Source organism: Equus caballus, chromosome 24, assembly GCF_041296265.1.
Source record: "Equus caballus isolate H_3958 breed thoroughbred chromosome 24, TB-T2T, whole genome shotgun sequence".
NCBI lineage: Eukaryota > Metazoa > Chordata > Mammalia > Perissodactyla > Equidae > Equus > Equus caballus.
In genome coordinates, this window is record NC_091707.1 from 50209192 (window position 1) to 50353075 (window position 143884).

At 49.3% G+C, this 143884-nt stretch overlaps 1 protein-coding gene and 1 long non-coding RNA gene across 2 annotated transcripts; one reads left to right on the forward strand and one right to left on the reverse strand.

The window, feature by feature from the left end:
- Positions 1-33049: 33049 nt before the first annotated feature.
- On the reverse strand, positions 33050-40910 carry GSC (goosecoid homeobox). Its single transcript, XM_023628331.2, has 3 exons — positions 40376-40910; positions 39680-39939; positions 33050-39361 (listed from the first exon to the last, which is right to left on the reverse strand). The coding sequence occupies exons 1-3, from the start codon at positions 40728-40730 to the stop codon at positions 39206-39208; spliced, it is 771 nt and encodes a 256-aa protein (XP_023484099.1). The 5' UTR covers positions 40731-40910; the 3' UTR covers positions 33050-39205.
- Positions 40911-40916: 6 nt separating this feature from the next.
- Positions 40917-98038, forward strand: LOC138920510 (uncharacterized). The gene is made up of 4 exons (XR_011431796.1): positions 40917-41025; positions 77826-77905; positions 86034-86858; positions 89225-98038. It is a non-coding gene; the product is annotated as an uncharacterized lncRNA (long non-coding RNA).
- The last annotated feature ends 45846 nt before the right edge of the window (positions 98039-143884 follow it).

Sequence of the window (143884 nt, forward strand, 5' to 3'; positions counted from 1 at the left end):
CGTTTGAAATTTTTCCATAGAGGTTTTGTGTATTCTTTTGTTAATTCCTGGTTTTTACTGCTATTGGTATCTTGCTTTTATCATATTGTATATATATCATTTAACATATTATATATAATTTTAATAGTATACTTTATATACATTATTACATTTTAAGGTTGGTTATTAATGATGTAGAGATACGGTATTGATTTTTTTAAGTTGATCTTATATCTCTTTTTAGTTTTTATTTGATTCTGCTGTTTTTCAGTGAAGATGACCACGTCTTCTGGGAAAAAAACTCCATTATCTCTTCGTACACTTCTTGTTTTGCTTCTCTTTCTTTTGACATTTTTCTGTGTTTGTTTTCCTGCAATATTGGCCCGAACCTCCTGTGGCGAGAGGAGTGATGTGGAGAGGCATTGCTGCATTCTTTCAAATCATAAAGAAAATATCTACGTGTCCGAGAGATCTGGGTGTCTGGACATCTTCTCTATTTTTCTTATTGCTGTAGTTATCCTCTAGTTCTTTGATTTCTGTCCTTTATGATTGTTTTCTCTCTGGTTACACATTTCTTGGTGTCTTTTTCTGATGTCTTCATTTGAATGCTTAGCATGTTTGTTTCATGTTGAAATTCTTAGTACCATAAGAAGCCCAGCACATTAGGCCATAGACATGTGTGTGTCACATCCCCCGTGAGTTGGCCCTGTGACTGGGTGAGTCACCCCACTTTTCCAAGTGTCTCTATCCTAAACTGTGAAATGGGGCTGCTGACCCGCTCTCCTGGCCTCTCGTGAGGACATTATGAGATAACACACGGGAGGCACCTGAAGGAGCCACAAATCTTGGTTCCCTTCCCTTCCTTTGCTCCAAAGCTACTTAGAAAACCACTAATCACAGATTCTTGAAAATCTCAAACCTTAAAGAAGTGGTTCTCAACTGGGGGTGATGGGTCATTTGACAATGTCTGGAGACATTTTTGGTTGTCACAACTAGGGGAGGAGAGGGGTGCCACTGGCATCGAGGGTTAGAAGCTGAGGATCCCGAGTGAAGACCGGGCACGCCACCAAACATCCTACAGTGCACAGGAACAGCCTCAAACGAAGAATCACCCGGCCCCAAGTGTCAGTAGTGCTGAAGGTGAGAAACCCCGCCTCAAAGGAGCCTCCAGTGGTACCTGGTCCTGCCTTCTTCCCCATATAAGAGTCTTCACTTGGAAGCAACCTAGGTGCCCATCAAGGGACGAATGGCTAAGGAAGATGAGGTATATATACACAATGGACTACTACACAGCCATAAGAAATGATGAAATCCGGCCATTTGTGACAACGTGGATGGACCTCGAGGGTATTATGCTGAGTGAAATAAGTCAGAGGGAGAAAGTCAAACACCGTATGATCTCACTCATAAGTAGAAGACAAAAGCAACAACAAACAATCACATAGCAACAGAGATTAAATTGGTGGTTACCAGAGGGGAGGCGGGGGGCGCAGGGCAAAAGGGGTGATTAGGCACATGTGTGGTGATGGACTATAATTAGTCTTTGGGTGGGGAACATGGTGTAACCTACACAGAAATCGAAATATAATGATGTACACTGGAAATTTATATAATGTTATAAACCACTGTCACCACAATAAAAAAAATAATAATCAAAAAAAAAAAAGAGTCTTTGTACCAATACAGCCTCTGCTTGGGCACATCCATGGACAGGAGGCTCACTACCTAAGAAGACAACTCACAGACATGGGGGAACTCAGGCTCTCTTGAACGCTGGCCCACCCTCTATTCTGACTTAGCATCCTTGAACCTCAGTTTCCTCATCTGTAAAATGAACAAATACGAGGACCGCGCAAGATATCTCTCGGCGCAGGGCCTGGAATGGAGCAGGTGGTCAGTGAATGCTAACGTTTGCAGTTAGTCCTCATTGCACCCAAATTTGCTTCCCAGTGTTTAAAATTCTGCACTTTGATCATATAACTTCTCCTATCTGAAGGCCCTTACACTATTGGCAGAGAGTGATAAAGAATGGTCATTCTCTCTCTCTGGGTCTCAGCTTCCACATGTGTAAAATAGATGGTGCCGCCAGCTCAAAGCTCACAGACTATTTGCCCTCCACCAAAGTCAGCTTGCAGACATGTCTGGTGTTTGGCCTGCATTTTTTTCCTCTTGGAATTCAAATCTATTTCTCATTTATACAAGTGGTCAGATTTCACCCAAAAGTCTCGAGTTCTCGCATCTCCTAAAGAATAAAGGGTGTAGCAACACTGGCCCTATTTCATTCACGGCCGCAGTCTGGGGGAACTGAGCAGCACTACCTCATCCATGGGACACATACTCTCAATTCACTGCAGTCCCCACCAATCCCTATTGTCCTGCTCCACTCACTCGGATAATTTCTGGGCCCTGTAGACATTTAGCTTTATAACTCTTGAGAAATATGGGCTCCCTGGTGCCTTTCATCTCTCCTAGTCTATGAATCCTAGAAACCAGGAGTTGTGACTCAAAGAGGAAAGTTCCTTGATAAATTACCAGAGGAGGCTCTAACTACTGGTGACTTAACTACAGTCTTTATTTGACAAAGAAGCTCTCCTGGACTCGGATTCTGTTTTTAGACAAGGGAAGGAGAGTCTTTTGAAGAAATCCACAGCCAGTTTGTTAAAGTTAATGGAAGGGGTGCTTTGATTTGCAAAGCCGCGATGACAGTGGGCAGATGCAGGGCTGAGCAGGAGGGGAGCCGGGATGCCTCCCAGGGACCTGGTGATCCAGAAGTTTCCCCGGGCACAACCACATCACGTAGCCGTACAAATCCGTCCCTACTGGGGGGACCCCAACTTTTTCCACCAGGCAGAGGTAGACCTTCAGGACATAGGAGATCTAGAGAAGTGATGCAGGGGTGCCTTGCAGACACAAAAATTTAAGAAATAATCGCACTATGGCCCATCCTGGAGATGAAATTGGCCCCTCCCCGATTAATCTCTGCAGGCCTTCTACGTATGCTGACAAAATTCTCTCTCCAAAGTGTCTTTCAGTACAAACCACGCAGCATGGTGAAGAATGCATGATCTAGACAGAGCTGGCACTTGACCAGTCATGCAAACTCGGACGAGTCACCCAATGTCACAGAGCCTCAGTTTCCTCCCCAGAAAAATGGGATAACAATGACACCTACTTCCGGGGTGGCTGCACATGAGTTTTTGGGCTTCTATCCCAACGCCCTTGTTTTATCAATGACAAAACTGAAGCTTGGTCAGGAGAACTGGCTTGTCACATGTCCCTGCTTTGGGCGGTTCCTATGGCTAGTTAAGATGTGAACCCACTGAGCAGATACAAGGGAAAACTTATTAAAAACAGGTCTCCAGGACAAACAAGAGGGCACTATTTAAGCAGAAAAAAATTAACACGATAACACCTGGTGCTGGCCTACTTGTAGTAAAATGGATACACGCACAATGCTGTGATGGGTCTGCCTTGACACTACAGAAGAGAAACCATGTCACATAGCAGGCTCTCAAAATATGTTCGCTGAACTGTTGAGCCGAAAGCAATTTGGTGATTGTCTGAAAAGCCGTTAAAAGTCTGCATTATCTTTTTCTAGCTTGTCTCCCAGGAATTTTTCTAAGGACCCAAACTTGTAGGAAAAAAAAAATTAAAAGAAGTAATGGATGTGAACTCACTACCTAAGTCAGAAAAATGCTTTACAAATGTTTTCTAGAATTATGCGCAGTAAGGGGTTGAACAGTGAGGTCCAAGGGTCAGGCTGCCGCTGTCCACTGCGTGTTCCGTGCGGCTGTGAAGAGCTGAAGATAAGTGACAGGCTGGCAGTGGGGACTGTATAGGAACGAGGTGCCTTCTCTCAGTGGTGTTGGCAGAGACTGGATAGCAAAGGGAAAAATGTTCACATTATAATGTTAAATGCAAAAAGCAAAATAAAAAATGTTACAGAGGTGTTGATGGAACAAAAGGAGAATGAAGGCTGTGCCAGAACAGTGAGACTAGGGCAGACTTAAATTTTCCTCTCTGTGATGTTTATAGTACACACACATTGAGGAGAAACGCCATGTTCTATACACCAGTGGAAATTCAGACGGCGGGCTCACTCTTTGTCCAGCCACAGGCTTTCTGGACTTTTTATAATGGAAGCCACCTAAGGACCTACTATGTGCTAGCTGGGCACTGTGCAAGGCTCATTCTGCCATGTCACTGGGGGTCTCCAATCCCCGGTGAGCAGGCCTCAAAGGGAGGAATCAGCGACATAGCTTCTAAAGATGGAAAAACTGAAAGAGGGCAAGGAACTGACCCGGGGTCACGTGGCTGAGAAGGGCAATGTCGGGGTTGAAGCCCAGCGTGAAGGTGGGCAGAGTCTGGTCTCTTTCCAGCACCCAGGGTGCCCCACAGAGTTGAGACAGGGAAGAAGGCATTAAACAGCCTTGAATGACAGTGCCAGAGGTCTTCCCTGTTACTCCCTACAGTACTTCTGACCATCTCTGGAAGAAAGGTGGTCCTTTAGAAGTAAGAGAAGGCAGGCAGGGGACCGGGAACTCACCCCAGACAAAAGACGGAGCAAGAATTGACCACCACTCTACTTTCGTTAGTCATGTTCACCTTTATGTTTATTTCTTCTGTGGTTGTCTTCCTCTCGGCAAGTTCCCATTGACTGTAGTGACGTAAAGATTCCTTTTCATTTCCTCTTCCTTTTCTATGAATTTCAGAAGGTGCCTCTGTAAACGTCTATTTCTGGGTTTGAGGCTTCCGGGACTTCAGGTCTAACCACATCTCCCTTCACAGCGTTCTGAGATTCTCTATTACAGAAAAACTGAAAACCTCGCCATAATGGGGCAGGTAGGGTCCAAGCACTCAATCATAAAAGATGTGCTGCGTTATCATGAGGTTAGTGAAAACCGACGTGTTACAGGTGGTCTGTATAGTCACAAAAATCACAAAAGCAAAGATGGTGAAAATTACACCATACCCTGAACTGAGAACGTCTCAAATGATCCCAAGGCAGTCACTTCTTGGCCGTCCACCCCTCCACGTCACCCCATACATCCCCAGCACGAGGTGGGAACTTCAGCATCCTCCCCACCCCCGACCCCCACAGACTGCAGCCCTCCACTGGTCTAGTTATATCTGGCTGAGTGTGATCACACATTATCACAGGGGTTCAAGTCTAGCACTGTGATGGAAGCAATGCAGCCCTTCCGCTGGCACAGAGTTTCAACCACTTCAACAAACCAAGGGGCCAGGGGTCATTTCCTGGGAAAGAGGCACACAGCTTGATGGGGGCATCTTTACTCCTCAGAACTGCAGAAACGAGTCCGTGCAACCTGGCCTTCCAAACTTGGCCCAGTGTTGCAAAGTCTCCTTTTAGGTCCAAAAAATGGCATCACCTGTTCATGTTGAAAAGCTCACAATACCCTTCTTCGCAAGGCTTCTGTGAATTCAGCCACATCTCCCGCTTTCCTGGGTAAATACTGAAGGGGCTGAGTCGAGGGGACTGATCTTCGGAGCACAGCCTCCCCTACATCCAGGGGCTGGAAAACGCCGGGATCAAGATCACGGGCTTCAAACCCCCACCACACTCCACCACCACAGGCCGCTCAGTGTGCAAATACTGTGCACACTGGGGCAGCCAAATCACTCTGAGGCAAAGGAATGTTTCTGAATTCAGAAATATTCCATCTCAAACTTGTCCTTTACTATTAACAAACAAAGCAGGAAGAGACGGAGGAAGCTGGACCCCTCTGGAGACACACTCGGTTTTGCCCTGATGGGAGCTTAGAGCATCTGAGAGCCCCCTGATGTGACAAGGCCATCTACAAACTCCCAGGGCTGTTGAAGGTGTCTGTTCATCTGTGAGGATGCTCCAGGACAGGTGAGGCAGGCAACCTCCCCAAAGCTGCCCTGGGGGCTGGAGGCAGCTATGCTTTCGATTCTGTGTCACCCTGCCTCACCCCATGTTTGGGAAATTCTAGTGGACTTTCAGGAAGTGGTACCAGGGAAGACATTTGCCAACTCTTTTTTCAAACGTATGGTAGATGAGGCCTGCATCTCTTCCAAGGGCTGGCCTCCAGCATCGTCCCCTCCATTACTGCAGGTTCACCGGCTTTATAATGTTCTGCCACTCCCACTGGTCCCTGAGTCTGGCAGTCGGGTCTAGGTAGGCCGTACAAGGCTGGGTGTGGGAGCAGGATGTGACAGGGCCCTGTGGAGATGTGACAGGGCCACTGCCTAGGCCCAGCTGGCCTGGCATCTCCCCGTTTCCCCTCTGGACCCCCTTTGGGCTCTGAGGAGGGGCACCTGGGGCCTCAAGCAAGTGGCCACCTCTATGCCTAGCCCCTGAAGGCCTTCCAGTTCCCAGCCCAAGCCCCACAGAGATGGAAGGGCCAAGAGCCCTGGCTGATCAAGCCCAGGATGCTTCATTTTTAAATAAATGCATTTAAGTTTCAAAGCATGAAACGATTTAAAGAAACATCAAGTAAATCCTCATATAGGTGTTCGGCTGATGTGCAGAGCGTGACTGCTTGACATTTTGGCCACACTGCCCTAGACCAGGCCCCCAAGCTTTTCAAACAAATTCTTCCCCCATGGCTGGGTTCAGGATGCTCTTTGGGGTTTCTTCCAAGCCACCAGCCTCTCCGGGGACTGGAATTCATGTGCTCTCCTGGAGCTGCCTGACTTGGAGCCTTTCGCTGAGGCTAATCCATCCCACTTTACATCCTCCAGCACTGCAGAAACTCAACGACAACAGAGAGAGTGGCAGGAAAATACCACTGGAAGTCAAAAGGCAGCCAAACCCTTGGTAAGCAGATTAACTCACTCGGCTGCTGGAAGGTAAAGCTTTCTGGAGACAGCATCCGCGTCAGGAGGTGGGTCAGCCGGCGGCCGGGTGGGCTCCTTAATGCAAACGGAATGTGGGTTTGGACTGATGTGGATCCGGAGGCCAGGGACGGAATGCTCAGCAGTCACTGCTTCAGTCTGCAGATGCCAAGGGCAGCAGATGTGACGTTACAAGGAAGGGAGAACGCAACAGGAATAAAAGCAAATATTTGGGCAAAGACTTCCCTTGGGCTCACTTCCCCTTGCATTCCAAACCTGTTATTCTTAACGTGTTAAGGAGCACTTTCTTCAGGAAGAATCCCGCTAAACTCTTCAGAGTAGTCAGAAGGAGTTTGCTAGGCCGAGAGGTAGAGAAATAGACGCAAAATCCATGAGCATCGGTGGAAATGGCAAAGTTAAATCTCCAGATCAAATACTGGAGTTGGAATCCTGACTTATAGATCACGACCTTCTCACTAATACATGTGTGTTGAGTGTGTGTGTTGTTTTGAAAGAAATAGTTTGGCTGCTATCCTTCAAATACCCAGGGATACCCGAAATAGATAGTCCAAGACATCCATTCCTCTGGTTCCCTAAGCTCTCGGTCTGTATCAGGATAAAACATGAGAAAGCTGGTTCTCAGACCACAAGAACTTAACTTCTTACAGAAATGCCTTTACTAAATTATACTGAAATAATAATGTCCTTTGCTTTTATATTGGAATATTACGGCATCTTTAGAAAAATCCTTATGCTGGTTAATATTCTCATTAGTAAGGATACTCAGGAGAAACTATTTGTAACATTTGGATCAAGGATAACTTTATCTCCCTTAAGAGGTTGGTATGTTTCCTCTAATCGAACAAGTGTTATAATTTTGCCTTTGGCTGCCAGGAAGCCCAAATCTAAATTATCTGTTTAATGCCAGTAACTATATTGGTCTAAATTTTGACAATGACTATTTTTATACTTAGTTCAATATGTTTTCTTGCATCTCAAATAATTTTAACAGTCCTATTTTATCTGAGTCTAGTATATGTCATATCTGAGTCTAGTATACGTTAGTCTGATATATCAGATATATTATATATGGTATATACTATATCAGGTCTCTTTTTGCTTGCAACTGACAGATATCCAACTCCAATTAGTGTAAGCAATAAAAGGGGGGAGGGGAACCTTAGTGGCTCATGTAACAGAAAAGTTGAAAAGTCAGGGTAGATCTGATTATAAAACCTTAAAGTAGGGTCAAGTGAAAGAGACACAGGAGCCAACCTGAAAGAGCTCCCAATGAGCAAAGCTGGAACAAGCTGAACAACAAAATAACATAGGATTGAATTATGTTGAATTATAACCCAAAGTATAAAATAAATACACATGGGTCCATACTTAGATAAATAAACGACTGAGTAGAGACAAGAAACACATCTTCCTTACAAAAGAATTTCAAATAATATATGTAAATACCCTCTTTCTAGGAGGTGGAGCTTCCTCCCCTTCCCACCCCGCCTTGAGGGTGGGCTAGGTTTTGTGACTTGCTTCCAAAGAGCTGGGCAGAAAAGGGAAAAACAGCACCTTTAAGGGAGAAGCCTGGCCAACACACCTCAACCAAGCGATGAAGGGCAACACCACCAACGATGAGCCACGTTGGTAACATGATATCATGTGATGAGAAGGGTCCATGGCGGTCTTTCCAAAACTCCACAACCCCAGTCTAATCAGGAAAAAAACATCAGACAGGCCCAAGTAGGAGAATATTCTACAGGATACCTGGCCAGGACTCCTCAAGACTGTCCAGGTCATGAAAAACAAGGAAAGACTGAGAAACCATCGCAGACCAGAGGACATAACGACTCAATGCAAAGGGACCCTGGATGGGAAAGAGGTCATTAACGGAAAAACTGGTGAAATCCTAATAAAGTCTAGTGTTTAGTTGACAGAAGGTGCCAGTGTTGGTTTCTTACTTGTGACAAATGTACCACGGTAAGGTATAATGAAAGATGTCAACAGTGGGGAAACTGGGTGAGGGGCACATGGAACTCTCCGTGCTGCTGTCTTAGTCAGTCGGGGCTGCTATGATGGAACACCACAGACTGGGTGGCCTCTAGACGACAGACATTTCTCTCTCTCCTTTCTGGAGGCTGGAAGTCCAAGATCCGGATGCCGGCTCAGTTCTGGCTAGAGTCCTCTTCCTGGGTCGCAGGTGGCCCTTTTCTCATTGCATCCTCACATGGCAGAAAGAAGGACAGGGATCATGTGTCTTCTCCTCTTTTATAAAGTCACTAATCCCACTCACGGGGGCTCCAGCCTCATGGCCTAATCATCTCCCAAAGGCCCATCTCCAAATTCCTTCCACATTGGGGGTTAGGAGTCCAACATATGAATTTGGGGGGAACACAAAGATTCAGTCCATAGCTACTTTGCACCTTCTCCATAAATTTAAAATTATTCTAAAAAACAATTAAAAATAACAAAGGGACAAACTGAAAATAAATAAAACAGTAGACTTAAATCCAATCATATCAATAATCACATTAAACGTGAATGGTCTAAATACTCCAATTAAAAGGTAGAATGGTCAGAATGGATAAAAGAGACCCAACCATATATTGTCCAAAAGTAATACACTTTAATTATAAAGACAGATAGATGGAAATTAAATGGGTGGAAAATAATTTACCAGACAAGAAGTAAGCCTAGCAATGATGGAGTGACTATATTAATATCAGGCAAAATAAACTTCAAAGAAGAGAGTAGAGATAAATTACATAGTAATTTATTATTAGAGACAAATTACATATACACACATATATATTCTTGAATAATGGCCTGAATGAGATCATCTTCATCAAATGGTGATAGGTCTATCATTGTGCCAGTCTTATATTTGCCTTTTTTTCTTTTATGTGGCTCCCCATCCACTTCCTCACCCCACCCCTCTTACCCAATTTTAGCAACCTAGTATTTATCCTTTATATATTTTCCCTGTGCTTGTAAAATTATTTCTGTACATATAATGAGTATACACATGCCTATATATATACATGTACAAAGTACTTTTGTCATTGATTTCAGAAAAAATGGGTTCATACCATACATAATTTACTTCAGCTTGTTTTTCTCTCTTAAGACTTCATGAAGATCACTCCAGGTCCCCAGATATAATGCTAATTCATTAGTTTTAATGATTTATTAAGAACTATCCATTACTATAACCATTAATGAATTACATGAATTATTACATATTACCCATCATCTATTCAACATTGACTATATATCCTTACATCATTTGCATGATAAGGGTTCCCAGTTGTGGGGTTCTTGCTCGAAGGGGCTGTACTTGTCCTTTTAATACATTTTGCCAGATCACTCCCTGAAAAGGTTGTAACCACCGCATATCCACCAGCAGTGGGTGCACGTACCTTCTTCCCTGCACAGGAAGCAGACACCACCTATTCAACCTGAGAAGAACACCCAGCGCACTGCCACGGTCGGGGCAGAGGCAGACGCCCATCATCCTGGGTCTCCTGGCCCACTTTGCTGGAGTGGCAGCATCCAGGCCCACAGCTTCTCCAGCTCCTGGGACAGGCCATGTGTATGACCATGTTCATGTCCACCGGGGCCAGATGCTTCTGCGAGGAAGCAGGCAGTTCTTCACAGCTCACCTCAAGGCTTCAAGGTCACAGGCCTGGAGGAAATGAGACTCCAACTCGGGATCCACCGAGAGGCAGCCTCCTGGTGGGGTCCAGCTTGTCCTCCTGGGTTCCAGGTGGACCTTGCACTCCCCCACTGCACGTTCATCTTCTCCTCCCTCTCCCAGCGCTGCTGGCCTCAGACCCACAACAGACTCGGGGATGACACACTGACACAGGCTGTTTAACTGGGTCCCAGAAGGTCTAACGCCCACAATAAACCCCTTACAACACTCAGAGCTGTTCTGCTTCCCCAGTAGAACCCTGACTAACATACCACGTCCACTCTCAGTGTGGCTCTATGGTAAAGCTGAAACTTGGAGCCTCGATTGTATATGCTAATGCCAGCTGTTGCTGTGGCCATCATCTAAATGGCGTCTGCTGAACCATGCAGCAGTCCCCCCTTACCTGCGGGGGATGTGTTCCAAGACCCCCAGTGGACGCCTGAAACCACGGATAGTGCCGAACCCTGTATAGACTATGGTTTTTCCTATACATACATACCTATGACATAGTTTAATTTAGAAATTAGGCACAGTCAGAGATTCACAAGAGTAACAATAGAACAATTACAACAACATGCTGTAATAAAAGTTACTGTACATCTTAGCAACCTCAGCATACGATTTTTTTTCTTTCCTTATAAAAGTTGAGAACTCTCACCTTTTGACTTAAGAAAGCACTTTATGGCTTCTCTTTGGCATAACCGAATTGCCCGCGTCACTATTCCTGTGTTTTAGGGCTGCGATTAAGTAAAATGAAGGCTGCTTGAACACAGCACTGCAATGCCATGACAGTCATCTGATAACAAGAGGCCTAGTAAGCGCCTGGAGGCGGGTGGTGTATACAATGTGAATACCATCACCCCGCCCTGGGGTGGAAAACAGTGAGAGGCGTGAGATTTCATCATGCTACTCAGAACAGTGCGCAAGTTAAAACTTATGAATTGTTTTATTTCTGGAATTTTCCATTTAATATTTTTGGACTGTGGTTGACCATGGGTAACTGAAGCCGCAAAAAGTGAAACCGCAGATAAGGGAGGACTGCTAGAGTTTGGTTTGCAGCAGGTCAACTCAGCAACATGTAGTGAGCACCTACTGTGTGCTCTCTGTGAGGCCCCTCCTCCCACCAGTAATAATCCTCTCCTATAATGACAAAGAAAAGGGAAAATCTTGAGATAAGGTTAAAAAAAAAAAAAGTTTATGCTTGTAGTTGTAGCAATTTCATATCACATTAATCTTCAAGTGTTTTTAATAAACACACACCTTTCATTGGGTGATAAGACGACCCAGTGAGCTGCCAGCTGCAATACACAATTCTTTTTGTGTGCTGATTTCCTAAGAGGCTAAGACCTAACTAATTGCCTAATGCTGACTTTCTTAAAAAAAAAAAAAAAAAAAGAAGGATCTAGCACACTAACACGAGTCAACATCGTCAGAATTTCAACAACAGTTTAATTTATACATAATGCTTGGATATGCAAATGCTTGAGAGGCACTCTTGTCACCTTTTTTTTTTTTTAGATTTTATTTTTTTCCTTTTTCTCCCCAAAGCCCCCCGGTACATAGTTGTATATTCTTCATTGTGGTATGTGGGACGCTGCCTCAGCGTGGTGTGATGAGCAGTGCCATGTCCGCGCCCAGGATTCGAACCAACGAAACACTGGGCCGCCTGCAGCGGAGCGCGCAAACTCAACCACTCAGCCACAGGGCCAGCCCCTCTTGTCACCTTTTTTTAATAAAAAAAATAAGACAGCAACCCCCTGTCCCTTCCACGGAGGGCTTACAGCATGTCTGTAAATTCTGTGATGCTCTTTCCATCAAAAGGTGGGGTCTTATTGCCCTCCCTTGAATATGCGCTGGCCTTGGTGATGCTCTTGGAAATGACCTGGCTTGACTTCGGAGATTCGTTCATAGAAGGCAACACGGGCTCTACCTGGCTCTTTCTCTTTTGTGACTCGTGCTTTTGGAGCCCTGAGCCACCATAAGAACTCCAGCTACCCTGGGAACACCATGCTGGAGAAACCATGTAGAGAGTCCGCAGAGAGACAGAAACGCCCAAGGAGCCCCAGGTGTCTGAGCCTTCCCAGTCAGACATGCGAGCGAGCGACTTTCCGATGATTCCAACCCCAGCCACCGCCCCATCACAAGTGTGTGAGAGACCGAGTGAGAACCGCCCGGCTGAGCCTGGTCAACCCCAGATCCATGAGAGATGAGAGCATGTTATTTTAAACCACTAAGTTTGGGAGTGATCTGTTATGCAGCAATGAATAACAGGAACATTCCTGGTAGAGAAATAAACAGCATAGGCATCTGGTTCTCAGGAATCACAGTTTATAGGGAGACAGAGTCACAATTTCAATACAATCTTAGCACTCTATGGAACGCATTCAGGGTTCAGAGCAAGCCCAGAGGAAGACTAACTCTGACTTCCAGATTTGAATAATGAGGAATCTCACATCTTGTATTTAAAAAAAAAAATCTTTTATTTAATAACAGCAGCCTCATCTGCAAAAACATTACGAGACTAAACCACTCCTGAAATGCACTGAATCCAGTTGGCTTCCCTGTTGCATTTGCGCAACAACCAGCACAAATAAGCTGGTGATCATCAGTTTAGGGATTGCACTTAAAGATCGACTCTCCTTACTGTTCGACCTACATGCCACTGTGTGTTCTGAAAACAAGCCCTTCCAGATGGTGCAAACTTTTCTAATTGGAAGCTTAGAAGACAAACATTCCTACTTCACAACCTGGCCTGTGGGAAAGAGACAGAAGCAACACTGAAGGACGTGCTCTGGGTGAAGTAATTTCCATGCTCTCACTTGCTCCCAGGTCAGTCCTGCCAGGCGGGGTCTGTCAGTCATTGTAAGGGACAGGCAGCATCTCAGGGAGAAAGCGGTCCACCCACCGTCAGCAAAAGGCAGGGCTGGGATGTGAAACCAGACGTTCCTGCCCCAAACCTCTTTCTTCTACGCGTTCAATTGTGTGTCCCCAAAACGCTATGTTGAAGTCCTAACCCCCAGAATGTGAACTTATTTGGAAAGAGGGTCATTGCAGATGTAATGAGTGAAGATAAAGTCACACTGGAATCGTATAGGTCCCTAACCCAATGTCACTGGGGTCCTCACGAGAAAAGAAGAGACGCAAAGAGAGACACACAGGAGGGAAGCACACGTGACGATGGAGGCGGAGACTGGAGGGACGCAGCTACAAGCCCAGGAACGCCGAGGGTTGCCAGCCACCACCAAAAGCTAGGAAGAGGTGAAGAGGTCTTAGAACCATCGGAAGGAGCACAGTCCTGCCGACACCTTGATTTTGGACTTCTAGCCCCAGAAATGTGACAGCATAAATTTCTGTTGCTTTCAGCCACCCAGTTGCTGGTACTTTGTTACAGCGGTTCCAGGAAACTAATACACACCACCATCCCCTCGAGTGCTCACCTCCCAAGGGGCTCACACAGGCCTGATTCTGATTATTTACCTTGACCTTGGCGATCTGAGGTCGGAGGAGCAGGTTCCAGAGGAACTTGCAAAGGATTCGTTCCGTGTTCGCATCAGGCTGAGCACACACAGATTCCACTTGGCCAGACTGAAAGGGTCGGGGATGGCCTGCAGTCTGCACGTCAGGAAATTTTTTTAAAGGAGGAGCTGGGATTTTTCGTTCCAGCGTGTACTGCATCACAGGAGTTCTTGTTTAGCCAAAGGATTTTCCATGTAAATAAAGACACTTGCAAATTGATTTAGAGTAATCAGGTGTGACTGCTGCATAAACACAGGGAGAACGCCATCCCTGGGATGCAGGCGCCAGAACAGCGGGTCCGCGCACAGGCCTGCAACATCGGCTGCGGCCGGCCTTCTGTGGTCCAGGAGAGAAGACAGAAACCAGAAAGGGAGAAAAACCCGAAAGTATGCAAAACGTCTCGGGTAGAATCCCAAAAGAGGCAGTTGGACTCAAAGGTCACCCTAGAGATGTGAATTTAAAGTGCGGGCTTCCCAAACCCAAATCTAGGGGACTTCTACTTTCTGGCCTTCCCCCACTCCTGCCCTCCCCCTCCCATCACACACACACACACACAAACACACACAGACAGACATACACAGATACACATGGAAACACACAGACACACACGTACCTTGGGCACAGGGATAACCGCACATTTTAAAGTGTTTTTAGAGACCAGATTGCAAGTATCCGACACCCAGTCTCTGTGCCAGGTGTTCTCAGCTGCATTATCGTCCCACTTTCTTCTCACAACAGCTTGTCAAGGCCGTTGTTGCCAATCCCATTTTGCAGACAGGAATACTGAGCCCCAGAGATACTAAGTATCTGGTCCAAGAATCCACAGTCGTCAAGCAGCCCAGCAGGGAGGCTAATCCCTTCCCGGGGCCCCAGATCCTGGCCCCCCTTTCCCAGAAAAATATACAAACCCACATTTACCCCATTCACAGTTTTAGACGCTAAGGAGAAAGCAGGGAACAAGCCAGACCAAGCCCTTGTAGGGGTGGGAGAAATGGGGAAATGTTGGTCAAGGGTACAGACTTCCAGTTACTAGAAAGTTCCGGGGCTGTGCTGTACAGCATGGTGACTATACTTAACAACACTGTATCACATACTTGAAAGTTGCTAAGAGAGTAGGTCTTAAATGTCACCACAAAAAAAGAAATGGTAATTAAGGAGGCGCCATGGCGGTAATCACTTTGTAATATAAAAGTGTATCAAATCAACACATTGTACACCTTAAACTTACACAATGTTACATGTCAATTATATCTCATTAAAGCCTGGGGGAAAAAACTCCAAAAGAACACACATGGTATGATTCCATTTATATGAAATGTCCAAAAAAGGCAAATCTATAGAGATAGAAAGTAGATAGTGTTTGCTTAAGGCTGGGGGTGGGAATGGAGAGTGGCTATAAATGGGCACGAGAATTCTTTCGGGGGCGATGGAAATGTTCTAAAATTAGATCGTAGTGATGATGGCACAACTCTGTAAACATACTAAAAATCATTGAATTATATACTCACAATGGATGAACTTTATATTATGTCAATTATACCTCAATAAAGCTGTTAATAGCAACAACAAAAACCCAGCCCCAGCCCTACTCTGGGGAACGCTCATTTCTCATCATGCAACAGTCCCAATTCCTTTTCACGTGAATCAAACTGTCTGCCTCCTCTAGCACAGAACTTATCACCGTTTAACGTGCGTGAGAATCCCTGGGGGTCTCGAGTCTGAGCCTGTGACTCTCAGATGCAGTGAGATTCTGTACTTCTAAGAAACTCCCAGGTGAGGCCGATACTGTCAACCCACCGACCACACCTTGAGTAGCAAGGCTGCACTGCATCTTGGGAAGAAGGAGAGGAAAGGAGATTTTTCATGTCCAACATCAGTTGTTGCATCTTTTCTTACATAGCAGCCCTGGGTACCTGACTGGTGAGTTTCAGAAGGGAATTGACACAGTGGTCATTCCCCATGGGACACCTGCTCCGTTCCTCTGGGCACATCCCCGCGGGCAGGGACTGCGGGTGTCCAGTGTGCTTTGTAACTGCACAGGGAAGGGCTTCCTCCTGGCAGGCAGTCTTAAGAAGCCACCAGCCCACAGACAGAGTCCACGTCCTCAGTCTCAGCCTTATCAGTATGTCAATTTCGCATCTGCTTTACTCTGTAGTTTCTTAATTGTTTCCAAGCAGGGGCAGGGAAGAGCAATTAAGTTGAACCATGTGACACTGACAATCGTACAGGTCAAGAACAGTAGAATATTGGCAATTCAATACAGCTCAACCTAATATTTATTGGGTAACCTCATATCCTGACAGAGATTTTCCAAGTTAGGCCACATCAAAATCATCTGGGTATTTGGTAAAAATACGAAGACCCAGTCCCTATCTGAAGTCAGCCAGGCTGTGCCTCCGTGTCCTTCACCTGTCCTCTAGGCGAGGCCACACCCACCAAATCTGAGAAGCCCTGCTCCACAGCAAGCACCATGCTGACCGCTCTGCTGACTTCACTGACCCTCTGGGGCGACCCCGTGCCTGCGCCTGAGCCAGCTCCCACGGGCTCTCAAGAGCAAACTGTTAAATTTTCAGAAATTTTGTGAGCCGTTTGCTAAACACAGCTGTTATTAAAAATTAAATTATATGAACTTACAATTAAGTCAATTATATTAAAAACAGAGTTAATACACACTTAAAACTCATCACCTCCTAATTATTTTGTACATTTTACTCTCATCTATGCTCCGGGGGCCATTCACATCCATTGTATCAGTATATTGGAAATAACATACAATGTCGTGTAGCCTGACATCTCTGCCCAACTCTCCTTCCATGACTTCATGTTGCTGGCTTGGAATCATCCTTGATGGGTGCTTAAACTATAGAAATTGGCAAACAGTACAAATCAGGGCTTCTTCCTCCCAACCAAACCTTTGACATCCCCATTTCACAGATGAGGAAACTGAGGTTTGGTGGGTAAATGACTTTCCCAAGATCTCAGAGCCACAGTTTGAACCCAGACAGCTAACGCAGGAGCCCAGATTTCTAACCAACTGGTACATTGTGCCCCCACTGTGTCCCTTCCTAGGCTTGTGGTGGGACTGTCAACCCATCTTCCTGGAAAGCAACCCCCTCCCCAACAACGCCCCCCGCCCCGGGATCCCACCCTGTCTCCCGTAGCAGCCAAAATTACAGACCTAAATAATGCTCTGAGGTCTCCGGCAGGCAGTGCCCATGGACTCCAATAGCTCATTCTCCTCAGGACAGTCGGTAGTGGGGGCTTTGGTGCCCCAAGTCCAGTCTCCTGCAGAGCCCCCTCCAGTGAATGTCCTTAAGTTGAACACATGCACATTTAGGCAGGTTAAAATAAATATGGCAGGTGCTCTTGATGGTGAAAAACATCCTAAAGAGATGGCAGAGTCCTGAGGTGGGAGAGAGGCAGGTGAGTTTAGCCTTGGAGATGAGGGAGCCTGAGCAGATGCACGGAGAGGCAGGCGGCGTGCAGCCCCGGTTGGCGATGCTCCTCACCCTGCCCCCACCCAGCAGAGGCCCCTTGGCCCCCCAGGGAAGCCTGGAAGGAGAGAGGAAGGCCATGGAGGGAGGGGCAGTGGGAGAGCCCAGCCTGGTTTTGCCCTTTCTCCTTCACTTCCTCTCCAGAATGTTGGGTCCCTTATGGTTCCACCTCCAAACGCCACTCCCACTCAATCCCCAGAGGACGAAACACTTGGGACCGAGAACTCTCTTAAATGATTCTATTTTTGTGTAAAAAAGTGAAAGTAGGAAAAAAAAGAAAACAGGAAAATAAATCGAGGTCATGACCAGTACATGACATAGTGTTAACAACAGGATTAAGGATGTTTTATTTTCTTCTTTCTCGGCTCTGGCTTACCCTTTTTTTCCATAATGAGCAAGTACATTTTTTATAATGATGAGGAAACAAGCTATTTTTTAAGAAGGAGGAGGGAGAGGAGGGGAAGAAAACAGCAAAAGAAACAACCATAGCAATTATGCACTTATGTAACTATGGGACAACAAATACTTTCACACTAACTACTACCTCCCTTGCTCCCAACAGCCCTGCAAGGAAGACGCACAGACATTGTAAATCCAATGGTAAAAATGGGGGAACAGCTTATTCACAATAACCAAGATATGGAATCCACCTAAGTGTCCATCAGGGGATGAATGGATAAAGAAGATGTGGTATATATATATATATATATATACAGTGGAATATTATTCATCCCTAAAAAAGAAAATCCTGCTATGTGGGGCAATTTTGGTGAGGCTGGGGGACATTATGCTAAGTGAAATAAGCCAGGCAGAGAAACACAAATACTGCATGATCTCACTTACATGTGGAATCTAAAAAAGTCGAACTCACAGATGCAGAGAGTAGAATGGTGGTTACCAGGGGCTAAGGGTAGTGGGGAACAGGGAGATGTTAGTCAAAGGGTACGAAGCTTCAGTTACACAGGATGAATAAGTTCCAGAGATCTAATGTGCAGCACGTGACCATAGTTAATAACTCTGTATTGCATACTTGCAATTTGCTGACAGTAGATCATATGTGTTCTCACCACACTGAACAAAAAAGGTAACTACGTGAGGTGATGGATGTGTTAATTAGCTTGATTGTGGTAATCATTTCACAACATATACCTATATCAAAATATCATGTTGTATACTTTAAATATACACATTTTTTAATTTGTCGATTATACTTCAATAACGCTGGGAAAAAATGGGAAAGCTGAGGGTTGGAGGCTGTTGACATTTCCAAGGTCAAAGAGAGAGTCCAAGGCAGCATCAGGACTTGACTTGAGGTCTCTCAGCTCTAAATCCAGGACTCCTGCCATTGAGTGGAGGGCACTCTACACAAGTGACATCTATGGAATGTCCGCCCCATTCAAAACAGCCCCCCCTTACCTCCCTAGATCCAGAAGGGGGACCCTCTCGGCCATGTAGAATGAGGCATCTCTGTCCTCTGACCAAGGTGCTTTGGGCCACGGGGGAGGGGGGAGAAGCATCTCACTCAGGTAGGGCTGATCAGAGTTCCTTCCCTTAGAATCTGGAGTTGGGTCACAGAGAAATAGAAAGACCGATCAGAGACAGAGAAAGAAGGAGTGAGACTTTGTTCATGTGGTTCATAACCAAGTGTCTGACCTACGAGTTGGGGAACAGAAAACATTGGTCTGCAGGCACATAAAAATAAAGAAGGGGCACAGAAAGGAACAGAGATAAGAGATGAAAGGAGAATCTCAGTGACTTTCCCAGCCTTCATCAAGCTTAGCTGCGTTCCTGCCCTACACCCTTATAATAAATGCTGTTGTTCTTTTTTTAATGAAAGTGAGATTGAGTTGATATCCGTTACTTGCAGCCAAAAGAATACAAACTAATAATTTGTTAAGGCATGGATATATTCCACCAAACTTAGTTCTTTAACTTTCAAGAAGGAGGTCTATCTTCACTCACATCAAGTACTTACCATGATCTGTCATGGAACAACCAACAGCAAACATAATATTCATCAGGGGAACCCAGAAGCAATCCCTTTAAAGAAGGAAACAAGGATGCCTGCTATCAACACTATTATACTAACTGTTGTCCTAGAGGTCCTAGAGAATGCAATAAGGCAAGAAAAGAAACAAGAGAAACAAGTGTCAGAAAAGAGGCAAATTATCATGGTTTTCAGACGATATGATTATCTACCTAGTAAATCCACAAAGTCAACTGAAAATCATGTTGAACCAATAAGAGTTTGGTAAGGTGGTTGGATACAATATAAAAAAACAAAAATCAATTATTTCTCTGTATGCCAATAAGAAACTATTTTAATGTATAATGGAAAAAAGAATCTACTAAAAATAGCAACAAGAACTGTAAAATATCTAAGAAATAACCTAATGAGCATTATGTGATTTATACGCAAAATGCCATAAAACTTTACTAAAGAACAAAAAAGAACTAACGAAATATAAAGACACACCGTGAGGTTGATGGCATTACTGGCCCCAATTCTTCACCCTTCTCCGCATCCATTCCTTACCTTGAGCTCACTGTGGACAGAGTATATTCCTCCTTCCCTCGATTCTAGGCTTAACAATGTGACTTGCTTTGGCCAACGGCATGTGAGCAGAAGTGACAATGTGTCAATTCTGAGCCTGGGTCTTAAGAGACTGCTGCTTACCTTCCTCCATCTCTGCTACTGCCATGAGAGAAGCTTGCTCAGATTGGTGCCCAAAAGGAATAAAAAGGGAGCAGACCTGAGCCTCAGCCTCAGTGAAGAGCTAAGCTCACCAGATACATCCATGGCTGGAAGCGGAGCCACCCAGCCAAGCCCAGGTCCAATCAGCCAGTCTCCAGCCAGCTCACGGACTTGTAAGCAATAATAAATAGATGTATTTTAAGCCACTGAGTTTTGGGATAGTCCATTACACAGCAAGAGCTAAGTGATAAGCACCATGCTCCTGAATGGTGAGACTCAACATCGTAAAGATGTACATTTGCTACAAATTAATCTAAGAGTAAGTGTGAGTCCAATCAAAATATCAACATATTTATTTCCCTGGGATTTCAAAAACAAACTGTAAAACAAAATTAACCATTAAAACTTTGAAAAAAACTAAGAGAGGAGGAAAAAGTCTTACTCCATCAGATATTAAGAACTACCATAAAATTAGGATAGTTACACAACACGGTAACAGAATGAACCAAGAGAACACCACCAGGGGGGCAGAAAAAGATGATAGGTAAGTAGGTAGATAGATAGATGATAGACAGATAGACAGACAGAAAGACAGATACATAGATACATAGGTACATAGATACATAGATACGATGCCACAGACAGAGATTATGCTATATTACAAACCAATGGTGTGGGGAGATAGATTATATAGTAATTAGCATCAGAACTGGTTATCAGTTTGAAAAATATAAAATTAAACTCTTACATCACCCTAGATACTAAAATAAATTTCAGATGGATTAAAGGCTTAAATGTAATCAATCAAACTATAAAAGTACTAAAAAAGGTGCAGACAACTAGTGTCAAAATCTTGGGTGAAGCAAGCTCTTCCAAGTCAGACATAATCCAGAAGCCAGGAAGAAACAGATTCACAAGTTTTACTCCATAAAGTTGAAATGCTCTAGGCAGCAAAAGACCACAGACAAAGTTAAAACACAAATGACAGCTTGAGAGAAAATATTTGTAACATATATAAGGGACAAAGGGCTAGTTGCCCTGACTTACTCAAAGCTCTGACAGTAGGAAAAGGGCCAACCATCCCAGAGAAAAATGGGTAGGAACAAGCAATTCACACGAGAGGGAGAAATGCCAACAAACAGTAAAAAAAAAAAAAAAAAAAAAAAATGCCAACCTCTCTATTAGTAAGGGGCAGGTCAACAAAAATGAGATGCCATCGCCCCCACCCTTCAGCCTGGAAATGGGTCAAGAAATGAAGGTATGTCGGTACCCAGTGAGAGCAGGACGTTGATCTACATGACTGACAGGGAGAGCACCCCGTGAGTTGCTCGTGACGGATGTTTAATGAAAACACACATACAGAGAGAGAGAGAGAATGTGCCCGGGACTTCCAAACTTTGAACAGTGATTACCCCTTGGGAAAAGCCTCGAAGCAGAGGGGAGGATTTCCACCCCTCCCTACACTCTTCCGCACAGTTTAAAATTTTACACGGGCCTGTAGATCTATGTAATCCTAAAAGAAAGAAAGAAAATAAACATGGAAGTGAAGGAATACTTGTGGTTTAGTATGGGATAGATTTGGGTATAGATATAGATACATAGATTTTAACCCCCTCACCACTTTCTGTTTTAAAATTCACCGTCTTTAAAACCTAGGAGCCCCCTGCCACCAAGGGACCCCCCCCGCCCCCCCTGCCCAGAGCTGTGTGTGTCCTAAGCAGTCACCAATTTAAGGCACAATCAGCTTCATTAGCCTGATCTGGTGACACCTTTGTCTCAGGGCGGACACCGGGAATGCCATTCCCAGAGGAAGAAAAGCCGGGGATCAGCCCCTGTTAAAGAGCATTGTCCCACTATAGCCCCACTAATCTGGCCCTACACCTCCACCCTTTAGATGTGGCTCCTCTATTGTCCGCCCCAGGCTGCTCCCCTCCCTCCCCTCCCCCACCGCAGCCTCTTTAAACTCCACCTGGACACTCTTTGTGTGGTCCCCTTGGAAAAGGCTTTAGGGCACGAATCCTTAAAACCTTTATTAATTCCGAAGTCTTTGCTGACATCTCTTTCTTTTCCCAGGTAGAATAACAATGACGGAGCAGCCAGCAGGGGCCGGGCGTGTGTCCTGCTCAGGCCTGAGCCAAGCGCTCTCTTTACAGACAGTATCCCATTTACTCCTGGGGCACCCTGTCCAGCAGTGGTTATCAGTAGGCTCATTGCAGAGATGTGGAAACTGAGGCAGGGCCAGGACTACCAGGGAAGGCTCTCTCTGCATGGGTCACTGCCTCCACGGAATGTACCTGTCGGAGTCTGTCTCCTGTCCTGGCTGAGCTCTGCCCTGTTCGTCTGTCTCCCCAGCTCCTAGCAAAGGGCAAAGGTGTGGGAGGAGGGAAAAGCAAGAAAGGAAAGGAAGGAATGAAGCAAGGGAGAGAGGAGGAAGGAGCAAAGTTCAAGGACAAAGAAGCGAGGGCACGGTGTAGGGTCCTGAGAGCGAGGCTGAAGGGGGCAGATGGGGACGGCCCTGTGGGAGGTCAAGACAAGAAATGGTCACATTTCATAATGGACCTTCGTTCCAGTGTTGGCTAAAAATAATGCCGCTCCCATGGGACTCTGTGTTCACACAGCCCCCAGGGAGGAGTCTTATGTGGACCTGGGATGCGGATGTCAATTCAGGCTCTGCCGTGTGCTGCCTAAGTGCCTCTCAGGCCCAGAGTCTTCCATCCTGCAGGACTGCCCCTACCCTCTCAGCCAGCACTCGCAGGAGCAGGCTCCTGACCTGCTCGCTCTGCTCCAGCGCCATCCCGAACCACTGGCCCCAGTGTGCCCACACCCAATTTCCAAAGCCGTCCTGGGCAGCTGGGGCCAGACTGAAGGCCTTGGTCCCCATCCTGGCCTCTCCTGACCCTCCAACCCGGAGGCTTAGGCTCTCTTCTGGAGCGTGACGCTCGGCCAACGGCTGCTCTGCCCCACCTCCCGGGGCTCCCGGGACATGCTGTCCTGGACTCTGCGCTCCGCTCGCCTCACCTCACAGATGTGGCCAGTTACAGGGAGATCCTGGACATGGCCCTTCTCCTCCCCGAGCCTCCGTTCCTCATCCAGAACATTCCTCGCTCTATCTCAGCCATTATCACCAGCATTAACAGAGAAAATGCCTCCCTCATATTTGCCGAGCTGTTGAGAGCGGCTGTTTTTTCGGGAACGCAGACCATTTTCATACAGCTTGCATTTGGCCTCCCAGATGTCCCATCATGGGTCTGTGAAAAGAATACTTAGATGCAATATTCCACAGGCAAAAATATGGACTGCTATCAACATCATATTCTGCCATTTCACATTCAATTCACTTGAAGAGTCCGCTCATCCGTCCCTCTCTGAGGGAAAAGGGGGAAAAAAGTTGCTTTTGTGCTTCCAAGATTGCCATAAATTGCCCTGGAGAGAACAAAGGGGCCTGAGTTATTAGCTCTGTTTTATACTCGAGGCAACCATGTCTCTGAGAGATTAAAAGGCTGGCCTGTGTCACCAGGCTCGAGGGACCTCAGGAAGCAAAGCCAGGTTGCCTCGCTCTCCATCCCCAGACGAGAGCTATTCCCACCACCCCGACCTGCCCTCCCTGCTAAAGTACTTTTACTGCCGTCTGTCGGCAGTCACATAATTTGGACCAAATGCAGACCAACCCCTCAGGACAGTAAAAATAGAGTCAGCCTCAACGATTCAGCTGAATGGGGTCGAAATGATTGAAAATCGCTCATTTCCAATGAGGATTCAAAAACCAAAACACGAGCGAGCCAGAGAGCATATCCTTCTGGCAAGAGATGCTTCTGGGGATAAGGGTGTGCGGGAGGCTGCTGCACGCTGGATCTCTTCACCTTTGCTCTGAAAATAAGCCGCACTTCGTCAAAGGCATACGCACCCAGATTTCCAGGGGCAGTGATGAGAACACCCCACGCCCTGGAAAGAATGAGCATCCTTGAGGTCAACCGCCCTTCGCTGCAGAGAGACACACCCACCCTTCGTGGCTGGTTGGCTGGCGGTCACCTCCATCCCATGAAGATGCTGGTCGATAGCCAAATGACCCCTCTACTTGGAAGCCCTCAGCTCGGCTCAGCCTGGAAACCGTTGCTATGTGTGGGGAAGGTTTCTCCCCGAAGCGCTGAGTGTAATAGCAGGCAGTGGGAAGGCCGCGCGTGCCAGCGGGCGTCCCCACGGAGCTGGCTTTTGGATTACTGCAAAGAAGACAACAGTTTATCTGGCCAGGCCTGTAACCTTTCAAAGAGAGACAGAGAAGTTGTGGAATAGGGAAAAGCAGGACTTTTTTGGAATAAAAGGATGGGTGGCAGGGCCCAGGTCGGGTGTTCATGGTCCTCCCCTCAATCGAGAGAGGTAAGCATTGATGCTAGTGTGAAACACAGCCTCTGGAGTCAGACAGACATGGTTTCACAGGGCCTCTCTCACGCTTCCTAGCTGGGGGTTCTCCCCTCTCTGAGCCTCCAGGTCCTCATCAATCAAATGGAACAAATTATTGTCCCCATTCACAGGGTGAGGCTGGAGTGAGGCCTGGACAGATGGCGTATAAATGCCCAGCATGGCCCCTGCATTGCATTCAGCACTCAGTGTGGTGGCCGCCCCTAAAACATTACAGCTAGAGGCTCACGAAGATCCTAATGAAATATCCACACGTGGCAGAAGCTGTGGTGGGCGGCGTTGATTCACGAAACTGGGAAAAACCACATATGACTTAAGAAATCCAGCATCCAGTAGGCCAGATCTGCCAAAATATGAGTTCCGTTGGCAAAGCTAATCAAACTGGGTGTTATGAACCGAACTGTGTCTCCCCAAAATTCACAGGTTGAAGTCCTTGTCCCCAATGTGACCATTTGTAGTGAGGGCCTTTAAGGAGGGAATTAAGGCAAAATGAGGGTGTAGGGGTGGGGGCCTGATCCCATAGGATTAGTGTCCTTATAAGCAGAGGAAGTCATAGCAGGATTGCCTGGCACAGAGGAAAGGCCCTTTGAGGACAAGGAGAGGAGGCAGCCATCTGCAAGCCAAGAGACCAAGGACTTCCAGCCTCCAGAATGGTAATCAAACTAATTTCTGTTCTTTAAGCCACCTGGTCTGCGATATTTGTTATGGCAGCCCCAGCTGACCAGAGCAGAGAGAATTCAGTCCCACCCGGCACTTGCTGCCTCCAGGGTTTGTATCTCCCTGGCAATGGCAGCCTGCCCCGTGGGTGCCGAGGGACGGCACTCTGGCCTCGGAGCATCACAGGTACGTGCAGGTCACCCTCAGCAATGACCAGATGGCAACAGGCAGGGGGACAGGTCTGCTGAAGACCTTCTTAGAACGACAAGCAAGTAAGGGAAGCATTTCATCCTCTGCTGAGAAACGGGGTCCCAGCAATTCCTCCTTTCCTTACCTCCTGGAGTGGGTCCCATGGTGACCCCCAAAAAGACATGCCCACATCCTAACCCCAGGAACCTGTGAAAGGAACCTTATTTGGGAAAGGGTGTTTGCCCATGTAATTAAGTTAAGGATCTCGAGGTGAGATCATCCTGGATTTAGGGTGGACCCTAAATCCATGGACAAGTATCCTTCTAAGAGAAAAGCAGGAGGAGATCGGACCCATAGAGAGACACAGGGAAGACGGCCACGTGAAAACGGAGACAGAGACTGGGGCCGTGCAGTCACAAGCCCAGGAGCACCGGGAGCCACTGCAGCTGGAAGAGGAGGGCAGCGGAATGTCCCCAAGAGCCCTGGGAGGGAGCCTCTCCCCGCCAGCACCTGGACTTCAGACTTGTGGCCTCCAGGACTGTGCGAGGACACATTTCTGTTGTTTCAAGTCACCCAGTTTGTGATAACTTGTCACGGCAGCCACAGGAAATGGATATGCCGCCCCTTTGCCTACTAGTTAACCCCTAATCTTAGATTAATGGACGGGTGAAAACATAAGTAGCAAATAACCTCATAATACAAAATTTCTAATGACAACAGCTCCCGTTTCTTGAGGATTTGCTCCTTGAAGACCATGGACTAAGTGTATTACATCCATTCTCTCTTTCCAGAGGAAGAAAACGAAGCTCAGAAAGGTTAAGTGACTTGCCCAAGGTCACGAAGCTTACACGCGTCAGCGTTGGAATGAGAACTGAGTCCGTCCAACTGCAAAGCCAGCGGGATGCTGAGTCAGATCTCCAGGTAACAGCAACAAAGCGCTCCGTAAGCCCCATCCTGTGACATGATGACCGTGAGTGGGAGCTGACGGGACAAAGCCCAGCACAGCCAAGGAAGCGGTAGTTCTTTGGGATTTGTCGTGACAGGATTTTATCTCAGTGGACATTCAAGGGCAGCTGGGCAGCTGATCCTAATGCTCTTTGGATCAAAGACGTGGTCCCCTGGCATGAGCCCATCATTCAGCAAAAATCCAAATGGTGTGGCATTCGCAGACCCTCCGGGTGTGTCTGCTGCTCACTCTGCAGTCGGTGCCACCCCCGGCACGGTTAAGTGGGGGGAGAGGCAGACATGCACTGGGATGGCTCCCGCACACAGTAGGGCCCGGGAAGAAGAGCCGCAAACCGGTGGTGAGAGGCATTTACTCATCGTCACGTTCTGGCTCATTCATTCCACAGACCTCTCCCATGTCCTAAAATGAGTAGTAACTACGCAGCTAGTTTGTGTGCTCTTTAATTCCCAACACCCTACCTGATACATGACACAGGAGATGCTGAATAAATACCTGTTGAACCGAACTGAACTTACCAATGAGTAAACAGAAGCCCAGAAAGCATGGCGTCTCACCCCAGCTCACACACAGGACTAGAATGCCGAGCCTCTGAATCTGACGCCAGTGTTTCTTTCCCTGCTCACCTTACTGCTTCCTGTGCCGCTGCTGGAAGACCGATAGGATTTCAAAAGGCAGCACTGCAGGGAAAAGAGGCATCCCTGACTAGGAACAGCATGAACGGACGCACAGAGGCAGGAAATGATGAGGCACACCTGGAGGCAGGACCCGCCCAGTCTGGCCTTTCTTCTCCTCTCTTGGTGGTCAGATGCTCGACTCTCTGAGCTGCAAAGGCTTTTACATGTTTTCCCTGTAAATGTCATCCTGTACTGTTTCCAGAAGAAAAATAATGAAAATTTCCTAACTTCAAAAGAGTCATCAGTTTTCCTTGCTGCCTTCTTACAGACCCTAAAATTAAATGGAATGTTGAAACACTCAAGCTGGGGGGTAGGAAAGAACAGGTCCCAGTCGCTTTAAGTAAGTGTCATTACAGACAACTGTAGAACGAGTTGGATTCCGGGACATCATTTCTGGGCAAAGCAGGTGTATTCGATCCCTGTTGTTGCTGCCACAACTTACTGCACACTCGGTGGCCTAAAGCTACAGAAATTTGGGGGCCGGCTCCGTGGCCGAGTGGTGAAGTTCGCGCGCTCCGCTGCCAGCGGCCCAGGGTTCGGATCCCGGGCGCAGACATGGTACCACTCATCAGGCCACGTTGAGGTGGCATCCCACATCCCACAACTAGAAGGACCTGCAACTAAGATATACAACTATGTACCGGGGCGGGGGGGGGGGGGGGGGGGGGGGGGAGAATAAAGCAGAAAAAAAAAAAAACTACAGAAATTTCTTATCTTCCAGCTCTGGAGGCCAGAAGCCCAAAATGTAAGTGTCAGCAGGGCCGCGGTAGCTCCCCGGGCTCCAGAAGCTCCTCGGCTCGTGGCAGCATCGCTCCGCTCTGCCTCCGGCTTCTCCCTCGTGTGCTTCTCCCCTTCTGCCTCATATCGCCCTCTTCTTCCTCTCCCAAGGACTCCGGTCACTGGATTTAGTTATTTAGTGCCCACCCGAAATCCAGGCTGACCTCATCTGGAGGTGGTTGACTTATAGACCTCCAGAGATCCTTTTTCCAAATAAGGTCACACTCACAGTTTCCAGGGGTGAGGATGTGGTCATATCTTTTGGGGGACACAATTCAACCCACAACAGGAAAAGAAAAAAGGTCTACGCTTCCCCAAAGGGCATAAACTAATGGCCCGCAAGGGCCTTCTCAGAGACGGCCAGCTCTGTGGCCTGCGTTGTCAGGGAGCCACCTAGCATGTGGCAGGGGCTGTGTGTCTCAGGCCAGCCCAGTGACCAGGCTGGATGAAAAACAGATACTTCCACTGTTCCATGAAGCAAGCTGGATGTAGGAGAGGCCAAAAAACAGAAGTAGAGGACGTCAGAGCTGAAGGGACCCGGACAGGTATAACCCAGCATCCTCGTGCAGCCGGGGACTTGGATCAACGCGCAGTTATAGGACCCATCACACTGCGTGTTCATGTCCGTCAAATTGTGTGAACCTCTCCTGGCAGGCAGACTAATAACTATCCCTAACAGATGGGGAAACTGAGGCCCAGGGCTTGAGTGTGGCGGCCCAGGGTCACTGAGCCAGGATGTGGCAGAGGCCTAACTTCAGCTGGTTAATCCAGCTCTCCATTCCTCCCGCCCCATGCTTAGCCCTCATTCAAAGCCGAGCTTTGCAAGCATCAGCAACGAAAGAGATGAAGAGGGCGAGTGGGGTGCGAGCTGCCAGAACCCCCGTCGCAGGAGCACGTCTGAGGATGCTCTCCTGACCTCCATTCCAGAGGAGCAGCGGGTCAGGTGGAGGAGGATCCCTCCTGCCCTCCGGCTCTGTGCTCAGAGAGGCAGCCCCATGCTCCCCACCCCGCTGCTGAGCTCCACGAAGCGTCTGGCTCCCGCCAGCCGACAACAGCACTTCCCCTGGGCCTGGAGAGCTCAGCCTGGCGAGCAGAGTCCAGTAGCTGCTCCGGGGCCGCCTTATCCAGAGGAAAGGTCGGCGTGTTCAGCAAGTACAGAGGGAGGGCTGCAAGGCAGCTGCTTCCGGGCTGCCGCAGCCCAGCCACGGCCTCCCGATGCTGGAGGCTCACAGGGGACCCAGCTCATCAGCCCCTGCCCGCCCCTCAGCCTGTGCTCACTCACAGCCCCAGAAGCCTTGAGGGCCCCGCCCCGCCCACCTGTGATGGGAGAAGGAAGACTTGCACAGCGAGAAAGCTGCATGCAAAAATCACTCACAGCTTGCAAAGGGCTTTATGAACACTCACTGTCTTCATGATCAAACCTGACCTGTGTCCCACTCCCTGAGAGGAAGCAGCTTAAAAATAAATCCATGCCACTGCTTTAAGATAACTCCTCCCAGGTTTGTCTTTTGCCAGAAGTTTTGAAAGGAGATAATCGCTCCTGACACGAAAGGGGTGAGATTCTATGGGAACACCGTGGACATCTGGACAGGGGTGGGGGAGGCTGGTGGCAACAGGAATTTGGGGGCAGATCTGCTCTCTACAAGCATGAGAATCTTGTGGTCACTGGCAGACACAAAGCTTGACTTATTTTGGGGTGGATATCATGCCGTGTGAACTCTAAGCATGTCCAAGGGTCTTTATAAACTCTTAGAATCCCCAAGAGATCAGGCCAAGGTCTCTGAGGCCTAAGAAAGTCTGGAGTGATCCAAGAAGGCTGCCTGGAGGAAGCAGCATTTGGAGGCTTTGGTTACCAGGAAAGGTATGACTCTGGGCCTCACTTCATGTGAAACCAACATGCTGCCATATCCAGGAAGAGCAGCTACACCCCTGAGAGCAGATAGAGCTGGATATAAATGGAAAGTTCCAGGGCTTAGAAGACTTCTGCTCTTCCACTCTTCCCCCAGAGGCTGTGTGATCTTAGGAAAGCAGTGTGACCTCTCTGATCCAGTTCTTCCTCTGTAAAATGGAAAGCACAGTCCCTGCCATACACACATGCCATGGCTGTCGCAGGGACAGAGTTCATAGCTGTGGGGCGTTCTATATCTGTAACATGCTGCACGCATGCCTGGGCCAGTCCCCAAGGGGAAGGATTGGTGCTTCAGGCTGGAGACAGACTTGGCGTGTGGGGGCGGGGGTGGGGAGCCTTGACGTGTCAGCTGCCCAAGAATTACAGCATCTGGAAAAATCACTTTGATGAACTTGACTACCAGCCACAAATCACTGCATTTTAAAACCCCTTCCAAAACAAAAAACAAACAAAACCCTTTGCAGAAGGCTGAGGGAGATGTTTTTCTCTCCTTCTGTGATAGCACATGGAGGGGACGCCAAACAGATGCTGACGAGATAGGGCCCCGCAGGCCTCTCCAGGCCAGAAAGGCCCGGGGCTGACTGTGGCCGCAAACGCCGTGTTGGCATGCCCCTGGCCATGTCCTCGGCTACCTTCCATCCCCTGGGATGGGAGGGGACCCTATTCTGCAGGTTGGTTTTGAAATAGTGAACTGAGCGCTACCCAGGGCCAGACTGTGGGTCCCCACAAGCTGCTGCCCTCAATTCCTTCCCGTCTCTGCCCAGGCAAACCCTACTGCCATGGCTCTTCTTCACATCCTGCCTTCCCACCCACCTCCAGGGCTTTGCTCAAGCTCTTCCCTCTCCCTGAAAGGCTCTCTTCCTCTCCCCTCCACCTCGCCCATCACCACATGCCCCAAACCTCACGGCTCCGCGGCTCCACCATCAGAAGCCCTCCCCCCTCTGCCCAACCACAGCGTGTCATGGGGACCCCCACCTTCCACCTCAGCACCGGCCGTCTAGTACTGGATCCGCCTAACTCACATGCCTGAGGATGGACACTGCTCTATTCATGCCTGTGCCCCACTCAGCAGGGGCTTGGCACGTACTGGACCAACGGAGGGAGCTAGCTCGCGTACAGAAACGCTGGAGTGACAGCCAGGCAGCCTTCTCTCTGGTCTGACTAGGTGGTCTCCACAACTCAGCTCTGCCTGGCCCAAATCTTTTTTTTTTTTTGCAGATAGTCTTTTTTTTCTTTTCTTTTGCCAGCCAAATTCTAATGGCCCTGCAACTCCCACCTCCTCCAGGAAGCCCGCTGGGGTTGCAGCTGTCTTCCCTCTTGGTCTCCTAGTCAATGCTACATAATTTAGCACTTGTTGACATTCTGTTTTCTATTGCACTAAAATTGCTCCTTGTACATGCAGATGACATCGACAAGAAAGGAGCTCCCGGGCATCAGGCGCCATATTGGGCTCTTCCATATCCAGCCCTATACCCACCCTCCACCCTCATCACAGGGGCCTTACACTGTGCTGAGACCACAGAGAAAGGAAACCAAGCATTCAGCAAACAGGAGTAAATCCTTGCCCCATCCCTTATTAGCAACAGCCTCCACTTGTGGTTTAAACTCTAAACTTCAGAGAGAGCAGGGGGTCAGCAAAGTTTCTCTGAAAGATGGGACAGGAAATATTTTGAGTTTTGCGGGCCCTGCAGTCACCTCTGCAACTATTCAACTCTGCCTTCACAGGGGGGAAAGCAATCACAGACAATACACAAATGAACGGCACGGCTGTGTTCCAATAAAACTTTATTGACAAAACAGGCAGTGGGCCAGACTGGCCCATGGGCTATAGTCCGCCCACCTCTGCTTTAGAGGATTATTTGAGACGGCATTTAAGCCCCTCTCCACACAGACCTCAGACCACACCGTGAAACATCCCAAATGCTGCCCCAGCCCCTAGCACGCTCATCTCTTCAGCAGACTTGGTTTCCTTCTCAGCACTCGCCAACGTCTGAAATTATAACCCGTCTCCTGGTGACTGTCTCCCCCACCAGAACGGAAAACTCCAGGAGGGCAGAGGCTGCATCTCCAGCACCTAGGACGGTACCTGGCCCAGACTGGGCACCCTTTAACATCTGTGGACTGAATAGAGGCCATTATTATTATTGTCGTTGTTGTTGAGGTCTTCAATAAATATGTTGTTTGATTATGTACTTATGACTATGGTTAATGTGTTGGTCCATTTACCGTGATTGATCATTTGCGTTTGCAAAGCCCCAGGTAACTGACATGTGATGCAGGATCATAATCCTCCCTTTTTGGGAAATGAGGGGGCTGAAGCTCAAAGGAGACACTGCCTGCTGGTGACCAGGCAGCGATTTGAACCCAGATCACCTGGCTGGTCCTGAAGGGAGGTGATCCGGCAGTGTGGAAAGATCACAGGATGTGGAGTTTACCCTTCAACCTCACTTGAATGGACACGTCATTTCACTTTCTGAAACATGACGACGATAATGCCAACTTCACAGGGGCACGGATGAGATTAGATAAAATACAGACGATACAGCACTCAGGGCAGTGCGGGGCACAGGGCTAAGGCTGTTGAGCTGGCTGTTATTATGTAACAAGACGACAGTAACTACATCCACCCTGCCCCACAAGGCTTAGAGGGGATTAGATAAGGACATGCCCAGGAAAATGATTATGAAACTGTCAATCCCCAAACTAATGTAAGATACATTTTTTTTTTTTTACAACACCCTCTGGGCATTGCAGAAATTATTTCCCCTCTTTTAAAAACAAAACAAAACTACACATGAACATCTTCCATAACGACAAAAATAAACCACAAAGACCTTTGATCTCTTCAGAGTCTTTTAATTGCAGTCAAGAAAAGGGTTAAGTTTTCATCCGCTCACATTTGTATCAGAGTCCAGTTACCACACAGGACAAAACTGAAACAAAACCAAGAGGGTCTCATCAAACTGAGGACATGGGGACGGGGTCTCCGTTTCAGTCCATGCACGTCCGCTGTCCTCTCGCAGAGAAAACAGACACGAAAGAAAAACAGTGAGCCTAAAAAACCAGAGGAAGTGTTACCACGCTCCTGGCGTCCTGCGCCCATGGAGGGGGGACAATCTCTTGGAAGGTTCCGGGTGTGGCAGGAATCGTGCATGCTAGGGTTACATTGCGGGGAGCGGGACATGACATCAACACACACACACACACACACACACACAACTTTCCTTCCTGCCCACTTCAGTAGAAAGTGATTCGCTTGGTTTCAGATTTAAATATTTATTCCTCAAATACAAAACAACGTTGAACACGCGCATCCCCTAATGTCCCAGCCATCTGGCTGTGCTCGGATCATCTTCAGATGAAACAACCAGCTGGGATCCCGACTTCACAGAGTTCTGAGTCTTCCTTGCCTCGGAGGGTGACTTTCCAAATGCTCTGGGCCTCCCTGTCTCTTGGAAAAGGGCAGTTTTATTTTTCTGGTCCCATAGTTAGCACTTTGAGGATTTTCAAAGCAGGATTAGCCATACTCCATCTGGAAAGTTTCTCCTGGCTTTGCCTGGTGATATCGATAATTCGTTTGGGACACGATTAAAGTCCCCGTGAGGCTGGCTGGTCATACACCACCCAGTGTGATTCAGACCACGCTGGTCCCTAGGCTGTCCCAGTAGTGAGCTGCTGCCTGGCTGTGCAGGGGGCCCCCAAGCCCGCAAACTCACTTCTCAGGAGGAACGCCCGCGCCAGCACGCCAATTCTCCGTGCGACTCTGCGGCCGCGGGGAACCACTGCCCCTGTGCAGCCTGTTTGGGACACTGCACCTGTGGCCACACCATCTTTCTCACCACAGGCTGCTGAACAACATGGGTCTTTTCTCCGAAAAATTCTTATTTTTAAGATATTTCTGTCCTACCCCACCCTCCCCCCTAAAAATGTTAAACAAGTTACCATGTGTTATTTCTGAGTACTGCGAGCGTGGGGAAAGAATGTTCATGCTGGAGAAACTCAGCCTTCCTCAGTTCAACAAGGAGAATTTGTCTCTTTAACCTGCAGTGGCCTTTTCTGGGGTCGGCCTTGCTGATAATGCAACAGGGTTGAAGCATTTCCTGGGCTCAGCGTTATACAACTAGTAAATCAGTGAGGAAACGAGATGGACGCTTTTAAACTCTGTCCATCACAGCTAAAATTACCCCACTAATTATAGCTTCTATAAATCAGCCCAGGTTAAGGGAGGGGGTGCCCGCGCTCCGTGAAATGCAATTCACTCCGCTCAACCCTGCTGCTTGATTTGGTCAACAGACTCCGGAGGACCTCCGAATTAAGAAAACAGAAGGTATAAATGGAACGAGCTCCTAGGGAGAGGAGGAGCGGCTGCGAGAGGAATTTTTAAGATCTCCCTCCACTGATGCTTCCCAGGGCTGGACACTTGAGAACGAATGAGGTCTGCTGGAATCCAGAAATTATAGACTCACTTTAAAATGCCGCAACATGCCATAATTCATCCTGTTTGTTCCATGGGTCATTTGGACTGCAAAGACAACGGCTTTGTATATTTCCCGGATTTAAAACCAAGCCATGACCAGCAGAGGTCTTCCGTGTTGTCACACGGCTCCAAGGATAGGCCTCGGGGATGTCCCAGGGCCCCCTAACACTTGTGAGAGGCCCCCATCAGCCAAAAGACTCAGCCAAATCCATTTCTTCCAGAACTTTCAAGGAGCCCTGCACTGGCTGTGACATTTTGTTTTCGTTTTACTTTTGAAAAACTTCAAGGTCATTTCACAAAACTTGGAAATCGAATCCAAATCCACTCCACATCCCCTCCTTCTTTGCTCTAAATCTCCTCGTCCTAAACCGCTTGGGGAGAATGCAACCTATTGTACCTTATCAGATGCTTCCTTGTCTTAAATCCACGGCAATCGCATTTAATTTTGTTAGAGTTTGTGTCCTGTGGTCATGCATAGACTCCTAAACCAACAACAATTAAAAACAAGGTACATTCCTTAATTCCAAATTCCACTCTACTTACACAAGGCATGATCAAGCTGGATCTGAGGGTGTCTTTCAAAGAACAATAATAAATATGTCAAGCCCTCCCTAATCCTCACCCAAGCCCACTTCCCAGGTGAGAAGGAACGGGACACACACAGACAACAAGGAACCTCTCCCAGCTCTCGGGGAGAGCACAGCACCCCATCTGGATGGAGGCTTGGACCGGTGTGGCTTCAACGCCAGCCACCCAGCTGTCCACTCATCACGTCAGGCTGCCCTGCCCTCCCCTGGCTGGAACCCCATCTTCACGAAAGTGGAAGCTCACATTTACACTCCTCCTTTCACTTAAGGAGGTGACTGATGGGATGTGCAATGAAAAGGAGAGTGAATTTTGGGGACCTGAGAAATGGACCTCAGGCTCTTGGGTGGGGGTCTTGGTGCCTGAGCTATTTAACCTGACTCACTCTTAAAATCTCATGCACTTCAGAAAAAGGGCCCCCTGTCGCCTCTACTTCCCAGCCCCCAGTTGCCCTCCACACGCCAAGAAACAGAGAGGAGGAATCGGCCAGCTTCGACCTCACACACGCCCATTAAAACGACATCCTTCACACCAGGCTTACAACCTTAGCTCAAAGTTCAAGTCAGTAAAAGCCAACTTGATTAAAGAACTGTCATGGAGAGAGACTCTGTGAGTCTGGAAAGCAACTCTTTTCAAGCCTTTCTGCCTCACCACGCAGGGCTGACTGCTGAGACGGTGGGAAGGCCCCTCCACAGAGCACTCAAGAGGCCAGGAATCCCCATCTCTTCCCACACACGCCCAGCTTCTGTGAGCTCCTTCCAGCCAGGGCTCTCCTTGGCCCGGGGGACTTGGGGCACCCAGAAGCCATTACCCCATCCCGTGTCACTACCCCAGGAGGTGTGCAGGGAGAATCTGCTGAGGTCTGGGGGTTCAGGGTCTGCTCTGCCACTTACTATGTGTCTTGGGCAAAGCGTTTCTCTGATCTTCCATTTCCCATCTGCAAAATGGGCTGCGATTCCCACCTCCTTAGGGCCCGAGGCGTGTGTGTGTGGAAGGGCTTTGCAGTGGAAAGTGCCAGACTGACAAAAGGGGTTATAATTGTCATTGATGCTCTTTGCCAGAGTCTGCCTGGCACTTAGCAGATTAATTCCTGTGTCCCTTGGGGTGGCTGCACTCACTCCTGTAGTCATTCGTTGTTGGGGAACTTTCATCCACAGCTTGTACCACCACCAAAAAGAATGGCCTGGGTTCTGTGAGGCAGCCTGATTTACGGAGATCACAAGAGCCTGACCCCTTGCAGGTGAGTTCTCATTTGGACCCTTTGTGTTAACTTTGTGCCTCAGTTTGCTCAACTGTGAAATGGGGAGAACACCATCAGTTGGGGGCGAGGTGTGGTCCAGACTGGAAACCACTTAGGCAGTCCCCTGGCTAATGCCTTGCCTGCTTGAACACGTACACTCGCCACTTTCCACCACCCTGATCCCAATTCCCACCACCCGCGATGACAAGGCCCAAAGATGACTCTTAAAGCCCCTCTGCCTTCTGCTCCGTGACGCCACTCGGCCTTCCCCAGCTCCAACAGCCAGGCTAAGACAGAGATGTGAGCCCCACGGCTGACTGGGGCCTGCGGGAGGCGGGTGGACCATAATTACACAGAACATCCTGACATTTCCCTCTTCACTCCAGACGTTTATTTCCTGTGAGCTGGGCGAGTACTGAAGCACTTCGCAGGGCCTCCCGCGTGGAGACGTGGAGAGTGGAAGGGAAGCAGCTTGCTCCTGCCACCTTGGGCCTGCCCAGGGCCAAGCTGGGAGCAGCTCTCTGGCTCTCGCCCCACCCCGTGCACACCCACTCATCGTGGATTTCCACCAGGTGCTCATTTCTGAAAACCCTCCCCCCTGCCCCTCAATCCCTCTCTCCCTGTCAGTTCCCGGTGACCCTTCTCCAGACTACACAAATGCTTTTTTTTTTTTTTTTAATGCAGGATCCTTTTTATAGGAAGTCTGAGAGTAGATCATGGACAAAGAGACAGGCAGAAGTTTATAAAAAGAGTTCTGGAGATGTCAGATCTCTCAGGGTAGAATGCTGCTGCCTGCTTCTGTCCTGTGTTAGAATGTTCTAGAATAATGGAGTACTGGAGGAGGAGTGGGAGTCAGGGCTCATCCTGGACTCCCCTACAGGCTCACCCTCTCCAATGGGACAGAGGGCAGCATCCAAAAACAGTGCTGAAGGGGTAGGGGTGCAGGGCAGGCACCTGGAAGTCTGATGTCTAAGGGAGGGAGAAAATAACAGCCATTGCAAGATTCTCTTGAAATTAATGCAGCGGCTCCTTTGAGTACTTCTCAGCAGAACTGGTATTAGTGGCAACATTCCCAATTACGGTCTACGACTCACTTGGGCAAAGATGATGCCCCCTATTTCTTACGAGCTGAATGTTTTAAAATGCTTAACCTTTCTGAATCTTAATTTCCTCATCCGCAAAGTGGTGAAAACATTCCCCATCTCAGAGTTCCTGAAAGGTAAAACTGAGATGATGTACATAAATCTGGAAGTGCTGAGACTGACACAATATAAATCATAACGTTTTAAAAAAATAAGTAGCTGTGTTGAAGGATTCCCCTACACAGGTACCATTCTACACGAGTTTGCGCCTTTCATATTCCCAACGGCCCTGGGATGCAGATGCTCTTCCTGTGCCCATTTTACAGGCAGAAAAGGCAAGGAGCAGAGGGGTTAGTAACCTGCCCAAGGTCACAAATGACGGAGGCTGGATATGGGCCATCTTGCCCCTTGAGGCCAACCTGGCCTCCAAACGGCTGCCTCCTTCTTTCCCTTAGAGATGCTCCTCATGAAAAAGGCAGGATTGGGTGTCGCTCCAGATGTCCTAAATGTCATTTCACCTGCTCCAGGAGTCACTTTGACCTTTTAAAAGTACAAGCAGTGGAAAAATACCACTTCTTGTAAAAAGCTATTATTTGGGGCACTATGTCCCACAGCAAGAATGCACAGCCTTCCCCGGCAGGGACCTTCCACCAAATACCAGAGGCAGCCCAGGGCACGAGCGAGGTCACCTGGGCCCCAGCAGCAGAAACTCTGAGCCCTAGCTTCCTTGTCTATGAAATGGATTTAATGCAAAATCAAAAGATGAACGCATTAAATAAAAGCCATTCCTACTGGCCCTTGGCCTCCATCCCGTACCCCCTCCCCCACCATGGTCCGTGCAACCGTACAGAATGCAAGGTCTGGTCCCAAGAGCTCATCCCGCACACGGGAGCTTCTCCAGGCCTTTGCAAGCTCCCGGGGTGCTCCTCTTCTGGCCCCAGCCAGTGAAGCAGGGAGACAGTCGCTGGAGAAAGAGGGAGGGTCAGCACTCCCACCTGGCCGTGATGCTGTCACCCCGCCTGCTCTTAGACCCCGCTGGCAAACAGAACGTCAGAACGCAGGGCTAGGCCCTGGCCACCCCAGACACCCAGGAGGAAGGACAACCCGCCCCAGCGCCGCCAGGTCCCTGGGCGGCCCAGGGGTGCGCTGCTGGGAGCCGACTGGCGGGAGAGGTGCCGAGCATGGTTGTGGGGCAGAAAGGCCCTGGAGAAGAGGGGTAACGGGAGTGACCATGACAGAGGCAGGAAAGCGTCCGGAGAGAGGGCGCAGCTTCCACCCTTGGATCCGCAGCCTTAAGTCTGGGGATTTCGCGGGAGGCCTGAGGATCGCGGGCTCAGGAGAGAACCCCAGGTTCCCTCAACTCCGGTGGACCCTGCTTTCCCGCTACAGCTTCGGGTCAGTGGCGAGGAAGAAAAGAGTCCCGGTTATCCCGAAGGGAACAGGAACCCCCAGCTGCCGGCTGCCCCCTCTCACCAGCAATGCTGCCTTCCCAACGCCGGCAATGCCACTCTCCACCCCTTCCCGGAGATGAGAGACTAAGTTTACTTTAAAACTAGGACACCCGTCTGTCCTGTGCCTGATTTATACCCAGAGTTTCTTCCTTTTTCTTTTCTTCCCCCCCCCCCCCCCGCCCCCTCCTTTGGACAGGTCAGAGCTGCTCAACTTTTCTTCTGAAGCTACAGACTAAATAGATTTCTTTTCAGGCCTCAGATGGTACTGGTGGTGGGGTACGAAATACAGAATGTGGCCCGTCTACATCGCCATCATTTTATTGTATTGTCACCGTTAACTTAGCTATAAATACTACGGTGGGGAGCGAGGCGCCCGCGCGCGGCCTCGGACTGCGGGGCTGCGGAGCCCCGGCGCGGCACGGCGACCCCAGGCGCGCACCCTCCCGGCTCTGTACACTATTTACAGATCTTCCTTCCTTTCTCGACCCCCTCCCGCAAGGCAGCGCGTGTGCAAGAAAGTAGCATCGTCTGTCTGTGCAAGTCCTTCGAGTTAGGCAAGCGCCACGGCCGGCCCGCAGCCGTCAGCTGTCCGAGTCCACATCGCTTTTACCTTCCTCTTCCCTCTTCTCGGGCGAGGCTTTCGACGATGTCTTGTTCCACTTCTCGGCGTTTTCCGACTCCTCCGACGAGGACCGCTTCTGCCGCCTCCATTTGGCACGGCGGTTTTTAAACCAGACCTGTGGCGCAACGGAGGCCAGAACAACAGTTAAGATCCACGGCGCGGTCCCCCAAAGCCCGGGCACCCCCTGGACGCGGGGCGGCGGCAGGGCGACCTGCGCGTGGAATTGGACCCGGGGGACCCCGCGCGCGCCAACAAAAGGAGGGGAGACTCGCTCCCGCTTCCGCATTTTCATTCAACTTCCTGGGCCTAAAGCCCTCCAGCATCCTCCAGGCCGCCATTGGGATGTTTTTAAAGCACGGGGGGACCCAAGGAAAGCTAAGCAAACCCCGCCAGGGGCCCTCTGTCGCTGGGAAGGGCCGCCAGGCGCGCCTACCTCCACTTTCTCCTCGCGGAGGTGCACCTTCCGGGCCAGCTGCTCGCGCGTACCCACGTCTGGGTACTTGGTCTCCTGGAAGAGGTTCTCGAGCGCTTCCAGCTGCTCGTCGGTGAAGATGGTACGGTGCCGCCGCTTCCGCCGGCAGTGCAGCTGGTTGAGCAGCTGCAGCTCCGTCCGCGACAGCGTGCCCACGTTCATGTAGGGCAGCATCTGGTGTGGCACCGGGGACACCAGCACCGAGCCTGGGCCCTCGTAGCCTGCGACGGAGTGGGGCGCACGGTCAGCCGCCTCCCTTGCCACTGCGCACACGCCCGCCCGCCTGCGACCTACTCCAGACTTTCACATCGTCTGCCAAGGGGGTGCCGCGAATTGGGGTGCGCGGAAAACGAAGATGCAGGGAAGTGGGGGAATCATGCCAGAGCGTCCACCCGCACATTCCCAAAAGCCACTGAGGGAATTCTAAAAGCCGTGTCTCCCCATGCAGGCACTGAGTTACAGTTTCCGCTAACTCGCTTAAAGTTTGCAGCAAGGGTGGAAATCTCTGCGCCCGATGGGCAAGCGGGGGAGCCAGGTTTGCAAGAGAGGAAAAGTTTGTGCAAAGTGAAAAACAGGAGGCCCCCCCCCCGACCCCCCCTTCACGCCCAGGTGCTGAAGACCGCAGCGGGGGACGAGGCCCGCGCGAGCGGGACCTACCTGAGGGCGTCGGGACGCAGGAGCACTGCTGGGCACCCAGCGGCGGCACGGCTCCGCAGCAGGCCGGGCCCACGGGCGCCGCCTGCACGTGCAGCTGCCCGTAGAAGTAGTTGTTGTAGCCGAGGCGGGAGCCGCCGACCGCGGCCGGGAGGCCTGCGCTGCCGGGGGCCACGGGGCGCGGGTAGAAGGCGCCATAGTCCGAGGAGGCGCCGCCGCCGGCGCCGTAGAGCGAGTCCCCGTGCAGGGCCGGGAAGACGACGGGAGCCGCGGCGCTGGGCGCCACCGGCAGCACCGAGTCCTTGCAGCGCGGCCGGGCGGCCAGGATGTTGTCGATGCTGAACATGCTGGCGGGCATCCCCGAGCCCCGCGCCGGGACCGAGGGGCGGCGGGGACGCGCCGAGGAAAAAGCTTCAAAGTGGGGGTGGAGGGGGGGATCCCCTCTCCTTCTGCCGCGGACCAAACCGAAAGAGAGCGCCGGCGAGCGCGCAGCCCCGCGCCCCTCCCCGCCCCCAGCGTCCGCTCTCCCTCCTCCCGCCCTCCCCTCGCCGCCGCGTTCGCTGAACTCAACCCGCGGGTAGGACGGAGTTTAGACCAGCTGAACCTCTTGTTGGTTTTATACTGAGTCGACGTCATCGTGGATTTAGTTCCTGGTAATATGCAGATGACAAACAGAACCAGATTGGGCCCTTTCTGTGCCTTTGAGGGGGGGTGGGGGGCTTCAGGGAAGGGGGAGGGGAAGAGGTGCCGAAGGGAGGGGGTTACGGGGCCTGAAGAGAGATTGTGGATTGCGAATTAATGAAATTAACCTAATCTCTTCCATTCCGCCGCCCCGCCGCGGGCCGGCCGAGCTGGGCGGGCGTCCTAATTGCCCCGGTTAATCTCATTAATTCCATTGTGCGGCCGCAGTTAACAGCTCGCTCCGCCCGGCCTCTCCGCCCCGACCCGTTTTTCTCAGATTGGGTCCTATTATTGGGTGCGATTTCCTCTGCCTGAAGCTCAAATTCATTGTGGCCGATTTTACTCTGGGGCTACTTTTTTTTTTCTTTCGGAATTTGTTTTGTTTTAGAAAATGTAAGGGGCTGCGTCCTTGCTCCAGCAAGACGGAAAATTTCGCTCTTCCTCGCGGCCCCCGCGCGCTCACCGCCTAATTGCGCCTCTATTTTTTTTATCTTTAGGTTTTCTCCCGAATGGAACTGGTTAACCCCCCAAACCCCTTTTGTTTTTGCAAAGGCCAAAATCTGTAAGCGCAAAAACGACGAAAGAGGTGCATCGTGGTTCCTAAATATATATATATATATATATTTTTTTTTTTTTTTTTGCAGTCACTTTGGGTCTGAAAAGTACCGTAGCAGTCCCCGGCCCTTACACAGCGGAGACCAAAGTCAGCCGCTGTTTAAAATTCGCAACCTAGAGTAGCACTCGGAAGCGGGGCCCCCAGCTGCTCCCTGCGTGGGTGTTGGTAGGTTTTGTGTTTTTTCTTTCTTTTCTTTGAGTATTATTTTTGGAAACGGGGTGTCTTCTCCCTCAAACTGTTTTTGTTTTCAATCCAAAATCCAAAAATGGAGCTTTGGGGATTCCCTACCCCCTTCTCCAACAATTGAGTCGCCTTTTCACCTTCTGACTTGCCGGCGCCCTGACTGGGACAGGCCCCTTGGCTGTCCTTCACCCGGCAGGCCCAGGCTGGGCTCCCCGGGCCCCGGCGGCCCGGGCGAAGCCCGACCCTGCTCGCGGCAGGCGGCCGCCGTGATTTGCGAGATCCTCGGCGCGGCACGACCGGCCCGCCGGAGCCGCGGGAGGCGCATCCAGCCCACGACGGCGCGCGGGCGGTCGAGCGCCCTGCGAGAAGGTAGGCGAAGGTGCTCGCGGAACGAAAGCAGCCGCCGAGACCTGCGGGCCCCGCGCAAGCCCGCATCTTGCAGAGCTGTCCTTTCTGGGCCCTTCGCTCAGGCAACTCTGGCCACTCCAGTCAGATGCTGGGGCAGTGCTGGGCCCAGGCGAGACCGACCGCCGAGGGCCGAGGTGGGGGGCACTTCGGGTTTCCCGAAGGAGGGCCGCCTTTAACTCACGCCCATTTTTCTCTATTTCTCTCTGGCTAATTAACAGGGTTCCCCGCAGGGGTGTCTGAAGTCCCCGCAATAAGGCTGCGTCTGTGGGCCGCCTCCTCGCGGGCGCCGTGGCAGAGGGGTAAAGGGCCCTTGTCAATCGCAGGTCCCGGGTCGGAGGAGCCGTGGCGCGGCGGTTTGGTCCTGCCCTGGCGCAGAACCCCGGCGGCGCGCAGGAGCGGCGGGGAGAAACTGGGCGGCGGCGCTTCTCCGCCTAGGCCTCCCGGCGCCGACCTCCGCGCCCTCACGCCCACCCGCTCGTGGCCTGGGAGCCTTGCTTCTCTGAGTGCTGAGCAGACTAAGAAGTGGCTGTAGGGGGAGAGTCGGACAGGACGGAGATGGGTCTCAATTTGGGGAGGCGATGTATTTTTTTTTTTTTTTTTTTACAATATAAACCTCTCCCAGAGAAAGGAGTGTGACCCTCCCCTTCAGAGAGGTCAGGTCTGGAGAAAGAAGTGTAGCGCCTTCTCTCTCCTACTAACTAGGGACAGAGGCTTTTTTTTTCTTTTTTTTTGGTTCTCAGAGACGTAAAAAGCACCAGGTTCAGGCACACACATTCCCCGCCAGCATTTCCCGGGTTTAATTCTACAAGGGCACTTCATGGAAGACAACTAGAGGCTGCAACTTCTGCAGCGACTCCGGCCGCGTTTGTGATCCCGGCTGGGCGCGCGCGGCGCTGCGCGCGTTGCGTGGATCTTTTCAGACCTTTGCTGAGCCGGTCGAAGGCAGAAGCGCCGCAGGAAACCGGGGCGGATTCCTAGCCCGTTTCTGCAAAGGTGCCCTGACCTTTGATGGCGCACCGACTTCAGCCGCAGCTCTGGAGTGCCTCCGAGTTTTTAAAAGTATAAGGCAACCTCCCCCCGCTACACGCCGTCTTACTTCGTCCACTCGGTACATTGTTCTTTTTAATAAGCAGATTTAGCAAATCCCTAGACCTCGCCCCTTGCCTTCCTTCAGTCCCCCCACCATGCCATTCCACTCCTGGAAGGAAGAGCACTTGACAGCGAGTCTGAGCGTCAGAGATCTAGACCGAATGTTGCCACCTTGCAATTCATCCCTCCTGTCTAGGCCTCAGGTTTTTTAGTTGTTTTAACCAACACCAACATTCATTGAGTCCCTGACAACCCTAATATTTAATGAGGCTGGGTAATTGTCGCCCGCTCGCTTAGGAGACCTGGGGGGGGGTGCATTTTTTAGTCCTTTTCATTGGGACAAAGGAGTGTGCGGTCCCCACCCCCACCCGAAGGCAGGGTCTCTGTATCAGCCGGGACCAAGATAAGGGAAAGCCAGTCCGAAAGCTCTGTCCGCCCTGCGGAGGCTGTCTTTCCGGGAAGAGGTCACACGGACCCCGAGGCCACTGTATCCAGTTATTCAGCTAGCTCTCCTGGACTCACCCGCCGCGGGGTCTCCGCCTCCAGGTTGCCCCTCCATCTGCGGGCGCTCCACTGTGTCCTCGGAGAGGCAGGAGCTGGGGAAGGCAGTCAGGGGCGCTGCGCCTCCTCCGCGGGCGGAAACCCACTAGTGTCCGCAAAGCGCTAAACAAACAATCAGCGGCCTCGCCTTGCCTGGTGCAATTGGAATAACAAATAGGACGCACGCAAATTGCCCGCCTCGTGTTGCTAAGCGATTGTTTGTCGGCCCCGCACGCACCGCTCAGCATGGGAGGACCAGGAGCGTCCACAGGCTGCCCGCCAGCGCTTAGGTCGGAAATGCAGTAAACACGCCGCTGATTTTCCCTATTATCACCCAAACACGATTTCACACAAAGCAATCACCACGCAGAAGTCTATGAAATGTGTCTGTTGAGGAGTCAGTCGCCCCGGTAATAGCCCTCATTTTTAAGATGTTAAAGATTAGATCCGCGGATTCTGCATGCATAAGGTATATTTGCGGTTCCGCATCTACCAAGACGCTTTTGCGCCGCAGTCGCCGCTCAATTGATTCGCAGAGTGTAGATTAAATTGCTTCTCTGATTTAAAACACTGCCCAAGTTTGGAGTGTGCGTCTGGGTATCTCCTCCCAACCCAAGATATTTTCAGCATGGAGAAAACTGTGGCCCCACTATCCTTACACACACAGGCACACACACATGCACACCCCTGGCTGTAAAAAAAAAAAAAAAAAAAAAATGCATATGCGGCCCCAACTTCTTACGGTTCGGGTTGGTTTCAGGAACTTTCTTTCCTTAATTCTTTCAGCCTCTTGCCCGGGCACAGAGCAGAGTTCATAATCGGATGCTTTAAAGTAGGATTTTTCGTGGCATGTGCAAAAAGCAGACGTGTCCGTTTCAAAGGTACGGAGCTCCCCTCGCAGGGAGAATTAGCCCGGTCAGAGGAATTAGGAGCCGTGCGCAGCCCGGGCTGCAGCCAGTGCGCAGCGTCCAGACCCCGCACAGTCTTCAAAGCGCAAAGCGGGTTTATTGTTTGTATTTGGGCTTTAGGAAAAAAAATCCAGCGTCTCAAAACCCGCTCCACGGCCCTGATGCTCCCTTGAGGACACCTCTGGTGGCCGTAGGTGATTTTCCGTGTGAGGTTGGGTCGATGGAGTTGAGTTTAAGGAGCCACTGCCACCCCACTAAGGGGCAGCGGGCACCAGAGCGGGTCTCCCGCGTTCAGCGGGACGTAGGGATGCTTCCTAGCTGAGTTTTGCCCGCAGTTTTGCAACATTCCAAATAAACCCACCGAGCCCCCTGAAGACAAAATAATCAAGGTGTTAGGAAAACTCAACACAGCACTGGATGGGGGGGAGAAGAAGAGGGTGTCGGAGAATGACGTGTTCCTAAGGCATCCGAAAAAAACAGCTCCGGTTTTCCAGGGTTGCAGAAACCCGCTTTCAGCCAAAGTATTTACCGAAGTTTGTTTCAAAGTGACTGCACCGTTGCTCTTGCAAATCACAGCATGCAAATGATGATAATTTGTTTTCGGTGGAACTTTCTCTTGAAATGATTAGCAAAGTCAGTCATTTGAAAATTAGAGCGAATGTTCAGACAGTTTGTGAAGCCCCTCGCTAACCGATATCAGCTTCTAAAGTTTTCATTCATGTAAACCTCATTAATGAAGATCTTTTATTTAAACGTCAAGGGGATTTGAAATTTAGAGTAAATTATGAAGCTTGTATGTCTAGCCAAGTCATGGGTCAAATGCATTTGTGAAAAACTGCTAAAAGAGCATATGGTTTTGAATTTTTCTACAATGACTAGTGTTTAAATAAATTGCTTGTACTGCTTAACTTCATGTGTAATTTTGACAGAAATTGGCCTATAGCCTTTTGATATGTAAACATTTCAGCCTTTTATGCGGTATAAAAAAGACACTTGCTTTTTAGGATCAACTCAGACAGTCACCCTGTAATTCAGAAAGCTGGCACCTACCATTACATTCTTGCTAGATTTCAACTTTCAAGTGGCAGCCTCAGGGAGAAAAAAAGGGAAAGAAAGAAAGAAAGAAAGAGGATATTTCAAAAGCAATGTCCATTTGGGATTAAAAGCTGTAAATGAGGTGAGAGCATACCACTTACTATCTGAAAGAAATGGATAAACCATAGTTATTAAAGAACATTTTCTGTCATTTTTCTTTAAGCCAGCCCGTCTGAGGGGACACTTAAGCAGGGCTGGGACTGACTGGCATGTCATTAAATGCTTGTCTTAGGGCAGAGCTAATCAGTCCAACACACAAATAGGTGTTAAAAATCTGGGTATCACTTCAGGATGTTACCATCGAAATGGCTCCGTGTCACAGAACCCATTAAGATGCAAAAATCACTGTCTCCAAAGAGACTCAACCTGGGCACAGAATCACTGGACACAAATGGCATATCTGAGCCATGCACGGGGCTCTTTCTGGGTGGGTGGCTGTTGCTGGAAGATGCAAAGTTGGTGCGGGGCACAGTTCAGAGACTGCTCCGGGCTGCCAGAGTTTCTGAAACACATGTAAATCTGCATAAACCCATTTGTTGTTAATATATCCGTCTCCCATAAATAAGTGTTGGAATGTGGATTGGAAGGCCGGTCACCCAGGGGAGGACAGAGTGGCCCCTAGGGGTTGCCCAGAGTGCTAGACAGGGCTGCATTTTGACTTCGTGTGCGCTGTGCACTGTGGCAGGGCGAGCCCCCTGTCTCCCCTCCGTTCTCCCGGTCCTGCCCATATTTATGTTACATGTCAGCTTTGTCATATACAGTCTTTCCCAGAGACATTGCCCCTTCCGTGAGGTTCTGGAGGAATCGAGGGGGAGAGAGAACATTCAGGAAGCATCCTAGACCTGTTTCTTTGTTGAGTTGAACCTTCGGATCCTCTTTTTAAAGACCATGCTGAGGTGCAATGTAATTAAGAAAAGAGACTCTCGGAGAAAGACAAGAGGAGGTGTCTTATTTACATTCTTATGCATTCCAACACATCATATTGTGGTCAGCAAACCGGAAAAGAAAGGATATATTCACGACAGAAAGAAGGCACCAGCACTTTTTTGTTTTTTCTAAGCGTTCTGCATTCCTATCTAACCTTTCTGTCCATTTTGAAATGAGTAAGGGTAACTTTTTTTTCGTTAGCTGTAGGTTTAAAGCTCTTGGAAAAACAATTGATTTGCTAATAAAATAGTTCTGTAGCTTTCAGCTGCTTAACTTTTGAGAAACTTACCCCAAAAATGTGTTTGTGATCAAAATTAGCAAAGCAAGATATGTGTTTTGGGTAAAAGAGGGACACAAGACTGAAAAGATCATTTGAGAGGTTGAGGATTTTGGTTTTTTGAAGGAAAGAATATTATAAAACACAACTGAAAATTATAGGGAAAAATAGTCAGCCTGGGTAGCCGTGTTACATGTCTAACACTTTGGGTCTAGAAAGGTTGGTATTGGTGGAGGTATGTGTAACATGGAACATGGAACTTCGTTAGTGTACTCATCTTTTTAAAGAGGACTTGATAAAAGGTCATTTGATGGAGTCATCTTGAGATCCAGATGTGAAATTTATACAGGTAGCATTGTTGATACTTTCTAAACATGGGAGTGAGGAAACGAACAACATATCCACAGATGCGTCGTCCTTCAAACTGGTCACCTAAGGAGACTCCGACTTGCTCCAACATCACTGTCAGTGGTGGTTTTAAATAGTTTCCCGAAGTCTTAGAAGGGTACTTCCTGGGCCCGTTCATTCCTGTCTGCCTTTTAAAGAAGCAGCCAGACTCTCTTGCCCACTGCTTCTGGGCTGCCATCAAGCCTTCTGAAGCCTAAAGAGTCAGGCAGAGTGATGGGAAATAGGAAAAAAAAATGCCACTTTAAAGGTCACAGGTTGTGTCATCCGCTCACTTCCCCCATCCACAGGATCTGAGGCTGTGACTCAGCTACAGCCTGGCCGTGCCATGGGCTGAGGAAGCTGAGCCCTCCCCAGCCCGTCGGGATCATTCAGTCCAATTCTCTGCTTGTCCCCAATGAGAAAGAGGAGAATTCCCAGAATTCCTCAACTTTTAATTTGTTTGATTTGTGTTGGGGCTTTCTTGGCCTTTTCTTAGCCAGGAGATCAGGAATTTTGGAATATACCACCCTCTATGCACGCACACGCATGCACACGCACACACACACACACCCGCACCCCTCTTCTCCCAACCCCTCACTGCTCCATTTTGCTCACTTGATCATTTCTGGGCCGATCAATCCCAAGACTAGCTCCCTGCTCACCTCCTTTCTGGAGTTGTGTTGATTTTCTTGTTTGGGGTATCTCCCCACAGCCAGGGACGAAAACGGAATGATGCTTGATCCGCAAGGTGGATTTGGTTTCACTTAGCAGCGAAATTCTTTCTGCAGACCAGAAGGTCTTGGGTTTAAAATCACAAGAGTCCATCTCCCATGTCATTAGGTTGTTTGTAATTTATGTATTATGGGGAAAAGTAGTCTGTTCATAGTAATGATAGCTTGGGGAATTCAGTCTATGAGCCAAACGCAGGACAGTTGAACTGAAAAGAACCCCTCTTGTCTACATGATACCTCGCAGGGTTTTTTTAACTGGTCCCAAAAGAACATTTTATCCCCCTGTCATAAGGTTTGTGGATATAGCCATTTTCAGCTCAGCCTGGTAGGTCAACCCAGTATCTACAATGAAATGGTGACGTCAAAAGGCGTTCATGCCCAACTAGTGACAATACTCTCTCTGAAACTCTAGAATTCTGGAATTATTTGGATCTTACAGTCTCTCCAGTTGACTTTGAGACGGGAACATAAGTTTTTGATAATGCTATCCACATTCTGATTTAAGCCGTGGCCGTTCTTTTTTTTCCCAAAACCCTCAGAAAGTAGCTTTCCAAGTTAAACTAGACTGGGGTGATCAAGTGAATGTCTGACTTGAAATAATTTTTGAGATAACTTGTTCACCGTTCAAGTCCTTCAATAAAGGAGCAGCAGCAGAACGAGTTGCTTTTCAAAGCTCTGCTTGGCAGAGGAATTCTGGCACTTCCGACGAAAGATGGATATTGAATATGTGTGGCGAATGCACACCACTCCATATTTCAAGGAAATTCTTTATTGAATATTTCTCGCTCACAAAGCTGGAGTTACTGTGAAATCTCGCTCCTCGGATCTCTGTCGGGGCTGACCCGGTCTCCCAACCTGGTAACAAATTGCCTTTTTATGGGTTCGTGTTCTAAATGAGAGCACACATCTGTAGCCTTGGGCATAAAGCAATAGAAACTAGTATTGAGGGCCAGCTATGACCATGACTAAATTAGTGCAAATTCCTAGTCCAGTTGTTCTAGAAAATGGAGCAAGTGAACCTGGCCTAAAATCCTGAAGGTCTGACCCAAAAGGGAGAGCGGAGAGGACCATCTGTGTGCTCAGTGGCTGGTGACTATACTCTTGGGAGGTGGGTTGTATTACTGTCTCCTGTTACAGATAAGACACCAAGACCAGATAGGGGTCCTTAGCTGCCCAAGGTCTCCCAGCTGAGGCCTGGATTTGAACTCAGCTCTGTTCGGTCCAAAAGCCGCCCTCTTGCTCTCATGCTATGCCAGCTTTTGTAAGACGAGTGAAATGCCCCGCTCCTCAGCCTGGCAAGCAAGACCTTTTGTTCCCTGACACCAAGGTCCATCTCCTGCCTCCCCCACCATCATCGTCCATCAGGGCTCTAGCCATCTGAATGGCTCTGCGCTGTGTGCTGTCTCTGTTCTCTCCTCCTACATGGCTTTCCCCTGCCGGCTCTGTTTGTCCACACTGGCTCCCCTGTCCGGCTGTGTGGACGTGGCCTCTGCCACTCTGATGAGCTGGAGGTAATTGTTGGGGCCTTCCTGTGCTGCAGAACAAGTCTTGGAGTCAGAGGTGTCTGACCTGGGACCCCACGGGCCCTGATTCAGCTCCACAGCTCCTACCAGCTGACCCCAGGCCTTGGCACAATGAGTGTGCTATGTGACTCTTTGTTTAAGGAAAGGATGTATTTTCACCCTTGCCCCTGCCCCCACCTCCTTGCTTCTCGATCTCCCCAAATTCCAGGCCAAAGACCATTAGCAGGAGAGTGTTAATTAACCACAGTGGGTGCTCTCCTGAGATAGATAAAAGAGGAGGGGAGGGCGAAAGTCTGTCCATCTGTCAGCCCAGGCAGTTCCCCCAGAAGTTGGCTGGGGTCATCATACAGCTAGTGTGCGCATAGGAGCTGGTCAGCCTGCAGGGGACACCTGGGTCTCTCCAGCCACACCTGTGTACACAGGCAGCCCGACTGTCACCTTTGAACCTGAGGACTGACACGTCCAGGTGGAGTGTCCCGTAGTTGTCGGGGTGGGTCCTGAATGAGGGAAAGCTGAAGACTCCCCAGACCTTCATGGGTTCTGTCCCCCTTGGAGCCTCCCTTTCCCCATCTGTGAAATGGGGGAGCAATCAGGAAAAGAACTCTAAGTTCCCTCTTAGCTCAGACACCTGCCACTATTCAGCATTCGTTTGAGTTCTGGCTGTGTTCAGGGAAGGCACATCTCTGATTCCGGGTGGTGCAGCCTGAGGGGCGGAAAGGGTGTGGACCGAGCTCAAGGCTATATGGGGGTGTATGAGCAGACTGCCTGGACACAAGTGGCTTGCATGATGCTTTCCTCCTGGCCTAGGATAGTTGAAAAAGACTGCCTCTTAGAGACCTACACGGTGACATATGTTGTTGGTGGGCTCTCCTCCCCATTTGGGGGACCTATTTTAAGATCATAGTTACCACTCCCTGCCCCTCCGCATCAACAAAGCAAGTCAAAAGATATTGGTTGGCCGAGCCAAAGGAGCGATTCCAGCAGTGGAACTCCAGCCACTGCAGAACATCTAGTGAGAGAATAACGTTGAGGGCCGCCAAAGCTCAGCCGCCAGTGTCTGATTCCAGAGCTCCTAACCCCCACAGCGGCAGCCTGGGACAGTCATCTGGGCTGCTTCCCCTGTGGGTGGTATGGTGGCTTAAAGTCCACACTTTGTTGTTAGGCTGACTTCAGTTCTGGTGCTTACAAGCTGTGTGAGCTAGCACAAGCCCTGTAACCTCTCTGAGTCTTAGTCTTCGACTCCGCAAAATGGGGATGGTGTGACCCCCTTCTCAGAGCCTGTAAGGGTGCACGCACAGTAAGAGCTCATCAAACAGCTGCAGGAATTTTTGCAGGTGTAAAGTCCTTAGCACATTAAGGGATTTTTACCATTAAGGCCCTTAGCTCTCCCACACAAACAGTTTAAGGAAGTTATTCATCAAGGAACAGAGAAGCCCAAATGTCTGGAGCAGTTTAGAAGGGGGCCTGGGCTTTGCTAGCTGCATAACAAAAGGCTCTAATCCTATCCCCGGGGAATTTCCAAGGAAAATGGTGCTTTGATTAGGAATTGCGATTCTCCACTCCATCATTTGATTCTCAGATTATAAAGCACTGTGGGGCCACAGGGCAGGAACCATAACTCAGCTTTCCTGATGAGGAAACCGAGGGCCAGAGAAGTCCAATGACTTGCTCCAGGTCTCAGACCTGGAAGTCATGGCACCATCACTCCTCGCTGGGCCTCCTGGTCGCCCTGGGGCATCTGTCCACCGGACACCAGCTAGACTAGTGCAGCCTGGCTTTTTGCTCCTTCCAGCAATGAGCCACTCCAACTTGGTTTTGGTGAAAATCAAGGGGGCTCCCAGCTGTGTTGAGTCTGAGAAGCTGAGGGACCACTTGCTGGGAGGGTGGGGTCCTCCGGAAAAGCTGTGCACACGCCCCCAGGTGGAGGTCGTCCTCGCCCTTAGCCTATCTCTGCCTCCCAGAGAGGCTGATGGGGAAGGGACCAGTCTTTAGGTCAAAGTTCAATCGTAACCCTACACTCCATCCCTCCTCCTCCCCACCACAGATTTAACCACTCGGCCCCAAGCGTATATTATTCACAGATTAACCTACTACGGGTTAAGATGTAAGGTCCCCTAAGTAAATCTACCCTAGAAATCTCCTCCACTGTTACTGTACACGAGGTCTGTGGAAGGATGTTCATGGCATTGAAAGAACCTAAATGTTCACCAGTAGGGAATTCATGAAGCGAACCAGGGCACGCGTAATGGCTAACCAGGCAGTCATTGAAGAGAATGAGGCCATCTTGAATGGACTGATATGGAAAGATCTCCAAGATGTGTCACTGAGTGACAAAGGAAAGCTGTAGAACTCTGGCACTGTGTGCGTGTTCACGTATTCATGACACAGCACTAATTTCTATGGCTTCATAATTAGAAATAAGTTAGTGTTTGGCAGGCAGAGCAACGCCTGGAACATGGTAAGCACTGTTATCACATTTGAGAGAGAAACATAAATGGGGGAAAGAAAGATCCGGAGGGTCCAGTATGGAATTAACAGTAGTGGTCACCTCTTCGTAGGAGGGGCCGGGATTGGGCTGATCATTAAAGGGACTGGAGCCTTATGGCTCACATTTTACTTTTGCACAAACACATGACATTCATGTTTTATTTGTGAAATTGAAATTAAATACATCACCAAACCCAGCATCTCCAAAATAGGAACCGCCTCTGCTCCCCTGCACAGGCAGCCTGCCAGGGAAACAGCACCAAGTTGACGCTAATAATTCAGGACAAGAGACCCGCCCGCCCCCACCCCATCCCCATTTCCTCAACTGACACCTCATCCCAGGCAAACAGGATCCTTGGAAATGAGTCCCCTTGCTAATGACTCACTCCCTTGGGTTCCTGGGCAGCAGCTGGGAGTGTGGGAAGGGTTCTGAGTGGACAAATTAGGGGTTTAAAATCTTAAAACTGGATTCTCATCCCAAAACTTGCCCCTTGTATGTGTAAGTCGCTTCTTCTCGTCTCTGCCATGGGGACCCAAATCTTTGCCCCTAATTCTTGAGAAATAGGCAGGGTGTGTGTGAGCATAATTATAATTATAATGATCTTTGTCCCTTGGTATCGTAGGTGGTCAGTGGCCATTTGTGAAACTTAGCTGAAAATAGTTAATAAGGAATTAAAATCATAACAAAGGAATTGCTATTATAAAGCCTGAAATTAACATTCTGATCTTTCAAATTCATAGTCACAGTGCACTCATTCAAGAGATATTTGTCATTGACCTTCTGTGTGCTAGGAAAATGATGAACATGGGAAAGTCCCTGGCTTCATGGAGCTTACACTCAAAAGAGATTTCCAGCAATAGAAAGCTACCGCTAAGGAGGAAATAAAACAGGTGATCTCAGCTGCTTGGTGCAGTGAACAGGGACAGGCAATTATTGTCAAAGTGTTGCAATGGACAGCACAAATGTCCGAGTGACTGGGAGTCATGTAGACCCATCACTCAAATGTAGAAATCGTTTGATTTTTACGTATACATGTTCCTGTATCCTGTTCGAGCTTTTTCTAACAAGCCTGCTCCATCTTCAGATCTTCGTCTGACATTCTTGGGGAATGTAACTGTGATGCCATGAAATTTTGTACCAACCATCATACTCAGACAGACCTGAGCTCAAATCCCGTTTTCACCAACTCCCAGTTGGGTAATTGGGGAGACACAGCAAGTGACTGGGGTCTCTGAGCCTCAGGGTTCATCTGTATAAGATTGCTTCTTAGGACTGCTCTCAGGGTGGCGGTGCACAGATGAGAGGCGCCGGTCACCAGCACACAGAAGGTGTTCAGCCCACAGAAGCATTCTGTCCTAGACAGGAGGGGCAGCAAGACACCTGTACCCCACAGAGGCTGGTCAGTAAGTGGTGGCCTGGGAAGGCCCCATGGGTGTTCAGATTTAGCATTTTCCAAGGCCCTAAACACTTCTAAGACTCAAGTCATTGTATGTATACTCAATTAAGCTCAGAAAATTAACCTAGGTCCTCTTCAAGGGGAAAGATAAAGAGAATCCTGATAGTATTTCCTTATCTTTAATATAGTCCGAGCCCTTTTAACTTGCATTATTATCCTCATTTGCACATGAGGAAATGAGATCCTGGGAGATTAAGTGATCGCACAGCTTGTAAGAAAGTAGCAAAAGCATAATGCAAACCCGTACCTGCCCAAAGTCTGTATTCTTTTCACTCATTGCATAGCTAAGCCAGGAGATGCAGTGGAGTGGAAATTGCCAGAAAGGGCTTTGCGAGTCAGCAAGACTCTTGTCTGGGTTAGCTTGCTTGGCAAGTTTTTAAACCTCTCTGACCCTCGGTTTTTGCATCTATAAAATGGGGTTAATTGTAGTCCTGTCCACGTAAGTTATTGTGAAGACTAAAGGAGTGAAGTGGGAATGGCTGTAGCAGGCGTGTTGTCCCAGAGAGGATGCTGTGGAAACACATGGGCTAATTCACAGAAGTCGGACTCTGTCGTTAGAGGAAGTTGCTTGTGTTTCCTTTTATGCGTGCAGGAGAGTGATATGTGATAAAAATTGCTTTAGGGCTGCATAAGCCTAAAGAGCCCGTCATGGGCGAACGATGGTGCTGAGCGGCGCGTGTGCACCCACGTGAGACTTGAGGGCTCCCCAGGTGCTAAGGCAGTCAATTAAGTGAGATGGTGAGCAGGTAAAGCTAGGATTTGAACCAGGAGCCTGACTCTTGAACAGACGTGGGTAGCTGCCCGGCTGCCTTCTAGAACATTCTGCTTCCCAGGTTGCTGCTGAGCCTAGTTGAGGAGAGAGATGTGGCAGGGCTTTGCAAATTGCCCCAGGCGATGCAACCTTGAGACTCGCTGTCCCCGCCCTTCCCCTCTGCAGTATTTGGGGACAATGGGACTGTTTAGGAGAAGGCTGACTGCAGGTGTGCATGTGGCTAAATCCCATTAGCTTCCCACCCTCCGGAAGAGGAAGAGAGCTGTGGGGGCACCTGGGCCTGGAGGGCTGGTGGGGCAGGCCCACTGTGCAGAGCTGGGAACCAGGCCCAGCAAGGCTGCTTCCAGCAATGGAAGAATGTGCTGGAAACATACGCAACGCCACTCATGCCTTGGGACATGGGCAGCCCTCTGTGGAGCAGCAGGCTCCGCTCCCTGAGACGTTGCTGACCACCGGCCTCCGGGGCTGGGAAATGATGGCTGGGTTCCCCCTGGCCTCCCCTGCACCAGTCTGAGGAGGGTCCTGCTGGAGGGTCGGTCCCCTCTTCCTGTGTTGGGTAACTTCGCTCTCTGATCCTGGCTCCAACATACTTTGCATAAGTAACAAGCACCCTGGAGCACCCTGCATAGTGTAAGTGGCATGCTCTGTTGGCCAAAGGAAGCACCTTCTGGGGTAAACCAGTTGTTTCCCCACCAGGGTCTGAGCAGGGTGTGACCCTAGGGCATACCCAGAGCCTGGGTAGCGGTTTGTGTTTCTTTCTCTCTTGTGGGCTCAGGTTCCCTGGAGAGCCGAAAACTGCACAGACTTCCGAGGAGTTAGACTGCTTTGGGTTCAGATACCAGTTCTGCCGCTTTAAGCTGTAGGATTGTGGATGAATCCCTTGAAATCCATTTCAGACTCACTGTGCTCATCTTTGAAGTGGGAATAGAAACATTTCCGTGGGAGCTGGAGCGGAGTTATGACTGACGTCGGTGTTGGCACTACAGGTTCGACTCAGTGTCAGGCTTAGGGCTGGAGTGAGGTCAGAGTTAGGGGCCACCATGGGGAGCTGATGAGTCTTAGAATTAGTTTGGCTTGATCTTAACGACTGGGCATCTCCCAGAATTGCTGTAGAGTTATAAATCACTCAGAATAAGTGCTTGGCATTTACAGTATTTCATCAATTCTGAGATGCGCGTTTTTTGTTATCCCCATTTTAACCCCTCTGATGTTGGGTTTGACTTACACCTGATGGTGAGCCGTAATGAAATTGGCAGCACGTCTTCCTTTCTCTGTGTACATAAGATAACATGCATCTTACGTTGGCTGGCACCTTTGGTTGGAAGGAATACACTCCGTGGTTGCTTTTCTTGAGCCACCTGCCCTCTGCTGGCACGCCGTGTGCACCGTCAGTCTGCTGGGATGAGTCGCCGCGCCCGCCCCCCTCCGCTGTGCCTGGGGGCCCCCATCACAACTACAGTGTGTGTCACATGTCTCTGCTCTCTGAATCAGTATTTTTCTATCCTGCTCCTGTGACATCTCCAGAGAAGGAACCGGTCTTCCCCATACCTCCGTCTCCACGCCGCCCCGCTCCCCAGCCCAGAGCCAGGGGGTCTGATCAGAACCGTGATGTCAGGAAACCTGCTGTTTGTTGGGCGCTTACAATGAGCGAGGCCTTCGCCAGAGGCTTGGTCTTTATATTCTCATTTAATCCTCATAATAGTCCTCAGAGGTAGGTATTATTATTATTACCCCAGTTTATAGTGAGGAAACTGAGGCACAGAGAGCTTAAGGGGCCTATTCAAGGTCACATTTTTATAATATCCTTGGAGTGTCTTTAAAGACAATAAAAAAAAACTTTATCAAGATATAATTCACATCCCATAACGTTTGCCCTTTTCAAGTGTGCACTCCATGGATTTTTAGTGTATTCACAGGGTTGCCTAACCATCAGTGCTATGTAATTTCAGAACATTTTCATCTTCCCATAAAGAAACCCCATACCCGTCAGTGATCACGCCCATTCTCTCCTCCCGTCTGCCCCTTGCAAACACGAATCCACTTTCTATGTCTGTGGATTTGCCTATCTGGACATTTCGTATATATGCAATCGTATGATATGTGGCCTTTTCTGTCTGCCTTCTTTCATTTAGCATAATGCTTTCAAGTTCCATCCATGTTGTAGCGTGTCAATTCTTCTTTCTTTTTTAAGGCTGAGTAATATTCCATTGTGTGGGTATGCCGCATTTGGGTGGTTTCCATCTTTTGCCTATTTTGACTAATAATGCCATGAATATTTTTGTACAGATCTTGGTGTGGAGCTATGTTTTCATTTCTCTTGGGTGTTTATCTAGGGGTGGAATTGCTGGGGGATATGGTAACTCTAGATTTAATCATTTAAGGACGTGCCAGACTGTTTCCAAAGTAGCTGCACCATTTTACATTCTCACCAGCGGTATATGAGGGTTCCAATTTCTTGTTATTGTCTGTCTGTTAATTATAGCTATCCTGGTGGAGTGAAGTGGTATCTTATTGTAGTTTTGATTTGTATTTTCCCAATGACTAATAAGCATTAGTCATTAAATAGCATTAGTCATAAAAAGTGAGCATCTTTTTATGTGTTTATTGGCCATTTGTATATCTTCCTTAGAAAGATATCTGTTCAGGGGCCAGGCCAGTAGCTCAGAAGTTAATGTCGCACGTTCCACTTCTCGGCCGCCCAGGGTTCGCTGGTTCAGATCCCAGGTGTGAACATGGCACCACTTGGCAAAAGCCATGCTGTGGTAGGCGTCCCACGTATAAAGTAGAGGAAGGTGGGCACAGATGTTAGCTCAGGGCCAGTCTTCCTCAGCAAAAAGAGGAGGATTGGCAGTAGTTAGCTCAGGGCTAATCTTCCTCACAAAAAAAAAAGAAAGAAAGAAAGAAAAAGAAATATCTGTTCGAATCTTTTGCCCAGTTTTTAATTGGGTTGTTTGTATTTTTATTTACTTACTGTTTTTGGTGAGGAAGATTGGCCCTAAGCTAACATCCATTGCCAATCCTCCTCTTTTTGCTTGAGGCAGATTGTTGCTGAGCTAACATCTGTGCCAATCTTCCTTTGTTTTGTATGTGGGATGCCGCCACAGCATGGCTTGAAGAACGATGTGCAGGTCTGCGCCCAGGATCCGACCCTGTGAACCCTGGGCCACCGAAGCAGAGCATGCAAACTTAACCACAACAGCCCTGGGCCGGCCCGCTAGATTTTTATTTTTGAGTTGTAAGAATTCTTTGTATATTCTGGATACTGTCCCTTATCAGATATATAATTTGCAAATATTGTCTCTCATGCCGTGGGTTCTTTTTACTTTCTTGATAGTGTCAAAAATTATTGCCAAAGTGGCTGTACCATTTTGCATTCCCCTCAACAATGTATATTTATATATTTTTTCCTTACCTTTATTTACCAGTTTTCAAATGAATAAGTTGGTTCTCTAGTATACTCCAAAAGTGACCCAATGAGTTCTTTTTCTTTTTCTAAGTATCACGAGTTCACGGATTTAAATTTATTTTGTGTGTTTCAGTACACCAAAATTAATTTTCTACTGATGCTCACATTTTCCCATCTTTGATGAATGGGAGCCTTTCCAAATTTGCTCCTGAGTTCTGAGCTGACACGGCCCCAGTAGTCTTTCACAGCTGCCTTGCTTTCTTGTATCACAAGATGCTTCAAATTCATCCTATCCATTTCCTGCCCAAGACCTAGAATCAACCATTCCTGGTTTCTTTAGTGAGAAACGATATTTAGGGACCATAATCTGGATCCTGAGGATGCTCATTTATACTGGTTAGATACAGTTTCTAGGCCTTTTCAGTGGGTCTAGAGTTAGCCCAGTTAAAAAATACAAATTTCTTTAAAAGATAAAATATATCATGAGTTTGTACTGATAGTTCTAATCCTAATTCAGGCTATATTTAACCTTTTTAAACTTAGATTTCTATCTTCTTTTTCCTATCCCAAAAATCCTGGATCCCCATGACAAGTGGGGAGATCAGATGAACTGATAAGTGAAGTGCTGACAAAAATAGCTGACATTTCTTGAGTGGTTATTATGTGCCAGGCCCCATTCAATCCTCACAACCAACTTAGGATCAAGTCATTATCACGCATGGGGAACCCAAGGCACAGAGAGGCTGAGGAAACTGCCTAAAGTCACACAGCTAGTTAAATGCAAAGCCAGGACTCAGACTCAGGCAGCTTGGCTCCAAGGCAAGCCCCTCCATAGTTCCCTCTTCTGCCGCCTCCCCTTGCTTGGGGGCAGTGGTCAGTGGAAGGTGACCAGGGCCTTCGGAGGGGAGCAGTTGTAGAGCTGAGAAATTGAGCGGAAGTAGAGATCATTTCCCCAGGGGCCTGGGGAGACCAGGAAGGCTTCTGTGATGTCCCGGGTTCAGGAGCTGCCATGGCAGTGACTGGCAAGGTCTGTTGTGCCTGGCGCACAGTGGACCACATTAAATCTTAGAAGGGTCAGTGAGTAAATAAACCCTGTCCTCTAGGGGTCTGCACCTGGCCATTTGGGGTAACTGACCCGTGTTGTCTTGTTCTGCCCACAGCAGCTGTCCTTGAGTGTGAAAGGGAGTAAAAATGCCCACCACACCCGGTGGAGTGAAGCCCTGGGAGGGGATCCCTGTGAAGGAGTCCTGCCACCAGCAGAGGGCTGGACCAGGTGATGTCCGCCTATCGCTGGGGCCACCTCGATGGACTGCAAGGCACCCCCACCGCAGGAGCTCCAAGGAGACATCCAGTGTCACTCCTGTTATTGAGAAATGGGGAAACTCAGGCTAGGGCGAAAGAGGCTTTCCTAAGCTTATGCAGCTACTAAATGGTAGAAGCAGGCCGTGACCCAAGGCTCTGACCCCTGCCTGGTCTAACCCCTTTCCCTTATGCTTTGCAGCCTGGGATCGTGTAGTCAGTACACCAAGGATGGGTGTATTAGTTTCCTAGCCTTACACAACAGAAGAATGTCGCCTCACAGCTCTGGGGACCAAAAGTCCCAGATCAGGGTTCCCTCTGATCCAGCAGGACTGGTTCCCTCTGAGGACCGTGAGGGAGGATCTCTGTTCCAGGACCCTCTCCTAGCTTCTGGCAGCCTCATGTGTCCCTTGGCTTGTCATGATGTTCCCCCTGCATCTTCACCTCATCTTCCCCCTGTGTGTGTGTCTGTGTCCAAACTTCCCCCTTTTATAAGGACACAGTCCTACTGGATTAAGGCCCACCCTAATGATGTCATCTTAGCTTGATTTCCTCCGTAAAGACCTTATCTTAAAATAAGGTCACGTTCTGAGGTGCTGGAGGATGGGGTAGCATTTCAACATATGGATCTGCGGGGGATGCAGCAACCGTGATATTGGGGGTGGAGGAACCTTCCTCTACCCAGAAGTCAGGCTCCAGCAGGCACGTCCAGGCTGCTGAGTTCCCTGTAAAGCCACTCCTTTCCGGAGTGTGTGTGTGTGTGTGTGTGAGTGTCCGTGTCCTCTATGCTGTGTCTGCCTTGTCTCCCGCATCTGACCACGAGCTACTCTGGTGGCAAGGACCACAGTTTGGTTATCTTTGTCCCCTCCTCCCAAACCATGCTTTGCAGATTCAAAGTTCTCAATACAATGTAGTAACGTTTTCCAGATCTTCGTCTTAAGCAAACTCAATCCTTCACCTGCGTTTCTGCCCTCTCTCTTTTATATCTTTAAAAAGAATTTGCAACCATTGTAATAAAAATTCATTCAGGGATGGGGCCGGCCCCGTGGCTGAACGGTTAAGTCCATGCGCTCTGCTGCGGCTGCCCAGGGTTTCGCTGGTTCAGATCCTGGGCTCGGACATGGCACCGCTCATCAGGCCTCATTGAGGCAGCACCCCACATGCCACAACTAGAAGGACGAGCAACTAAGATATACAACTATGTACCGGGGGGATTTGGGGAGATAAAGCAGGAAAAAAAAATAAAGATTGGCAACAGTTGTTAGCTCAGGTGCCAATCTTTAAAAAAAAAAGAGCTAGTCGTTAAAAAAAAATTGATTCAGGGCAAGAATCATCCGTGGATTTTACAATCTTTGGGTGAAAATTGTTGAGAAACATGATATTTATACAGACTCAAAACCTCACGCTATAGATTACTTATCAATTACAAAAGGGGATCACCAATTTCTTAATAATTAAAAGGAGAAATTCTGGCAGACACCACCTCATTCAGTGATCAGTTACCCTCACCAGGATGGGTCTGACTGACACCACGAGCCCCTCTGCGGGATGCGGTGGGAGGGACCCAGTATCATTTCTGTAGGATGTCTTTCTTAAGAACAAGTTCATTCTCTCACATAATAGTTACAAATGCTATATGTGACCCTGGTTTGCATCCTGGACCAGGGGAAAGTTGCTATAAAGCATGTTATCAGAGAAATTTGAATATGGAATGCATATTAGATAATAGTATTGTAAAAATATTAACTTTCCTGAATTTCATGGTTGTAACTATTATGTGAGAGAATGAACTTGTTCTTAAGAAATACATCCTCCTGAAATATTCAGGAGTAAAAAGTCATAATAGCTCAACTTACTCACAAATGGTTAATCAAAATTGTCACAATAGGCGAGAAAAGTATGTAGACATCCTTTTTGCTCTGTACTGTTGTCTGTTGTTGAGTGTATCACACACAGTTGCGTACATATTGCCATACACAACGCCAGGCGCACACTACTTCACACCAAGGTAAGGGGTTTTCAGGGGTATTTCACCTAGAACGATTTTTGCTTCCTGTTCTGACTTTAGAACCTCTCCTCACATAGGAGGCATCTCCAGGGTAAGTGTTGCCAACAACCTTCAGCCAAAAAGTGAGGCAACAGCCCTGGGGTTTGGGGCGTTTTGAGGCTGAATCATACCAGTGGGTGGAAGACAGAACCCGGAACAAGGTACCGAGCCTCGGGCTAACAGTCCTGTGTGTACCTTATTCAGGATGTTAATTAATGATGAAGGCATCTGCCCGAGAATCAGTAGAATATAGCTGCTAAGAGCTTAGATAGTGCTGTCCAATAGAAAGATAATGTTATAGTGTGAGTCACAATACAATTTTCATTTTTCAATTAGCAGCATTAAAAAAGTAAAAAGAAACAATGACATTAACTCTTTTCTCTCTCTCTCTCTTTTTTTTTTTTTTTGGTGAGGAAGATTAGTCCTGAGCTAACATCTATTCCCAATATTCCTCTTTTTGCTTCAGGAAGATTATCCCTGAGCTAACATCTGTGCCCATCTTCCTCTATTTTGTATGTGGGATGCCTCCACAGCATGGCTTGATGAATGATGTGTAGGTCCCCACCCAGGATCCCAACCTGTGAACCCCAGGCTGCTGAAGTAGAGCACGTGAACTTAACCACTATGCCACCAGGCTGGCCCAGAGACTAACTTTGATAATATACTTTATTTACCCAATATATCTAAAATATTTTCATGTCAACATCTATTCAATATAAAAATCATTAGTGAGATATTTTTCATTCTCTTTTTCATACTACATCTTTGAAATCTGGGATGTGTTTTATCCTTGCAGCACATCTTAATTTGGACCAGCCACATTTTAAGTCCTCCGTAGTCACCTGTGGCTGGTGGCCACCACTTAGAAGAGCAGAGGATTAGACCATGAAAGAAGACAGTGGTGGGTTCACATCCCAGCCTCGCCACCTATTAGCTTTGCCAACTTTGGGCACGTCATTTAATCACTTGAAGTCTTAAAGTTTCCTAAAGTGTAAAATAGGATCTGACTAGGGAACCTCTCTCTTAGGGTTGTTTTGAAGATTTAGGTAAGGATCTGTGTGAAGTGCTTTATGGAGTGTGCTCATTCATTCATTCATTCAACCAGTAATTCGTCCATTCACCCCATTCATTCCAGGTGGGGCAGCCGGCAGGCAGCAAGCACTCCAGGCATCGTTCTGTTTATACTAAGCAAGTGAAGATTAGGACCAAAGCTGACAATGCCCCACCGTTGATAAGTGTGTGTTAAAGATGCCGGGAAGGAGCAGCATTCTCGGAGATTGCCTGAAAATTGCGATGACTCCTAGCTCGAAGCTGGACCATTCTGAGCGCCTTAATGAGCCTAGGGACTTAATTATTTGACAGTCCTTCACCCTACAAGCATTTGCTGCACTGAGTAGTTCTGCCTAGAACTGTGGGAGGAAATAGCAGGTAGAAGAGATGACAAGACGAGGGTAGGAGAGCTTGAAGGTGGGCCAGGCAAGGAGCTTGGAGATGTGGGAGGCGGGGAAAGGCTCTGGGGATGGGTAAGACTTGGGAGAGAGGCAGGGAAATGGCATGAGGCCCTCGGTGAGGAGATGGGAGACAATACACACGAGGACCAAAGGACCAGGAAGGACGGAGGAAGCAGCTCCCTTCTTGGGTGAGTGGACATTTGAGTGCTGTCTTGCACAAGTAAGAGTAAAGGAGAGGTGGACGGCTTTTCTGGGAGAAAAAAACCCTACTCATGTGAAGGTCAAATATCGGAAAAGAGCCTGGGGAGTTTGGGGATTGGGCAAGGCTGGAAGGGTGGGTTGGGGGAAGGTAGGAGTGGTCGGAGCTGGAGGCTGGTTGGACTCTGAAGGGCCCAATAAAGGTATTAAGGGAGTTTGGACTTTTATCAGATGGCATTAGAAAGGAGTTAAATGGTTCTGCCCTGCGGGAGCAAGAAGGAGGCCCTTCGGCAGAAGTGGGCCACTGTCAGGGGGAGATAGCCGATGGATAAGGATCAAAGAGGAAGATGAACCAGAATTGCCCTGGGACTCAGCTGGGAGTGTAAGAACCAGAACCAGGCTCTGTCTTCTTGGAAACCAGATTCCTGGAAACCAGCCCTGTGGGATGGACCAGTGGAGAAGGGGCTTGGCCCTCCATCTAAATTTAAGAGATAACAGAAGACCAAACTATTTGACATTGGGGTTAGGGAGGAGGGCTGCTTGGGTGGGTCCTCAAGGAGAGAATTAGCAAATTTCCTGAAGCAATCTAGATCATTCCATTCTTGTGCCTAGGCCTTCGCACTTGCTGTTCCCGTCTGTGACCTAGAAGGTAAGCTCAGTCTCCATGTTTGCGCAGCTGCCCTTGCTCAGCAAGCAGGTCTTATTCAAACACCACCTGTGAAAGGCCTTTCCTGACCACACTTTGTAGCACTGTCACCTTCTCATCTCCTCTTTCCTCACAACTCCAACTTGTTATCCTGTTTCATCGTGGTTTTAGGCAGCACCTCCCACCATGTAAAATCACGTCATTTGCTGGTAGTTGTCTATTTCCTCCCCTGGAATGTAATGTATTCCTTAAGGGTAGGGCTTAGTCTTGTTCCCTGTTCTCTCTCCACCATTTGGGACTGAATTTGACATCTAGTAGATGTCCAAAATATAGTTGTTGTCTGAGTGAATACATGGATGGATGGATGGATGGATGGATGGATGGATGGGTGGATGAATAGGCAAATTTAGTGACTGTTTCAATGTGATTGAAACTAGGGGCCATGGCGAGGCTACCCATAATCTGAACTGAAGATGGAAATATTCTTTGGTGTAGTCCTACTTCAGAAATATTTCAGAGCTGAATTTGATCTTAGTGACTGACTGTGCAATTTGCAAGTGGAAGTGAAAAAGATAAGGAGACGGAATCCTAAAACAGAGGCTATAAAGGGGCCACCTGGGAGCCATATCCACTCTACACAGATGGTTGCTTTGAACTGCCCCGTGTTTAATCATTTTTTTTGAAATTAGTTGCCAACATTTAAAAAATCTCTATAAAGATTTCAAATAACAGATTTAGATATCTATTTTCCCGTAACCCAAAGATCTGGCAACATCAGGCCTGCATTTTTACAGGCAAAAATTGGCTGGAGCTGACTCCTGTTTGCTCTCATTAGATCTGGCCTTTGCTATCCCATCGCTCTAAGCCCACCTGGCCCACTTCCTAACTTCCCGTCACAGGCCCGGCCCCGTCAGCCTTTGAATTTGCTTTTCTTGCTCTAGTGCTCTAAATAATCCTTCAAAACAGTGGTTCCCAACTCTTTGAAGTATGAGGACTCCTTTATAAAATAACTTTTTCCCTTTAATCCTGAAACTAATACATGCTCACAGAGGGACTCAAGAAACACGGGAAAGCAAGAGAAGATAATAAAGATCACCCACACACCCGACATGTAGAGCAAAGCAATGTTCACATTAGTGGATGTGGGACTTCTAAAATTTTCATGGTCCTCACACCTTAGGAGGTTTGTATATAGTAAATATTGATTGACCAAAATAGCGTGTGATACAAAATCACCATGATTTCAGAAACCCTGAGGAAGGAACGTGTACTTCCTTCAACACATTGTTTACCCACAACCGTTTGGAAAATAGTCCTACTTGTTCATGGGCCCATGTCACATGCTCACCTGGTGGGCACCTGTTGGTACACACGTCGGGGCTCAGACATGTGCCTTAGCTCTGTGGACCCATAACTTCCACTTTAAGGAAATATGGTAAAGACTTCAAAATGTGCCAGTTTGGCACTATGGCACTCTAGATCCTCTGAGGGGCTCTTGATCACAATTAGATCCTGGCTAAATTATAGCAAAGATACATTTTAATGCATTGATGGGCTTCATGGAAGTAAGGGAACTCAAGGACCATGATGAATAAATAAGCAAGTAAGTAAATAAATAAACAAAGATCAGAGAGCTGAAACCAAAGCAAGGAGTAGTAAATAGCAGCCAGTAAATTGAGCAACAACTATGAGACAGGTTGCCCTGAGGTCAGAGATCTCGATCAGCATCACCAACAAGAAACCAAATTTCAGGCTGTTAGAAAGGCTGGGGAGGGCCCGGCCTGGTGGCGCAGTGGTTAAGTGCGCAGGTTGCACTTCAGCGGCCCAGGGTTGGCCAGTTCGGATCCCAGGTGCGGACATGGCACGGCTTGGCAAGCCATGCTGTGGTAGGTGTCCCACATATAAAGTAGAGGAAGATGGGCATGGATGTTAGCTCAGGGCCAGTCTTCCTCAGCAAAAAGAGGAGGATTGGCAGTAGTTAGCTCAGGGCTAATCTTCCTCAGAAAAGAAAAAGAAAGGCGGGGGAGCTAAACCTGAGACATCTGTATTGAGCCCTGGATTCTCTCAAAACAGGCAAGAAAAGAAAAAAGTTAGCAAAGAAACAGTACAAAGTGATGTAAACAAAGTCCCATTATTTCAATAATCACAATACATTTAAGTGCACTAAAGCTACCAGTTATAAGACAAAGATTGTCAGATTCGCTTTTTAAAAATTCAGCCATATATTAATTATAGGAAACAGATGAAACTAAAAACATAGGAAGATTGTAAGTAAAAGGAGGATAAGAAATACACCAGGCAAGTAACAAGGAGCATCAAATAGAATAATTTTTAAGAAAAAATTGCATTGTTAAAGATAAAGAGAGTCAATATATAATAAGAAGTTCAATTCACCAGTAAGATATAACAGTTGTAAACTTGCGTGCATCTAATCCAGCCTCAAAAATATAAAACAAAAATGGAAATAACTACAGCAACAAATGGACAAATCTACCACAATGGCAGGAAATTTCAACACACCTTGTTAATTATCGAGAGGTCAAACAGACAAAAAGTTAGTAAAGCCACAGGAGTTTGGGTTACAGTTGGCAGCCATGATCTCATGGACGTATATAAAACTTCCCAACAAATAATGCCCATTCTTCTCAAGCAATGTGGACGTTTTAACCTGTGTTTTAAGATTTCTTACCCTTTTTAAAAATTGATTTCTAATTTAATTGCGTTGTGGTCAGAAAACATGGTTTAAATATACAGACTTTATTAAGCCACAAAACATTTGTCATTGTATTTAAAATAATTGTCAATGGAATTAAGAAGGTAGATAGAGATGATGCAAAGGCAAATTTTAATAATCTTCCATGTTTGAAATTTAAAAGTACACTTCAAAATAACTCATGAATGAGAGAAAAATAATAATTTAAACTTTGAAATAATTAGAATTGAATGATACTGAAAATATTACGTCAGTACTTTAGTTATGCAGCAAAAGTGGTATTTTCAAGAGAAATCCATAGCTTTAAATGTTATACTAGAATAAAGGAAAAGCTGAAAACGCATAAACTAAAAAGAACAGAATTTTCCCCAAGAAGGTAGAAAGAAGGAGATAATAAAGACAAGAACAGAAACTAATGAAATAGAAAAAATATATATATTTAATAGGGCAGATAATGGCTAAATATTGGTTCTTTCAAAAGATTAATAAAGTAGGCAAACTTCTGATAAGACAATAAAAAAATGAAAGCACACACATGTAACAATATAAGGAATGAAAATGGATCAAAGTTATAGGTACAACAAAAATTTAATAGAATATTGTAAAAATCTTTATACCAAAAATTTGAATTCTTAGATTAAATAGTGAAATTCTTAGAAAAATATAACTCCAAAATTGATTCAATAAGAATTTAAAAGCCCGAATTTTCCCTATTTTTCTTTTTCTTTTGTTTTTGTTTTTGCTGAGGAAGATTTGCCCTGGGTTAACATCTACTGCCAATCTTCCTCTTTTTCTATGTGAGCCGCTGACACAGCATGGCCACTGACACACAGTGGTATAGGTCCATACCTGGGAGCCAAACCCAGAGTGTGCCGAACTTAACCACTAGGCCACTGGGGCTGGCCCCTAAATTTTCCTATATCCATTTAAAAAATTACTAAGAGGTTAACTCTTCCAACAGGAAAAAATAATTACAAGTCCCAGATTTTTTTTTTAAACAAGAGATTTCAGCCAAACTTTCAACCTCATTTCAATCTTACACAAAAAATGCCTAACTCATTCAATGATGGTGATATAACCCTGATATCAAAACCAGTCAGGGACAGTATGAGAAAGGAATGTTATAGGTCAATCTCATTCATTAACGTGAATGCCAAAGTCCTACCTAAAATATTACCCCGCTGAATCTGGCAGTATATGGAAAAGGTAATGCGTGAGAACTAAGTTGGGCTTAATCCCAAAGATGCAACGGTGATTAATATTGGGAAGAATCTATAAATATTCACTACTTTAACAGACTGAAATAAACAAGCCATCCCAATGTGTATAGAAACAAGAATTTGGAAAGTTTAACACCCATTTATAATCAATCAGTAAACAAACACAAAAATATTTACCAAAATGGAAATGGAAAAGAACTTCTTTAACGACGTAAAAGTATGTATAAAAATCATCATTTTTTTTTTTTTTTTTAGGAAGATCAGCCCTGAGCTAACATCTGCTTCCAATCCTCCTCTTTTTGCTGAGGAAGACTGGCCCTGAGCTAACATCTATGCCCATCTTCCTCTACTTTATATGTGGGATGCCTACCACAGCATGGCTTGATGAGTGGTGCCATGTCTGCACCTGGGATCCGAACCAGCGAACCCTGGGCCACCAAAGAGGAACATGTCCACTTAACCGCTGTGCCACTGGGCTGACCCCAAAATCATCATTTTTAATGGTTGTAAATTGGAATCTTTTCCTTAGAAATTAGAGCTAAGACAAGAGTGCATTCTGTCACCACTATTGCCCCGGAGATCCTAGCTGGTGCGATAAGGCAAGAAAAAGATGTTAAAGATGTAATGATTAGAAAAAAAGAAATAAGATTGTCATTATTCACAGATATGATTATTTACATAGGAAATACAAAAGATTCTACAAACTATTAAGATTAAGGAGAGTTCAAGAAAATATCTAGATATAAAGTCAATAATAAAAAACTTAATTGGGGCTGGCCTGGTGGTGCAGCGGTTAAGTTCACATGTTCCACTTCAGCAGCCCGGGGTTTGCCAGTTCGGATCCTGGGTGAGGGCATGGCACCGCTTGGCAAGCTGTGCTGTGGTAGGCGTCCCACATATAAAGTAGAGGAAGATGGGCACGGATGTTAGCTCACAGCCAGTCTTCCTTAGCAAAAAGAGGAGGATTGGTGGCCAATGTTAGCTCAGGGCTAATCTTCCTCAAAAAAAAAAATTGCATTTCTATGTACCAGCAACAACAAGCAATTAGAAAATGTAACTTCAAAAATGATTCCATTTGTAATAGCAAAAAAATAAAGGGTATGAGGCACCTACAGATTATTTTCTAATGTGGAAGGCTTTTATAGAGAAAAGTATATAATGTTAGAATTACTAAAGAGGTGATAAATAAATGGAGAAATAGTTTTAGTTCCTGGCTACGGAGACTTACGATGTTGAGGGTGTGCAATATCCCCAAATTGAGCCGTAGGCTTAATACAATGCCACTCAAAATCCCAACTGGATTTTTTAAGGAACGGAACAAGCTGATTTTACAATTTATATGCAAGAACAAAGGTCCAAGAATCGCCAAGACATTCCTGAAGAAGCATGAAGCAGGGCGGTTTGCCCAGAAGATGTTGAGATTTATTAGAGAGCCTGCGGATTAACGGCAGTGTGTTATTGGCACTGAGAAACTGACCAGTGGAGCAGAATAAGAAGCTCAGAAACAAACCCAGCACAGTTGGTAACCTGATACATGACTGCAGCAGCGTTTCAGGCCACCAAAGAGAGAAAGAGCTAGTCTACAGACGATGCTCGCGCCACCAGTATCCTTAGGGGAAAAAACCAAAATTGGGTCCTTCCCTGACTCTGTTGCTTACTAAACACTAACACTAAATCCAGGTGAATTAAATATGTAAATAAGAAGGCACAGTCGAAAACCTTTTAGAAGAAAGTACAAGAGAATATACTTATGCCCTCCAAGTAAGGAAGTATTTTCTAAGCAACCCTCGAAAAAGACAGTCAGAAAAGATGGGTAAATGTGACTTTATTAAAATCAAGATCCCTTGCTCAGATTCACCTTCAACAAACAAACCGGAAACTGGGAGAAGACGATAGCAATACTTTAACAAAGGAGTGCCATCCAGGATGCAGAGACAATGCCTGTAATCCAATGAGAAAAAAGCAAACAACTTATAGAAACAATTTTGGTATTGAAAAGGGACCCTCCCATCTCCCAAGATATAAGCAGAGCGTGGCGTTGCTTCTCTTGCTTTTCCGTGGTCTCTGAGTTTTGGGCTAGGAGAAAGCGAAAAATGTTTTACATGAGTCCTCTGACTTGAGGAAATGGGTCACTCCTGCTTTTTGAGGAGTCCTTTGTAGCGGGGACAGCAAACTCAAATTCCCAGGAGGCTGCCAGTAATGTGACCATGACCGAAGAGGACCATCAGTTGAGGAGAGAGTGTTGCTGAGTGGATTAGTGAGAAAAGCAAACTGTTTGGTAAACAGGAAAATAAAACTTCTCCTTTTATTACTGCCTTCTAGAATAATTAGATTAATGGGATTACCATATGGGCAAGGATTTTGGAAACGAAGGGCGATGTTATCAATGGTGGGGTGGGGTCCCTTCCCCGGGGACGAGTTCTCGGCTTCTGTGACTTGGTCCTAATGTGAGCTAGACGCCCTGGAGAAGCAGTGGTCATGGAGCCGTGAAGTGAGTGCTGGGGTGGAAGCATTGACCAGCTCGCAGCAGTCCAGCCTGCAAGCCGGGGTGGTGGGACCCAAGGGCATCAATGCCTGGAGCCAGCAGGGTGACCTCGGGCAGTTGGGAACATTAAGCTTCAGCTTCCTCTTGTGTAAAAGTGAGGTGACAACACCATCCTCCCAGGCTGTGATGAGATGTGACCTGTGTCACTTGGGTAGCACACAGGAGGAGCTCCGCCGAGTGAGTTCCGAGTTCTGAGGGCTCCTTCTCTCTTGGGAGACCCAACAACACACCTCCTGCTGAGCTTTCAATTCCTTCCCCACCCCCCACTCTTTGCTTCTCCTCTGCTCCCCAGTTTTCCCCTTTCCACTTTCCATCAACATTTAAGCAGCAGTTTCCCCGTCTATGCTGATTTCCAGACCCCAAATGGGGCTGCGAGTGAACGTATGCCAGTGCACAGAGCCATTGCAGCTAGGAGAGAAGGAAGGGGCCGCTGTGGAATTAGGGGCTACGGTCGTGATAAAAATGAAGATTAATAAAATAAATGATCACAGCGATGACACTTGCTGCCATTTGTAATGAAACTGTGCCCAGGGGCTGGCTAAATACACTGCAGACTTTCTCCCATTTAATCCTCATTCTGTCCCTAGGACCCAGGCACTGTTGTCAAGCCCATTTTGCAGATGTGAAAACTGAGGCTAGAGAGAGGTTGCATATCTTGCCAAGGTCGTAAGGCTTGCAGGAGTGGAAATCGTTTCTTTCCTGTAGACCCTTTGGTCAGCGTAGCACAGTAGTTGTGCTCAGTGGTTGTGTGTGATTTGGTGGAGTGGTTGGGAGGCTGTCCCTCGGCTGACATTCCCAGCTCAAGCCTTACCCCCAAACAGCTTTGGAACCTCAGGCAAGTGACAGCTCTGAGACTCAGCTGTGCTTGCGTGTATGATGAGGCTAACACCGGCTTCAGAGCATTTTTGCAAGAATTCTATCAGATAAAAAAACCTAAACTGCTTTGCACAGTGCCTGGCACGTGATTTGTGAGGATTAAATGAGTTAATACACATAAAGTCCTTGGAGCTGAGCCCGGCACAGAGTAACCGCTGTCTATGTGCTTGGTATTATTATTGTTGTTGTTGATGCTAGGACCATCCAGATTAGAGACAAGCCCTCATCAAGGCCCCACAGTGTTGTTGGGGATCATATGAATCAATCTTGATCTGGGTCAGAGCTTCGGTGACACCCAGACCCCGTCCAGCCCATGGATGGGGGGGAAAAGAATCAGATTTTACACAAAAATCTGAATATGCCAGTTTCTCTTGAAAAGTTACGTCTGGCAGTCCTGGGCCGATATTCCTGTAGGTGACAATTAGTCATCTCTTTATAGCTGGCATATGTGGTCCTTCTTGCCAGCCTCAGTGGGGGACTGTCACTTGCCTGGTCCCTAGGGCGTTGGAATTTGTAAACCCTGGAGGAAGTGCCCCAGGAACACAGAAGGTGTGACTTGTATGGTCTGAGAAAGGTACGGAGGGCTTCAAGGAGAAGGTGACATTTCTGCAGTTTTTAAAAAAAATTATAAGACGTAGCATCTGTACTGAAGAGCATAAAATGAGTTACCTAGTTTAAAGAACAATAAGAAAACGCACACCGATTTACCTCCGACTCAGGCTGGGAAATTGAACATCACCCGTGACTCGGAGAGCTGGTACTCAGCATGGTGCCCCCACCGGCAGCATCGGCCTCACCTGGGGCCTTGCTGGAAATGCGGCATCTCCAGCCCGTCCCTCCCAGACCGATGGAACAAGGTGACTTGTGTGCACCTCAGAGCTGGAGAAGGCCTGCTTTTGAGTCCCACGTGCAAGTCTCAGTTGTGCCCACCTCCATCCCCCACACCAGAAGATTCTCTAACCAGCCTGTAGTCAGCTTTACCACCTGTGTCCGTACCTCCCCAAAATATTGTTTAGTTTTGAAAAACAGCATGAATCTGGCTGTGTACAGGAGGGCGGTGTGTTCGCTGCGGGCTGAGAGCTGACCCTGGTCTCTGGACAAGCTCAGTACAGCTTCCCCGTGGGTCCCCTGGAAGGGAAGCTGGGATGAGGGCCCCTGTGGGGCATGTGGAGAGGCCGCCATGTGAACCAGGTAGGGGGTCAGCAAGCCTCTGACCTGTATCTTCTGCTCACAAAGTCAGAAGTAGGTCAAAGCAGACTCTTCCAGGGGGTGGGGGGGGTGGGGGTGGGGGGGGGTAAGAATGAGTCTCTGCTGGATCTGGACCCTGCCAGGGAGGGCAGGAACTCTGTCTGCTCTTGGCCAAGAGCAAGCATAAGGTCAGCCAGGCTGGCCACACCAGGACCGAGAGGGCCGGGTCCCAGGATGACACCCTCAACAGCCTACTCTGGAGGCCCCAGGATGGAGCTCATGTGTCAGGTCAAAGGGACAGCCAGCCAGATTAGCACAGTGTGACTCGAACTTTCATGGTTTTCTCCTCTTTCCTCTCATCCTTGTGGAAACATCTTCTTTATAAATCCCTCTACTGTAATTGGTGGGATCTTTTAGGCGAGTGAAATTAGAAGTGTGTTCAGCTTGCCCTCTCAACCCAGAGCTCCTTGGCCAGGACTTTGGACAATACAGAAGGTTCAGAAGGGCACTGGGCAACAGCGTTCCTGTAGGGCCGGAGCTGTGCAAGGAGAGAAGGATGGCGTGTTGGTCACCTGGGGTGGCCGTAACAAAGAACCACAGCCAGTGGCTTAAAACAACGGAAATGCGTTCCCTCCCAGTTCTGGAGGCCGGAAGTCTGAAAGCAAGGTCTCAGCAGGCCCTGCTCTCTCGAAAGGCTCCAGGAAAGGATCCTGCTCTGTCTCTTCCCGGCTTCTGGCGGTGCTGGCAATCCTTGGGGTTTCTTTTTTTTTTTTTTTAAAGATTTTCTTTTTCCTTTTTCTCCTCAAAGCCTCCCAGTACATAGTTGTATATTTTTAGTTGTGGGTCCTTCTAGTTGTGGCATATGGGATGCCACCCCAGCATGACCTGATGAGCGGTGCCGTGTCTGCGCCTAGGATCCGAACCAGTGAAACGCTGGGCTGCCGAAGCGGAGCGCATGAACTTAACCATTGGGCCACGGGGCCGGCCCCTCCTTGGGGTTTCTTGCCTTGTAGCTGCGTCACTCCAATCTCTGCCTCCATCGTCACATGGCTTTCTTCCTTGCCTCTCTGTGTGTCCTCTCCTCCTCTTATAGGGACACCAATCATTGGAGTTAGGGCCCACCCTACTCTAATATGACCTCATCTTCACTAATCACATCTGCAAAGATCCTATTTCTAAATAAGGTCACATTCTGACTAGACGCAAATTCTGCTGGGACACTATTTTTTTTTTTGCTGAGGAAGATCAGCCCTGACTAACATCTATGCCAGTCTTTCTCTATTTCGTGTGTGGGTGATTGGCACAGCATGGCTGCCACCGAGTGGTGTAGGTCCGCGCCCAGGAACTGGGCCTGGGCCGCTACAGCAGACTGTGCCAAAATTAACCACTAGGCTATGGGGCCTGCCCCTGGGGGTACGCTATTAAGCTATAGACAATGTGCCTGGAACTCAGGGGTGACACAGAGAGGGTGGCAGAAGATGCTGGAAAGCAGGCGGAGAGCTGTGATCCCATGCCACACTATTTGGACTTTACTCTCCGCCTGTGGAGGGTTTTAAGCATGACAGCGATGCTGCCGCCACTCCAACACGTCTTTATATCGCTACACTTCTCTTTGCCTGTGATGAACATCCCATCCTTCCAGGTTCACGTCAGTCCCTCTACAGAGCCATGTGCGACCCGCCCTGAGGAGTTCACTGCCCGGTCCCTGCTCGGCCCCCAGGCCCTGAGCTTCCCAGTGCTCACCCAGCTCATGGCTCGTCATGACCTGTGGATACATCCATCTCTCTCTTGTACAGGACCTCTTTGGGGTTAGGACCATCCGTCCTTCATTTCTCCTGGCAAGGAGTGCACAGAGTGGATGGGGACAAGCAGTGGGCAGCCTGAGAAATCAATCTCAGAGCCAATGGGTGGAGCCGTCAGGGTTGTATTCCAAAGACGTGTTTTCTTTCCTGCCCTCATAAGAGTGCAATTTTTCTGGATCAGAGGTTCTTTACGATCCCTCTTAGAAGTTAAACTTCCTCCTAAATATGCCCCTAGCCCTCAGCAGCCGAAAGAAGGGCTGTCCATCTTCAGGACCCGCACGCTCCTGTGAATGAGGCCCCCACATCCCCACTGGCCTGGCCCTCCCGCCAGCAGCCCACATCCCCGCCGCCTGCTGCCTCCGTCTTTGATGACAGGCCCCGCGTTTCCAAGACAAGCCACCGTCATAAAATCAACTGTCCGCAGCCATTTAGGTCCAGGCATGGTTAATGCCAAAACTGGCCTCCAAATTGACAGTTAATGAGGGAAAATGACTAGGGGGCGTGTTAACAGACGCAGGCTCGAGGTAATAAACAGGCCATTAAAGCCGGGTAGTAAACAGCTTGCCAAGGACCATTTATGAATTTATTTTTTGGAAGGGGGAAAAAAATTAACCAACAAGGCTTGTCTCCTATGGTGATTGGGTTCAGTTGGCAGTAGGAAGGAGTGAGACTTTCCTGGGAAGGCAGAGCTGGAGCCGGTGTTGAGAGGCCGTCCTAGGAGGTGCCATCAGGTTGGGATGTGCAGGTGTGTGGGCGCGGCCCAGGGACCTGGGCAGTGGGCTAGCTGCCAACTCCCGTGGACAGGACTTGGGTTCCAACTGCTCCGTGTACCGTTGGAGGCTGCATGTGGTGTCAGGAATCCTGGCACCGATCCTGCCTGGCTGTGCCCTCCGTCTGATGCTGGGACCTGGAAGAAGTGACCTGATTTCCCAGGCCTCAGTTCCCTTCTGTAAAGATGAGGATGGACTCCATTATCTGTTCAAGGCCTTGTACTGAGTTAAAGGGTGGCCTGTCCCCCCGTGGCCCCCCCAAATTCATGTCCTTCCTGGAACCTGAGTGCAGCTTTATTTGGAAATAGGGTTGTTGCAGGTGTAAAAAGTTAAGAGGAGGTCATGCTGGAGTAGGAGGGACCCTAATCCAATAGGAGTGGTGTCCTTACAAGAAGAGGAAACACAGACACACAGGGGAGAAGGCCACACGACGATGGAGGCAGAGGCTGGAGTGATGCGGCTACAAGCCAAGGGTTGCTGGTAACACCCGAAGGATCCTCTTCCGGAGCCCTCAGGAGAGCAGGGCCTGGCCGACACCTTGACTTCAGACTCCCAGCCCCGAGAGCTGGAGAGAACATGTTCCTGTTGTTTTCAGCCCCCCAGATTGTGGTACTTTGTTAAGGAAGCTACTACAGGTCCCAGCTCTAAAACCCTCTACGCAGGGTGCTTGCACCTAAAGTCCTCCAAATTAAAGCGAATTTCTGGAGCATAGGCATAAAGCATTTGCACAGACCTGTGGTTCTGAACCACGGTGATTTTGCCCTCAGGGGACATTTGCAACATCTGGGGACATTTTTGGTTGTCACGACTGGGGGCAGGATGCAGTGTGCTCCTGGTGTCTAGAAGGTAGAGGTCAGGGATGCTGCTAAACATCCTATAACGTGTAGGACAGCCCCCGCCGGAAAGAATTACCCACGCCGAAATGCTAACAGAGGCCTGGCTGAGAGCCCCAGGCGTATGTGAATACTGGCTCTAGCCCTGTTAAAAGATAAACCGAGGCACGTTAAAATTTTCAAGAATTTATTTGCACATACGTCGATTTGAATCGGGCAGCGCCAAACCGAAGGTGTTAAGGAGCTCTCCCCCGACAGGAGCTGGGGTGAGGTTTGTACAGAGGAGACGCTGAAGCAACGCAATTATTGGATTGGCAGTAGCTTGAGTGGCTGCCTTGTCTGGAAAAGGCTCGTTGGCGGTTGTGGTTAGTTGTTCTTCAGCTTCATTTTCTTGGGTTTGCATGCACCGACCCTGGCTTAGGTTTTGGCTGGCTTACAGAGACTACCAAGGAGTTAGAGCCACCCCAGCCTAATGGCTCCTTGTTTAAAACCTTTAATGCCCCAATCTGGCTCCAGGTTTTATCAGAGCCAACCCAGGAGGGCTGCCTGTGCCCAGTGTAGGCAACCAGAGGTACCAGAGCTACAGTTATTCCACTTAGCAATGTTCAATGATCTAATCTTTCTAGACTGAACCTTCCAGTTAATACACGCCCCCCCCATACACACACACGCATCTTATTAGGATCAGCAAATAGGTTTGCCAAATTTGCGTAGATGTCCCCACAGGTCGACAGGTGGGGGTGGCAGTTAGTGTGGGCAGCAATCAGCCTGAGGACCAACACCTTAGACTTCCCTCAGTATGAAGATCCCCAGATTTAAGAGCTCAAAGACCCTTGCAGGGGTGCGTGCCTCTCCTCCTGGCGCTGCAAGGTGAGGCTGGCTGGAGGCTCTGGGTCCCTCGCCAGGACCCCCGTACCCAAAGGCACCTGATTGACCTTTGCTGAGACCCCCTAATGGTACCCCAAAAGAGCATGTGGATAGGGGAGGGTGTGCCTTAACTGGAAGGGTTTGTTCAGGTGTAGGTAATTTTATATGGTGGCGCAGAATGGTTCTGGAATGAATATAACTAAGCTGAGAGCATTGCTGCTGGTCGGTTTCCACAGTGTTGCATCAAACAAGTGGCGTGGACATCATCACGCGGTTCATTCTAGTCTTTGACTCTGACACAGCTTTGCCAGTGGGATGGGGTGTCACCCACTGTTGCATCCCTGACCCAGTGCTGGCCCGGCACGGGAGTCCGCTTTGAGGAGGGGGCACAGAGGTGCCAGCTGGTGCCTCCCCTTTGGTGCATCTTCCTCCCCCTTCCGCTCCTCCTTCCTCACTCCTCGCACCCCCACATTTCAGGGAGCAGCAAGCAGACAGCTCAGCTCTGGGCTCCGGGTTCAGAGTGCTCCTTGGTTCAGCAGCTGCCCCCCGGCTTCTTCAACTTCCGGAAGCTGCTGAAGCCGCAGTCGCTGATGTGTAAAATGTGGACCATCATAATAGCACAAACCTCTCAGGGTCTCCTAAGGATAAATGAGATGATCTAGCGAAATAAATCACTTAGCACAATGCCTGGCACGAAGGGCAGGCATGGGAGCCCCAAAGGCTAACTTTCCACCAGTATCCTTGGCACAGCCAGATTTTTTTTTCTCCAAAAGCACGGGCTTTGAGAGGCAAGACAGCTGCCAGCCGGGTGGCTCCTGGTGAATGACTTGATCCCGCTGAGCCTCAGTTTGCACAGCTGTAAAATGGGAATACTTATCTTCAAAAACTGTTGGCAAAATTATATTAGATGAAAACTTCAGCGAGGTGCCTGCGGCTTCACACTCATTCCTTTCCTCTCCCCACATTCTGGTCAGGAGTTGTCTTTCCTCCTCTGAGGAAATCCGGGGTCTGGGGGGGAGAAAAGTCAGGCTGCCCAGGTGCCTGGTCACTGGCACCTGTAGGCCAGCAGGTCTATCTCCGGAAACACATCTGGGCCTAGAATTTGGAATGTCACCTAGAGGGAATGGCACCCAGCTTCGGGATGTTACAAAAGGAAGGCTGAGACCTTGATAGGACAGTGGCCCGCTACCCTAAGGCCACCCAACAGGGCAGAGCAGAAGCCCCAACTCGCACCTCTTGTGCTTACACTTTGTTGCCAACTTCATTCAGTAAGTGCTTAGGATCCCTTAAGAGCCAGCGCTGCATGAGGGCCCTCCGGAGAACAGGCCTCCACTCTGCCCTCCCAACGCTGGCGGGTGGAAGGCTGGTCCCCAGAAGGGCATGTCCAGATCTTTTGGACAGATCTTTGGTGAAAGGGTCTCGGTAAATGTAATTACATTAAGAATCTCGAGATGAGATTATCCTGGATTGTCCAGGTGGGCCCTAAATCTGATGACAAATGTCCTTTACAGAGACAGAAGAGGAGAGAGAAGGCCATGTGAAGATGGAGGCAGAGACTGGAGACAAGGACCCTCGTCATCCTATTTTACAGGTAAGAAAACTGAGGCTCAGAGAGGCCAGGAGGAAGTGGAACTGGGATGTGACATAAGTTGGCTCTTGGCTTGTGCTCTTGACCTCAGTGCTGGGCTGTCAAACCCTGGGAGCCATTCAGCACGTTCTCTTTGCTCCTCTCATCAAGCCAAGCTTTTGTAGAGACCGTGCCCAGCCCGGCAGACCTGGGGAAGCCACGGCAGCTGAGGGATAAAAACAGTACTAGCAAGGAACGTTGACTGGGCATCTGCTCGGTGCCAGGGCCCGTGCAAAGCGAGTCCACGAAGTACCTCATTTCATCCTCATCACAGCTCTCTAAAGCAACGACTATTATTAGTATCCTATAAATTGGGGCTTTCAATGCAGCTGTGTCTGGCTAGAGTTCACCGTCTCAGGTGTCCTGTTCTGCTGCAAGAACCTCTGAGAGGGACACAGGCCGTGGGCCGCAGCTTCTGCACACGGCTCGAGTGGGATTGTCCAGCTGCGATGCTCTTCTTACGTGGTCATTCTCATCTCTCGGCGCACTGAGTAATGATCGGTTTTCACTTGCTTGTTTTTCCTCGCTGGAATGGAGCCTCCCTGAGGTCCGGGACCAGACCCGGGTGTCGAGCGTTATGTCTCCATAGCTGGTGAGGACGAGCTCAGTACCATTAGGGTAACAGTCACATGGCTCTGTCTCCCCGATAGACTCTGAACCCTGTGCCATCAGGATTTGTCCCTGGCCCCCAGGTGTAGCACAGAGAGACTGAGCGCCTGCACAGCTGACGCCCTTAAAGCAGCGGTTGGAAGGTAAATGTGGAGGACACAGAAACCCAGGGCAGAAGTCCTCCTAAACCAAATACCCCCACTCCAGGGCCTGATGTATGTGAATGAAAATGGCATTTAATTGGCTAAAACCAGAGCTGTCATCACCTAATCAGAGAGCCTGCAAATAGATTTTCAGCACCTTCCGCTTCTGCTCCGGAACAGTGGTGCAGCCGCCCTGGGAGACGGGGCCTGGTGGAGACATCAGCAGGTGTCCGTCTGTCTGGGGAGCAGCTGGAGAGTTGGTTATTCCATCAGGGGCGTCCACAGCAGTGGAGAAAGCTCGGGGTGCTGAGGAAGCCTTCGTTTCCGGGAAAGCCGACAACCCCATTTGTTTCTTTTGCCTAAATAATGGTCATCGGTGTTCCCTGGGGTCCGGCACTTTAGAGTTTGCAAAGCGCTTTTGTGTTCGCAAGTCTTCCCTGCGTGTCCGGGAGGGGTCAGGCAGGATTGTCACCCCAGTGGTGTGGATAAGGGAACCCAGGCTCACGCAAGGCAGCCTGGTGGTGACCTGCCACACATCTTCCCATCCCTCGAGGCCATCTTTAGAGTCGCTTTCCACTTGCAGGCGCTGCCTTCCTACTAGTGGGTGGGCTGTCAGAACTGGCCCTCCAGGGGTTTGGGAATTCTAATGAAGTCATCCTCAGGACCCCTTCCCAGTCACCCTGATCTTTCCTCCTCGTGCCCAGCCCTCTGGGACTCCTGAGGGTCTGCATTGCTTGTCAGGCCCTCCCCCCGGTAGAATGCCAGGCCCCTGGCCTGCTCCTCTTCCCCACTTGTCCCTGTGAGGCTCAGCTCACGAGTCACCCTGTCCAGGAAGCTCCCCTGACCCTATAGGCCAGGTGGGGCAACCTTCCTCTGTACTCCTTTCACAACCCGATTCCAGAACCTTCTCCCCGAGGCTGGAGGAGGAGGTGAACTACACTTTGAGAGAGATTGAGGGCTGCGCAGACAGGGATGGCACACACGGGGCTTCACTGAAGACTGCAGAGTGAAGGGATGGAGGAGGGAGGTGTGGGCGGGGGAACCTCCAAAGGGTGTTGGGGCACCCCAGGGCTAGCAATGGAGGGGAGCTGTTACGACTGCCAGGTCTCAGGGGACGGGGTGGGGGAGCAGCTCCAAGCAAGGGCTGCCCGCAGGAGCTGTGGCCTTGACCGGCTGCTGCCCAGCAGGGAGGGTGCATGAGCGGGAAACACCGCCCTCCACCGCTTCTGCCTCCTGGCCTCTCAGCCCTGCCTCTGGGCAGCCAAACCCACAGGGCGGGCACTGAGCCTGGGTGAGGTGCTCCACACAGGTCAGCCTCAGGGGTGCCGAGAAGGATGGAGAAGGAGGGGTGGGGGCTGGGAGGCAAGTGGAGAAAGTCCAGCACTCGGGCTTCCAGTAGAGCAGAGGCCCACCCTGACCCCTCATACAAGTCACCCCCAGGGTGCCTCTGAGTTTCACAATTCAGATCCTCTGGCCCCTTCCCCACCACAGATGTTCTGAGTTAGGCCTGTGGTGTGTCTCCAGAATCTGCTTTTTGAAACTCAGTGCTCGGGGTGATTTTTAAGAGCGATGTCAGCACAGTTCCGGCATTCTTTGGGGCCGCCATTTTCTCAGGTCCCTGGGAGGTCTGAAACTGGTCCCTTCCCAGTTTCACCACGTGGCCTTGGGCTAGACACTTCCACATTGCAGGTGTCAGTTCCCCATCAGTAAACAGAAGGGTCGGGGGGCCTCCTGACCTGAGTGGACCGTGTGCAGTTGCCGGTCCAGCAGCCAGCCCGTTAACTCTTACCTGAGCCCTGGGGGCGGTTGAGGGAGGATGGGGGTTGCTGTGGAGTGACGGTCCAGGCCCTCAGCTCCTGACAAACCTCAGCTCTTTGAAGCTGACAGAGGCCAAGAGAGATCAAGTAACCTGCCCGAAGGTGCCTGGCTGCCCTCTGTGTTGATTGGTCTGTGAACTGTACCATCCTCCTGATGGAGGTCACTGATGTTGGGAACGCAAGACGAATGGCAGCGAAGCTGGAGGAAGGGATGAGTTTATATGGATTCATGATGCATCCACACCCCGCCCACCAGGACTCCGTGGCAAAGGGTGCAGGCAGGATAATGAGCCACAGCCTGTAATCCCTGGGGAGACTTGCCTGGCTCCTCTTGCTTTGGTTGGGGGGGCACCCAGGTATGACCTCCAGGAGGAAGGAGACTGTGTTCCCAAGAGGCCTCCAGGCCCCACGGCCCTTAGCAAGCCTCAAGAGCAGCAGGAGAGGAACGCTTCCTCTTCCACTGGAGCCCTGGGCCCCGGGATGTGAGCGCAGGGCTGGCCTCCTCTGTCTTCCATACACTGTCACTGGGTCTCATTTATCTTTTATCCTGAGAGCCCCACACAAGCCTGGAACCCAGTAGGGGATCAGGCTGTATTTGGCAAATAGACAAACACAAGGTCTGCTTGGACCTCCCTTGTGTATTGCCAGCCCCTGAGAACAGCTACGTGTTATTTCCCTGACCTGAATCCAGCCCGCAACAGAGTCCACCCACCTGCCCCACCAGCCAATGGAAACCCAGCCACCATTTTGTAGCCGATTCTCAGGCATCCTCTAGTGGCTGAGAAGGGCAACAGCTGAGTTAAAAGACCTCCCCTACCCTCCAAACCAGGTCCAGGAGAAGGGATCCTCAGGGTTTATTGTTCCTCCTGCAGTTACTATCACAGCTATTAATAGTTATCACTTACGAAGGCTCAGAGAGGTTAGGGGACTTGCCCACGCTCACTCAGCTAATGAGAAGCCTCATTCTTTGTGGCGTCTCCAGCATCAGACACTGTTGACCGCCACCACCGCCACCCCCACCCTCCACTGACCAGCCCTCTTGTCCCTTGGTTCCTCTGTCATCTTTTTCTGAGAAGCCACCATCTCTCTCTGTCTTCAACTTTTCATAATATTCCTCCTCAGTCCTCTTTTCTGGCTCTGGGTTATCTTCCACCTCCAGCTGTGGGCCCTCTGAGGCAGGCTGCGAACCCTCCCATGGGCACCTCGCCATCTTGATGACTTGAGCCACCATTGCCTTCAGCCTGGTTGGCTGGTTGTTGGCCAAGCCCTGAACTCATAGCTGCTTCCCGGGCAACATCCTTGGAGGGATCCGTCATCCTTGGAAACTGTATCTGAAAGCTCCCTCGCTATCTTCCCACTAAAGTCTGTCCTCTTCTTCACCTTCCAGAAAGTGCTATTAGCTAACAGCTTCCCTCCCTTTACTCACAGCAATGGGGATGGGGGACAGGCAGAGCCAGAACCAGAACCCAGGTTGGTCTGAGTCCAGAGCTCAAGGACTTAAGCTCTTAATCACTCCATGAGAGTGACAGATGCATCATTACGAGAGTGTTGGTTGTTTTTTTAAACAACAAATATATATATATTTGGAAGACTTTCCATCACTTGGCCACACATCACTTGGCTTCCCATACAGTCATGCCACAGGGTCTCTGTTGATTTTCTCAGAGGCCACTACAAAGAGAAGCCTCATGTTTGAAGCACAACATTGAGTCCACAGCACTTGCACCCTGGTATTAGGCTGAGTCACGCCAGGTTTTATGTTTCCAAAGCACTGAGAAGCTCTTGGTTGGCATTTCCCACCCCCCGGGACCCAGTCAGAGCCTCCAGCCTCCTAAGCTTGGGATTCTCCCTGCCTTGCGTTTATATATTCCCCAAATATTTGCTTAGCACCTTGATGCTGTTCTGGGCTCTGGGGGTACAGCAGGGAACAAGACAGAGGAGGTCGTTGCCCTCGTGGGGCTGCCATACAAGAAGAGGAAACAAGACTGTAAGGAAAGCTCATTTCACAATGTGATAGCATTTGAAAAGAATATGGTGTATCTGATATAATGATGTGGGTGGGAGGCAACGTTAGCTGGAATGGGTGGGGAAGGCTTCCTTAAGGAGGTGACATTCAAAGGGTGAAAAGGACCAACCCACATGAAGACATGGAGAAGAACAGGTGCAAAGGCCTTGAGGAGGCCAGTGTGGCTGGAGCAGAGTGAATGAGGGGAGTGGGGTGAGGAGGTGAGGTCAGAGGGGCAGGCAGAAGCCAGGTCGCTCTGGGCCTTGAAGGCCAAGTAAAGTAGTTTGAATTTTGGTCTAGGTGGGGGCCATCTTCTTACCAAGTATCCCATGAATGCGAGGCTCTGACCACTCTTTACTTGAGCCATTTCTCAAGGTTGTGTTTGCAGTGAGCAAGTTTGAGAGATGAAGTAATGTCCCCTCCCTAAGGAGGAGCAGATTTACTTCCTGCTTGCTATAAAATGGCAAGTCCCCCAAGCTCAGAGTCCCTCTCCTATAATGCAGACCCACTGCGTGTACAGGCAGTCATCTAGGCCCACCCATGTCGGCCCTTGGGAACTGGGGCTAAGGAACCTTTGGTGAGCCTGCTGACACTCTGCCCACTGCTTTGCTGTGAGTGACAGAGTCTTTTGTCTCTGACCCAGGAGTCTCATGTCTTCTACCAGCATCCATGAAACTGGTGTACTGATTTGTTAGCTTCCGAGTGGGGTGAAATCTCGGCCTGTTCACAGATCTTGACAGGACGCCTTTTGGCAGGTGGGCAGACACAGCACACATGGAGGGGCAGCAGGAAAACCAGTCAGGAGGCTCCTGCATTGGGTCCAGATGAAAGGTGGGGGGGGGTCAGCCTCGGAGGCTGACTGTGGAAATGGAATAAAGTGGGCCGACCTGGGATTTATTTTGGAGGCAGAGTTGTTAGGTCTTGCTGAGGGATGTAGGGGATGAAGGAAGGAGAGCAATTAAGGGTGACCTCGGGTGTGTGGCCTGAGCAGCTGTGTGGATGGCAGGGACTCCATGAGGAGGGAAGACTGCTGGAGGAGCATTTGATGAGCTGTAGTTTGGCCGTGTTAAATCTGAGATCCCTGTGAGACAGCCACTGAGAGTCAAAGGGTCCAGAGTCTGGGGCGAGGCCTGGGCTAGAGGTGTGGACTTGGGAGTTATCAGCAGGCCCGTGATATGGAAAGCTGCAGAGGATGGGATGCGGGCCCCTCCCGGGCAGGAGCTGGGTCCTGTCTGCATGCCCCCTGGAACTCCCCAAGCTACCCCAAGGGCGACCGATGGCTGGGCCGGAAGGGGCCCCTCTGGCTCCGTCCTCCTGAACTCCCAGCAGCTATCCAGGTTCTAAAGTCTACTCTCTCTGGACCTGCCCTGAGGGGTGTCACTTAGTGAACAAGAGAGAGGCTCCAGAGCCAAACAGCCACCCTTCAGAATCCTTGAAATCCCGACTTCACCTGCTCTCCGTGTGCTGCTGGGCGAATGACTCGGCTTCATTAAGCCCCATTTCCTAACTCTGTAGGACAAAGATAGCAGTACCCACTTCTTGGGTCATCCTGTGGATTAAATGAGATACTTCACACGAAGCGTGTAGCACAGTATCTGACACATTGTAAGCGCTCAGTAACATTGGCTGCTGTTTTATCCAATCCTGCATTTCATTCCTCGAATGCTGGTTGTGCACGTACTCTGGGTCAGGCGCTGTTCTAGGCTGTGGACACAGCAGTGAACAAACAGGAGAGTGGAGCGTACGTTCCAGTGGAGGGGGAGACTCTGGGGAAATAGTCAAATGGAGAACAGCAGAGCAGGGCGCCGTGGGGCTCGTGCTGTGTCACCCAGATGCCCCTTCTTCAGCATGACCACCTGCATTCCCCCACCCGCTGGGGGCATCGGCTGCCAACAGCTCTCAGCAGAGCCTGTCTCTACCAATTGCCCTCACCTGAGAGAGCCACCTCATGCGAGGTCATGGTCACTTTCCGGGGGAATCTGCATCCAATGACTGGTTGATGTGGGGGTAAAAAGGCCTTGGCTCAATTTGGGACAATTCTGAAGGATTATCCCAGCTCCAGAGCTCTTTGTGGGAAGGTATGAGGCCTTTGTTGTGTGGTGGAGTCCAAAAGTCTTGGATGAATGAATGGATGGATGGATGAATAGATGAATGGATGGGTGGATGAACAGGTGGTTGGATGGATGGTTGGGTGTATGAGTGGATGGATGGTTGGATGGATGAGTGAGTGGGTCGGTGGGTGGATGGATGGATGGATGGATGGATGGGTGGGTGGGTGGGTGGGTGGATGGATGGATGGATAGGTGGGTGGGTGGATGGATGGATGGATGGATGGATGGATGAAGGAATGCCTTGGGCTTGCTATATTTAACCTGTTCACCTGAAGTCTACTCTCTTTGGTCCTCCCTGTTGACATCAGCCTAACCTGCTCTCTGCCCTTTAGTACATGGCACCGTTTTGTTCACAGGCATATTCTGTCCCTGGCCAGCCTTTTCCCCACTAGCTGCTTGAGGAGTAGCATGATAGTGTGGAGCCCGCACTAACCCTGGAATCAGAAAGACCTGGGTCCAAGCTCGACTCAGCCATTCTGCCTCAGAGCATCTGCTGTGCATCTTAAATTTTAAAAATTTAAGTGCTCACATAATGTAAGACAGATAGTCCATTCCTATTGAATGTCATTTTTCTCCTCTCCTTCCCTCCGTCATGATTTTTTCTGTCAGTCCACGTTCTGTGCTTCTTCCATCCTGAGCTTCCATTCTTAGGGCAGCAGCCACTAAAAATAAAAACTATTTAAAAATATTATTTCTTTGCATCCTGCCTCTTTCTGAAGACATTGTGGGTAAGCGTATGTTAAAATTTAGTTTCAGTAAGGATAATCACAGGTGAAATCAGGAATTAGAAAAATAGAGGACTCAGAGGCACTAACCATAAGGCATAAGCGGTTGCTGGCACTGAGCTACCTGGCAGATAAAGTGAAAAGGGAAATGTGATCAGTTGCATACCTCTTCTTATCAGAAAAGAGCCTTCTACCTGTAACAGAAGAGATTAAATCCCATACCTTTCTGAATTTCTTAAATTTGGAAGAATTTTGGAATGCTGTGCCTGCCTGTTTCTAAATAGAATTTCTACATAAAACCTAGACTGAGGCAGGGGGAGGGGAAGGTTGGAAAGAAGGGAAGTAGATGCTGTGAAAAAATTATTATTATTACACATAGCAATGGGCTTAAACTAACAGCTCTGATCCGCTGTGCCTCTTGTGGAGAAATGAGACTCATATGCACACTGGTTGGAAAAATGCTTCCACCTAATTGCTTGTGGACGAAGCACTTTATTTATAGACATCCCGAAGGAAATTTGGCTCCCCCACTCTACAATACGGTGGGGAACGGAGCCAGGTGGCTGCCGGCTCCAGGACACTCTGTGTTCCCTAAGGCGGGAATGTGGAACCACTTTCCATGTAAACACACTGGGTTCTTCTCTTTTTCTTTCTCATACTTTTTTTTTTTTTTTAATTTTAGCACTCTTTGAAGAAGAACCCGTTTCACCATGAACATGAGGGGCTGGTCACCCCCTGTGTGGTTCAGTGTTGGGATCTGGGGGTGAGGGACTCTGCCAGACCCCACTGCTCTTCCTCATGCTCCAATTAACTCCAAGGAGATAAGAAGGATGGAGTCCACTCAGCTCCCAGATTCTAGAAACACCGCAGAAGGCAATGTGACTTTCTCACAAATTCTCTGGCATAAAGGGGATGAGAATTGGGGCATTGTAGAGAATGTAATTCCTGCCCCATCCACGGGGCCTTCACAGCATGAAGTTCCCCTGGGAGATAACCTTTGCTCCACTGCACTCCAAGGTGGTCTGGGGAAGCCAGAGAGAACTGCTGGATGTGGGCCCGGGCGAGCTGGGCTCCAGGATGCAGTAGGATTTGGGATCTGGGCCACAACTGGGGTTTTCACACATTGTGCTTCGGCCCAAGGAGAGAGGCCAGGGCAGAGAAGGCCTAAGGGTGCTAACAGAGAACCTGTGGACAGTGCTTTACAGTTTGCTATTCGTTTTTTCGTACGTTCCGTGTCAGCACACGCTGACTGTGCACCTGCGGCGTGCCAGGTGCCACCCACACGGATTTGTTTCTGGGAGAACAGAAACAGTCAGCCTCTGCCAGTTCCACCTGCAGACGAGAGCCTGCGAGTGTGCAGCTTGCACGCCACCACCGGGGCCAGGCCCCCGTCCTCTGCGGTGTCACGTGATGCCTGCAGCGCCCTCCTGGCCTGTCTCTCTGGTGGCAGCCAGCTGTGCCCTTACCGATGGTTTTCCACGAGGAAGCCAGGAGGATCCTTTTCAAAGTAAGTCAGAAACTACCCCAGGTAAGTAAACAGAGGATGTCCTCTTCCTAAAACCTTCCAAGAGCCTGGCGATAGTGAGTTTTATGTGCCAACTTGGCTGGGCTCCAGTACCCAGTTATTTAATCAAACACAAATCCAGGTGTTGCTGTGAAGGTATTTTATAGAGGTGATTAACATCCACCATCAGCTGACTTTAAGTCAAGGAGATTACCCTGGATAATATGGGTGGGCCTCATCCAATCCATTGAAGGCCTTAGGAGCCACACTGAGGTTTCTGAAGAAGAAGAAGAAATTCTGCCTCAAGGCTGAAGCATTAGCTGCTGCCTAAGGGTCTAGCCTTACAGTCTGCCCTATGGAATCTGGACTTACCAGCCCCTGTAATCACATGAACTCATTCCTTGAAACAAACCTCTTTACACACACACACACACACACATACATCCTATTGGTCGTTTCTCTGGAGAACACTAACTGATGCAAGCCCCCTATCTTATTCAGAATAAAAGCCCAAGTCCTTACAATGGTCCCCAGGCCCTGTGCTCTCTGTCCCCCTCTCCACCACCGCCAAGCTCCCTCTTCCTTGTTCATCCACTGCACCAAGTGTTTTCTCACGCAGGGCCTTGGCACATGCTGTTCCCTCTTCAGGGCACACCCTTCGTCCAGATATCTATACTATGGCTTCTTCTTATTTTACTTCTTCCTGTGGTCACTACTAAAATGCCACCTCCCCTGACCACCTAAATACTACACGCTGCCCCTCCTTACTCTGTACCCAGCTCTATTCTCCCCTCTTGAACTCAGTGCCATCTGCTGTGACACGTTTACTGGCATCCTTTTCTTTATTTCCTTTCCCCCCACTTGTGAATGGAAGTGAACCAAGGGCAGAGCCTTCAGTTTATTTCGATGACTGCTGAATCCCCAACACCTACGTCTGTCTGGCACATAGTAGGTGCTTGTTATAGTCTGCTCGGTCTGCCATAACAAGACACCAGACTGCATGACGTAAATAACAGACATTTATTTCTACAGTTCTGGAGGCTGAAAGTCCAAGGGCAAGGTGCCAGCAGGGCTGTGTTTCTGGGGAGGGCCCTCTTCCTGGCTTTCAGACACCCGCCTTCTCACTTAACTTTAATCACCTCCCTGAAGGCCCCATCTCCAAGTGCAGTCCCATTGTGGGGTTAAGGCTTCATCACATGAATTTCGGGGGACACAATTCGGTCCATAGTACTGCAAACAAATGCTTGTTGAACGCATGGAAGGGCAAAGTGTCAAGAGTCATATGATCAGGATTCGGAGGACCCTACCAGCTTGGAGGGTGCAGGAAGCTTCCAGAAGCGAGGACTCCTGGGCTGAACGTAAGAAGCCACTCTGTGCTAATGGGCGTTCTGTTAAAATTCTTCCCACTTTAAAAATCAGAAAATTGAGTCTCAGTGATGCTCAGCAACTCACTGGAGGCTGGAACTGAGGAGCAGACAGCCTGGTGTGGGGGTGTCAGCGGGGGCCAGTCAGGGGACAGAAACCACACCAGGCAAAGGTGAGCAGAGAGAATTTGGTGTACAGGATGGCTAACCAGGTATGAAGTTGTTCCCTGGGAAACTGAAAGGGTAAAAGGAGAACTCGGAGACATTATGGAGGTAGCAGCTACTACCTCTCAGGTGGGGGAACACAGGAAAGAGTTTGGAATTATTACAGCCGACAGGTTCACAGCTGGGTCCAGGCAGCCTGGGCCCCAGACCTCGGAGGAGGGCTCCTGTGGAGTCTGTGGGGAGGGCGAGGCACAATGAAGGGGTTCTGAGTGTGTTGGGAAAACTGCGGACTAGCTTCAGCAGATTCTGTAGAAGGACTGTGATGCTGGGCGATGCCCTTGGGAGGATCCTCTAAGAAGGGAGATGCGAAAGAGTGGGGTGACCTTGTCCAGTCTCTTTAGGGAGAAGGCTTTGGGATAGGTAAACAGTAGTGTCTGCCACACCTCAATAAATCAGAAATCGTAAGAAAACTGTCTCCATCTTGAGAAAAATATCAAGTGTGAGTTATACGATCAAACTTAGCTCTATTTTCTATATTAAACATTGCATGAAAGTAGGAAAACCAGTTTCATGAAATTCTAGGAAACACTTTCCGTGGTCTTCCAAATGGCATTTTTCTGTGGCAATGTGTCACATTGTCTACTGAACCGACAAAAACAATGCCTTTGCTGCTTCAGAGCACGTTATTAGCTAGACGAGCTCAGGTGCACTATCAACCTTCAAAGTCTTGCAAAGTGCAGTTTGATGTTTCCTCTGACAAATATAGGAAACCTGTTTAAAATATTGTTACTTTGGGGAAAAAATGTGTTTTTAACCCAATGTCCTTACACCGCCTCCCAGCAACTGAGAAAGAAGTAGAGATGAAGATCAACATGTAAGCCAGGGTTCATGGCAACACCCAGCCAAGGAAGACCCCACCTGGGCGCGAGGCGACAGAACCATGGGAACACCGGCAAGACAGGTGGGCAAGGTCTTTGCTTCTGCAGAGAGTAGCTTGTTGGCGGTCTTGCCACAGTAGATACCCTGATATATTGAGCACTTTCTTTGTGCCAGGTATCGTACATTAACCAACTCATTAATTCTCTCAACAGAATTAGAAAGTGGGCACATTATTGTCCCCATGTCATGGTAAGATGCATTGAGGCTTCGCGAGATGGAGTAACCTGTCCAAGGTCACGAAACTGGCTAAGCTCAGATTTGAGCCCGGTCTTTGTAAGTGTCAGGAAAGGAAAGTACCTCAAACGTTATGTATCTAATATAGGTAATCGAGCTCAAGGGAGACAAGCCAGTGTTCTTGGATACACACAGTGAATCCCTGGGACAGCTGGGAATGGACTGGATCTCGTGATTCTCGGCTGAGGGCTGTTGCTGCACCAGTCCTAAATTGCAAGCCAGAAATCTGAATTACATCCTGTGATTGCAATAAAGGGCGGGTAGGGACGGCACAAACAAAATAGAGAAGAGGCTCTGGGGAAAATGGACCAAGGGGACTGAATTTAAAAGACAAGAGTGGGCAGTATTTACTACAGCTAAATGGGCTCACCCTTTGACCTAGCAATTCCACCCCTGGGTATATACCCGAGAGAAACAAGCACACAGGAGCCTCAAAAGACGTGTGTGAGAATGTTCATAGGACCTTTATTCATAAGCTTCTCCCACTGGAGGCAACCCAAGGGTCCATCAAGCAGAGAATAGATGAATAAATTGTGGTGTATACACGTAATTAAATACTACATGCCAATAAAAAAGAACAAATTATTGATACATGGGTGAATTTCACCAATGTACTGATGATCCAAATAAGTTTTGCCGGAGTTTGAACTTATACTGGCTAATTCCATTTACAGGAAGATCAAACACAGGCAAAACTAACTGATAGGGAAAGAAGTCAGAAATGGTTACCTTGGGTGGGGTAGAAGGATATTGACAGGGAGGGGGCCTGACCGAGCTTCCTGGAGAATTAAAAATCTTCTATATGTTGATCATAATGGAGGTTCCTTGATACATATGTTAACATTTGTCAAGTTGTACACTTGTGTATGCATTTTACTGTATGTAGGTGATACCTACATCAAAATTTATTTTAAAAAACAAGTCAACAGCAGGGACCTCAAATACAGACAGGGACAAAGGCGGTCACCTCTCACCCAGGGACCCAGCACAATTGCTGGTACATAGAAGACCTCAGTAAATTATTGTGAGAGGAGTGAATGAGTGAATAGCATTGATAATCACATGAAAAAACCTACCAGCTCCTGAGAGAAGGGAAAGGAATGGAAAATGAAGCTAGACAAAGCATTCAGGTTAATAAACCTCAAATATCCATTTATCTATCCAATTTGGAGAACGTAAAACAGTGCTAGGTGGCCATGATTACAATGCCAGCCCTTGCTCTGGTTGAAAAATTAATCTGTCCAGGGTTTGGGAAGCGAGGGAGCATCTCCTTGTATCATCCTCGGGCCAGGCGGCCTCATCTGATTTCAGTGGAATAGAGGGAAGCTGCCTGATTTTCATGTAGATTACTCAGAGCCGAATGTAAATTGATGTAAATCAGGGAAACAGATCGGCAGCCACGACACCTCATTCTCCGTGGTGGGGCCTCTCCTGTGTGTGGACTGGCCAGTGGCTCTCTGGGTACCTTCCCAAGCTGAGCCAGGCAGCCTTCTGGGGGTGGGATAGGGGGACCTAGGAAACCCAAGGGGAGGTCCTGTGGGCTCCGTGGAGCCCTTGAGGAAATAGCATTTCCCGGGAAAGCTGTCTATGACAACGCCAGCAGTGTAGCTCTCTGTGAGGGCGGCAGACACATCCCAGCTCTAATCGACACATCAAGCCTGCAAGAAGATGGTTATGGTTTTTATAAAGGCAATATATGTTCATTGTAGGAAGACTAGCACATTTAGATAAGCAAAAAGAAAAAATAAATAGCACTCGCTTCTCCATCAGTCACAAATAATCAGTTGAAATTTGGATGTGTTTCCTTTCGGATCTGTTCCAATATACATGCAGACATGTATGTCTGTGTATGAAATTTAGGTTTTAATGGTTTGTCATTTTTAACTGTTTTATTCCTTTGGGTCCGTGTAATGAGTTTAGAAACTGAATTGGGTTTATAAAGTAAGGTTTATTCAGAGGTAGATTTTCCATGAAGCTAATGATGCTTAAGCTACAGGACCCCCCACTTGCTCACCCCCTTCCAGGGCCCTGTACCTAAACTGGTATTTATAATTTTGTGTTCTTTTCCCTAATGAGGGCCCCCAAAACTGTCTCTGTGTCATAAAACCTGATTTCATGCCTGCATTTAACCATAAGCCAGTGCTGTGGGTTGAATTGTGTTCCCTAAAAAGATATGTTGCAGTCCTAACCCCCAGTACCCGTGAATGTGACCTTATTTGGAAGGGTCTTTGCAAATACCAATCCAGTTAAGATGAGATCCTACTGGATTAGGGTGGGCCCTAATCCCATGACTGATGTCTCTATAAGAAGAGAGAAATTGGGGGCGGGGGGAGCGACACACAAGGGAGAAGGCCATGTGAAGACAGAGGCAGAGACTGGAGTGAGGCAACGATAAGCCATGGAATGCCAAGGATGGCCAACCACCACCAGAAACTAGAGGAAGCTCCTGGAAGGAAGCTCCCCTAAAGTCTTCTGAGAAAGCACGGTCCCGCGGACTCCTTGATTTCAGATTTCTAGACTTTGGAATCGTGAGACAATGAATTGCTGTTGTTTTAAACCACCCGGTGCGTGTCATTTTGTAACAGCACCCCTAGGAAACCAATACGGCCAGTGAACCCCAAAGCTTGCTGAGCACTGGAATTACTGGGGAGGCCAGGGTGGCCAGCAGGAGGCTGGTAGGTGAGTGAGGGCCCAGATCCATGGGAGAGAGCACGCTGGTGGCATGTCCCTGGCCCACAACTGAGATGGCTCCTCAGTCTGCAAACATCCCCGTCTGTTGGTCGGGGTCTGCCTTGGGTAATGCTGGATTACGAAAAAATACACATTCCTGTTATTTTGACATCCCTTTTTCTCCATTGACCCAAAGAGGGGAAAAGCCTTTTTATGGGGCATCTCCTAAGTGTTAGGCACCGAGCTAGGCCTTCATTTTTGTCACTTACCTACGTAAATCTCACAGTAACTCCCCAAGGTAAATAGTACTATCCCATTTTACTGACAAGAAAGCTGAGGCTCTGGAAGTTTAAACCACTTGCTCAAGGTCACAGGGAGCAGGTGACAGAGCCGGGGTCTGAACCTAAAGGATTCTCACACCAAAATCTTGCTCTTTCCCCTCTTGCTTCTCTAAAAGGGGCTTGGAATTCTGTGTCTAAATTTCAGCTCTCCCTGTCGGCAGCTGGAGAGAGAAGCAGCTGAAGGGAAGCTCTGAGAGGCCAGGGTAGAGTTCGGAAGTTTCTTTCCGGGCCTGACTTTCCCAGGGTCCCACCAGGCGGAGCCCCTGGAGGGCGGGGTCGGGGCTGTCCGCTCACCCCAGTTCACAAGCCCGTGAGCCCACGGTGAGCACGCAGTCAGAGAAGAATGAGTCTTCACTTGAAAACAATTCAAATCCAAAAAAATGGAAAGTAACAACTGTTGACAGGGATGGAGAGAAATTGGAACCCTTGTACACAGCTGGTGGGAATGTACGATGGCGAAGGCGCTGTGGAAAACAGTTGGATGGTTCCTCAACAAGTTAAACGCAGAATTGCCACATGACCCAGCAATTCTGCTCCCAGGAATCTACCTGAAAGAACTGACAACAGGTGTTCAAGAAAATATTGGACGTGAATGTTCATAGCAGCACTAGCCACGTAGCCGAAAGGTGGAAGCCACCCAAATGTCCATCAAGGAATGAATGGATAAACAGAGTGTGTTACACCCATACGGTGGAGTATTATTCAGCTGTAAGAAGGAATAAGGTACCAACACATGCTACAACATGGATGAACCTTGAAAACATAGTGCTAAGTGAGAGAAGCCAGTCACAAAGCCCACATATTGTATGATTCCATTTACTTGAAATAGCCAGAATAGGCAAATCCATAGCAACGTAAAGCAGACCGTAAAGCAGACAGGTGGTTGCCAGGGGCTGGGGGCGGGAGGAACGGGGAGGGGCTGCTAGTGGGCATGGAGTCTCCTTCGGTGGTGATGAAAAAGTTCGGGAACTTCATCACAGTGACGGTTGCACGTCATTGTGAATGCATTAATGCCACTGAATTGTATGCATTAAAATGGCAAATTGTGTGTTATGTGTGTTTTACCACAACGAAAAATATATTTCTTTTAAATCGTCAATGTATTTCTCAGGATGCTGCTTTTTCTACCCTCTCTCTCTCTCCACTCTGGCACAGCCGAACTTCTCAGAAGAGCCGTCCGCATAGGCTCCCTCCGTGTCACTCAGCCACAACCTGAAGCCCCCGAAATTGCCCCACTCCGTCACCTTTTCACTTTGCATCCTACCTGGCCTGAAGGTATCATCAGACCACACACACACACACACACACAAACACACACACATCTTTTTGCATTTGGGATAAGCTGCCATCTTTGAAGACTCTTTTGTTCCTGATGCAGCTCACGTGGCGTTGGAAACTTTCAGACTGACACCTCGCTGCTGACCTTGAGCAAGGTTTCACTCCCCAGCGGGGGAGACGGGCCTGAACCCAGCAATTATGCGCTGATGCCCGTCAACCTGGCTCGTCTTGGGGACAGAGATTCTTGCCCAGGCGGGCATCAGATGCAGAATAGATATTCATGAGAGTCAAAAGGTAATTTGCACGTCTCAAATTGCATCCTACCTCTCCCCATCAATTTTCCTCTCCCATGGAAGGTAAAATTAAAGGCTTCAGAATATTACACCTTTTAGTAGTTATCAGGTGACAGAGACTCAGGGTGTCAAAGTTATTGACAGGCTCACCGGTTGAGCGTGGGCTTGGACTGTCCCTTTATCAGAGCTACAATCAGGGCTTTAACCATACACCAGAGACAATAGCAATTAATTTAGGGAAAACCCAACCACAGTGGAAACTCCTACGAATAGTTTTACCAGCACAACTTGCAAACACCTCGAGCTCTCTGGAGTTCAACTTCCTTGAAAATTGGAGATGACACAGCACAGGGGTTCAGAATGCAGGCTTTTCCATCAAGACAGCCTGGCACAAGCCCTGGCTCTGGCACTTATCAGCTGGGTGGCCCTGGACCAGTCACTTGTCTCTCCCGAGTTTGGTTTCCTCTTCTGTGGAATGGAGAGAGTACCTGTTTCTACAGCGTGGGACTTTTGTGACATTTCAAGGAGCACATTTCTCCACCTGACAAACCTTTCTTGTATACTGGGCACTGAGGACAGGATGGAGATCAAGCCAGGCAAGCCCCTGCCTTCCCACCGCCTGCCTTGTAGAAATCCTACGGGCACAGAACTGGGGCAGGGTCTGGCTTCCTACAAGCCTTTAGTAAACGCTGGTTGATATTATTTTGAAGGAGAACACTTTTTCCTATTTTATTGAGATATGCTGTACAGTACATAAAATAAATTGCTCAATAATGGTTTTTAAAATAGACTTTATTTTTTAGAGCAGTTTTAGGTTCCCTACGTAATTGACTGGATGGTACAGAGATTTCCCATATACCCCCTGGCCCACACATGGACAGCCTCCCGCCCTATCATCCCACGTCAGAGGGGTCCATTTGTGCAGTCGATGAACCTGTTCTGACACATCGTCACCCCGAGTCCATACTTTACACTAGGGTTCACTCTCGATGTTGCACATTCTGTGGATTTGGATAATGACATATATTCACCATTATAGTGTCATCAAGAATAGTTTCGCTGCCCTAAAAATCTGTTCTCTGCCTGTTCATCTCTCTCCTCTCCCTCCATCCCTCGCAGCCACTCATCTTTTTACTGTCTCCATAGTTTCGCCTCTTCCAGAAACATAGTTGGCATCCTACAGTATGCAGCCTTCTCAGGCTGGCTTCTTTCACTCAGTGATGTGCATTTAAGTTTCTTCCATGTTTTTTCATGGCTTGAGAGCTCATTTCTTTTTAATAAAAAAGAATAATATTCCATTGTCTAGATGTACCACAGCTTAAAGCTCAATTAATTTTTCATGTGCACACACATGTAACCATCACCCAAGTCAAGAGATAGGACAGCTCTGGTGCACACCAGGCTCCCCTGGTCATACCCCCTGCAGGTGGCCACTCTTCTCTCCTCTATCATCAAGAATTAGTTTTGCCATGTTTGAACTTGATATAAATGGAATCTTACACCATTCTTCTTTTATGTCTGGCTTCTTTCGTTTGACCTTGTGTCTGAGAGGTCCATCCTTATTGCATATAGCAGAGTTCCTTCTTTCATTGCTGTGTTGCATGGACACCTGTCTCCTATGTGTTATATCTTAAAATATGAGTACGGCTTGTGGATCAGACCCTGTGCCAGGTCCCAGGGAATACAGCGATGTGCCCAGCGCAGGCTTTGTGCTCAGGGAGTGCACAGTTTAAGAGCAGCTGTGAAACATCCTACGTTTCCCCAACCTAAAGCGTCTCACCAAGTGTATCCCAAACAAGGAGTACATTATGCTTGATAGGAACACTGCCAGGGAGGAAATGTACTCATTTAAATACTCTCTGAGCTCTTCCAAGGCGCCAGGTCCTGGGCTAGGAGCTGCGAGGAGACTGAGGTGATAAAGCATACTTCCTGCTCTTGTGAAGCTAATATCTGGCGGCAGGCGGACAAGAGACAAGTTGAAAAGTGATAAAGTGCTATAATAGAGCAAGTGCAACAGCCTATGGAATCCAGACGGGGAAGGACCCTTCCAGCCGGAGGGCTCAGGGAAGGTGCAGTAGACATTGTTGGTGGCCTGGCCGACACATGTTCCTCCCTCCCTCCCCTCAGCCAAGCCGTCCTGGGCAGTATTATTTTCAAAATGGTGGCCATGTGTGCCGGACGTTTGAGCCTCCCCCCAGCTCCAGAGGATGACTCCTGGTTGGTCCAAGCCAATCAAGAGGCTCCTGCTCCCCGCGAGTCATCGGTTTAGCCGTGGGTATGTGATCCATTCTGGCCACTTAGATGTGAAAGGAAGTCACCTGGGGTCAGTGGGGAGCAGAGCTCCTGGGGAACATTTTCCTCACTGGATTAAAAAAAAAAACTCTCTTGGGAAGAATCATCCAATTTTTCTGCCTCTGATCTTCATTATGAGTAGGTGACGTTGTGTCTTGTTGCTCATTCAACTGCTGGCAGAATTGACCCAGAACGACTTCCTCTCTGGCCTTCTGGTTGCGTGCCCTAATAAACCTTCGGTTACCTGCAGGCAAAGACATCTCAGTTTATATTCTCAAAGGACCAGATTCCCTAGCTGAGTCTTCAGGGATGCTGGAGAATTAACCCAGGAGGAAACTCCATGGAAGGGATGGCCAGTCATTTAGCATCGAAACCAGGACACCATCAAGAGTGACAGTGGGCATTGCTAATGATGACTGGGACAAAGGACCTAAAACAGCTCTGCCCCCTGGGCAAAATGGAACACAAGGACCCCTTTTCCACAGCAAGAGCTCAGGGTGAAAAAGGACTTGAAGCTCCCATTTTTATTTGTATTGTATTTTATTTAACAAATGCGGGATGCTTGCTCTGTACCAGGCATTGTTGTCACAGCTTTAGAAATATTAACCCAGAAGTGATCACAAGCAAGTGGTAAGGAGGCAGGAGGACAAGAGAGAGGGGTGGCTCGTGAGACCATGATGACTTCACTGAGGCGGAGGCAATTAAGCAAGACCTGGAGGTGAGAAGGGTGCACCAGATGGGGACCCAGCCTGAGCTGGAGATGTTCACATCCTAAGACTGGAATGCTGTGTACAAGGACGGGAGGAGACGGCCAGCGAGGGGAGGGCCGTTGAGGCTGGCTTTTTGGAATCTGGACTTTGTCCTGAAGACCTCAAAGGGTCTGAACAGCAGGGTCAGACACAGGTTTTGTGGGTTCTGAAGTTTATGCAATTTGGAGGGACCCTCTTTAAGAAAAAAAGAATCCCATTTCATGAGTCCCGGAAGGGTCCATTCAAGCCAGAATGAGTGTAAGCTTCACTAGCTTCGGGGGAAGTCACCTCCGCTGAGCAGAGAAGTGAGCTGGTCACAACCAGTCTTAGAGAAGCTCTTGTGGCCCCGGCACGAGCTCTCCATGTGAGGGAGAGAGATGGGAAATGGGATGATGACAAAGCATGGGGAAAAAAAATGGGAAACTGCATCTTGTGCTCCATCAGAAACTTCCACAGTCCGTGTGGTAATAAGAGAATTCCTTGGCCACTCAAGGAGGTCATGTGGGATGGAGGTGTCGGGGTATGGCCTGGGACAGTTACATCTGCCCTCTGGGTCCTAATCTCTTCCTCTAGAGAGAGGAAAGAAGACATGGTCTACTAAGTCCTTCCACCTCTGTCGTTTGGTGATTTAAGGAGGCAGAGAAAGCCAATTAAGGCCATTTTGGGTTCCAAGACTTTTGCGCTGAAAGTGACCTCATGATAACATGACATGCCTGGCAGATGAGATGCCCCAGTGTTCCAAAATCCAGTTGGTCCTCAGAATGTCCCCAGAGAGTCTGAAAACAAAAACAAACAAACCAAGCAAGCTACTTCCAGATGACCTGTGTGCAGCCAGCGGGCCATGGTCAGCATACTCAGGGCGGGGCTGGGGTGGGGTCGGGGTGGGCATCCTACCCTGGGTCTGAGGTACCCTCAGTCTTCAGGGTTAGATGGAGGAAAGACAGACACATGGAACTGGGGCTGCCTCCCTGTTCAGCCACTGTGGCTTGCTCTCAGCCCATTTTGTACGTGGGGCTTTGAACAACGTTTCATTGGTGAACAAGAGAAAAGGTTGCCCTGCTTACAATTTTTATTTTCACTTTTTGAAAACCACTGCTCCAGAGCTAGAGTTCTTTACGCGGAATCCATGGGGTCCTTGGCTGGGCTTCCAAGAGCAGGAGGACGTTTCTAGAATCCTAAGCAGAAATTTGTGTGCATTTGCATATTTCTATTTTGGGGGGAAGAAGACCCCATGGCTTTCAACTATTGCAAAGGGCTCTTGCAGCTCTTCTTGCAAAAGTCTAAGAACTGGAGATCAGCATTTCTCAAACGAGTATGTGCACGGATATCCTGGGGACCTTGTTAAAAGGCAGATTCTGACTCAGTGGGTCTCGGGTGGGGCTTGAGATTCTGCATCTCTCACCTGCTCCCAGGGGATGCTGATGCTCTGGTCCACAGACCACCCTTTGAATAACAAGCATCCAGAGCTAAGCTGCCTGGTATGGCAGATACTGGCCACATGTAGCCACTGCGCTCTTGAAATGTGCCTCATGCAAATTGAAATATGCTGTAACTATGAATTACATACCAGACTTCAAAGTCTCTGCACCAAAAAAATGTAAAATATCTTATTAATAAATTTTATATTGACTATATGTTGCAGTGATGATATTTTAGATGTATTGGGTTCAATAAAATATATTATTTAAATTAATTTCACCTGTTCCTATTGACTTCTTTAAAATGTGGCCAGTAACAAAGGACTGAATTACGTACATGGGTCACGTTATATTTCTATTGGCTATCGACGTTTAAGTGGCACCTGACTCAAGAACCAAGAGATGGTGTTGGGGCGTGGAATTTGGTCCCAAGGTCAAGTCCCAGTGTTGTCGCGGAACAGCCTAGAGACCTATGACCAGTCTCTTCCCTGTCCAGACCTGAGTTAGTTCACCTAGATATCAGGGAGGTTGGGGGAGAGTGTCACCAAAGGCCTCTCTCAGGTCTCAAAGGACATGTGGCTCTGACATGACCTTGCCTCCTTCCCCAGTTAAAGCAGCATTATAAACTGTCTTCCAGGGAGGCAGTGAAGGGGTCAAGGCTGCACGGTCTGGGGTGGACTACCTGTGTTCACATCCAGCCTTGCAAGTTATCACCTGTGTGTCCTGGGTCAAGATGCTGCACCTCTCTGCTGGGCCTTGGTTTCCCCATTTGTAAAATAGACGTAATAAGAGTACCCATCTCACAATGTTGATGAGGAGAATAACAGAGTTAACACCTAAAAAGGCTTAGACCACGGGCTGGCGCGCTGCAAGCCCTCAATTAATAGCAACTATTATTTTTATTACACAATCCACATTCCACTCCTTCCATGTAAGGCGAGCCTGGCCTTTTACTTGTCAACCCTCTGGTCCCTGTTTTGTAAAATGACGATATCGATTCTGACAAACAAATGAGACAATATTCGTAAAATGCCTAACACTATGTGTGGCACACGGCAGGCCCTGAATAAATGGCAAATTATCCTCCTCTGCTGCTCCTTCCTGCTATTTCAGCATCTATTCCGGGGATCAAGAGATGTTGTGTTTCATCAAACGAAACATCCCCACTCTCCTGCATTGTTTCTCAGAGAGATCAAGACTCCAGTGAAGGCATCCTTTTCATCAATGCGGGGTCTGGTGATTGGCCCAGGCAAACTTCCAGCATGAAGCTTCTCTGGATCCATTCCATGCCCCATCCAGAATTTGATCAAAAATTAAAAAGAAAAAAGTCATTGTTGTGAACCAGCTCGCACAGCAGGGAATCTCATGGACGGCCCAGTGGGTCGTAGCACTGTTTACATCATTGGCAAGGCCTGGAAACTTTAAAACTGCACTTTGAGACTGTGTGTCTGCCTCCCCTCCTCTCCGTGTTGTGTGTTTGGGTCTTGCTCGTAATCTACTTTCAGTTTGCAGCTCCACATGACACTTCTGCTTTGCTTTGCCTGACTAATGGGGTCCAGAAGACGACGCATTCGCCCTGCATGGGACATTGCATTTCCAAAGTAGAGTTGCCTCATGGAAAGGCCTGGAAAATGATTTATGGGTGGTGGGGAGTTGCCTTGCATGAAATAAAGGATGGGTTAATGAGCTGGTCCCCACTCAGGAAAGAGTGTACTTTTGTTCCAGGAAGCTGAGGACCACAACTATTTCAGACAAGCAGGCTTGGCAGCTCCTTTCTGCAGAGCTTCACAGAAGGGTGCAGGGCTCATCAACTTTTCCAGGCTTAGAAGCAAAAAGGCAGCTGTGGTGTGGTGCAAGGCCTGCCAGCATTGCAGCCTGGAAACCTGGCTTTGGGTCCCAGCTCTGCCTCTCGCTACCTGGCTTCTGTTTCCTGATAGGCGAAGTGCAGATAATAACACATTGACCCTGAGTTACTGTAAGGAGTCAAAGGATAACATGCGAGATGGTGTGCCTGCCTCAGAGGGGTGCTTCAGGGGTGTTTACTGAACTGGAAACCATCAGACAAGTACACACAGTCTTGGGGAAGAATTTGTGAGAGGAGCTTTTCCAGCTCTGTGAATGTGAGAAAAATGCAGAAAATCTCTGAATTCAAAATGGCTGCCACGGCCACTGGGAGGGCCTCCCGTAGGCTCTCTGTGGTCAGTCTTGTGGCAGTTGTGAGGAGAGAAGACGACAGGCCCACGGTCTCCAGGCTGGCTGTGCCTGGAATCCTGAGGGAATGCCCCAAGTGGATGGATATTGTATATTTTATGCTCAGAAAAGACAGCTGAGTGTTCAGTGCTCATTGACTGGCTGTTTCCCTTACTTTGTTTAAATGGCTAATTACACCCTGACATCCATTCTCTCCTTCTTTTCTTTGGTAATTATAAGTACTACAACTCCCTCCCCTAGACACACACATGTGCTCACACACAAACACACACACACACTCACCTATCCATCAGCACAGCTATTGCTACTCAACCAGACTCTATATTCCCAGACTCCCTTGCAGCTAGATGTGACTTTGTGATTACATTCTGGGCAATGTGATATGAATGGAGGTATGCAACTTGCAGGCAGATCCTTAAAAAGGAAGGCGCTTGTCCTCATGGCCTCTTTTCCTCCCTTCTACTGGCAACAAGTGGAGCAGCCACAGCCAATAGAGGGCAGGGAATCGTGTGTTGAGGACTGCAGAGCTGTCCCACCAGCTGGTTACTGAAGACTTGGTGGAATACAACCAACTGCCAGCCTTGGACCACCCACTTACCTCTGCACCAGTACCACAAAGAGAAATAAAATTCTCTCATTTAAGCCATCGTACTTTGGCGTCTCTTTGTTAGAGCAGCTTAGCGCCACCCTAACTCATGCACAGGGACAGTGTAGCATTAGAGGCCAACCCAAGGGGACAGTTTTGCTCAGACCATCTCTGTAACGGGGGTGTTGGGAAGTGGTTTCCCCTCATGTGTCTCTTTAGAGCAACAGGAGTTTTTTCTCTTGGGACTAAAAGTTGTTTATTGTTTTATTCTAATTATAAGTGTAGTGCCTGGTCATGGTAGCAACTTTGGAAAGTAATAAAAGTAATTTACAGTCTCATCAGAGGTAGGTAATCTCCATTAAGCATTTGATGATATATCCCTGTAGTAATCGTGTCTCTATGTTCCTTTTATGAAAGAGGACTGTACTATATACTCGGTTTTGTATTTCATGAACTTTTTTTCACTTAAAATCACATTGTGAAACCTATCTTTTGAACAAAGGAAGCACAGATGCTATATGGTGTGTATGTTTTAAATGTCACCATTAGTACACACATTTGGATGTAAAATAAATCCACGCAGTGCCTACCAAGTCTGAATGAGATTATAATAGGAAAAGATCTGGACCTACGATGGATGTGTCTTTCCTGAGAACTTTCAAGACCGTACAAATGAGTCTTCCGGACTCATGAATGATAATGTGTGCACGGCTACGTTGCTTTGAACTAAAAGTTTCTTATGTCATAAACTTTTACTATTTTAGCATTCCTATTTTTAATAGAAGGCAAAAAAAATCGTAACCTCCCCCCAAAATTACATTGTGAGCACTTTGCCATGCTGTTGCATTTTCCTTGGAAACATGATTTTTATCAGTAAATAATATTCCGTGATATGGATAGACCATTATTTACTTACCCAATCTACTGTTGGATATTTGATGATTTCATTTCTCCATTCTTATGCCATTAAAAATACACTTATGGGGCCGGCCCAGTAGCGCAGCAGTTAGCTTCACACATTCCATTTCAGCAGCCCGGGGTTCACTGGTTGGGATCCTGAGTGCGGACATGGCACCGCTTGGCACGCCATGCTGTGGCAGGTGTCCCACACATAAAGTAGAAGAAGATGGGCACGGATGTTAGCTCAGGGCCAGTCCTCCTCAGCGAAAAAGAGGAGGATTGGCAGCAGATGTTAACTCATGGCTAAACTTCCTCAAAAATAAAATAAAATAAAAATATGCTTATATGAGAAACTTACTATTAGGTCTTAGTGCATGTTTCTGGCCCTAAGTTTTGGGTAGATTCTTCAAAGTTGAGTTATTGGGTCAAAGGGTGTGACTATATTTAAAGCTCTTAATACATGTTGCCCAGCTTCCTTCCAGGAAAGTTGCGACATGGTGCATCTCCACCAGCAACATGTGAGAGTAGGTCTTAGAATCACGACCTGGGTAGTGGGGACGTGGAACCCGCCAGACCAGACCCCTTCCCTGATGTCTCCCAAAGAGCTGGTTAACCTCCTTTAATGAAGACAACAACGTGATTGGCTGAGGATGGCAGGTCCCCACACTGCAGAGTGGGGATGGACACTTCCGGGCGCACTCTCGAGTGATCCATACCACACAGGGACCGCTGGGGCTGCCACATTTATGCTAGTTCCCTCTTTCCCAGGGAACCAGCCATTGCTCTCAGCCAGAGCTGACTGAGGGGCTGACTGCGGGGCTGGCCCCATCTGGATGGTTCACCTTTCAAAGTCTGCATTCTCCTTCCACACTGGGCTGCCTGGCACAGATACTTTCTTTGGTTAGCATCTTTGCTCACAGTTTCCGCCTGAGATCCCTTTAAACTCAGGCCCTATTAAGTGTATTACCAAGCAGGGTGTTCTCCTTGAATATTCTCTGCATAAAGTCTGCCACCAGGGACTTGAGTATTTCATTCATCTCTTCATTCATTCATTTTTCATTCAATGTGTATATAATGACTACCTACTATATGCCAGGCACAGTGGGAAGCACAGAGGTGGCCGAGACATACATGGTCCCTCTCCTCATGGAGCTTATTGGCTGGTGGTGGAGCTACATAATAGGCTATAGACAAACAAAATAATATGTAATTACCAAAGTTTTATATGCCCCATCAGGGACACAAATAGAACCCTGTGCTAGAAACCACCCGTGGACCTACTTCAGAGAAGTGGGCAAGGATGCCTCTCGGAGGAGGTGGTGTTTAATTTGAGACTTGAAGAATGAGAATGAGAGTGGGATGATTGAGGGAAAAGTATTCTTGGCAAAGGGAACAGCATGTCCTTGAGATGGGCGAGTTCTTTTTGTTTAGAAGGGACTGAAAAAATACCAGAAGGCTGAAGTAGAGGGCGACAGCGGCAGGAGCTGGGCTTGGAGCAGGAAACAGTGAGCTGTTTTCCTTTTGTTCTAAATCAAAGCCACTGAAGAGTTACAAGTCGAGGCAAATAGAGGGCACAGGGTCCCAGGAGCCCAGGAGCCCATTCTCATTTGTAAATGGATTCAAGACAGCGAGGCAGCGGAGCAGCATGATTGGACTCTTGCAGTAGTCCAGGAGAGAGGATGATGAGTGACACCAGGATAAGGGTGTAAAATGAAGCCAGGAGGGATGTTCATGGCATCTTGTCCAAGCCACCCTATTGGACATCAGGTAACTCTGGGGCCACATCAGGCTGACCAAGGAGCCATGGGTGCTGTCAGCTTTTAACACAGGCCTAGTCAGCGGTCACCTACATAAAGTGCTAACAGAGCGCTAGACAGACCTGAGACCCTCCGTCGCCTGGGAAGGCCTCAACATCCATTCCTAGAAGCGGACTCCCTCCCCAAAGGCACGTGTAAGTTTTGAAGGAAAAATCAACCCAAGAGAGGTCTCCTTTCAACCTGTTCTCAGTTCCTGACTCCTGCATGGGACAGAGTTTCTGAGACTAAAACTTAGGCAAGTTACGCTCTCCGAATTGGCCTGTTTCTGTAAAGTGGAAGGGTTTGTCTCCTCTTCCCCACCCTTTACTCTTTCATTCAACAACTCTGGGTGCCCACTGTGCCCGCCACGTGCTGGGGAGTGAGATGGGTGAGATACACCTTGCGCCCTAAGAAGCTGAAAATCCAGCAAGTCTCCAAGGTTCCCGTCAGTCTGTAAGAATAAGCTTCTCTGACTTCCCCGTTTTGCTGAGCATCCTCCTGACTTCCAGGGCATTTCACCCCTCCGCTCAGACCTCACCTGATGGATCCTTCGCATGGCGTTGACGCCTCCGGGGGGCTTTCGTTCCAATGTCTGGGCTATGATGGAGGTTAGGGACTCACCTTGACTTAACCAGCTGGTGTGCCCCAGAAGCACTGTCACTCGGACAGGTGCCTGGAGTTTGTGACAAATGCTAGGAAATGTGACATTCCCGCCCCCGGGCCACCCTCACCCTTCTTCCTAAGGGTTGTTTCTCCCACCCGCTCTCATCAGATTCCCCCCTTATCCCAGCCTGGTCTCTGCCCAGGCCAGAAACTGGTCGTAAATGACTGTCAGAGTGAATTTCCACGGCCTGAAAACATCCAAACACAGCCGCCAAGGCTAACGCCAAACCTCATTATTGCGGTTCTAACATGAATTCTTTCTAGAAGAGTCTTAGACAGGAGGCCAAAAACCTGTTTGGTTTTTTTAAAGAGGGGGGAAAAAGTAAAATGAGATCAAAGGACAGAAAAAAAAAGGAAAGCTTTAACAGACACTGAAGACCTACTGTGTACCCGGAGATTTGACAACTGTTCACTTTCCGGTGATCCATTTTACAGAGGGGCCTTCTGAGGCTGAGGTCACGAAATTTGAATGTTTAGCCGGAAGGCTGGGAATCAAATCAAACTTGTTTGTCTGCAATATTTTTCCTCTTTGCTACCTGGGCACCCAGATGAAAACAGGACCGGAGTACAGATTGATGGAATTTGGGACTTGGCTTACACACCCCGTTATCGTGGCGGATCGAGTTTCTTTAATTCAGCCAACACATCCATGAGCTCACCATGTGCCTGGTGCCCGACGGCAGAGAGATCTCAAGATGTGCTCCCTGCCCTCACGGAGCTAAAAACCAGCAGGGAGATAAGACACACACACGCATAACAGGAAAGGCATACGCAATGCACCAGAACAAGGCTGTAAGTTAAGGCAACAGACGCTCCTGGGAACAGGGTGGGCCCTTCCGGGTATATCACATCTCTGATCGTTTCTTTTCTTGGGAGCTTTTCTCTTTGATTGTAGGTAGTAAGCTGGCTTCACCATCGAAGGACACGAATGTGGCAAAAATGCCCTGGTGGGGGAAAAGTTGTCTTATGGCTATCTGAAAGAACCAAGTTCTGGGCTGAGCGTGCGCCTTCCATGTTGGACATGCTCCAAGGCCAGGCTAACAGTCCCCTCTGAGTGAAATTCCACCAACGCTCGTTTTACAGAGAACACAGACAAAAATCTATTCTGGGACTTGTTTATGCATAATCCTTAATAACAGGGGAAGAGCTCCATGATATGTTTAAAAAGAAAGTGAAGAAGGAAGGACGAGAGGGAGGGAGGGTATGAGAAAAGTGGATTCGTTTTCTATTGTTGCGTAACAAATTACCACGAATTTAGCAACTTAAAACAACGTAATTTATTATCTCGCAGTTTCTGGGGTCCGGAGTCTGGGCATGGGTCAGCAAAAGGCCTCACGAGGCAGAAATCAAGGTGCTGGCCCGGGCTGTGGTCTCATCTGGAGCTCTTCCACGCTCATTCTGCTTGTTGGCAGGATTCGGTGCCTTGCATCCTTGATTCTGTGCTGGCTGTTGATGGGGAGCCATTCTCAGCTCCCGGAGGCCACCACGTTCCTTGCCACGTGGCCCCTCCACCTTCAAGCCAGCAACGGAGAACGTTCCCCTGTGCTTCCAGGCTCCAGCTTTCCTGTCTCAGACCTCTCAACCCAGGTTTAAGGGCCCCTGTGATTAGAGCACACCCACCGAGGTCTCTCCCTAGCCAAAGGTCAGCTGACTTGGGACCCTCATTACATTTGCCAAAGCCCTTCACAGCAACACCAGGGCTCGTGTTTGACTGAATAACTGGGATAAGGCATGTGTACACCAGGGGTCAGGAATTTAGGTGGGGAGGGGACACTTAGAATTCCGCCACCAGAGAGAGAGAGAGATTGAAAGGCCGCCAAATGGCTGTCATGGAGGATGGAGCAGAAGGTCCATAAATTCGATTGTCGTTGAAAGCGGCGAGGGGGAGGGTTGTTACTGACCCTCCTGCATCCACGGATCCCTGCCATGGAGGCACTGATGGGTCCTGCACACCATGCAGGCTTCCGGGAGCCACAGCCGAAGTCCAGCACCCGGCACACGAAACTGGCCAAGTGGACACAGCTGACGAAGAGGCATAGAAGCCGGTGTTGGGGAGAATCCCCACCCCAGCGGTGGCTGGACTTTGTTTAGCCACATTTGCTCAGTTGTGAGAACTTGAATTTGCTCAGCAAGGTCAAGGGGAGTCCATCTGCCAAGGGTGATTTTCTGCTTCATTGACTTTTCCAGTTACCTGAAGTTCTCTCGTTTAAGCAGACAACCTAATTCTTTTCTTTTTCAAGGCTTAAAGGTGACAACTTGAACTGTTTGACTCTTCCTTCAAAGGCAATATGTGTTCATTGTAGAAAGAGAAGAAGCCACAAGATAACAAAAAGACGAAATTCTCCTATTCATAATCCCTCTCTGGACATGAACTCTTTTAAGACTTTGCATATATTTTTGTCCAAAATGGGAACATATTACACACAATGTTTTAGAACCCATATTTTCACTACTACATCGAGAAGATCATTGCACGTCAATATTTTCCTCCTGCCGCACAGTACTCCATTATATGGATATCTCGTGGTTTATTGAGCCAATCTCCTATTATAAACTATGTTGCAATGAACACTGATAACTAAGTCAGAATCATTTCCCTTAGAATAAGTGCCCAGAGGTGGGATTAGTGGACAAGTTTCTTTCTGCATCTCAGTTTCGTCAGCTATGAAATGGGATAATAGCAGTGCCCATGTCCTCGGATTGTGGGACAGTGACATGGGATGATACCAACAGGGTCCAGCACGTGCTACACGTGTAATAAAAGTTGCTATTAAGCAGCCCTTCTTTGGAAACATGCCTTTTAATGGAAGTGTTTCTCGCATATATCACACACATGTACCCGTCCATCCAATGGCAGAACCTAGGCCTCTGCCAACCCACAGCAGTGAGAAATTCCAGGTCCCTGTGGTCACTTCCATCGGTTCTCGACACGCGACCACCATGGGTTCTCCCTCCCTGTACATACACGCTGCTCCTCACATCTGCTGAGTTGAGTTGGGTATAGCCTTGCCACTCACTTTGATCAATAGGGGACAGAGAAAGTGATCCTGTGTGCCAGTTCCAGGACCAGCCTTTAAGAGGACTGGCAGTGTCTTCCCCCTTGGAAGGAAGCTGCCATGTAACGCTACTTCGAGACCACGATGCTGTGAGGAGGCCCAAGCCGGCCATGTGGCGAGAGATGCTCAGCCGGCCACCTGTGGTTCCAGCGCCCAGCTGAGGCTCCAAGAGTGGTGGCGCCATCTTGGACTTCCAGCCCCAGCAGAGCAGAAGAGCCACTGGGCTGAGCAGTCACTAAACTGCCGTTGAAACCAGTGAGTGTGGTGTGGCTTGTTATTCAGCAATAGAGAACAGAGACACCTCCCGGAGCCCCTTCCCCTAATATGCCCAAGAATCTTCAGGCGAACTCCTTCATGTACCAAGAGCCAATCCCGGCCGCCCTTGCCAAGCCACAGATGCAAATCTGGACCAGAACCTCTGGGACCAGAGACTTCCACACCGCCCCCAGCTTGCGGTCGCTCTAGTCAGTGGTTCATCCCGGAGGTGGCGCCCATCCCTCTAAAGGACCCCTTTGGATTTCTGTGCAGTGGGGTTGGTTGTTACAACAGTTGAGGAGGGGGCATGACTGGCATTCTTGGGTGGATGGAGCCCCTGCCAAGGCACAGGCCAGTCTCACACAGCAAAGCATTTCCCCAGCAGACATTCATGTAAATGAATAAAAGTAAAAATCTTTATGCAGTTATCCGAGCTCAGAGGCGTGGTTCTCAACCAAGGGCGATTTTGCTCATTAGAGGACATTAGATGTGTCAGGGGACATTTCTGGTTGTCACACTGGGTGTGGGGGTACTCCTGGCATCTAATGGGTGGAATCCAGCTGAACATCGTACAATGCACAGGACAGCCCCATGACATAGAAGGGTTGTACCCCAAATGTCAACAGTGCTGACAAATCCTGATCTGAAGCCTTACTCTGTTTCATGAACAAACTCAGTCTTTTCTGCAAGGTTGTAATATGTCCTAAATTTTTCTGGAATGAAACTATCACCTAAATCAATGGAACTTGATTAAGAATTGTTCTCCTTGCAGAAAATCACCTACCTGGGGACCAAAGCTATTGCTCTGTGAGTTGCCAACCCAAAGCCGTGTGTCCATGTGTCCTTCTGCTGAGGGCGGCTCTCACATCAACAGCCCAGGAGATGCCAGCACCCCCCACCTCATCCTGTCTTCCAGTGCAGTCAGGTCCACGCATTTACCTACTGGAGTGCATGCTCCTTCTATCATAAATCACTATCTTCCCATTTCTTCTTCGTCTAACATTTAGGGCATTATATTGATTTGTAGAATTATATGTGTAGTCGCGGTATGGGATCTAGGAATTTTTATTTCAGGAAAAAGGCGAGGTTAAACTGATTGTTGGCAGGGAGATTTGAGTCTGATGGGTGGAGAACTGGTTCTCCAGAACGTGCCATGGTGCTGTCCCTGAAGCCAGAGGCCGAGACTCGTGGCTGGACGGATGCGACCTCCACCTCCCCAACACAGTCACCCCAGCAGGGCGAGGAGACTGGTGCAGAGCGATCCCAGAGGTGTCACCACGAAGGGGGCCCAGACCATGGAGGGCTCCTTGACACTGCAGAGAGGAACTTGCAGTCCCTCTGTGCTCTGCTCAGCCCCACGTGCTACACGCCAATGACAGGCCTGCGCACCCAGCTTCGTTTACACGACTGCTTCCCAGAACCTCGCCTGCTATCAAGACTGTCGGGGCGGGCCCAGTCCCGGGGTCAGTGTCCTTGCAGGCCAGAACCACCACACCCCTTCCACCTTCATCCGTGAGGGGGAGCCCCCACTGGCCCCGTCTCTTCCCACCCCCTCCCCCCGGGGCCGCACTACCAGGCCTTGGTCAGAGCCAGCCCTCCCCCTGCCTACAGAGCCCCAGTTCAGGCGCAAGGTCCATTTTCCCCCACTTCTCTGTTTCTTCTATTGTCTATCAAAAAATAACCATACACCTGTCATCATTAGTCCAGGCACAGCACACTTTTATTTAATTGATTCAACTAGTTATTTTTAATAGCATAATAAGCACCCATTGATCACTACCCTAAACACAGCTAAGATCTTAACAATAACCACCGTTTAACAATTTGGTCCTTCCAAACAATCAGCCCCAGGCTTATATTCACCGTTACCTTGCCTTCCGTTTTATACAGTTTTCTTGTGTGTATACGATTTCTTAAAAAATGTCTTTATTTGCTTTGCATTTATTTGTATTCAAAGGTATCACACTGTATGCAATCTTTGGGACTATGTTTTTTTTTACTTAACATTATTTCTGGCACCTTTTTAAACTTCTTATTCTGTTGTTCAGACCCGTTCATGCTTTGCATTTGCTCATTTTCCTGGCTGCGTGATATTCCACAGTGAGCGCGTCCTGCCGTTTGTTCACCCGAGCTTCTGTGCTCGGCTTTGGGCAGCTGTCAGCGTCCGCTCTGCTGAAGTCACTTGTCTAAGTCCACTTGGGCTATCACAGAACACCACAGACTGGGTGGCTTATACACCACAGGCATTTATTTCTGGAGGCTGGAAGGCCAAGATCAAGGCTCCAGCAGATTTGGTGTCTGGTGAGGGCCCGCTCCCGTTTCCTAGACAGCGTCGTCTCACTGTGTCTTCACATGGCGGAAGGCGCGAGGGAGCTCTCGGGGGTCCCTTTTGTAAGATTGCTAATCCCATTCCTGAGGTTTCCACCCGCATGACCAAACCCCTCCCAGAGCCCTCACCTGCGGACGCCATCACACTGGGGGTTAGAGTTTCAGCACATGGACTCAGGGACACAGACCATCAGTGCCGCTCTCAACGATCGCCTGCTCGGCCCCTGTCACCCACCAGCGGGGTCTTCTCTTGCGCGCATATCCAGAAGAGGAACAGCGCTTCCCTGCCTCTTCAGGCAGAGCAAACCGAACAGAATAAGCAGGTCCCTCTCTAGGTGGTCTGAGGTGGACACTACGGCGGAAGGGGCAAAGGTTCTGTGGCAGAAAGAACCAGCCGTGCCCCCTGCCCCACCGCTCGCCAGCTGTGACTCTAAGTGATTGACGGTCCTCTCAGAGCCTCCATCCCCTCACCTCTAAATGGGGACAAAGACACAGGCCTCTCAAGGACGGGGAGGATTGGGACTACTGGAGCTCCTCAAAGGGAAGGAAGGCCCTGGGGACAGGTGCGCGCTCCGGGAGGCAGGGAGCACAGCTTCCTACTACATCTGCTCCCCTTCCCATTGGGCCAGGCTGGTGGGGGTGAGGGGCGTGATATTTTTGTATGAAATCAAACACAGTCATGTTAGGCAGTAAAACAAAACACACATGGAGTCATAAGCCAAATGAGCCATAAACAGAAGAGGCAGCTTGTGGGCCATTGGCTTCCCCAAGACGCCAGTGGTTCCCATCTCCAGCTCTCGGCTCCGGACACACAGCCCATGACCACCTGCCCCCTGGGTCTCCATTCTGATGGACCGTGTCAGGCATCTCATACCCAACATGGGCAAAACGGAGCCAGCCTCACCCCCCACCCCCAAACTTTCCTCTCCTCCACGGGCCGCATTTGTAATCCTGAGATCCAGGCAGACCCCGAGGCCTCTCAAAATGTGTCTCTTTCTCAGATGCGTCTCTTCCATTTCATCCTTACTTCCGCTGGCTTAAAACGACAATAAAAATAATAGTAAACAAACACATAGAATGCTCGAGACTGTGCTAAGCATTTTGCACATAGCAGCTCATTTAATCTTAATGACTCTATGATGGGCATATCATCATTATCATCATTTTGCAGATGAGGGGATAAAACTCTGAAAGATTAAGCCAGCTTTCCCAAGGGCCACAGCTTGCAAGAGGCAGAGGTGGGATTTGAACCCAGGCAGGCTGGCCCCAGTGCCCAGGGGTATGACCACACCCAGCCAGCAGGAGGACCTCAAGAGGCTGCAGCACCCCCATCCTTTGAGGCACAGGCCGATTCAGTGCCAGGCTCGGGCAGGGCACAGAGAGTTTGTGCATCAGGGAGTTGTCAAGTACATGTGGCAGCTACTAGAGAAGAATTAGCCAGCTACACATCTCCCCAAATTAAACCCAGCCTGACATAGGCTCACAATTGGCTGGCACAACAGAGTCATCTTTGCTCCTCCCACACCCAATAGCATAATCCTGTCCACAGAGGGGCTTCACCTGAAAGGCTTGGAGAGGAGCTCGGAGATGCTGGTGAGGGTGGCCTGGACACCCTGGGCTGCCCAGTGGTCACAGCGAAGGGTCAAATGCTGAGCTGGATGCCTTACACATATGGCTCCTCCAGAGTCAGCCCCACCCCCGACCCCATGCCCCCCAATACCCCTCCAAACTGGAAGGCCCTCCTGTGAACGCCCAGGCTGGCTTTCTCTTCCCTGCCTTTGCTTCCGCTCTTCCCTCTGCGAGGCACGCCCCGCCCTTTTGAGGAGCTAAAACACTGCCCTTCCTCTGGGAAGACCAGCATCCACCCCTGTTAGCCTGCTGGCCCCTTGGCTTCCTGGGACAGTGCGGCGGGGGATGGTCGTGCTGAGAGCTCTCGTGCCTTACCGAAGCCCCATCATTTACCATGCACAGAGCACAGAACGAACGGCTCTTCTAGTTCTCTGCTGGGATCTCGAGCTCATGGCCCCCTGGCTGAGCCTCATTCCCCAGGGGAAGATGGAAACAGTGACAGCACTTGTCCAGAGGACGCCGTAGGGTAAAGGATCTAATTCCCGGGTCCACATCCCAGTCGTGTCCCTTCTGGCTGGAGGAATGGAGGCGAGGACATTAACCTCGCTGTGCTTGAGTTTCCTTAACTGTGAAATGGAGATAATAATTGTCCCCACCTCGCAGAGCCATGGTGAGGATGAAATCAGTCAATGATGCCAAGCGCCTAGCCCAGAAGGGGTAGAAAGTGAACACCAGCAAGCCTTGGCTATTGTTGTCATGGAGCTGGTTATTACTGTGAATATCTCGTGGCACTGGTGTTTCCACTGTGGTGGTTTCTTCTTTTTCCTTTTGTCGCTGATGCATCTGGTGCACACCTCACATCCCCTCTACCCACCTCTGATCTTCATCCCCGCCATGACTCAGACTCCCTTCCCTTCCAGGCGGCCCTCTAGGGTCACTGTGCATCGCCCCTCCGGCCTCACAGAGGTGCAGGGGGAGCTGCCCGCCAGGAGTGATTGCCCTGGTCCAGCCCTCCACCCATGGGGACGGGGACGAGTGGATAAACACCCCCACCTCCCGTGTTCCACGTGGGCGATTCTGGAAGGCCTTCTTCACACTTCGCAGGACGTCGCAGTGGAACTGGGCCCCTAGTCTAAGCAGCAACCTGGGTGGGGCGTCCTTATGTTGGCTCCTCCCCCACCCTGTCTCACACTCCCCTCCTCCCCAGCCCTGCTTCCTGGGGTCACCTCCCAAATAAGTCACCTGCACCCAAGTGCGTGCCCCAGATTGATTTGAGGGGAGCTCAAATTAAAACACACTAAATTCAAGAAATTTGGAGTGAAAACAATATTTAAAAATCTCCGTAATTTCACGGTGCTACGGCAAGCACAACTTTCCCTTTTCTCTTTATTTCTTGTTTATTACCTTCTGCCGCAGGTGTAATTAGCCACCTGCTGTAACAAGAGACATGCATTTTGTTACCGCCACTTGCACATGCTTTATATCAAGAGTGTTCCTGGGGCTGGCCTGTGGCTGAGTTGGTTGAGTTCACGCGCTCCGCTTTGGCGGCCCAGGGTTTCGCTGGTTCGGATCCTGGGCAAGGACATGGCACGGCTCATCAGGCCACGCTGAGGGAGCGTCCCACACAGCACAACCAGAAGGACCTACAACTAGAATATACAACTGTGTACTGGGGGGCTTTGGGGAGAAAGAAAGCAAAAAAAGATTGGCAACAGATGTTAGCTCAGGTGTAATCTTTAAAAAAACCAACAACAAAAAAAAAGAGTGTTCCGTTCCTAATTTTCATAGTTTCCTAGTTTTCACAGTTACTTTTATGGCCATCTTCTTGGTGCACCATCATTTATTAAAGGAACTCTCTAATTTTGGGTGCTTAAGTAGTTTCCAAGATTTCTCTATCACAGAGAACGCTGTGATGGTATCTTTGTGCATGTCTCTTTTCAGTTCTAGGCTCTCTTTGCTACATAGTGACTTATGGATTTGCAAAAACTTTAGAGTGATTTAGAAAGCTACCAGCAAATAAATGCACTTGCTGTCTTTGTTCCAACCACACCAGCAATGGCTATAACCATTTTAAGAATGTTTGCCACTCTATTGGGAATTTGCATTACTTTTAATAATAGTAAACATACCTCTGGATATATTTGTTTGGTTCCCTTGTGTGTGACTTGTCTGTCCATGTCTTTTGTTGGTTATTTCTTCTTGATTGTGTTGCATCCATATTTGAATAAGAATATGACCAAATACTTGTTTCGAATAATGTGTCTGTTATGGGTTGAATTGTGTCCCCCCAAAAAGACGTATGGAAGTTCTAACCCCAGCATCTCAGAATGAGACCTTATTTGGAAATAGGGCCTTTAAGATGAGGTCATACAGAGTGGGTCCCTGATCCAATATGACTGGTGTCTCTATGAGAGAGAAGAAGAGACACAGAGACAGGCACAGAGAGGAAGCCCACGTGATGACAGAGGCGGAGGCTGGAGGGATGCAGCCACAAGCCAAGGAGGCCACAGATTGTCGGTGAACCCCAGAAGCTGAGATTCTCCTCCAGACGGCTCAGAGGGAGCACGGCCCTCTGACGCTCAATGTCAGACCTCTAGCCGCCAGAGCTGTGAAACAATACTAGTTGGTGGCACTTTGTGACATCAGTCCTTGGAAACTAATACGGTGGCCAATAAAAAAGCATCCCCATGGTCATGTCTAAAATCGAGTGGATGAGCCGAGTGGTGACTGTGAAGACGCTGCCCGGTCCAGCTCCCTCGCTCACTAGCGCCGCCTTCTGAACAAGTCATTTACGTCTGAGAGCCTCGGTCTCCTCAAGTACCGGATGGGTCCACCACCCCCACCCTGGCTCCTTCTCAGGCCACTGGGTGCTTGAGGTATGTAAGAGCACTCCACCGACTTTAAGGTGCTATTAAAAAGTTGAGTTTTGTATGGAAAACAGTATGGAGATTCCTCAAAAAACTAAAAATAGAACTACCATACGATCCAGCCATCCCACTACTGGGTATTTATCCAAACAGCCTGAAGTCAGCAATCCCAAAAGTCCTGTGCACCCCAATGTTTATTGCAGCACTGTTTACAATAGCCAAGACGTGGAAGCAACCTAAGTGCCCATCAACAGACGAATGGATAAAGAAGATGTGGTACATATATACAATGGAATACTACTCAGCTGCAAAACAGAACAAAATCATTCCATTTGCAATAACATGGATGGACCTTGAGAGAATTATGTTAAGTGAAATAAGCCAGCGAGAGAAAGATAATCTGTGTATGACTTCACTCATATGAGGAATTTAAAACTATGGACCAAGAACAGTTTAGTGGATACCAGGGGAAAGGTGGGGTGGGGGTGGGCACAAAGGGTGAAGTGGTGCACCTACAACATGACTGACAAACATTAACGTACAATTGAAATTTCACAAGATTGTAACCTATCAATAACTCAATAAAAAAAAAGTTGAGTTTTGGCATGAAATGAATAATTTACTCAATAAACATGATTGCTCTCCTACTGTGTGCTAGGTTTAGTGGTAGGAGATACAAAGATTGACTCAGGATCAAGTTTATCCTTCGAGGATCTTGGATAAAAGAGACCAGATGAATGGAAAGTAGGTTTGCACTGAATCCTCAGAAGAACTTTCTGATCCGGGTGCCTCCCTTAGTGGAGAGGATACAGTGTCTTGGTTAAGAGCCAGGCCACCCGGGCTCAAGTCCCATTCCCGCATTTACTAGCTGTGTGACTTCAGGAAAGCTCAGAAGCTCTCTGTGCCTCGGTGTCCTCACCTGTGAAGGACGTTCCTAGTATGGTCTAGTGGGAGTGTCTAGCGTGAGATGGCCCTCCTTAAGCAGGGAACATTCTGCTCCTGGAAATGTGCGGACAGAGGGACAGGGGAAATGTGTGCCTGGGTGGCATGGACAGAGTCCGTGCACTGAACAAGTGAATCCAGAGGCCCCTGAACCTCTGAGAGTTTACAATCCACGGCCTGGCCCTCCAGGAGTTGATAAGTAATTCTAGCTAGGGGACATTGACGAGTAATTCTAACACGGGTGAGAAACGGTCAATGCCACGAGAACTGCTCATAAGAGATGATGTCACATTGGAAAGGAGGGGTCAAGGACGGCTTTGAGCAAGGAGGCGTTTGTGAGGGCCTTGAAGGATGGTTTGGGTTTGGACCTTCCGGGATGCTAAGGAAGGACAGCCTTTGGAGATGGAAAAGTCTGGGCTCTGAACAGGGACAGGTGAGAGCAGCTCCATCGATGTGATGGGCACGTAGGGCAGGATGTCGGCTGGGGTGAGGCCTCAAAGAGCTTGAAGGCCAGGGGTTTGGACATTCCCTGGCTGCTGGGGAGTTCCAGGAGGGCCGGGCTGGTCCCACCTTCACTGCTTGAAGCAGAACCAAGCAGCCGATTGTTAAAACCTGCCTGCAGACTTTCAAGCTGCCCTTCCCCTTAGATCTGAAGACAGCTCTTTCCAACCCTGTGCCTACAGAATAGTGTCACTGTGCTGGGCCCTCTGCTCGGATCTTAACCAGCTTGCTACTGATCTGTTTCCAGACTTCTTCGAGGGACGAGGGTCACCCACAGGCCAGTATCTCTGGGTTGGCAAGAGGGAGGCTGGCCAAGGGGAAGGAAGACCACCGCCAACAAGAAGGGGCTCCTGCACCAGGACAGCCAAGCCCTGCACTCACTCAGGTTGCAGGAAAGTGCCGCTGAGATGCCAGAACAAAGATTTCCACTTGACTGACAGCTCCACGGAGGGTCTATACAGCAGTGTCAGCCTGTGGGTGGGACTACACCAAGCACGGATCCTCATGAGATGCCCTTGTGGAACGTGATCAAATCCTATTGCCTCTTTGCCCAAAACCCTCCAGGAGACCCTAGGGGTCGGATAAGAGGCCAACTCTACCTTCCAACCCCCCAGTCTCCTCTCTCTGTCCTCCTGGGTGCCCGCCCTATGTTGTCGGGGGCACATCTCCAGTTTGGGAAATGCTGGCAGCGCTGTGCTTTCACTTTCCTTCAACTCAAGGGTCCATTTCTGAGGACCTCCCATGCTCCCAGCACCCAGCGAGGGGCAGTCTCTATTTCCTTCCATGCTTCCAACAAGCTCGAGAGGTAGAGATGATGGTACTCTTTCCAGATGAGGAAGCTGCGGCTCGGAGATGGGGAGGAATGTCCCAAAGTAAGTACCGGAACCAGATTTTGAATCTCCCAAGCACACCCGCGCTCTTCCCTTCATTGGCTCAGGCTCCCTCACGTGGGCACCCCGATGTGGTTCTTGAAAGCATGGTGTTTGTAGCCGGACTGCCCGGCCCAGGGTCCCAGCTCCATATCCCGTTAGCTCTGTGACTTTGGATAAGTTCTTAGTCCCTCTATGCCTCAGTTTTCTCATCCATAAAATGGGGATAAAAATATTAAACTACTTCCTGGGGCTGTTTCAACAATTAACAGATTAGTCCATGAAAAATGCTTCCAGCAGTGTCTGACGCACAGCAGATGCTCTGATCTTTATTGTTATTAAGTAAGGCATGGCCTCCAACTGGGGGCCAACCCCCCAAGGAAGTCCTAACCTGACTTTGGGTTGTATGGTCCTGGGCACCCTGGCTCTGTCACTTTTCCGCTATGTGACTTTGGGGACGGTCACCCCCCTTCTCTCTGCCTCAGTTTCCTCATATATAAGATGAGGTTGAACTGGGTCCGTGATTCTGAACCCTAAGGAGTTGGGAGCCTTTGAGAATGCGAGGGAAGCCATGCACACTGTCCAGAAAGCTTCTTCACGTGGGCTGAGCCTTCGTCAGGCCCAAAGCCCGCCCGTGAGCCTCAGTTTGAGGCTCCAGGGTCTGTGGTCTCCCGAGCTGCCAACCAGCTCTGGCAAGAAGTGGCGGGTGTGGTGGGAGCCAGGGCTGACTCCCAGTGCCTCCTCGCTGCCTTTGTCTTGTCTCTTCCTCCCTTTCTTTATGTCCTGCTTCTGGAAGCCCTGTTGCAACCGTGAGGTTAGAAAAAGTCCCCATTTCAGGGCAGAGGGTGACCTAGGCTGGACCGCCCCCCACACACCCACCCACATTTCTGCTTGAGGTTTTCTCTGTCTTTTCCACCACTCAGAAGAAGCCTTCTTTGGCTGGGCCGGGGGAGAGCATGTTTACGAGAAAACAGCGTAATCCATACCAACAGAAGAGGCAGCACGAGAAACCCAAGATGTTGAGAAGGCGTCCGTCTTTATCTGTGGATTGGGGGCCAGCTGCCTGTGCAACAGACCATCTCATTCATCGCTCGGTGGCAATCAGCGGGGATTTACTGAGGCCATCCCAGCAGGAGAGCGAAAACCAAGCCGCCCAAAGAAGAAAAGCGTCCAAAAGCCAGGCCTGCGTCACCGAGGTGTCGCCGCCCCATAAAGGAGAACGGCGAGGCCCCTGGGAGCCAGCGCGTCCCCACCGTGGGGGCATGAGATGGAGCCATAAAGCCCTCTGGGTGTCTCCCCTGTCCTCACACGTCCCACCTATAAATGGTCCAGCCGCTTGGCAGTCTGCTTTTGCCATTTTTATTTGGGGTCGTTCCCAAAGGCCACGTGGCAAGGGAACAGGGCTGGGGACACAATGGTGGCACAGTGACCGGCAGTCCGGCCCCCACCTAATCACTTGAAACACCTGGAGGAACTGGTCGAAGGAAACAAGAAACAAAATCCCTGTGATTAGGGTGGCAGGCTTCTGGTGGTCCCAGCTAATCTCTTTCAGGTGGAGGCCCGGTGGGGAGGCCGGGCTGCCTCCGTGACCCGGAGCTGTCTCAGAGCCGGGGGCCTGGGGCCAGTGGCTGGAGCATGTCCAGCCGTGAGGCTTGCAAGGCTGGCCGGGACGTCTGTGGCAGCAGGTGCCCTACGAGTGCCAAGGGGCCCGTCGAGCCAAGCCGGGGTGTGTGCGGGAACCCCATAAAAGAGATCAAGCTATTTAACAGACCATGGAGCGTTCCCCCCTCCGCAACCCCGGTCTGCTCTGAAAACGAGTCCGCAGACAGAACGGCACAATGTGGAGGCTGAGATGAAGACCCACAGCGCCCGACTTCGCAAAGAAAATAAGCAAACGCTGATGGTTTTTGCTCATTACAAGGGTAATACATGTTTACGGTGAAAAATTAAGAAAATATATAGATAACAAAAGGAGGGAAAAAATTACAAGCACAAAGTCCCCCCACCCAGAAATAACCATGTTTAATATTTGGGGCTTATTCTTTATGGTGATATATAGTGGAAATTTATAAATGTTAGGTAAATGTTTTGTTCCCCAAACAGAATTATGTCACACACACCATTTTAAACCTATTTTGTACTCGTCCACGTCTCCTCAGCATCTTTCTATGCCATTAATTGTTCTCCTCTATCAGTTACTGCCGCCCCATAGCCGTGCGTTGTGGGGAAACCTGAATTCATTTGGCTGCTCCCAGAGTGATGGCTTCTCTAGGTTCCCACACTCGTATGCAGGATGACTGATGCATTTTTAATCTTGAAAATGTCATGAACTCCCACCTGGGGCACAAGCTGGGAAAAAAAAAAACCCACAACAAAATAATAAAAAGCTTTAATGAATTTAGGGAGAATTTTACACGAATTGGTGTATTGATAACTGAATCAGTCTAGGACACACTTAGAGGAGGAGAGACACTTTGGGACAAAAGGTCAGGATCTAGTCCACCCACAGTGACCCTCCCAGCACCACCAATTCTGCACATGAGACAACCGAGCCTGGAGGAGGGAAGTATTTTGGCCAAGACTGTAGGCGAGGAAGTGCCTGAGGTGGGACTTGAACCCCGGACGCTGGCCAGCAGGGCAGCAGCTCATCCAGACGCCGGGGCAGGGTTCTGCCTCGGCCGCAGGCGGGCCTTGAAGAGAATGCCTATGGAGGTTGCATCTCTACATTACTTTTTCTTTAGCCAGCAAGCAGTTTTGTTCTCCCAAAGACTGAGGGCTAAAACTGCCTCTTGTCTTTTGAACTTTGGTTTTCGGAATGGCTCAGCCTACCCCGGAAGAGAGAAGAGGCAAAAGAGAATGCTGACCAGCTAAAACTCGAGTCTCTGCCTGCCACTGCAACGGGGCCGCCAGCGACCTCTTCCGAACCATGTCCTTGCAGGGCTGGACTCCCGGGTGATGCACAGAAAGATCCCGCTCTCAGCTTAAGGCTCAGCTGCCGCCATCTTGAAATTCTCAAGAATCTCTGCACAAGGGGTCCTGCGTTTTCACTCTCCCTGGGCCCCGTGAATGATGTAGCTGGTCCTGTCCTCAGGGTTTGGACACGTCTACTTCTCTGTTGGTTCCAGGTAACACTCAGAGAGTCTACATGTAAGCCTCCGTGGTACCGGGAAGCTGGTCCAGGCCCCCAGTGGGAAGACGACCCAACCAAGGTCATGTGGTCATTTGCGCTAGAGCAGGGACCCAAACCCGGACTTCCTGGTGTGCTGCAGACCGGCAACTTGACGTCAGACCTCCTTTGGACACACCCGTTTCATAAAGAGGGGGCTCGGGACGGAAGGCCACACAACGGAGGGGGTTTGAAGGTTCTGGCAAAGGTTTCTGCCTGCAGACACGGCTCCCGTGGGCCTGCATGATGCCTGAGGTCTACCGTTAGAGAGAACGGGGGCTCAAGGCACCGTATCCTCAGGCCACATCTTTGGAAACTGCCATAGATTTATAAGCAGCCATTTATTAGCTCTCTCTTGGCTTAGGGTGAGCTGCAACCCCAACGGCCATAGCTCCCCTTGGTTCAGCCGTGGGAAAATGGTGGTGAACAAGACAGACGCAGGCCCTGCCTTTGGGAAGCCATGCTCTCCCCGGCAGGCAGCTCCTTAGAAGTCCTCAGGCTTCCCGGGCTGAGGCTTTGCAGGCCTGTGTGAATTTGGATGCATCGCTGCACCACTCTGAGCCTCAGTGTCTTCTTCAGTGAGGCAGGGATAACACCCACCTTGCAGGGTCCTTGTGAAGATAAGTGGCTAGGACAGTGCCTGATGGATAAAATCGAGTATACGCACACACAGGTAGGCAAAGATGGACCTGTACTTTCTTATCGTTCAGGGCACACTTTCGCTGGCACCACCTCAGGGAAGACTCCCCTGACTGCTCAATCTAAATTTCACACTCAGTGAGGATGACAGCTCTGCTCCCAAAGCCTGGCAGGTGGTAGGTGCTCAACAAACATTCTCTGAATTGAGTTAAAAATGAAGCCAAGGCCCAGCTCCATGGCCTAGTGGTTAAGTTCAGTGCACTCTGCTTCAGTGGCCCAGGTTTGGTTCATGGGTGTGGACCTACACCACTTTGTCAGCAGCCATGCTGTGGCAGTGACCCACATATAAAGTGGAGGAGGATTGGCAACACATGTTAGCTGAAGGCAAATCTTCCTCAGCAAAGAAAAAAAAAAAAGTGAAGTGGATATAAAATTCTACCCCTTCTGTATTCATCATGCCTTGAACAGGCCCCCAGAAGGAAACCCAAGTCCCTCAACCTGACATCCAGGCAGTTAACAATGACATGGCCTTAGCTGGCCCCTTCAGCCTCACTCCTGGGACATGCCCTGTGTTCCCAGGAATCCAGCTGGGCCAGGAGGAGGGCAAATTCCTGGGCATGGAGGAGCTTTTGGGATGGACACAGGGATGAAGGTGGGTGGACAGAACTTAGACTATGGGAGATGAGACAGGGAGGGGTGGAGGCAACTTCCTGGTCTGGCCTGGGTTGCTGGCAACAGCGATGCCCTCACCCCAGAAAGACCACATGTTGGGCCATCAAGCCTGGAGCGTTCCCCCAAACCCCAGGAAAACAGGGGCGGAGTGGAGCCCGGGTGCCCCCTCCAGCCTTGCTCCACAAGCACCGATGTGTTTATTCAACGCACTAGTCATCATCTTGGAATTAATCCAGAGGAACTAAAGCACAGACCGCAGGGCGTCCCTGCCGATGGGGAGGAGAGGGGCCCCCGGAGGGAGGAAGCGCGGAAGGGAGGGGGCCGGGCAGAGACGCGCTCTCCGCTTTTCCAGGCCCCGGTTCTCTTACAGAGTCCCTGCATCTTGGCTCCAGAAATGGCATCTCCCCCCAGTTTTCTAGCTGAGGCCTGGACTGCCGAGCTGGCCTAGCTGAGGTCACAACACAAGCATGCGGCTGGGCCAGAACCAACAGCCCCAAGCTCAAGGTCAGATACCATGACTCTACCACGATGCCACCCACCTTCATGTGGGCGTGGCATCAAGGGCCAGCTGCCTGCAGCAAAGACCCCACAGCTCCACCCCCACCCAAACACCCCAATCTAGTACCATTAGCACCGTGCACGTGCACACACACACACACACCCACATGCCTGCACACATACACACTTACCTGAGCATATGTGCACACACACCTACTCACCAGCACACACACACACAAGTACACACACACTTGCACACACAAATGCAAGCCCTTGTAAAGAGGACAGAGTACACTGAATCTCTGTGAGAGTTGAAATGTAACGGTTAGATGCACAGGCTCCGGGTTCGAGTCCTGCTTTGTCACTAACTGGGTACTCTTGGACAAATCACTGCCACCCTGTCTCGGTTTCTTCATCTGTGAAATGGAGCCATCAGCAGCCCCTCTCTCAAAGCTTGTGTGAGGATCCCTCGGCACCGTGTATGGCACATGCGAAGTCCTCGACACACACCAGCTCTCAGAGGCACAGTTCATGAACCAGACCTCTGAGCCCTGGATGTGCAGGCCCCTTTCCAAATTCGCAATTACCGTATTTCCTCAAGATTCTGTGCAGTTTGTTTTTCACGTTTATGGGGACAAAATGATGGCATTTACACCGAGCCTTGAAACTCCCAGGGGAACAGGGAACTCAGGTGGCCGTTTAGCCAGAGTACGTCTCACTTCCGGGGATGAGAGCACGTGGTCTTTCCGGTCCTCGCATCTCTCCCCTCCGGTGCGGCTGCTCGCCTGGTGATTTCACCGCTCATCGACCCAAGAACAGTCATTGCATTGTTTCATCGTCAGCCTGATTCGACTCCCTTTACGTTTTTACCACTAAATTGAATCTACTGCCAGTAATCTAATTTACATTTGAAGGCACACACAATGCCAACACGACCAAATGCCAATAAAATTTCTAGTAAAACCCATAAATGGCTCGGTGCTCGTGTTTATGGAAATCTTAGCCTGCTCCTGCCCCAAGAACCCTGCAACCCAGAGTCTTAAATCATTCCCATATGACGGAGAGACACTCTGGACGCCCCCGGCGATGGGGGCGAGGCCTCTCTCCAGGGCCTGCAGGGGTAGAGCCCGGAGGTTCTGCCCGGTCTAGGGAGGGTGGGGTGGGGCTGGCCCCACGTCAGGTGCACACACCTGCCGAGTCAGGGCAGCACCTCCCACCCCACCCTCTGTCGCCGCATCTCCCTGCCTCCAGCCACGCAGCCGGGGCCTCTTTCAGAAGCACTGACCATCTCGCTCGGGTTTCTGGAATGACAGATGGGAGAAAATTTGCCCTGCTTGGGAATTCACTCTCTCCTGCTGAGTCACACTTTTAATATTCCATCTGTTGAGCATGTTACAAGCATTTCATAGGCTCTTGAAAGCATAGACTCTTGATTTTGGAAGAAACCCAAGGAGGACCCTTCTTTTAACAATGGGTTGAATAATAATAAAAATAAAAGCAAACACGGATTGGGGATTTAGTCTGTGGCAGACACTGTTCTAAGTACTATGTATATCAACTCAGTTCATCCTCACATGGCCCCACGAGGCAGGCCTCTTGTCATTCCTGAGTAACTGATGATGACACTGAGGCACAGAAGGGTCAAGTAACCTGCCAAGTTCACACAGTAGCTAAGGCTCTGTTCAGTCCCAGAATCCACATGCTTGGTCACCCCCTCCGTGATACCCCGCCTCTTGTATCCATTGAAGAGGCACCTACTGTGTGTGCCAGGCTATGGACTAAGGCCTTCACATACCTTAACTTTGAGTCTTGTGACAGCGCTGCCGTGCAGTCCTGCCACCCCCAGAGAGATTAGCCACCTTGCCTGAGGACATATGCTTTGAGATTTGCAGGCCCAGCTTTGAATTGTCATGGGACCTCAGGTGCAGAGGGCCGAGTTCATCACACTCCTCTGTCCACGGCTAAAGTCACTGTTGGCCCCTGCTGGCTTCCCATCTTGACTGATTGGTGGAGGAATCCATGTAACCCCTTCTTCCCATTCCCCACTCCCAACCTTGCCATTTATTGTAAAACATGTTTTATTGCTTTAAGTGCATGCAATTTTAGCACATGTAAATATGGCAGTGCTATAGATGTGCTGGTTCTTCTTTCTAACTGCTCGTGGCATTGACATCGAACCTGAAGTGAGTTCGCTCACCCGTTGCACAGCAAGCCAATCTCTGACACTGGGTATAGTGGAAGAAAGTAGAAATTTTATTTTTGCACAGCGCTGAGCAAGGAGAGAGGGCAGCTAGCACTGAAATCCCAAACTCCCCGAAAAGCTAAAAGGAAAGGTTTTTACTTGGGATTTTAGGTAGGGGAGGGGGAGTACATGGCCTTGCTGGTCGGAGATTTCCCACCAGCCTGTCTTTGGCCTTGAGACTACTTGCAGAGAGAAGGGAGCCCATGACCTTGCTGGTCAGCACTTTCCCACCAGCCTGTATCTCTTTGCAGGGAGGAGATAATGAATCCAGGTTGTTGTCCTTGGTGGTGTCTGCCTCCATGGAGGTTAGTGGATTCTGGAGCCAGGAAGGCAGGGAGCAAGCAGGGAACCAGTGTTTTGGTTTTAATTCCACATATGCTGGCTTTAATGTGGGGGAACCGATATCAGGGTCGGTATCAGTATTCCACAGTGTATGCATCCAGTATGTTTAAATTATCCATTTTCCCAGTGATGGGCATATAAGTTGCCTCCAAAGCCCCTAGACCTAACCAACGATGTGATGAACATCCTCATAAATATCCCATCGGGATATGTGAGAGCATTTCTCTAGACCAAACACTCAGGAGTCGAATTGCAGGGTCATAGGAGATGCACATGATTCGTTTGATTGAGTCCTGTTGGATGACCCTCCAAAGGTGACATCCACCTGCCCCCCCCAACATCCTGCTGTCTAATTCAAAGACATAAAGTGATATCATATTGCTGATTTAATTTACAATTCTTTAGTAACTTCATATACTTTCTTCATATGCTTGTTAGAATTTGGGGCTCCTTTGGTTGTGAATTACTGGTTCATGTTCCTTGACCATTTTTCTATTGGGATTCTTGTATTATTTTTTGTTTTGATAGATTTATAGCAGTTTGCACATATTCTAGGATATTTGTTCCTAATTAATTTTAGATCTTGCACATAATTTCATGTCATTTATCTGTTAGCTTTGTTACAGGTTGCCTTTCACTCAGCAGAAATCCCTAATGTCGATGTACTCAAAATCCATCCATTCTTTTCCCATCCTTCATTCAAACCATAGTTTGCATTCTAGGGGTCTTGTACAGGAAGTCCTTTTTTAACCACAAGTCACAAAGATAATCTCCTACAATTTCCTTTATTGTGTTCGTCTTTCGCATCTGGGCCTTTAATCCACCTACAGTCTAACTTTGTTTATACCACTGGGTAGGGATATAATTTTATTTTTCTCCCTGTGGTGAACCAGTTTTCCCAACACCTAAACAGCTCTTCTTTTCCCCCTTGAAACGTGGGTCCCCTTTATTGTATGTTAAGTTCCATACACACATGCATCTCTCTCTGAGCTCCCTCTGTGCCTCGCTGGTGTATCAGCCCTGTTTTGTTCATGGGACAATGGCTTTGTAGGATGTCAATACCTCATAGAGTGAGAAACCCATCTTCGTTTCTCTTTTATTCTGTTGACTTTGCTATTCACAGACCTTTCTTCTTCAAAAGAAATTCATTGAGTCCTTCAAAAAACCCATCTGGAATTTAAACTGAGATTGAGTTTGATTTATAGGTTAATTAGGAAAAATTTGACGTCTTTTTAATATTGTCACCCCATCCCAGAACATGACATAAATAGCTATTTATTTTGGGGAGGGTCTTCTTTTAATACAGCAAAAGAACATTTGTCATAGAGGTCGTGTGCTTTCTTTTAAGGTTACTTCCTAGATACTTTACGGTTTTGTTGCTCTTGTGTATGCTGTGTTTATTTTTTAAATTAAATTTTCTGTTTATTGTTCATGGAGAAAAATCTATTGATATTTTTTAAGTGGTTTTATATTCAGTAACCCTGTTGAACTTTCTTATTAGTTCCAACAATTTGTTGGTTCTGTTAGGTATTTTTTTTATGGGTCTATAATGTTCTTTTCTTGAACTGTTTTTATCTGATTTAGGAATCAAGATTATACTGACAATCTGAAAATTAAATGGTTTCTTTTGTTCTTTATCTTCTTTTGAAATAACTTGTATAAGATAAGAATTTTCCGTATCTTGAAAATTTGGTAGAACTCACCGGTAAAACCACCTGGGCCTGCGGCTTTTTGTTATGAGGGGAACCAGATTACCATTTCAATTATTTTTTAATGCGTATTGGTCTATTCAAGATCAATTTCTTCTTAAGTAAATTTTTGCTCGTTTTTAGTCTTCTAAAAATTTTTCCATTTTTTTCTTGATTTTAAAATGTATTAGCTTTTAGTTTCTCATAGTATTTTTAAAATGTTTTAATTTCTCTTGTAGCAGTAGTTATTTTTCTCAGTTTCATTTTGTATTTTATTATTTGCATTTTCTTGTCTATCTTAATTGATCTTTTTGAAGAAACCACTTTTGGTTTCGTTAACCTTTTCTTTCTGATGCTTTTTTTTTTTTCTTCTCCCCAAAGCCCCCAGTACACAGTTGTATATTCTAGTTGTGGGTCCTTCTAGTTGTGGCATGTGGGACGCCGCCTCAGCGTGGCCTGATGAACCCTGCTAGGTCCACACCCAGGACCCGAACCAGTGAAACCCTGGGCCACGGAAGCAGAGCACACGAACTTAACCACTCAGCCACGGGGCCGACCCTCTTTCTGTTGCTTTAGTTTCTCTCTCTGTTTCACTGATTCTCAGTCATTATCTTTGTTGTTCTCTGACCAGAGCCAGCTCTAACCCAGCTCTTCTGAGCCTTAAGTTCACGCCCTCTCTGTTTCGCTGAATCTCCTCTGAGGTAGCTTCTTCAGGGGACATTTGACTTCTGTCCTTCTGACCCTGAACCCACTGTCTTAGGAGAGAGCTTCTCCCATCTTTGGATAACTTTGTGGCAAGAAATTTCTTCCTTAGATTGACTCTAAAAATGACTCTCTTGTAACATTTCTACCACCTTTTGGCTACACAAAGAATGCTTAGTTCAACCTTCCCAGGACTTCTCTTTGACTATTTCGAGGTATTATTTTTAGGGGCTCTAAGTTTTCTCTTCTCAAAATGAATCGTCCTCACAAGTTCCTTCACCTGCCCTCGTGTGGCTCTCTCTCAGGTCCCCAGCCTCCTCTTCTCTGGACTTTTCCAGTCTACCAGTGCTTCTCTTAAATAGCAGGGCTCAGAATACACGACAATTCTCCAAGGGTGGTAAAACACAGTTGAGTGAGAGAAAATCACCTCCTTCAATTTAAATGTTATACATCTATTAATACAACGTGAGCGAGCATTAATTTCACAAGCCAATGCTTCACAGTGGGCCTCACCCTAAATTCACTGCTGGCCAAAATCCTTTCTGTCTCCAAGTAGTTGAAATGACTGGCTCCTTCATTTCAGTTTGGAGATATTCTTGCCCCACAACTGTTTAGTTCTCTTCATTCATAAAGGCAACAAATATTTATTAAGTAACTACTGTGTACTGGAACTTGGGGCTGTAGCAGAGGACATAGCCCATCATAGCCTGTTCCCCAGGGTGTCGTCCTCTGCAAGGATTCATGAATTTTGCCTCCAGAAAATTGAACAAACCTGAATCCATTCATTAATCCATCCATTTTATAAACATATATTTAACCTCTACTGTGTGTGTGCCAGATGCTTCCTCCACTCCCCTTTGCCCTCCCCATGCCCTTCGTGCCCCCCACCCTGCATGTGTGAGCAGCAGTATAGGAGAACGAGGAGGGAGCCAGGCCCCGGCCCTTGGTGAAATCCTCATTCTCTCTGACCAGAACCCAGAGTCACACCCCTACCCCAGGGTCTCCCAGCAGGACACCCCCCATTCAGCCCCAGCAGCGTGACACCCAGCATCCTTCCTGGCCCTCCAGCCGCATCGAGGGCACTGCTGGGCCCTGGGACAGCAGGGCAAGTCTGGTCGGTGTCTGTTGGCACAGAGAGTGCCTGCAGTCAGAGACTGCTTCTCCGTGTGTCCGCCAGCCAGGCGCTGAGGTGAGAGCTGGAAGGGCTGCCCTCCCATTTCACAAAGGTGGAGACTGAGGCATCTGCAGGCCCCACAGTCACACGAGGGCAGGGGCACCGAGCTGGCTTTACACCACACCCACAGCAGAGCTTCTGCACGGAGGCTGTGGCCAGGGCTGGACAGGGGTGGGGCTGGTGGGCCTCCTTGCTGAGCTGGAGCATCTGACCCAGTGCTGAGGAGCCAGAGCAGGTACGGAACGGGGGGTTCCCACAGCGAGGGGTGAGGGCCATTAGCGCGGAGAGGCCTGTAACACGAGGCTGCAGGGACCAGCAGAGGGACCAGAGTCTTCTGGCTCAGAGGCTCTGGGCTGACACAGGGGTGGTGTGAGGAGGTGGCCGGGCTGGGCCGAGAGGGAGCTACACTTGGGAGCCATTAAAGAGCAACGTGTTGCAATCAGCCAGTTGCCTCCTGTCTACAACAGCTTCTGCTCCAACCCGACTCCTCTGCTCACCTCCCCGGCCCCTTTCTGGCCCAGGCGCCCTGGGTCTGGCTCTCCAAGAGGCCCTCTTCTCAGGACGCAGCGTACCACCCTTATGGGAGGAAACGTAGGCGGAGTGCCTCTGGGAGCGTGTAAGTAATGCAGAGTCTCAGGGCCCCCCCCAGACCTGCTGAATCAGAATTGTCATTTTAATGAGGTCCCAGGTGCTCATTCAAAGTCTGAGAAGCTCTGCACCAGACTGTAGGTTCTGTGAGGGTTGGGAGCGTGTCTGCCTTACTCCCGGCACAGACATTCAAGTTTGAGAAGCGCTGGTCTGGTAGCAATTCCACCTGTGCAACTCTGGGCCTGGTGTTTAAACTCTGCGCCTCTGGGGAGCCTGATGACAACAGCTCCTGCCTCACGAGAGCTGCGGGGACGATTAAATGAGATGCTAGAGGGAGAGCCAGCCTATAGTCATTGCTGTCTGAGCACTGAGATAGTACTTCCAGCCCGCCCGGAGCATTTCCTAAACCTTCCTGCTCACAGAGGTAACAGGCTATGTTCTGGGTTTGTTTAGGTTGGTTTTTGGTATTCATCGCCTCTCCTTCTTTGCTGCCCAGATAGGACAATGATAAAATATACATGCAGAAAAATTGGGGGGAGGATGCAGAGGGCGGCACATCACCCCTGCCCCTTACAAACCAGCTCTTCTCCTCCATACGTGCCCAGACTGTCAAAGGAAAAAGCAAATTTGCCTGCTATTTTATCTCAACGTGAGTTTATTCCAGAACAGCCAAAAGAAGGGCAATCAGGGATGGCAAACCATGGGTAAACCCAGAAAACAGAGGAGGGGAGCCGCCTTTATAGAGAAAAAGCGGGAGTGGGAGGGGCTGCTCTGAAGGAAAGCCCATTGGGCGAAAGTAACAGTTCAGGGCGGCAGCGGCTTCTCATTGGCTGGGCTGTTGCTAGGTGGGGAGAGAAATCTTCCTTTGCGGTAACAGAGTTTTACTTCTGGTGGAAGATGCAAGTCTCTCTCTCTTCCTGTTTGTAGTAATTGACCGTGTGGGATAGGGCCTGAGAGTTCCCCCTACAGGCCTTGCCGACTCCAGTTTAGTTAAGGTTTCTTTAATTAATGTCCACAATATTCTTTATTAGTTAATAATCCGCCCAATATTTATGGATCATCTACCACGTGCCAGGCATTGTTCAAGGTGCTAGACTTACAGGAATGAACAAAACAGAATCCCTGCCTCCCCATCCTCACAAACCCAGCGGCTTGATAAAGGAAGACAGACATGAAGGTAAAGAAACAAACAAGCAAGATAATTCAATGTAGGTCCGGGGTTGTACGCCTCCATTTCCACTTAGTATACATCGGATGCATTTTGCATGTTGTTACAAAGCCATCTCCTCACCACCCTTTTAAATGTCTTTACGGACCAGTGCAAGAGAGGCGCACGGGATTCCGGCCACGCCAGTCAGCCCCAAGCAGAAGGCTTCCCCGTCTGTCTGGGTGCCTGGGAAGGGGCTTTCTCTCTTTCCCCCTGGACTTTGCCAGGAGGATGCCAGGCTGGATTTGGGGCAGCCATCTCACCACCACTAGAGGAGAGCTTGTGAGAACACGGGAAGAGCAGAAGAAAGAGCCTGGAGACAGGGAGAGAGACCCCCAGTCCTAGAAAGAGTGTGGGAGCCCATCAGTGGCCCCTTGACTTCTAAGTTTTCACTGAAGACAGTTTGGGCTGGTTTTCTGGTCCCTTCTCAAGGACATGTGAGGTTATATTTGTTCTCACAGAAGAAAACGGAGGCCCCATGTTGTAAAATGGAAACCAAATCTAATGAATGGAGCAGTCCCAGAATAGCACTCAACCAGTGACACTCAGGAGTTGACCCATCCGTCCCCTCCCCTCCCGCCCCTCTGGTGGAAGAGTCCAGAATGCAGGCTCTGCCCTGACTCCCAGCGTCCCAGTGGCCCCACGGTAACCAGCTTGCTAACTCCCACCCTCATAGGCTGCCCTCCCTTCCCCACGTCCCTGCTGGGGTTTCCTGGGATCATCGTCCAGATCAACCACACACTCCACCCCTTGATTCAGGGTCTGCTTCCAAGAGAACCCAACTAGGACACCTCCCTCAGAGGCGGTTGCGAGAGTCGAATGGCGGAGTGTCTGTCACAGCGCTGGGGTCTAGGTGGCCCTCCACAAACAGCAGCTTTTACTATTATTCGTCTGTTTGGTTTTGAAGCACATACTATGCTCCCTTCACCTTTTATCTTAAGGGACAAAGTGGCAAGCCAGGCAGCTTTGCAGGTAAGCGTTTATCATAAATTTGACTCGTATGGAACATGTGTAGACACAGTTAACAAATAATAAAATATACAACATGCTTTACCTTGAAGTTGGCACAGCCGGATGGTTCTCAAAGAATCTGGCATTGACTGTCGTTGGGCTGCCACATCCACAGCCAACCTGTGGCTCAGCTGAAGAAGGAATCCACTCCCAACAAGAATGTCGTTGACATTGTCATTTATGTTAAGAACCAGGACCAAAGTGAAATGATGAAGACGTAGCTGGTTCTTTAACAAAACGAGCAATTCCTTGCCCGACTCAGATAATAATTTTCAAAGGCTGTGAGAATAGGTCCTTAATTTGGGGGGCTATTTATAACGTAATGGCTACAGACATGACACATTTTAAGCTTATTCTGCATACTTTCTTAAGTCTAAACGATCCCACATCAATATAAAATAAGCCCTGATATGTGGCAGCTGCCCATTTCCATGGGGCAAATATTCCCACCACAGCGGATTTTGAGATATCGCTGTGATGTCACTGGAACGAAGAGATGGGAAGAGATGGGAAGTACCACGTCATTAGCTGGTGTTTCCGCCATACAGATACGATACACATAAATAACCTCAAGAGCTTAGGTAATAGGAAAAACCTAGTGAAACAATCAGGAAGCGATGCGTTTTGAGTGTTTATTACTTTTTTTTAACACTAATAAACTTTATTTTTTAGAGCAGTTTTAGGTTCACAAGAACAGAGCGTTCCCATATACCTCTTACCCGCCCCCCACACACAGCCTCCCCCACTGTCAACATCCCCCACCAGAGTGGGAAATTTATTACAATTGATGAACCTGCATTGACGCACCGTTATCACCCAAAGTCCAGAGTTCGCACTGGGGTTCACTCTTGGTGCTGTGTATTCGTGGGTCTGGACAGATGTGTGATGACGTGCGTTCGCCATTATAGTCTCATACACAGTAGTTTCAGCTTTGTTTTTTTTATTTTGTGAGGAAGATTTGTCCTGCGCTAACATGTGTGGTCCATCTTCCTCTTTTTGCTTGAGGAAGATTGTCGTTGAGCTGACATCTGTGCCGGTCTTCCTCTGTTTCATGTGGGACGCTGCCACAGTGTGGCTTGATGAATGGTGCTAGGTCTGTGCCTGGGATCCGAACCTGTGAACCCCGGGCCACTGAAGCGGAGCACATGAAATTAACCACTATACCACCAGGCTGGCCCTCATCCTTGTTTTTAATATGTTATTTAATTGTAGGTTTACATAATTAAATTTTTAATGATGGCTCTATTTAATGTCTTGGTCGTAAAATTCCTAAGGTTTTAACAGTTGGCTCTGAGAGGCCAGCGTGTGCTAGCTCCAGCACATCCCTGTCACTGGGCCTCCACAGAGAGCCTGTGGTCCCCGGGCCTCTCCTGTAAGGCCACCTAATGTTTTCCAGGCAGAGCCAGACATGCTCTGGGTAGCTCCAAACTCAAAAGGCCCACCGTGTAGCCAGGCGGGCTGGGTCCCACTCTTCCCTCTCTTGTCCCTCCCCAGGGCAGGCGGGGCCCTCTCCTCTATCACTCTTGGCCAGAGCTCGGAGCCATCAGGTGCCTGGTTTGGGTACAAGACCTGGCAGCCCCACACAGGCAGCTTCTGCAAACCCTTTCTTCCTCCAGGGTACAGCTGTTCGGGTAAGAGCAATCATGATTTTTGATGGCAGGCCCCGAGAAGTTTACCAAAAAAATCATAAACCATTTTACATTGAGGAGGAATCATTTAATTGGAGAGCCATGGGCTAAAGTGTCTCTGTTCACAGGCTTAACGAACAAGGCTGTTCTTTTTATTGCCCTCCAGAGAGACTGGCAGAGGGCATGAGGCCTCACAGAGCCGCTCAGAGCTGACCCTGGCTGGGCCCGTGAGGGAGTCTCCTGAGAGCTCTGATGTCCTGGGCCCCACAGTGGGGGACCAGGGGATGCAAAAAACGGGAGACGCCACAGTCTACGGGGACACACACTTCAGAGACAGGGGATTTGCTCCACCACAGGGGGAGCACAGAAGAGGCACCCACCCAATTATTTATTTAACAAACATTCATGTATCACGGGCAATGTGTCGTGCGCTGTTCCAAACACCTTAAAATAATGCATTTAAACCTCATAGCCCAGGTGCTATTAAACCCACTTGACAGATGTAAATTGTCGTACAGGGTAAACGGAGGCCTCGGAAGGATAAGTGGCAGGATTTGAACTAACACCGTCTGGCTCCAGAGTCATTGCGACTATCAGTGATGCTGCCCGTGAAGACAACAAAGAGCATGGAGTAGTTGGGGACGCACCTGTTGTTCAGGTAGGCTGCCGTGGGAGGGGTAAGAGTGGGGAGGTGGGAGTGAGTGGGGACCAGACTTTACACACATGCACACGCACACTCAATGCACACACGCACAATCAAGCATGCATGTACACACGACTGTGTATGTGCAGCACATGCACATATGCACAATGACATGCATGAACACGTGCGTGCACGCATGAACATACACGTGTGCACACGCATGCACAATCGCACACATGTGCACATCCACTTTGTCTTTACCCCGAGGGCTGTGGCAGGTCCTTGGAACAGGAGTGTCACCATCGGATTTGTGCTTTACAAAGCTCCCTCTAGCCAGGGGGCTTGTGGGAAGTCACTTCTCTGGGGGCCTGAGCTTCCTCCTCTGAAAAATGGGGCATCTGCTTTTCCTATAATGAACGAGAAAGTTCTTTGTAAACTGTAAAGCTAAAGGTGTGTGAGCCATGTTTGCAGAAGCCCATGTCCATGTCAAGAGAGTTCAATGTGACAATCACCAACATAGCTCCCAACACCGTATGTCAGTGCGAGGCAGGTTGGTGAATGTGTGTGCATGTGTGCACGCGCGTGTGTGTGTGGCCAAAGAAGAAACCAGGACCCAAAAAGAGTAAGAAAACTGTGCAGGTCACCCAGCAAGTTTATGGCCGAGCTAGGATTTGAATCTGAGCCTGACTGAAATCCTCGTGGTTCCGGCCTCATGCCTCAAGGCTCCGGAAATACCCAGGGTCAAGGTTACGGAACATTTTTCCCAAGCCACTCACCTCCTCTACCCTTTGGACCTCCCCACCCCAGGGGGAGACTAGTGGACACTTCCAGCAGGCCTTGCAGGACAGCGATCTAGAAGCCATTAGCCACAGGCGAGCCTGTCAACGTAAAACGCTGACGTGCGTTCTCCGCAGCTCGCTGGGGTGTAGGTGCCTTTGTCTGGCCTCTCCTCTCTCTCCCCTTTCTTATTCCCGTGAGCAGGAGCTCATTTCCCGCTGGGTTCGACTCCTGGCCTTGCCACTTCCAAGCTGTAAAACAGGCATGAAATGATAGTGACCGCAGGCACCCTCGGCAAACACCGAGCCCCTCGCCGGGTGAGAGGGCGCGCCTGATAAGTGCCGAGCAATACAAAGGGATGGGCGGGGGGCCGCGCCCTCTGGGGAGTGAAAAGTATAGGTGGGATCCTGTGCCAATGGGTGGGTGAGTGGTCCCTCATTCAGCTTCTGAGAACGGTGCCAGCTGTTACAGAGAGCTGCCACAGGAGGCAGTCACAGAGGTGACCTCTCCGTCCACAGGTCCCAACGCTCAGAGGGCGACAGAGGATGGACAGAACAGAGGCCAGAGGACTGGAAAGGTCGGTGGCGTTGGAAAGATAGGGGCTTGAGTCCCGGCTCTGGCACATAGTCGCTGGGCAGCCTCGCCAAAACCACGCAGCCTCTCTGAGCCTCACTTTCCTCTTTTGTGAAACGGAGGTCACTGCCTCTACCTCTGAGCCATGTGACAGGCGTGGCGCAGATGTTCCATAAACGGTGGTTCCTGGCGGGCTGCTGTGGTCTGGACATCCCCCCTCACGGAGGCAGGGATCCCACTCAGCGAGGCCTCAGGAAGATTCTGGACCGCCTGCAGGGAGGGAGAGCTTCCCGCCGGCCCTCGGGGCCTCACTTACCTCCCTGAAAATTAAATTAAAACTTAACAGTAGGACCATTGTGGCTTCTGCGCTGCGGCCCTGCCAGCGAAGAGCCTTTAATATCCACCGCTGACAGGATGGAATTAGCCGCCCTTTTTCTGTTTGGGGTTTTGTTTCTTGCTCCAGCTTTCATTCGCCCCCACGGGGTGTGAGCCGGTGTTTAATCCCCTCTGCGAGCACTGGGCGGCTCTTCGGCAGGACAGGCGGGAGGCCTTGGCCCCAAGCGGAGCAGGGTGAGCGCCCCGTGAGCAGCGGGCGGAGGGGGCCTTCTGTTATCTCCCCGTCATCGTCCGTGGAGTTGGCCAACACGGGTTCTGCAGGCACAAGAGAATCAATGAAGAATTATCGTTAAGCCTCCTGATCATTATCCTCATTAGAGGTAACCGGAGCTCGGCTGGCCCGAACGCCGCTCTAAACCCCGCTAAGACGGGACGCGCTCGGGAAGAATACGCTGTGTGTAATTTAATAATCCTGGAAACAAGTCCACATTCTTTTTTGCCTTTGGCCCAAAGGAGAGGTAATTCCTGATGCAGCCGGAGAGGTGGAACTGTGCCGGCTTGAGGGAAAGGCCTAGATGGGGTGGACCCGAAGGACATGGTAGGATTGGGAGGCTGCGCTCTGCTTCTCCTAGATGGAATCACCTCCCAGTCCGTCCATCCCGCACTGAGGCCTCTGCTAGCCCTTCAGAACCTTCCAGAAGCTTCATACGCATTAGAAAAAGGAGTCCCTTTCTCCAGGTCAGTGCAGCCCTGTGCTTGACATCGCATGGCAAGCAGAGAGGAGGCTGGATGTCAATCCCACTGGGCCCCCTTCAGTGCACCCCTATGTAGAGGGTGCCTCTGCCACCGCATTGCCCATAGACAGCACCTTACAGTTTGTAAAGCACTTCTGCATCCTTCACCTCTTTGGATTCTCCCACAGTTCCATGAGAGAGGCAGCGCGGCAGGGTTGTTACAGCCGTTTCACAGATGGGAAAATGGATGCTCAGAGATGTGAAATGGCTCACTCCAATGACAGGGCTTCCAGGGGCCACAGCTGGGTCTGGGACTCAGGCCTTCTGACTCCAAGTCCAGGCACCTTCTGAGCCCTCCAGGCTGAGACGGGCTGAACAGCGGACCCCTCAAATTCATCAGTTGAAGTCGTGATCCCTGGTACATCAAGATGTGACCGTTATTTGGAGATAACTTCTTTAAAGAGGCGAGTGAGTTAAAATGAGGCCATTAGGGTGGGCCTGCATCAAATCCGACTCGTGTCCTTTTAAGAAGAGGGAATTAGGACACAGACCCACACAGAGGGAAGATCATGTGAGGACACAGGGAGAAGGCAGCCGTCTGCAAGCCAAGGAGGGAGGCCTCAGGAGAAACCAACCCTGCAGACACCTGGATCCCAGACTTCCAGCCTCCAGGACCGTGAGAAAACAAATTGCTGTTGTTCAAGCTGCCTGGTCCGTGGTACGTAGTTATGGCAGCCTGAGCAGACTAGTACAGAGGCCCTCCCAGGCCTCCCCGCCTCCGTGAAGCCTGCTCTGTCACCCGCGCCCTGTCCCTCTGCAGCTCCCAGCCACTCAGCAGGTGCTTGCCACCCACCTCTTGGGACCAAGACCCTGGATTGTGGTGGCACCAGTGTGTGCATGGCAGGCAATGGGCCCCAACCCCACAGTTATCCAATGAGGCCCTGCGATGGAGTTGAGGCTTCCTAAGCCAACTGGATTTTTAGGATATTCTTTCTTATTAACTTGTGCTTTCATTATAATTCACCCTACGATATCAGCTTCATGTGTTTCAAGAGTGCTAGAAATCTCTGTACCTGGGAACACAGGTCTTGGAAGAACTCTGTAAATTTCATCCTTGGAGCCCTATCTATGTCTGTGTCCATTATATGGACAAACCTGCCTGTGGCGTGTTTCATGGTTCGTTTTATGTGTAAGCCCATCTGTTGAAAACATACACCAACACGTGTGCTTATATTTTCATCATATGTTTATACAACTTCTGGTTTATCAGCCTATGTTTACCATCGGCAGATGAACATACCAGAAAAAGACATTTTTCTCCCTAGTTTTCTTTTCTAGAAACCTGTTGAGATGCCATTAAAAGAGGCTAAATTACTATATTTGTCACATTTTGACCTCGATATTTTCAACATTCTCTTACAAAATGTTTCGAGGCTTGTGTGTCAGACCTTTGAATTAGGCAGAAATCTTCAAAACCAGCCCATTTCCACTTTCTCGCATCTCTGTCTTTGTCTGTCTTATGGGGTGTGTCCCCCCATGGCCCGAGCGCAGGGTGAAGAGTATCTGGCAGCTGCTTGACACAGGCTGATGATATTCCAGGCCCCCTTGGCGAGTCCGCTGGAGTCACTGAGCAGCAGCCCTACACGTGGAGTGGGGATGGCTCTGGCCTTCACCCCCCCATGCCCCTCACTCCAACATCCCCTCCTCACCTGGAAAGATGGGCCCTCTGGCCGGGAAGGTCTGTGTTGAGGTCCGCAGAGCAGAAGCCTCTTGCACAGGCGAGTGTGTGTGTGTTGCAGGGCGGGAGCGGTCCCAGCCTGCCCCCACAGCAAGACCCAAAGTGCTCGCCTGGCTCCGGTCCAGAGGGGGGCCAGCCTGGGCCACTCCTGGCTTCCTGGTATGTGGCCACTGAGACCGGCCACACAGGAACATGGCCCGTGGAGATGGGCAGCCCGAGTAGTATCCCATCCAAGAGAAGCAGACAGGGCCTCCCGTTGAGACATTTGTGACTTGGGGCTGGGATGGCAGAGCTGAAGCGGAGAGCAGGCACAGCCTGAGGCGCAGGGAAGGCTCTGCAGAGGAGCCACATTTGCCAATGGAACTTGAAGGCAAGGGAGTGCCCACCAGCTAGGGAATTGACTGTGTGCTTGGTGCTGGTTGTGCAGCCCCTGGGTCCATCCTCTGGGCTCCTTGGACCTGACTCACCGTAGACCAGCAATACGACCTTGGCCAAGTCTCCTCCCATTTGGACTCTGGATCCCACTTGCGTGAGTGGGTTGGCAGGTCTTGGTGGGAGGCCGTGGACGGGGCGGGGCCTTCAGAGAGCCAGCGGGACTGCGACCCTTCGAAAGTGAAAGCAAGAGACAACGAGAAAATGGCTGTCCTGGGGGTGGGGGGAGAAGCTTGCCTTCCCACGCAGCCTGTCAGCAAAGTGCTGACAGGTATGAGCCTGTCCCAGCAGTGCCACGGCCCTTTTGCCCGGCTCTTTAATACCAGCAGCGTCTGTCCTGTAAGGCGGCGCGCCCCCCGTTCCTGCGTGGGCCCTCGGCAGTACCTGAGGTGTGTAAACTGTGCCTAAGCCTCAGACTATTGAATTAGGCCGCTTCTGGCGTTGCTATCGTTGGCAGAGCGGCCGCCTGTGATTGTTATCAGCTATAATCAAATCTGGAGAGTGGCTGGAATGCTGATACCTTCCCGGCAGTGTGTCCTTCTGCGGACACAGGCCAGCGACTGCCACCCCCAGGTCATCAGAGTGGCCTGCTGCAATCCATGACAGCCTTGTTTGTTTCAGAGAGGCGGCTCCCCAAATGCACGTTGTCAGTGGGCCAACCGGCCAAGTGAGGTCGTCTTGTGTTCCAGCAGAGACCCTCGTATCCTACCACGAGGCTCTGTGTCTGATGGCCAATGAGAAGGTGATGGTGATGGATTGTGGCCCCTGCCCCAGCCCCACTAGGAGGGTACACAGGTGAGCACGACGCATACTTGAAACGTGATCTGTTAGTGCTCCAACAGAATTTGTGCATTTATTCATTCTCTAACCAAAGGTGGATTGTCACCACAGGGAACGGCCAAGAACGAGAGGAGGCTCGTGCTCTCCAGGGGTTTGCAGGCCGGGGAAGCGGCTCTCCAGCTGACGGTAACTCATACATCACAGCATATGTGTTACAGACACCACAATGAGCACAGAATGGGGACCTGGGGGAGTACTCTGGAGGACTTCCTGGAAGAAGCTACATATCTGAGAGATCAGGGACAGAGCGGTGAGTGTTGGGTATTGCAGCAAGAGATTCTACTCAAGGACCTTCGGGACTCCCAGGAGAAGGGTTTGACTTGGGACCAGATGCCTGGGACAAATAGGAATCGGAAGTCACACCTTTGGTGCAGGGTGGAAGGGAGGAGGGGAATCTCATGGTCCCTGCTTCCAGCTCTTGTAACGAGGAAAGTGGCTCCTCCTTGTGAGAAACGAGGGTGTGGGGAGGAGGCGGAGGTGAGGGGCAGAGGGCTGCAGCCTCGTGGGGCGGGAGGCAGATTGCTACCCGACTGGAAGAGGTGCACATCTGCAAGTGGCTGTGCTCTCCGCAGGGTGCTGATGGGGGAGTTCAGGCCAGCTTGTGCTTCACACCCAGGAGGCTCTGGAGACCTCCCCAAGCACGGGCCAGCGGTGTCCCAGGCCCGGGGGGCTCAGCCTAAAGGAGGCAGATTGTTGGGGGTCCACGCACAGCCTACAGGACACATCGACCCCCAGGGGTGTACCCTGTAGAGGGAGGAGGCAGATGGGGACAGAGAAACGCAAAACCTAGTAAGTGTTTCAGTTTTCAGTGTTCCAAAGGCAATGAAGCAGGGTGAAACGGTCAATAGTGGACAGGGGTCCAAAGAGACGAGGGAAAGAACGTCATGAATTGAATCCGAGAATGACCAATACATTTCCACCGCTTGCTGACTCTGAGGAGGCCACTGGTGAAGCGGTTAGGAGCCAAGGTCCTGAGCCCGTCAGTCTGTGTCCACGTCCCAGCCCCATCACGTGCAAGTCACCCCACGTCCTTGTGCCTTGTCCTCACTCCTCGTCCATGAAGTGGGGTGACCGTGGTACCCGTCTCTCAGGGGCGTGGATGTGGGTATATACTGCTGCAATCGCTTAGAACGAGCTCCGGCATGTGCCAAGTGACTCAGCGCTGCTGTGTTGTGCCTGTTGTTGGTGCCCTGGGTTAAGAAGGATTCTGAGGCCTTGTGGGGCTCACTGGGGCCACCGCTCAGGAGGAGTAGGGGGTGTGCTCTGTTCTGCCATCCTGTCTAATCTACCCGCAGTGCCTGGCTCCGCTGGGAGCTTCCTGCTGGAGAAACCCCTCCCCTCTCCTTGTCTTGGCTCTGACCGTGGTCTCCACCTGCCAAGCTCCCAGCCTCCCTTTGCTCTCTCGACCGCATCCGTTCATTCTTGCCCTCGGCCACAATGGGTGCAGGATGATATCTGGACAAAGGTGACAGCCGTGGAGCGGAGGGGAGGGGACAGGGAGCCCCCACCTGGCGTCTCCCTCTCACGTCCCCGAGGGGCACAGAGCAAGTCCACCCTAAGGAGCACTGGTCTGGGAGTCTCGGCTGGCCCTGCCTCACTGGGGGTCTGTGAGTAAGTCACTGCCGCTCCCTGGGGCCATTTCTCTCACTGATCAGTGAGGGCAGACAATTTTTCACAGAAAAGACCCCAGTAGTAAGAAAGAAGTTGACCTTCTCCCGTTGGGGCTTGGGGTCTGGGCCCATCCTCCCTGACCCCTGAGGCCCCTCTAGTCAATGGGGGAGGGGAGACGGCCAGGGGTGTAAGGGGCAGTTCAGCTCTATGGAGGGGGGTGACCCAGGCTCGGCCACCTTGGATCCACACGCAGAGCTGCCACCCACTGGCTGCAGTCTGGGGCCCGTATTTGGCATCTCAGAGCCTCAGCCTCCCCATCAATAAGAGGAGGTAACCATCATGGTGGTGGGGCGAGTGGAAGTGAGGGCTCCCGTGGGGACCCTGCGGGGAGGGCGAGGCCCGTCCCTGCTCTCACTCTAGTGGGACCTGGAGACCCCCGAGAAGCTCCTTGGAGACCTCCCAGGCATGCCATTGTGCTGTCAGAATCTTCCAATGGACCCCAGCTTCCTCTGCCTTGATCCCCTTCTGCAGCCCCCTCTCCCGTCCTTCCCCTGCTGAGGTCAGGCCCATCCTTGGCTCCTGGAGGACCTTCTCTGCCTTCCACCCAGAATCCTTCTCCTCTTTGGCCAAAGCCGGCCCACCTTTCTAAGTCCAGTGCAAGCCTCACCTCTTCCAGGCAGACTTCCCAACCACTCCAGCCGTGTGTCTTTCCAGGAACTTCCCCATCGCCTTGCACCTGAAATAGCCTTCCCCATCTCCCTGTGCAGTCGACTCCCTCCTCCTTTCGAGACCAGATTCAGAGCCCCTGAACTCAGGCCTCTTCCTGCCTCCGCTCTTGGCATCGGAGCCCTGCAGTTGTTCACCAGGAGTTGACGCTGCCCAGCCCAGGCACAGACATCAGAGTTCAAGCCCTGGCTTTGCTGCCTCCAAACCCATGTGACCTCTGAGCCTCAACTTCCTCATCTGTAAAATGGGGAGAGTAATACTGGTTCCTCCCTCACATGAGCGTTCGCTGCAGTGAAGGACACAGCCCACCGCCCGGCCTATAATAAACACTTAGTAGTAACGTTCAAGGTCACCACATTGTGTTATTTATCGAGTATTCACTTACAGCTCCCTGTCCCGGTCCCCACGGCTAGCGCAGCACTGCGGGCCACAGGAGGACCGCTAAGGAACTGAGCTCTCCATGTGCCTCGCGCAACAGAGTTTCAAAGTACTTTCACCTGCGTCGGTCCATTTTATTCCTCGGAGCTGACCCTGTGGCAGGCAGGGCAGCCAGCACATTTAGGCCCACTTTTCTTTTCTTTTTTCTTTTTTTTTCCTTCTTATTCTCCCAAAGCCCCCCAGTACATAGTTGTATATTTTAGTTGTGGGTCCTTCTCGTTGCGGTGTGTGGGACGCCACCTCAACATGGCCTGATGAGCGGTGCCATGTCTGCGCCCAGGATCCGAACCGGTGAAACCCCAGGCTGCGGAAGCAGAGTGCGCGAACTTAACCACTCGGACATGGGGCCGGCCTCCTAGGCCCACTTTCAAATGAGGAGAAAAACCCATGACTGTTCCCTGAGGCCCTGGGTCTTCTGCTCACCCCCAATGCTCCAGCTGCGGGATCTGTTCCTCTTAGCGCACGAGGCAGAATGGAAACCCATCAAAGCAAGGCAGTGAGGATGCAAAAGGTCCTGGGGCCGCTACAGTCGTAGTCCAGTTCCCCTCTCCAGAGCTGGGTCCCATGATGACAAATCATCAGGCGGGGTGGCAGCTTGGGTGGGCTCTGGGTGTGAGAGGCCAGGAGGAGGCTGGCGGGAACCCAGTCCAGTGGACAGACCAGACTGTTTGGCCCAGAGCTCCCGCCGGGGCCCCCGGGCTGAGCAGGTTCCTGCTGCAGGGAGGGATTTCTGACGACCTTCCATGACCAGGGGGTGGTGCTCCTCACAGCAGTTCTCGCCCCACCCTGAGGCCCGCATGATTATCAGCCCCAATTTACAGATGAGGAAACCAGGCTCGGGAGGACGAAACAGCCTGTCCAGGCCACACAGCCCATAACGGCAAACAGGCTTAAGCCTGCCCTTGTCTCTTTCTCCACTTTTCTCTTCACTGTGCACCCTCGAGAAGGCTCTCCCGTGTCCACCGCTCTACTCTGTTTAGAATGGGATCTGGAACCATCCTGTATGAGGCTCTTTCTGCATTACAAAGCACGTTCACACGCAAGAAGCACACCTCCTCCACCCATAACCTTTCCATCCGGGAATCTTTGTAAGGACGAGGCACGCCACCTGCCTTTACAACGGAGGCTTGAAAGCTCTGAGCATCTGTGAAGCTCCAAGGGTGCCCGTTCCAGATGGTCCAGAAGTACTGGACACGAATTTGCCATAAATGCTTCATGTCTCTATGATTGTGTCTCACCGGGTGGGTGACTACGACATGACTTCCGCAGGTCATAGTTTAAAACGGGCGTTCCTGTGCACACGTTTGCTCATTCATCAGATGATGAATGTCCCAGCCACAGGACCAGGTGCTGGGTACACAGCAGGGCACAGATGGAGTTCTCACCTTCCTGGAGCTCATAAGTGAGGATAACGGAGAGGCAGTCAACAGACGGCAGCCAACAGTATATAATCAGAACTGTGTGAAGAAGCCAAAGAGAGTGCTGTGATTAAGAGAGAAAGGATGCTGGGTTGACCAGTAGACCATTCTGAGGCAGGCCACCAGACTGAACCCTAAAGGGCCATCGTGGATCCTCGCATCTCTCTCTGAGGCAAACAGACCAGGGATTATTTATTCTCATTTTCCAGAAGAGAAACCCCAGGCTCAGAGATGTTAAGTCACTTCCCCAAAGTCACACAGCAAATGATCAACAGAGCCAGGACTCAAACATGGGTGCCCTGGACCCCACGCCTAGGGCCGTTTCCTTTAACACCCTCACTGCCTTACATCTTTTCCCCCGAAAATTCCTCAGCAGAGTGAAAATACAGAATTGACATTTAAAAACCTGATGCTGAAGAGGGTGCCTGTAACTGAAAAACTATTCTTTTTCCATTTGAAAGGGTCCCAGCCCATTCCACATGTGAAGCAAGACACATCCAGGGAAGTTCTAACAGTCACATGAGGAAGGCCTGGCACGGAGCATCTGCAGAACTCACATCCACTCAATACGTTTTTAGGAATGTCATCACACTCAGGTTTTAAAAGCCACTGACAGTAAAAATAAGGCTCAGCAAAGGGTGAACAGGGCTGTGTGTGTGTGTATGTGTGTGTGTGCATGCATGCACGCGTGCGGCTCCACGCCTGCTGCTCGGTGCTTTCCTGCTCACGGTGACAGGGTCAGGGAAGAATTTTCTGTGACTAATTAGGTTTTAACTTGCCAGAGAGAGAGAGTGGACATTGGCAGCCTATTGCAGGAGAGTGAAACGAAGTTTGAACTAGAGTGAACTTAATTTCCTTTGCACTGAAAGGAAAGAAAGATTAATGAAATATCCCCAAATCCATCCTGTTAGTTTTTATTA

Bases quoted from the DNA above. Each gene is read 5' to 3' on its own strand.
- GSC (XM_023628331.2), bottom strand. From the start codon at position 40,730: ATGCCCGCCAGCATGTTCAGCATCGACAACATCCTGGCCGCCCGGCCG. The intron at 39,940-40,375 runs GTAGGTCCCGCT...ACTCCGTCGCAG, and splicing joins CTGCGTCCCGACGCCCTCAG to GCTACGAGGGCCCAGGCTCG. The intron at 39,362-39,679 runs GTAGGCGCGCCT...GTTGCGCCACAG, and splicing joins TCCGCGAGGAGAAAGTGGAG to GTCTGGTTTAAAAACCGCCG.